Source organism: Paroedura picta, chromosome 8 (assembly GCF_049243985.1).
Source record: "Paroedura picta isolate Pp20150507F chromosome 8, Ppicta_v3.0, whole genome shotgun sequence".
In the NCBI taxonomy this organism is placed as follows: domain Eukaryota; kingdom Metazoa; phylum Chordata; class Lepidosauria; order Squamata; family Gekkonidae; genus Paroedura; species Paroedura picta.
In genome coordinates, this window is record NC_135376.1 from 46,195,892 (window position 1) to 46,305,232 (window position 109,341).

The 109,341-nt window shown below is 42.2% G+C and overlaps 1 protein-coding gene across 2 annotated transcripts; it reads left to right on the forward strand.

The window, feature by feature from the left end:
- Nucleotides 1–762: 762 nt before the first annotated feature.
- CNNM2 (cyclin and CBS domain divalent metal cation transport mediator 2) lies at nucleotides 763–108,956 on the forward strand. 2 transcript variants are annotated; one of them, XM_077349588.1, is made up of 8 exons: nucleotides 784–2,594; nucleotides 84,947–85,090; nucleotides 88,249–88,386; nucleotides 91,427–91,596; nucleotides 97,976–98,069; nucleotides 102,581–102,646; nucleotides 107,605–107,789; nucleotides 107,926–108,956. In XM_077349588.1, the coding sequence occupies exons 1-8, from the start codon at nucleotides 959–961 to the stop codon at nucleotides 108,133–108,135; spliced, it is 2,643 nt and encodes an 880-aa protein (XP_077205703.1). In that variant the 5' UTR covers nucleotides 784–958; the 3' UTR covers nucleotides 108,136–108,956. The 2 variants fall into 2 exon arrangements, with proteins under 2 accessions (XP_077205702.1, XP_077205703.1); XM_077349587.1 differs by lacking the exon at nucleotides 102,581–102,646 and having other exon boundaries at nucleotides 763–2,594.
- The last annotated feature ends 385 nt before the right edge of the window (nucleotides 108,957–109,341 follow it).

Sequence of the window (109,341 nt, forward strand, 5' to 3'; positions counted from 1 at the left end):
GGCCCTCCCTTTCCCACCCCCTCCAGTCCCATCGTCGGCCAATGGTGGGCCAAGTCAACATGCCAATATATGGTCATATCATTATTTCCCTCTCTTCTACTGTCTCCAATCCTCTCCCCCGCCCTTCAAGAAAAGAGACTCCTGCTGCACTTGTCTCTCCCACCCCTCCCTAGCTTCCCTAATCACGTTTCTGTTTCAAGGGGGGGGGAATAGAGAAAGACCAGAGTTCAAATCGATCTGAATTCAGCAGGATCCACAAGGGAAAAAAAACACAAAGTAAGTGCGGACTCAGCCATTGGCTTTCTCTTTAGTCCGGTTTGCGGTGGAACAGACGCGCAAGTCACGTGCTCTTTAATTCGGGGGAACTTGGAGGGTGTGTGGGTACGGCAGGGTTCCCAGTCGCGCCGCCGCTCCCCCTTTGCAGCAGGAGGCAGATCCGCAACCTCCCGCTCGGCTCCCGCCTGAAGTGCTGAGCGCCGCCGCCTCGCCGGCCCGGCCGTCCGACTCCCCTTCCCACACGGTGCCCTGAACGCGCCTTCGCTCTGATTGGCCGGCGAGCGAACTGCACACCCCTCAATGGCAACTTTGATTCGCAGCCCCGCCTGCCCAGCGCTCCCCGCCGCTCTGGGTCCGCACAAGCGGCCGGCCGGCCGGCTGCCCCGCCCCTTTCCTGTGCCCGCTCTCTGATTGGGCAGAGGCTTTTTTCTTTCCTCTCCCCGGTCTCCCGCTGCCCCGCTTGTATTCACCTGATTGGTAGGTGCGCACGCGCGGGCTCGGTTTTCCCCTCCCCTCCCCTCCCCTCCCCTCCGGGGTAGGGGTTGAAGGCGCTCGTGGGCCAGGCCCGGCAGTCGCTTGTCATCCCGTGAGGGGTTCGCAGCCCGCTGGGGCCGTCGTCCGTGGCCGTGATGGGGAAGCGGCTCCGCTATGCGTGGCCGCGCTGATCTCCCCTGACACGAATATGGCTGCGCCGGTGCCCGCGGCTGTCGCCTGGCTCATGGCCGGCCCGGCGGGAGGCGGCGAGCGAGAGACGCGGGTCCTCTTGCGGGCGCCGTTGCTGCTGCCGCTCGTGCTGGCCATTCTTCTCAGCCAGTGCCTGGGAGAGCAGCCCCCACGCGGCGCCGCCGCTGCCGCCGCTGCCGCCGCCGCCTCCTTGCTGCCCGGCGCGGCGGACTCGGAAGAGACGGTGATCATCGGACTGCGGCTGGAGGACACGGACGACGTGTCGTTCATGGAAGGGGGCGCGCTGCGTGTGAGCGAGAGGACCCGTGTCAAGCTGCGGGTCTACGGGCAAAATATCAACAACGAGACTTGGTCCCGCATCGCCTTTACCGAGCACGAGAGGCGGCGGGACGGAGAAAGCAGGCGGCCGCCGGCCGAGCAGGAGGACGGCCCAGCCCCCGTGGGCGCCCTCTCGCCGGCTCCGCAGCGCTGCGGCATCCGCACCTCGGACATCATCATCCTGCCTCACATCGTCCTCAACCGCCGCACCTCGGGCATCATTGAGATCGACATCAAGCCTCTGCGCAAAACGGAGAAGAGCAAATCCTACTACTTGTGCACCTCCGTGTCCTCCCCAGCCATCCTCGGCGCGGCGGGGAGCGCTGCCGGCGGCAGCAGCGGTGGAGGGAGTATTATTGGCCCCGATGGGGGACCCTGGACTGAGACCACCTGGATCTACCATGACGGGGAGGATACCAAGATGATAGTAGGGGAAGAAAAGAAGTTCTTGCTGCCCTTTTGGCTGCAGGTGATCTTCATCTCTCTCTTGTTGTGTCTCTCGGGCATGTTTAGTGGACTCAACCTGGGGCTTATGGCCCTCGACCCCATGGAGTTGCGTATTGTGCAGAACTGTGGCACAGAAAAAGAAAAGAACTACGCTAAACGCATTGAACCTGTGCGCCGCCAGGGCAATTATTTGCTCTGTTCCTTGCTGTTGGGTAATGTGTTGGTCAATACCACCCTTACAATCCTGCTTGATGATATCGCTGGTTCTGGCTTGGTGGCCGTAGTGGTCTCCACCATTGGTATTGTCATTTTTGGAGAGATCGTGCCACAGGCTATCTGTTCTCGCCACGGCCTTGCTGTAGGTGCCAACACCATCTTCCTCACCAAATTTTTCATGATGATGACCTTCCCAGCCTCTTACCCAGTCAGCAAGCTGCTGGACTGTGTCTTAGGGCAGGAAATTGGTACGGTATACAATCGGGAGAAACTACTTGAGATGTTGAGAGTCACTGACCCTTACAATGACCTGGTGAAGGAGGAGCTGAACATCATCCAAGGTGCTTTGGAATTACGCACAAAGACAGTGGAGGACGTAATGACCCCACTCCGGGACTGTTTTATGATTACTGCTGAAGCTGTGCTTGATTTCAACACTATGTCTGAGATTATGGAGAGTGGTTATACCCGCATCCCTGTCTTTGAAGGGGACCGCTCCAACATTGTGGACCTTCTTTTTGTCAAGGACTTGGCCTTTGTGGATCCTGATGACTGCACCCCACTCAAAACCATCACCCGTTTCTATAACCATCCACTGCATTTTGTCTTCAATGATACCAAGCTTGATGCCATGCTTGAGGAATTCAAAAAAGGTGGGATGATGGTGGTTGGTGATGGGGGTGGGAAAGGAGATTTAAGGGACAGGTTTTTACTTTATTTTTAAAATGAAATCTGAGATGAGATGTTGAATTCTGTGTATAATACTAAATTCCATGTTTTTATGGTTGAGGTATGATGTGATGAAACAAAAGTTTTACCGACACATTGGCAAATTGGCTTATGATTTCTTCCTGCTAATCCTAGGTCTTGATTTGCTATGCTTTTCATTTGTGTGCTTAGTTGAAAATGCAAAAGTGTATTTCACTCAAGTTCATTGCAGTATGGTGCTATGCCCAATCTCAACTTGCTGGTATTTGTATATCATACGCAATTTATGCACGTGTACAAGGAAATAGTTTCCTGAGTAAATGTCTCTCTTGAAAAAGAAATTTAGGACTAAGGCTCATCTTTGTGTTCAGAGGAGCATGTGTAATTCCGCAGCCAATGACTAATGAAACTGGCACGTTGTGTAGTGTTTCTCTTTTAGGGAGGGGAGGAGAATGAATGTAAGTAGCGCTTGGCAAAGCTGTATTTGTTTATGTTGAATGGTAAGCAATTCAATTGCTAGTTGCTGAAAGTTTTGGGAATTTTCTTGGCACATCAAAATTCAAATTGATTTCTATATTTAAAGTGAATCAGGCATATTTTGTCTTCTATATACTTTCTCAGTAATTTAGAATTGACCTTTGTGTTATAGAATTTCTTCACAGTATTATGGTGAAATTTTTATTCATGGTCATAGAATTGTGGTTTTCATTCCATATACACATGCTGGAGAAGGTGATTGTGGCTCCCTAATTTGTGAACACCAGGTGTATGCTGTGCAGAAAAATTGCATGCACCACTGTTTTACAGTACAATATGAATATGGGTTTTATATTTGTTTCTATACAGAAATGTCCGTATGACAATTTTGTTGTAGTGCAGTGGAATGTCCCCTTATACAAAATGCTACAGGTGTTAACAGGCACAGGTGAGTAATATATTATCATTAGCACATTGAAGTGTTTCCGTTTTACAAGCTTTTTATGCACTCCAAGGGAGGTATAATTCTACATGACTGGTGTGCATTTTGTTAATGTGGTCATAGACACATTCCCTTTAGTCCAAGCAGGCAGTTGGTTTCTGTGGTATGTACCTTTGTAATCCACTATAGTCTTCGAAAACTAAAGAAGATTTCCTTTTATTGATTCCACCTGTGCCTTGAGTTCAGTCAGCAAGAGTATGAAGAGAGGCACCTTTAGCAGTTGCCCACCAAGTATGGTACTACTATCCATTGCAGGCTTACACTGCCTAGGTGACTTTAAGAAAACATATTTATTTATTGTTTAATGGAGGGTCAGGGCTAAATTGAAAGATGGTGGATACATTTAACTGAAATAGGTGAAATGTTTACTTTGTTTCGCTGTTGTTTGGATCATTTATCCACCTAAACTATCAAAAATTGAGGTAGGATATTTGTAAAATCCAAATATGTGCTTAAAGTTCTACAGATCAGTGGAAGATAGTCTAACTCACTGCTCTTAACTAAATAAACAGGGTAGTGGCAGAGTTAACATTTTCTCAAGGTAATTCCTGAACCGTAGTTGAACTTTTGCACTCAGGTTTCTGATTTCTAGGCAGTAAACTCTGCTGGTTAGATTTCAGAGCAATGGCTGATTGATGCACTAAGCTTTGACTGATTCTACCTTTTCCATTTAATGGTAACCCATCTTTAAGAAATCTTTGGACATCTTTAACATATTCATTGAGACAAGTGTTTCCATAGTAGGATCCATTTCATCAGTTAGTTTCTAGTCCATAGGAATGTATTTCATACAAAAAATTGTCTTTTGCAGAGCTACAGGATTTTTTTTTTTGCTGAAAAAGTCCAACACTACTATCCTTACATCTTTAAGAGTAGACTGTTTGTCCTTTGGCTAAGCAAGAGATTTTGTGCTGCCAAAATATAGCCTTAACCCCTTTATGAGCCTCTTGCAGTCACTGTTGCATTATGAGCATACTAGAAATAAAGCCCATTTTATTCTTTAATAGGAGCCGGTCTTCTTTCGGCCCCGGGAGCGGCCTCACCGCAGCAAGGCCGCTCCCCGGGCCAAGAGTAGGGAGGCTCCCACCCCCCCGCCCTCCCCGAAGCCCCAAACGGCGTTCTCTCGCCTCCTGCCGTTCTCTCGCGAGGCTGCTCCTGGCGAGAGGCGAGAGAAGGCCGGCTCCCGCCCCCCCACCCTCCCCGAAGCCCCAAACTGCATTCTCTTGCCCCCGGGGGCTCTGGAGCCTTCTCCCCGTCGCTCCAGCGGCTGGGAGAAGGCGGCGCGGCCCCCCAGAGGACTCACCGCATCGGCTGGCAGTCCAGTCTATGCGGTGATTCCCTGGCCGGGCAAAGCAGCCAATGGGGAGCCGTGCGTTGCGCGGCTCCCTATTGGCTGCTTGGGCTGGGATGGAAACTCGGAGGGGCCAATCAGGAGCCGCGAAGCAGCTCCTGATTGGCCCCTCTGAGTTTTTATCCTGGACAGGGCCCGCCCTAACTCCTCCCAGACAGCCCTTACTCTTTTATTCAATCCGCTCATTCTGAAAAAATGTTCTTAGTCTTTAAAATGACTCTGGATATCTTTTTTATTTTGCTATTATTGTTGTTGTTAGTTGCAAAGTTGTGTCCGACCCATCGCAGCCCCACAGACAATGATCCTCCAGGCCTTCCTGTCCTCTACCATTCCCTGGAGTCCATTTAAGCTCGCACTGACTGCTTCAGTGACTCCATCCATCCACCTCATTCTCTGTCGTCCCCTTCTTCTTTTGCCCTCAATCGCTCCCAGCATTAGGCTCTTCTCCAGGGAGTCCTTCCTTCTCATGAGGTGGCCAAAATATTTGAGTTTCATCTTCAGGATCTGGCCTTCTAAAGAACAATAGTTAATATGCTATGTGTTTGATAATAGATTATTGGAAAGTTCAGTTAAATTTAACTTGATTCAAACATGCTGGTAGTCCTATTGTTTCTATGATAGACTAACACAATTACCCTGCTGAAAGTACTTGGAGAGAACCAATAGGACTACCAGCATGTTTGAATCAAGTTAAATTTTACTGAACTTTTCAATAATCTATTATCAAACACTTAGCATATTAATTGTTGCCAAAGAATAATAAACATATCCTTGAATATATGGGGCTGTGTGAGTTGCTCGGGCTAACCCAATCTCATTGGATCTTAGAATCTCATTGGATCTAAGCAGGGATGGCTGTAGCTAGAATTTGGATGGGAGACTGAGCAAACCACTCATGAATATCTCTTGCCTTGAAATCCTCATGGGGTCACTATAAGTCAGTTGTGACTTGAGCATACTTTCCACCACTAGAAATTGCCCTGACTTGCTGGCCCAGGTTAGCTTGATCTCATCATATCTCAGACAGTACCAGTGTTGGCCCTGGTTAGTATTTGGCTGATTCTAAATTAGTTTATGTAAAACTGTCCATACTACATGTTTTGAGTCTTTTAAATTTTTAAACTTCTATTTCCATTGGAAAAGTTTGAGGAAAGATAATGGAGGATAATAATTTTTCCATTTTTTTTCTCCTGGCCCTTCACATCTCTAGTACGGTTGAACTACAGGTTCACTAAATCTAAGACTTTTGATGCTAATATTGATTTCTCATTTTTAAACCAGTTCCCTTCATGTCTACATTGTAGTGAAAACAACTAGAATGGGACAATTGGAATGGAAAAATAGAATCCAAATTCTTTTCAAACAGCTATTGATGGTATTTGCAGATTTCTTCTCAGGCAACAGCAGGCTTGTCTGTCTGACCTGCACTTTTTAAAAAAGGTGTATATTTAGTTAAATCAATGCAACTAATTTGATTAGGTTTTAAGGTGTATTTTAATATTCTACGTCCTTTATGAAAGACACAGTCATGCAATGGTGGAAGCTGCAGAGTAGGATGGAACATTTGTGATCTTTTGACTGCAGTGTTTTTTCCTCTGGGTTGCTACTTGATTTTTGAGAGAATTGGAACCTGCCCTTTTCTGTCCTGTTTTGATGTCTGGGGATGGCAAATCCCTCACGGTGCTTACACACAGGTTTGGGGGTTGGCCAGGAGGATGGACCAAGGGCTGGGTAGAGAGGGATAAAGGTGTTGGAAATCCCTCTCCTCCTCTTTGCTGAGACGTATATGGGGTGTGCTAAAGAAAGGATGAGGCTAGACTCAACCCCCTCAGAAGGGGTTGGATTAATGTCCTATTTCACAGATGTTTACACATGATGTAGTGGGCATCATATATACAGCTGTGCACAAGGACTTTTTGTGTTCTGTGAGTTTGGAAGAGACTGGATTAGAAAATAAATTTCACTTCTTGGACACTAACATTTAACACCATACTGAAGACTTGAGTAATAGCCAATCATGCTATGATGTTCTATTTTATGTGTTCCAAGTGCATTGCTGGATCTTTTCAAATCAGATAGTAAGATGTTGCTGTTGATACTAGGGGAAAGCATGTTTTTTTACCTGCTGTCTTTGCCATCTTTCTGCTGCATGTACACAAAGCTATATATGCTTTATACTTCATTTCCTCCTCAAAAACAAATGAGGCAAATTAAGAGAATATTTATGCAAGGTCATTTAAAATACATTAATGTATCTAACACCATGTAGCATCTGTACAAAGAGGGTAAGGTCAGTTGGTTTACTCTTATTGTTGTTACTTCAATGCCTACAGTATTATTAGGTTGTTAGCTTCCTGTGATATTGTATACTCAATCCTGATAAAGGACAGTCTAAGAACTGAGTTGAAGGACTTAGTTCTTTCTGGTGAGAAATGTGATGTGTTCATTTGCAAAGTTCATTTGAAGTCTACAGCAGGGAATGTGTACGAAGTTTGGTGTAGAAAGAAACTGGTTTGTAGTTTTTCCAGTTGACAAGCATGTTTTGATTCTATTTGCCTGAACCTCAGCTAATACTGTTGGCATTGTTTCTCCTCCACTAGCTGTTCTCAGCGTGTATGATCCTAAATCCAAAGCCTTCTATTTCTAACTCGCTGCAAGAATTCAGCTTGAAATGCCTTGTATTGTGACACTAATATTGTAAAGCTGGCACACTTAGCACAGACTGTTCATTGTAAAAGAGCTTTCCCAGTGCCCTCTACAGTTCTGCTATGCATGAGTTTCTGAGAGTTCTTCTTTATCTGCTGCAATAATAGACCTGGAGACTTTGAGTTTTGCTTTTTGTTCTTGTGTTATCTTTCTCTTTGCTACTCTATTACACTAAAAGATTGCTGAGTCTGAATTAATAATCTGTTTCACAAAAAGGCACCTGGATTATGTTTCTTCAGTACCACAGCATTCACTTGAGTGCTGAAATTTCCTTTCCTTTGAACTCTTTTTAGATCTGGGTAATCGGTGCATTATGCTGATATACTTATCATTTTATACATTTAAAGTTATATGATGATGCAATATGAAGTGCAGGTTGTAATTTATATTGCCTAGTTTGCATGCTTTCCTGTGCATAGGCCTGTTAGGAAATAGACTTTGATTGTCACTAAAATAAATGTCTGCTATTACTGGTTATACTTTTTTGTCATGTTGGGGCATCAGATTCCCCCTGATGTTCAGGTTAATGGTTTCCCTGAGCTGAAAGCACAGCATTTTGATATGCACAGAGGAATGTGGTACACTTTTGGGTTATACAATTAATACATCTAAAATGGATTTAATTTGTTTGAATTTAGTGAAATTACGGGAAAAGTTTTATCAGCTACATTGGAACTGAATTGGTCTCAGATTGCTGTGAGATCCCGGAGTATTCCGTTTAGCTCTAATACAAAAGACCTATTCAATGTTAATTATTTATTTATTTATTTATTTATTTATTTATTTATTTATTTATTTATTTATCATACTTATATACCGCCCTCCCCGGAGGCTCAGAAAGTATGGCATCAAATCAAGTTGGATCTGGCTTGATGGATCTTGTTAAACCTTGGTTTGGTAGGATTGCTGCCAGAAAGATGTTCATAATCTCAAAACTTCTATTTTAGGTGAAAATGTTTTTCTTGTCTTATCTAAAACAATATTGAGAGACGTTATTGATTTGTAATTTATGTACATTGTGAACAAGAAAGCATATTAATTAGTTGCTGAAAGAACTCATATTCATTTCTAAATATAAATGGAGCTTTGCTGTTTCTCAAACTGGGGTCTAGAGACTCCCGGGGGGTCGCAAAAGTACTTTAGGAGGCCTGCAAGTCTTTTCTATTTCTACCTGGCTAACATAAAAATGGAGTCCTCTCAGTTTTCTAGGAATGTTGGCAGGATCTTGGCTTCCAGGAACAGATTTGGCTTCGCCCTCATTTTAGGGCAGGACCTCATAAAGCTGCCACCCCTTCAGTAACCTGTCTTCTTTTTATAAGGAGCACTAGCCAGAAGGCATGCTGATTAGTTGCTGGAATCCAGTAGGGCAGCCCTAGGAACTTCACCTGTTTGCATGGCACTAAGGAGGCACAGTCTTAACAGCTATTTCTGGCATAAAAGTAAACTAGATTTTATCTATCAACGTGTGCATGCACACAGAAGCTTACACCTTGAATAAAACATTGTTGGTCTTAAAGGTGCCACTGGACTCAAACTTTGTTCTGCGTTTTATTCCAAAAGATTTTACCATAAAGTTGAAGATGCCACTTCCCATCCATAAACAATAATAATGAATTGTGATTTTCAGCTAAATAGTCAAAATTCTAATTCTTTGTAAGCACCTTCAATTTCCCTCCCCCCTTCCCTTGTTCAGCTTGTTTCTGGCTGGAAGCTGTTAACCAGTAAGGAAGTTTCTTGCCTTTGGTGCAAAATGGCTTCTAGTCAGTGCATGAGGGTGATTACAGTTTGGATCCATGCTGACTGAGTTGTGGATCTAGAATAATCTGCACTCTCATACCTAAACTTGTGAGTCATATACAGACTTTTAACTTCAACACTTTAAAGGAAGCTGTGTACTGGAGAAGAGAGGAAGGGGTTTGGGGTATCTGCGAAAAGTTTAAATAAAAACAGGATTCCCTGGGTAGCTAAAATATCACAACTGCTGATTAGAGCCATTAACAAAAGACTCAGGTCATGCTGCCCACATGCCAGTTTCGTTATAAACTGTAATATGGACTTAGAGATAAAGACGATAATTGTGAAATTCATAGATTGCTGTTTGTTTCTATAGCCATGCAAGAACTGAATAAAGATTACTTGAAGATTAGTTACGTGACATTTTGGTTGAATACCCCAAATGTTTGAAAAGAAAGGATTAGTAATTACTGGGCAGGATATTTCTTCATGGTGTTGGATGCAAAGATTCACACTGTTATTATTATAAGTATAAATAAACTAGGGGCCACTAGTTTTTATACTCTCCATCTAATATTACAATACTGTTTAGAAAGCTAAATAAATGTATGAATGCATTTGTATTTAACCTAGGCTAGACCTTGGACAATTATTTTTCATCCTAATGTATTCCACAAAGTTCACTGGCAACTACAGTGGCTGCCAGTTGAATTCTGGATCAAGCTAAAGTTTCTGGTAATTACTTTTATGGCCCTACATGGTCAGGGCCCAATGTACCTGAGGGATCGCCTCTCTGCCTATGCTCCTCAAAGAGATCTACACTCCACCACTACCAACTGGCTAATGATCCATGTCCCTAAAGAAGCCCACCTGGCGTTGACCAGAGACAGAGCATTCTGTCCTGGCCCCCACCTGGTGGAATGAGCACCTGGAGGAGATCAGGACCCTGATGGAGCTAAAACAGTTCTGCAGGGCCTGCAAAAGGGAGCTCTTTTCCAGGCATTTAGTTGAGACCAGGAGTAACCAACATCATCTGCAGGGCCCCTGCTCCCTCCTTCTCAGAAATCCATCAATGTGTTCTGCTTCTGGAACGGTTGCATTGTTACTATCGTTACAATTATCAGTTAATAGTATTAATGTTATGGTCATCTATATGTCATGGATTTTTTCTTGTATTGTTTTCTACATTTTATGGAAACTACCCTGAGCCTCTGGGGAGGGCGGTGTATAGGTAGGTAGGTAGACAAACAGACAGACAGATAGACAGATAGATAACAATGAGAGAGTTTATTGACCAAAATTAGATTCAGGTGGGTAGCCATGTCCTGAAGTTTGAGTCCAGTGGCAATTTTAAGACGTATAAAGTTTAATTCTAGGTATAAGCATGCATACAAAATCTTATATCCAGAGTTGTTGGTCTTAAAGATGCCACTGGATCAAACTTTGTTCTATTGACTAAAATTGATTTTTGTGGCAAAGTGGGAATTTGAATCTAAATTTCTGTATTGTTACTCAGAGTTTCTCAGCCTTTTTGACCTTGTGGGCACCTTTGGAATTCTGGTACAAGGTAGTGGATGCAACTGTAAAATGGCTGCCACAGGAGGTGGAGCCAACTATATAGAGAAAATTGAAATACAGGAGTGAAGAGGGATAATTTTGAAGAAATAGACTGGGAAAGAGGAATGGGAGAGAATAAGAATAAAACCAAAACTGTGGTGACAGCTGCCACATAAATGATGTGGTTTTTAATTAATCAATTGACATAAAATTGGATGGCCAGTGGCCAGCCAAAAACCTGCAGTGTAAGAGTCCTACCCACTTTCCAAAAATGCACAGCGGGTACCTGAAAAGGTGACAGCAGGCACCATGGTGCCCATGGGCATCATGTTGGTGACTTCTGTACCAACCAAATAGTCTGTCTATTTCAACACATTGATTCCCCCTCCCTCTCATTCCATGAGTTTTCCTGTGGTTGTGAAGCAGACAGACAGCTGATATAAAACCTTTTCTGCTTTCCCTTTCTAGCTCCTACTTTAGTCTACAAAAAACCCATTAATTTGGATGTAGATGATTACAGCTAAATTATTTTGGCTGCAGGCCATGCCTGCATTCCTTGCTGCCAGGATGAAGGAACAGGTGATAAAGCTTGGAGGCCGTTTCCTAACTCTTCCTGCAGGTGCTGATTGTAATGCAAATGCAAAATGCATTACTTAGCCACCAGTACTATATATTTCTGCAGATATCTGTACAGGCATATGTTACATTGACTGTTCAGTGTTTTCATTCAAAAAGACGATAGGAAATGTTGCCAAGTGGTACCAGTTATATCATTTCTCTTCATATTAGCCCTCTGGAGCGTAACTATAGCTATTACTATTTGTGTGACTTTGGCAAATGTAGCCCTAACATTTGTGCTTTCCAGTGAAGTTTGGTCACAAAATGTGATAGTAATTGGATATAGACAGAAAAAAATCAGTGAATACCGTGGAGATTCAAGATATTGTATAACAGTTCCTTAGAAATTAAAATATGTTAACGTCAATAAAATGTTCTCCTATATTAAGAAGTACGTAACTTTGCTTTGTCAGTACTGGGAAAAGTACCAGAGTTAGTCTTTGGAGGTGCTACGCCTTTTCTAAGCTGCTGACTAGAATTTCAGCCAACAGCTTTTGAAAACGGAACTTCATTTGGTCTAGATATCAGAACCAGGCTACTAGGGGGAGGGGTGGATCATGTTTGTGCTGAAAATCCTGCACTGGCCATCCATCCGTTTCTAGGCTGAATTCGAAGTCTTGCCTTTAAGTCCGTGAATGGCTTGGGGCCAGAGTACTTTTAAGGACTGGGTTTTCTTGTACTGCCTAGCTTGCCAGCAAGATCTCCCTCCCAAACCCTGTTCTCTGTGTTCCTGTTGGTAGAGATGAGCTGGCTGGTGGTGGCTGAGAAAGGGCCTTATATGGCCTTTGTAGTGGTGGCACCTTGTATTTGGAATGGCCCTCCCCTTTGAACCTTACTGGTGCCTTCTTGCTGCCTTTAATGTGCCAGGCCAAAATGTTTCCTTTTTTGCAGGCTTTCAACAAAAGAGTAGTAGTAGTAGTAGTAGTAGTAGTAGTAGTAGTAGTAGTTATATTTATTTCCCGCCTCTCCCGACAGGCTCGAGGCGGGTCACAACAACTAACCCCATTAAAATTCCCATTAAAACATCAATCTACTAACATGACGGCTAAAAATCCCATCCCTCCCCCAATTATCAAAGAGGTGAAGAGGAAAGGATAGGGAGTAGCGTACACTCCAACTCCTGGGGGGGAGTGATGTCCCTGATTCGCTGACCCCAGCCTCAACCATAGACCTGGTGGAAGAGCTCCGTTTTACAGGCCCTGCAGAAAGCTGACAAATCCCGCAGGGCCCGAAGATCACCCGGGAACTCATTCCACCAGGTAGGGGCCAGGACCGAAAAGGCACAGGCCCTGGTCGAGGCCAGGCGTGCTTCCTTTGGGCCGGGGACGACCAACAGGATCTCACCTGCAGAGCGTAAAAAGTTATATCTTTTTCAGTTGTTTTACAATCTGCTTGTAGTCTGAGGTCTGTTTTATGTATATATTTAGTTTGCTTAATGTTTGTTTTCATATTGATAATTTATGCGGGTTTTGTCTCTTGAGTTTCAGTTAGAAAGGCCAACTATAAATAAATTATGGTATTGTTACCTGTGACCTGCCTTAAGTAGGTCTGCAGAGAAGTAGCATGTAAATTTTCTAAATATATAAGAAACAGCCAGTGATAGAAGCAGCCCTGGTGCTGCTTTCGGGTAGTAAATGCTTTTAGATGGCTGTGCATCCATGTATTTCATGACTCCTGTTATTCATGCAATTGAGTAATGTGCTCTCGGTGCTGTAAGATTTTATTTTTTTATTTACTTAATTTATACATTGGGTTTCTGTCCAGTGGGAACTTAAAACAGTTTACATGATTCTTCTCCATTTTTATCCTTACAACACCCCTACAAGGTATGTTAGGCTGTTGAGAGCATGTGACTAACTCAGGGTCACCCAGCAGTCTTCCATGGCAGAAGGATGTGAAACTAATTCTCCTGGATTCTAGTCCAACATATAAGCTATTACACCATGATGGTGTAAAGAGGGAAAAGATACAGATAAAACTGTAAGTAATATTTGATTTAGCAAGCTGTGAGGGCAAAGGATTTAATCTGACATTAGGAGAAGGGGAGAGGGCAACAATTAAACACCAAAGGAGTGCATAATAAAATCATCATCATTATTTTTCTTCATATATTTCTCTCTGCATCCAGACTCTGAATAACATATTTCTAGTTGTGTCTGAATAGCATATTTCCAATGGTCTGTTTCATTGAGTTCTCAATTATTATATTATCATCCAGAACAATGCATCTTTAACTGCTCCTGCGGAGCGGAATAAATAAAAGAGTAAGCCCTAAGGGAGAGGAGAAAGGGTGGGCTCTGTCCGGGATAAAAACTCGGAGGGCCCTCCGAGTGTCACTCCAGGGCCAAGCAGCCAATGGGGAGCCGCGCAAAGCCCGGCTCCCTATTGCCCGCTTGGCCCAGCCTCGCCTTGCCCAGCCGGGGACTCACCGCGCACAAGGAGAAGCAGCCGTCCCCAATGGTGAGTACTCCTGCTGGCTTCCCCTCGCTATCTTTCTTCTACAGTGGGCTTAATTTCTAGTTGAAAATATTTGTGCTAAATGGAAACAAAATCCACATTAACAAAGATATCAGTAACGGCTTGTATTACTGTCAGCATTCACTGGCTGGCTTACCTTTCACTGTCAGTCCAATAGAGCAGACTGGCACTTCTTCCACGTGGAAGAAGTTGGAGGAGGGATGCAGCCAAGGGTGGGACCACAGCCTGCCAGCTTAGCCATTCATTGGGTGGACAGCCAATCAGATACAAAATGAGACTCAACTCCTCCCACTGCCCCAGTCCGCTTCTGTTTATGTTACAGATTTTCCCTCTCCATCTTGATGCTTAATCGAACACACGTAGTGTGAACCACTTTGAGTTTGATAGTTGTGCATATATATAAATCCTTACATAAGGGCTTGACAAATCACAAGTCACTATGGCACCTAAAATTTCATGGTGGTGAAATTGTGCCTAGTATTTTCAGCAGTAATTTTGGTGTAGTGTGCCTAAGTAGATCTTAGTGCAAATATAAAGGGTTATAGTCAATTTTTCCCAATAAAAAGAGATAAATGGTACCCTTTGACCCACAAAAGGCTATATATGAGAGCTGTAATAAGGCTAGGAATTGCTAGGATTGAGTGAGAAAGGTGGATGGATGAAACTAAAATCCTATTTATCATGTTTTATTGTATGTCAAAAAATAAATGTTAATGCTTTTCTTGTGATTGTTTGTTTATATGTAAATTTAACTGCACTATTCAGTAGTGATAGATTCATTTTTAACCAATTTTTTTTGCTGGCTCCAATATTAAATTAAATGGAGTTTTTAAAAGCAATAATTTAATTATGATAAATTAGGGAGATGTTAGGCTACAGGGTTACTTTTGTTGTGATGATGACAACCAGGGTTATTTCTTTTGTCATAGTTTTTATAACATTCTGAAAAATTGTGAAGATGTTAGGTTTTGTGGTAACGTTAACCAACATTTGCTTATGGAAATATAAAACACTGCATCCTGGAAAATGAGCCTGGCTGATAAATTTTTGAGCTGGCTGTTACAACTTAGAAAATCAGTCAAGGCTTGCATTCTACATTGAATGAAATTGTATTCCTACTTCAGCACAAACACAGAAGCTGCTATCAACGTAAAGTAAATCAGAGAAATCTGATGTAAGGGGTATAGAGATAGTGTGGTATAGTATACCAGATCAAAACCTCAAGAATTTTAGTGCCTCCTTATCTCATAAGGAGGCACTAGCCTAGGACTAGTATTTAGAAAGCAGTTTAAAAATGAAAAGGACTTCTTATCAGTAGATCTTTATCTTGCTGATTAAATAGTCTAATTTTGGATGAAGTCAGTACTTAATACTATTTCAGCAGCTAGCTTGTGGACCTTCATCAAAATGTCAAGAGTATTGTGTAATTTAAGCTTATTGTGAGATCATGTAACACTTGCTCCATTAATACACAGGCTAATGAAAATTAAGAGGACTCTGATGGGTATTTCCAAACCAGTGATTCAATTCCCAGTTCATTTCTTGCTGAACAAACTTTTTAATTTTGAGTCTTTCCCAGTTCCACTAATTGAGCCGATAAAACTAGCCCTTGACACAGGACTGAAGTGCTGTGAACCATGCCATGGCTGGTGAGGGTGACCTGGCACTCTCACAATGATTTGACAAGGTCCCAAACTGCAGCCAGCCAACTACAAACAGTAGCATAAATACTAAACACTAATGACCTGCAACTAGCAGCACATGGCTAATGACTCTGGATCAGCTGGCTATTGCAGTCTGGCTACTGCCAAGGTCACCTGGTCAGGGGCAATTGGTATGAGTTTTATTATGCTGCTACTTCTAAGAGTGGTGTTGTTGTTAGTGCAAATTGGTATTGTTCCTTGAAGAGTCTCAGCTATGTAATAAAATATGCTGTTCAGTATATTGCAATACGACTACGGAAATAAATATCTCTTTCTGTACTGAATGTCAGGATCCAGGATAAAAGAATCACCGTGTTTTGGGGAAGGTTTGTGCCACTGAATTTGACAGATGGGGGAATATTCAAAAGGAAAGCAGAAAAAAGTCACTTGTAATTGTATGAAATTTTGTTTTGGTTAAATAAAGGTAAAGGTATCCCCTGTGCAAGCACTGAGTCATGTCTGACCCTTGGGGTGACGCCCTCCAGCGTTTTCATGGCAGACTCAATACGGGGTGGTTTGCCAGTGCCTTCCCCAGTCATTACCGTTTACCCCCCAGCAAGCTGGGTACTCATTTTACCGACCTCGGAAGGATGGAAGGCTGAGTCGACCTTGAGCCGGCTGCTGGGATTGAACTCCCAGCCTCATGGGCAGACAGCCTCAGACAGCACTTCGCTGCCTTACCACCCTGCGCCACAAGAGGCTCTTTTTGGTTAAATAAGATGGGCCTAATGCTGGAAAGTCATGAACACAGGATGAGCTGTTGCTACCCTGCACTTCCCAGGCTGCCCCATGAATCTCTAGGAATTTCCTTACTTCGAGCTGGCAATATTTATTTCCTTCCTATCCCAAAGCCAACCAAACGTACCTTTATCTGCCCTTCTGTCTTAAGATTTCTCCCCACCCCATCCAGCAGCCCTGAACTAGGAAAACCCAGTTGTGTGGTGCTGGCCCCTGGGCAAAGCCCACTTATATGACAGGTATCCATCAAGTATTTGTGGGGTGGTACCTCACTTTCCGCTGTATCCTCCTCCCCACACTATTTTCTCTTTTCCTTCTCCTGGCAAATCTCCTATCCTCTCCACTTTCCCTGTCCCATCCTTTCCTTCTCAGCCATTGACCAACCTACTTTTTTGCCAACCAGCTTCAGCTATATTACTGTTATACACCACCTTTCTCCACAGTGGGGATCAAAGCATCTTACGTTAGTCTCATTTTTATCTGCACATCAACCCTGTGAGGTAGGCTAGGCTAAACGTATGTGACTGGTCTAAAATCACCCAATGAGCATCCACAGCAAGATGGGGATTTGAACCTGGCACAGATTCATAGAGTTGTTCCTTTAGTTGTCATAAAGTGAAATGAATTGTGCTAAGTATATGCATATATGAAGGTGATTAAAGATAGAGGGGAAGAGGCACAGTATGTGTCCCAGTGTTCAAAAAACAGTGTACTGACCAAAAAAAGAAAATTGCCAAGTTTGCCAGACTGCAATAGCCAGCTGATCCAGAGTCATTTCAGTTTGTATTGAGGGACCTAACAATCCCTCAATACAAAAATATTGTTCATAATTTGGGAGTTGTCATTTTTATTGTTATATATCTTTAAAGTAGTGTTGAAAAACCAGAAATTTCAAAAAGTTAGTAGCATATATGGAACACTTAAAATTTTACGTTTGCAATACAATGGAAGGACAGCGTGATGGCTGACTTCACATTGGAGGGGAAAGGAACAGATTTTTTTCAGTAATAAGAATGGTTAGAAGCATATGTGTCGCTGTTATTTATAAGCATCCAGGACAGGATACTATGCATAAAACAAGTCAAGTGCTGTAGTCAGTGGAAGTGTTGTGATACACACACCCCTTCCTCAGAAGGGTCAGGATTTCTCTGTTGGAAGAACTGGAAGGTCAAACAACAGAGGCAAGCCCCCAAGGCACTGGCAGCACCTGAGGAGCTGCTGTAGTAAGGCTTGTTCCTGTCATTTTCACCTGGATCTGTGCAGCTGCCTGCCAGGTTCAAGGTGAGCACCTGAAAGTCACTGTGGCTCAGCTTGCTACCAGTGTATCAGAAGATCATGAAGAGTCCCCCCCCCCACAGTTTGTTGCTACACCAGTATCGTTTCAATAGACATTGCCAGGGGTTGTTTTGTTTTAGCGTAAACTAAAAATATTGCTTCCTCTGTTACAACCTTCAGTTTACCATTATTGCAGTCCTTTTTTCAAAAGCTGAATTTATAATATAATAATCTTACAACTCTTTCTGGTACCTGAAATACTTAAAATGAATTTATATTCAATGTTACAACATCAAATTAAATATGAAATAGGTTTAAGCTGTTGCAGTTTGGTCTTTATGACTGAAGGAAAAATGTTATCAGTCAACAATCTTAGTAGACTGCTGACACTGCTCAGAGACAGCTCAGTTGGACTGTGCTGGTAGTGAGCAATTCTGAGAATATCAAAACAACCTGTTATTTTGCTTCCAACGGTGTTATTTGTTCTCTGTCCTTTCTTTTCTACTTCAGGTTGTCAGAAGAAATGCATTCTGTTTAGCCTTTTCACCCATCAAGTCAAAATTTGGCATGTTGCACATAGGTTTTTTTGTGGATCCTGTATAAAGAGAAACCTGTTTTTTAGTTCTATTTTTTAAATTGGCATTGAGCAGTTTCTAGTTGTATCCTCTTAAGGAGAGTTATTGTATGAGTCCATTGAAGTATATGATCCTAGAATGATCTAACCGTTTAGATGTAGGTGGGTAGCTGTGTTCTGAAGCAGCAGAACAAACTTTAAGTCCAGTAGCACCTTTAAGACCAACACATTTACAGGTGGTGATTGAAAATTTAGAGTTGTGTTGTGAGATTATAAAGGATTCTGTAAGATGATCTCAGAGGAAAAAAAGTAGGAATCAGGGATTTGATTAAGAGGGGGAAATGTGAGCCCTAGCCTCATGCAAACATCTTGATTTTCTTCCTGATTTTATACTGTAATCCTAAATAAATACACTGAAACAGAATACCCTCAACCATTGCATATAGGTGGTGGTGTGTATGTGTTTAATTGCCAGTAAGGGCTAGACTGAGTAAAAGTGTGTAAGAAATTGGGTGACATCTATTATTGCCCAATTTCTTATGCATCTTGATTCAGGGTAGCCCTTCCTGGCAATTAGAAGAAGAGAAGAGTTCTTATATGCCACTTTTCTTTAACTGAAGGAGTTTCAAAGTGGCGTACATTCACCTTCCCTTTCCTCTCCCCACAACAGATACCCTGTGAGGTAGGTGAAACTGAGAGAGCCCTGGTATCACTGCTCAGTCAGAACAGCTTTATCAGTGCTGTGGGGAGCCCAAGGTCACCCAGCCAGTTGCATGTGGGAGAGCACGGAATCAAACCCGGTTTGCCAGATTAGAAGTCTGCACTCCTAACCACCACACTAATTAACCCCCCCCCCATACATATAATGGTTGAGGATGTTCTGTTTCACTGCATCTGAAAATGTGTGCATGAACATGAAAACTTATACCTTGAATAAAACTTTGTTGGTCTTAAAGGTGCCACAAGATTCTAACTGTTTAGGATTACACTATAAATTCTGGAAGAAAATCAAGATATTGTGTGAGTCTGGGGTTCTGTCAGAATTTTAAACTTATGATATTTAGGAACCAGCACCTTTATATAACCCTTTATATATTATAATAATAATAACATAGTTGTATTAGCATTCATGCAACACAGTCTCTTCTTCCAGCCTCTCTTAGACCCATTATGCATGGGGCAGAATGCCTGTGCTGGCGGAGGCAGTGTTTTGGGGAAAATCCCCGATAATGCTCGACGCTGCTGCCAGCACAGGCGTGTCCTGTCCCAGGGCTACGGAAGGCCCGCGCTATGCAAACATGGGAACTTCCGCAGCTTCCTGGATAGCTCCGGGCGGCAGCAGGAGCTGAGGCGGGACAGCGCTGTACATAATGGACAGCGCCGGGACATTTGGAGAGCCACAGTTTGACCACTCCTGGAAATGTTTTCCAAGTGCCTACTAGACATGTTCTGGTCTAACCATTTTTATTTTACAAGTAGTTTGCATAGAATTCAAGGGTCCTCAAGTCTTTAATTGAGAACCCAAAGCTAGCCACTAGGCAAATGCCAACCTGACAGAGCCAGGGCTTTTTCAGCTCTGAATGAGCTGCCAACAGAGACCAAAGCCCTTTCAGACCTGGCAGAGTTTCAAAGGGCCTGTAAAATGGCGCTCTTCCACCAGGCATATGATTGAGACCAATACCTGCACTTGCGATATCATTAAATGGGCCCCCTGCCTGCGCCTTATCACCACCATCTGACCCTGGGGGTTATAATTTTAATCTGGATTTACTGACTTCAGGTTCATGGAGAATTTGTATGCCAAAGCAGTTTAACTCACCTTATGTAGGATTTTTAAACAATTTGTAATGACTTTTTATAACTCTAGAATAATACTTGTGTTTGCTTTTAAATGATGTTAGCTACCCCAAAACCATTGTCAGAGAGGAGTGGTCTAACAATTCCATAAATAAATAAACCGTACCATGTGTTAATGGTGAAGAAAGTAACAGGTAGTGTGCAAATTATTTTGAGACATTTCTAAAGATTGGAGATTACCAGAACCCCCAATTGCTGTTCCATGAAGAATCTGGGGCAGTAATTTTGTTATATATATAAAGTTGGAGAAATCAGATAGCCTCTCGCTTCCGATAAAATTTAGGAATACCAAGGACAGCATTTCAAAAATTATACTTAATCCGTATGGCTGTCCAAGTGCTTGACTGGCTCACCGTTAAATAATGTTTTTTCGTCCATTTATGATAATGTACTCTTCCACCAAAAAAACATAATCTTGGTTTTATCATAGTTAACATTATGTCGGGGTTGTTTTTGTTTTACAGTAGGAGCTGAACTATTTCAACAACCTTCTAACACCTGTTTGAGTATGGAGAGTACAGCCTTGTATAAGCCACGCAGAGCAAAATTACTGGAGTTCCAATCTTCTGCCCTCCTCTGTGACAGCCTTTCAGATATATAAAGAAAGCAATCATGCCCCCTCTCAACCTCCTCTTTTCTAGGCTGAACATTCCCAAGGTCCTCAGCTTTTCTTCAAAGGGCTTGGTCCCCTGGCCCCAGATCATCCTCATTACTCTCCTCTGTACCCTCTTAATTTTATCCATGCCCTTTTTGAAGGCAGGCCTCCAGAACTGCACACAGTACTCCAGGTGTGGTCTGACCAAAGCCAAGTTGCTGGTGTCGGTGAGGGCAACCACTTGCCATCTGGACCTCTGTCCGTCGTGGCTGCTCAAATGGGGTGACTGATGGATAGGAGGCCCTTTGAGGGGTATTGTCAACTTATCTCTGACATCTGCATTTGATGTGGTCGACCATGAGTTGTTAGCCCACCGCCTCGCTGTGACGGGGATTAGGGGGACAGCCATACAGTGGCTGGTCTCCTTCCTCCAGCACTGGACACAGAAGGTGTTAGTGGAAGAAGAGTTATACAACCCCTATGTGCTCCCCTGTGGGGTGCAATACTCTCCCCCATACTTTTCAACATCTATATGCACCCTCTAGCTCAGCTGGTTTGGTGCTTTGGCCTGGGTTTTCATCAGTACACCCAGCTCTACCTCCTGATGGATGGCCAGACCCCCTCCCCCGGGAACATTTGCCAGTTTTTTGGAAGCAATGTCTGGATAGCTCAGGCACAATTGCCTGGATCTGAAACCCCTTCAAAGTGGAGGTCCTGGGGCTGGGTAGGAAGGGGCAGGCAGGATCAGGAAATGTACTGCATGGATGAGGTGCAGCTGACGGCTGTCCCTGTGGCCAAGAATTTGGGGGTGATTTTTGATGCCTCCTTATCTATAGAGACTCAGATCACGAAGGTAGCCCAAATGGCGTTTTATCATCTTTGCCAAGCTTGGCTACTAGCGCCCTGCCTGTCGCCTGAACATGTGGCCACAGTGATCCATGCTACGGTCACTTCCAGATTAGACTTCTTTAACTTGTTCTACAAATCCTTCCCCTGGAAATTACAATTGGTACAAAATGTGGCTGCTAGGGTCCTCACGAGATAATCTTGGAGGATGCATGTCCAGCCCATGTTGAGGTAGCTACATTGGCTACCAATTGGCTTCCGGATCATGTTCATGGTTTTTGTTCTCACCTTTAAGCCCATCCGTGGCCTGGGCCCTGCTTATTGAGGGACTGCTTGTCTCTTTATGCCCCCCACAGGGCTCTTTGCTCTGCGGGTATGAATTTGCTGGTGGTCCCTGGCTCCTGGGAGGTTTGATTGGCCTTGACTAGGGCCAGGGCTTTTTCAGTCCTGGTCCTGACCTGGTAGAATGAACTTCCGAAAGAGCTGAGGGCCCTGATGGAGCTGTCAATGTTCCTCAGAGCCTGCAAGATGGAGCTCTTCAGCCAGACATTTGGTTGAGGCCAGGCCAGGAAGATTGGGTCCCTCCCTATATAGGCCCCTATAGAAGCCTGTAGAGGTACTGCCTTTGATACCTGGGCATAGATTCTTCTCCCGAGGATGTTGGTAGCTATTGGGGGTTGATTGGGGGGAGGGGGAGATGTTTTTTAGACTGTTTCCCACCATCATGGTTGCACACTTTACAGAAACATGACAGGTGCCACATTGCAGAATGGTGCTCAGGAGAGTCACAGTTGGCATGTCAGTGAAAGAACCACACATGGCCACTGAGTGAGCATCACTGTTCCCAACTATTTCTCAAGCAGAAAAGCATCTATATAGCATCTATATCATCCAAAATCTATATCTATATCTATATATCATCCAAGCATCTATATCATCCAAAATGAATGGGCTGAGAGTTCTCAATTTCATAGTATCTGGATAATTTCAAAAAGCATTCTGCAGATTCTCTGAGCCATAATCTAGGGGGACAGAATGTACAGAAATGTACATTTGCACTAGATGTGGGAAGGAGGGGCCTGCCATGTGAATTGAAAGTTGAAAAGGTTTTGAGTCTGGTAGCTTTTTAAAACTAGTGTAACTCTCTGTTTTTTGTTTTTATCAACGCTTTAAATATTTTACTTATCTTTTCAATTGATGAAGTGTGTTTTGCCAGTCCTAATTTAGTGCTGCCAGTTTTTTATTTTCTTTCAGACATGGTGACACACCAAAGAAGATGAAGTGTTCAAAGAGCTGCTATATGATGAGTCCAATATTGAAGTTAGCACACTCCATTGGTGTCTTTGAGTTACTTTTGATGGCGTGCTAAATCAGGATCTGAGGTTGTGTTGAAATGGTCAGGTGAACCCTTTCAGCACTTCCATTTTTAATTAAGTTCGTGAAAGCAGACATTTTACAACCTCCCAAATACCCCAAAAACACTAGTCAGGTTTCTAACCAATTCAATTTAAAAGATACTTTGTGGTAGGCTGAAACAGCTGGATTCCTCCTGGGAATTTGTAATGTTACTTCTTCATTAAAGTCTCTTGAAAGTTCCAAAATGTTAATGATAAATTGAATCATTTTATTCTCTTTAGGCTAAGTAGATGTGCTATTTCTAAAGCTTTTTTTAATTGACTGCTAAAAGCATGTAAAGCCCACTGTCTTGTTTGGGTTCATTTAGAGAGATTTTATTGTTTAGGATAGTTAACGTCTCTTACTTGCTAGCTAGTTAAAAAAAAATTATCCTTAACTCTTATAATTTTGAAAGTGATATTTTGCTGTGGTGAGAAAAAAATCACTTCTTGTGCATTACCTAGAAATGTATATTTTCCTCTTTCAGAAGGGGAAGTGTAGAGATCTTAGATGGCTTTCATTACTGACACTTGCCTAAGTGCTGCGTTTGAACTTGTTGCTTAGCTGAAGTTTGAGCAAGGTTCAGTTGGAAAAGACTTTGTTGCATTTTACTGTTCTAAATTATCACCCTCATGTTTTTCATTAGGAGAAGGAGAAGGAAGCAACACTTACAGATTCTAAGAATAACAGCCTTGCCAGCCCCTGAACTTAAATGGGTTTGAGCCCAAACTTCGATGGAAGTGGTGAATATTTTAGATATATTCCACACTGCCTTAGAAACAAGAAGAATATCACCGTAGAAAAATGTTAATGGCATGAGAGGTAAATGTCTAATTATAATACCATATTAGTTAAGATCACTCAAGGAAAAAGATACCAGGAAAATATTTTAGCTTGTGTATAGTGGCTACTAATGTTTACTTACTGCAGTTCAACAGGGAAGTTTTCCCTTTTAAAGGTAAGGAAGACAAAAAATAACTTCATACTAGTTCTTTGACTGTGATCTGCCGAAATCTAGCATATTTATTTATTTAGAATTTATTTCTCATGTCCCATGATAACAGTTGCCAAGTTATGTTGGCATGATAGGAAATCAGGGAATGAATGGATGATATAGAGACTGCAATACTTCCTTAGGTTTGTAGTAATCAAGATCATGTATAAGTGCCTTGGGGGTAGTGGTACTGTTTTTACCGATAAAAGCAAGCAGGTTGGTTTTTGTAAGAAAAAACATTTTTTTCACTCACACAAAGCATGTGTTTTGGAAATTAAAAATGGTGTTTTGGAGATTAAACAGCTTCAGATCGATCTGTCCTGCGTGTAGGATAAAAAGACAGATAAGATCTACATAGGTTCTAGTTAATAGGGATGCAAGGTCTGTGAGACCAGACAGGGAGGAGATGGAGAGGAACTTACCAGGGGCAGGGAGTGAAGCAGCCAGAGATAAACATGGGGTCCTTATTTCTGTTATCAGATTGAATATTTTGGTGGTATAGGAGTGATGTATACTTTAAAAATAATGTAATGTAATTAATATATTCCTTAATAATAATACTATATATATAAAACATAACGTTCCTATGTCGCCCGGAAGTGATGTAGGCATGTGTGGGATATTGGGAGTGATGCTCTGATTTGTGGGTAAAATCCCTATGATAGAATTTGCTTCTTACCACAGAATTGTGTAAAAAAGAAGAAGAAGAAGAATGTCACCTCTCCAACATACCCATGTCACCTCTGGGTGATGTAGGCATGTCACATGTATTTTTGGCTTCTTTCCTGTTTGGGAGGGGGAGTTCTCCTTGCTTCTTATAGTCCCGAAATACGAGGGGGCCTTTCCAAACTGGGGATTCCCCACTCCCCACTGGGTTCTGGCAACCCTATAAATTCAGCAGATGGTTTCCTGTAAACCTACTGGATAAGTCTTTTAAACTGGGTATGATTGCTTGTCTAATAAATAAGAGAGAGAATTTCTAAACGAATCGGACATAGTAGAATGTGTCCTCATTGGATAATATTAATTCAAATTAAAATTATAGAAGGTATTAAACAAGAAGGTTGTAATGCTGAAATTGGTTCAGAAAGTACCTACCTGCTGATTGTATAGGTATATGGCTCTAGAATCTTGTAGCCTTTAGATTTAGCTGAATAGCCTATCATCATGCTCTTTGCGGCTGACTTGCTGACAGTTAATTTTTTACCGTGAATGGAGCCAATTGCTGCATTACAAGATATTCTCTAAAACAATATTCTGAGCAATGCTGCTCCCACAGCCTTTAATACCTGGTGGACATGTTTATGTTTACAGTAAAATACAGTAGCATTACCAGAAGTTTTAAATTACCCCTTTTAGCAATAAAACAAGATGTATTGTACTATAAATCATCAATAGTAGATACTGAGAATTCATTTCACAATAATTTAGTTGGATGGTCTCGGATTAGTCATGAAAATGTTTTATTATATAACTCTTTCTGTATGTTTTGTTTTTGGATTTGCATTTTTTTCCCTGTTGGGGAAATTACTGACAATATTTATTTCAGATTTTTGTTTTGTCTGATAGCTTTTCCTTCCCCAGTATTTAAGGGGAAGGGGAGAGTTTCCTTATTTTGTATTAAGAGATTTCCATCCCACTTTTCCAAAAGCTTAAGGCAGTTAACAATGACAAATAAATCGCGCCTGTGTACCAAGCTACAGAACAGTTCAGTATAGAAATAATCTAAGTATGCTTAATTTGAAAAGATCTACTTTCATGACTCTCAGCTGAACACAGCAGGTTCACATGTTGAAAGGACTGCACTTTTAAGAAGCTTAGACATGCTGTAGAAACAGATAAATGCCTGTTAACTGTTTTTTCACAGGGCCAGAGACCCTTGAGTGACAGGCTGCGCCAAACAATCATTGGTTAGCATCAGCTGTATTTTGAGGAGTCAGTAAGATTTTTGCGTTGACTGAGTCTGATTTCAGCCCAATCTGAGAAGAGTCACAGCTGCCACCAAGTATGACGTCCCCATCCATTTCCCTCCCTCAGAGGCAAGGCTTTCCCTCTTTTTCTTTCTTTTCTGTGACTGAGCTGCCCTAGTTATCTGAAAACAGTGACCTACTCCGTTCTTTCAAACAACAAAAGGGAGGTGATGAAATGCAAAGTCGTTTCCAGTCCAAAGTTCAGGGTTTCCAGAGGTCAGGCAAGCATGGTAGTGTGGTCCAAAAAGTCAAGGTTTTCTCACAGGGAGGTTTCAAAGTTTAGCTTACATTGTGTTCCTCATTATCCTTTGAGAGGTTTTAAAGTTAAATGCCAGCTGCTTCAACTCAATCCTAAAATAACTCATCATCACTCTCAGCAGGTAACTGACATTTTAGCCTGCAGTTCTGGGTTAAGTCTGTGTCTTCACCTCTCTAATGATGCAGGTGATCCTGGAGAGCTGGAAACAGACAGTGTGCTTTCATCTGCCGTATCAGAGCCGGGAAATGGAGGTGACTCTGTACAAGCTGTCAGTTGTAGGTCTTGGCATGCTTGCACTTCCTCCTCCTCTTGTTTGTCGATTTATGCTGTCTCTGGTCTGGCTATGCTGGTATCTTCTTCCTCTGAGGAGTCCTCGACTTTGCTGAGTCTTGGCTGTCCCATAACACAGTGCCTGGAAGGATATTGGACTGTTCTTTTTAATATAGGCACAATATGCCTATAGTGACTGATCCTCATCAATATACAGGCAGCTTCTGTACCACCTGACACTTACAAATTTATATACAGTGGCGGTCACATGGAGAGCTAATCCAGTCTAAAGGTTACAGAAACATGTGACAATGCAACCAGATTTATCTGAGTCAGAGAAGACAATGTCAAAATAGGATGAAAGAAGGGGATCCTACCGACTGCGCTAATTAGCCATCAGCAAGGCTGGGCCCAGTAACATCCCAAAATACTTTACTTCTTCTAATATAGCTAATCCGCTTTTATAGTTGGTAGGTAACTCTCATCCAAAACAGCTGTCTAGAATTAACGTCATAGTGTTTGACCTTCATCTACTTGACCACAACATTCAGACATTGGCCTAATAGAAATATAACTACTTCTGAGATCTTACTTAATGCCAAATATTTTTATACTGTCCTGTTCACTTTCAGACACAATTCAGAGTACTGGTGTTGAATTTTTAGGGTTCTCAGTTTCTTGGGACAAAATTGTCTGAAATACCTGGAATGGGAAGATAAATTGTTCTCCTGCTTCTCCTTCTGTGTTCTAATTACAGAGTATGTTTTCTTTATTACTTACCTATCTTTGAGCTAATAGTACTGTTGGGCAGCATTAGCTGTGTAGATTAATGTTATTTTTAGAAATCCCAATTAAAGCAAATCGTGGTTCTTGCTGTTTCTAAACCCCATGAGAACTAAATTAAAACTTGATATTTAATTTGAACACATGCAGACCTCTTGGCTCCAGACAGCTGACTCCCCCTTTTCTCCCCCTTCCATAATTCATTTTGATTCCTGTGCAGCAGGACTTTGAATTACTATGTGGGCTGTAGTAAAATCCTGGATTGTGGGGAGTAGGGGAGAAATGGATCGAACAGGACAAAGAGAAAGTGAATCAAATCAGGACAAAGAGAAGAATACACAAACTGTAAAACAAAACTGTTTGGAGATATTTCTATATAAGTAATAGTGTGTATTACAACCAAATGGGTCAAGGAGATGTTTTTTACAATGAATTGGACTGTGGACTAGACCACTTAGAAAGCATTATCTACTCCCCATATATATTGCCCAGTTCTCACTCCTTTGTCTTTTACTTTACTGCATTAACACAGCATGTTTTGTTTGAATTTCTGTAAACCTACTTCTTTCCTATTGATTGTATTTACGTAATCCACCTTGAGTCTCAGTGAAAATGGTGGACTACAAATCTGTAAATAAACAAAGTAGACTGGTAAGAAATACCTTACTATCTTACTTAAAACACTTGTCAAGATACAGTTGAACACTGTCAAAAAGCTATTAATTTGCCTGAATGGTAATCTCTGTTAAGCAGGGCCTCAGAAAAAGTTCTTCAGTCAATTACGCTGCACTAAAAGCCTCTTGTGGCGCAGAGTGGTAAGGCAGCTGTCTGAAAGCTTTGCCCATAAGGCTGGGAGTTCAATCCCAGCAGCCGGCTCAAGGTTGACTCAGCCTTCCATCCTTCCGAGGTCGGTAAAATGAGTACCCAGCTTGATGGGGGGTAAACGGTAATGACTGGGGAAGGCACTGGCAAACCACCCCGTATTGAGTCTGCCATGAAAACGCTAGAGGGCGTCACCCCAAGGGTCAGACATGACTCGGTGCTTGCACAGGGGATACCTTTACCTTTACCTTTAAAAGGCAACCATCAAGGTGTGTTTTTAAGTTTAAAAATTCTATTTCATCGCTGATTAGCAAACACTGGACAAGAAGGTGGAAAAAGAGAACCTTTCTCTGGGAAAGGTTTGTGGTTAACTGCTTCATTAATTTATCAGTAGCCCAGTTATTTGAACAGAAATTAAGAATTACTGTTCAAGGCTTTTGGAATATTGTTTGTTTTTGACTGTTCAATGATGCATGGTATATTAATTGATGTAAAATTATTTCCATTTAAATAAAATAATATTCTTGAAAATGTTGTATGTCTGTGGTATACATGGGAATAATCCTATATCTGACTTTGAATCTGGTCCCCAAGCAGAGCAATAAGGGGTCCAGGTTCAGATAGGAAGAAAAGTCCTCAGAAAAAAGTCTCCGCTGATTATTCCTCCCCCCTGAACCTTCATATCTCATAATAGCATACACAATTAATAATTCAATTTGTTAAAACCATGTCATCTTTTTACTTCTCCCTCCTGGGCCAGTTACTTCAAATTAAGATTTTAGAGTAAGAGGTATCTTCCTAAGCATTGGCTATGAAAATGTTTTGCCTTTTCAGGAAGTTTTCTACAGATGTGCCAGGCCTTGAAATACTGTTCCCTTCAGCGGTTCTCTCAGGTAGATTTAATAATATATACTGTAGATGGAGAAAAGATTATGTAAATTTTACCAATTGGATCCTGTCTCAATATCACATATTTTACTCCATTGTATGCCATATTCCATGCTCAGACACCAATTTATTGAACCTGTTATTGTAAATTTCTCTGGCCTTATGGATGGAGTTACTCAACATCTACTAGCTGATAAGTCTCTAGAAATAACAGAACCAGTAGCTGAATTTCTGGCTACCATTATACAAAAGTGAAATCGGATATGCAAGAAATAATTCTACGCAATTGGAATTTATTGTTGATGTAAACTACTTATTTAGCATATGGAGGAATGTATAACTGGTTATTATCTTTTATCTATTATCTGTTTTACTCTCAGTTTATGTAATTCTTATTACTCATTTATGTGCAGATGTTATCTTTTATATGCCATTATATGCCAAAGGTTTTATATGCCAAAGGTTTTGAATTTGAATTTGAATTATTGTTGTGTCCCTTCAAAATGATTATGAATCAATATTGTGTTTAATAAATAACTTTTTGCTGCACTGAGAGCTCATAAGATATTTATTTGCTTTGCCTAGAACAGTGGTCCCCAACCTTTGTATCACCGGGGACCGGTCAACACTTGACAATTTTTCTGAGGACCAGGGGGGGTAGACTTCTGTCGATGGACGTCGCCACTGCCTGAGCCCCTGCTCCACTTGCTTTTCTACTGGCACCCCTGACTTCCCGCCGCCCACTGGGGGCGCTGCCAGCAGCAACTGTGCAGTGCCACGCTGAGGGGGAGTCCCAGCCATGGCAGCCGCTGGAGAGCACCAAAGGTGAGCCGGCGGCAGAGTGGCAGGGCAGCCCCCGAGGCAGCAGCCGGGGAGGAGGACGAGGAGGAGCCGTGGCCCGGTACCGACTGATCCACAGACCGGTCCCGGTCCCCAGACCGCGGGTTGGGGACCAGTGGCCTAGAATATTTGGAGTTGAAGAGTTCATTCATTTATGTACCTAGTATGAGGCGAATAGTCTTTGTCTCTTGCTTTGAAAAGCCATGAAATATCATTATTCTAACCTGTAGTCTTGGGATGCAGATTGAACATTTACAGGTACCAAAGTTAACATGATTGGAACAGAGGGAAAGCATCTGTTCCTAAGCAGATTTTTGTTGTTTCATATTACTGTGTAAATTACAAGCAAGATCAGCTCATTTCTAAAGTCCTGTTAAGCTCCATTGGAAAATCCAATGACCTAATTGCCTGAAATTGTACAGAAATACTTCCACATTGGTTTGAAGTCTCTAAAGGTGTGTGAATGTTTTTCATACCATTGATATTGTGCTTTCCTCTTTCCCTGCAACTAAATAATATAATGAATATTAAATAATCTTCATTCTGATAATGTTTCTGAAATATTTATTTCAAAATGTAGTTTAAGGTGCTGGTATTGACCTTTAAAGGACAGGAAGGCCTGGAGGATCATTGTCCATGGGGTCGCGATGGCTCAAACATGACTTCGCACCTAACAAATTGACCTTTAAAGCCCTAAACAGTTTGGGCCAGCGTATCTGCAGGATAACCTTTTCCCTTATAATCCATGAGCACTACGATCCTTGGATCAGGATCTGCTCATGGTCCCTGGCCCAAGTGAGGTGAAATTGGCCTCAACGCGAACCTTTTTGGCCTTGGCCCCAAGGGAGATCAGGGACCTGCAGGACCTTAATTAGTTCTGCAGGGCCTGCAAGATGAAGCATTTCCACCAGGTTTATGGTTGAAGCTTATAATAATAACATCCACTGAACAGCTAGCCTCACCACTAGGAGAAGAAGAAGGAGAAACTGGGAGATCAGCTCCCTGACTGTTGAAGGGCAGGCTACAAATAAATTTATTATTATTATTATTATTATTATTATTATTATTATTATTATTATTATTATTATTATTATTATATTAGTTGAGCAGAGTTCTTCAGGCATACACAGGCAATGACCCTCTCTTGGAGGGAAGATTTGAATTCTACCTCCTTTTTAAGTTCTCATTTCCCCCCTGTAAACCTGGGGGTCCAGATCTGTAGAAGGATATCCTCATCTCAGCTTGTGTCCTGTTCTTTGGGACTACTGATCTGTGTAGGAGGCGGAGTTCAGAATCAGGTATGGGGTATATATACTACGTGAACACTGTATAAGTTTGAAGTGATTTTTAAACATGTGTTGCTCAAGTGCCAGGCAGCCACCACCCACCATAGCTCTTTGTATAATATCTCCATATCTAAATATATTTCTATCCTTCACCCATGTTTAAGAATACATTGCATTCCAGTTTGAGTTTCAACACATACTACTTTCATAGGCCTCAGAATTATTCTTTCAGATCTTTTAGTACTGCTTTTCAGAATTGGTACTTTTATTTATGCTCTTATTTTTTGGCTTATAAAATAATTCTTCAGTTTTGAAACAGTGGATTCACACAAGCAAGGAAGTGTACTCTTGCCTGATTTATTTACTAAATTATTTAAATTGCAGGAAATACTACTGCAGATAGTGCCAAATTAAATACTTTAATTTTGATCTAGTTCAGTCTCGCTAAGAATTCTGCTGTTTAGCTAACAGGTATACAATTGATGCTGAAAAGTTTCTTTGGCTTTGGTTGAATGAAGTCTTTTAAGATGCAAGTATGTGTATATCAGAGCATGTACTTTCTCTTTTATGTTATAGCTTTTATGCAGAACCTTGTTCACATCAGTCTTTTCCTAGTTCTAATGGAACAAGAGATGGTAACAAAGAACTGGCACAGTCTAAGCAGACGTGAAGATGTAACTTCAGACCATCTACTTTGCTGTACTTCTTTAAACATGAATAGACCTGCTGGATCAGCATCTGATTTTCCGACCGAAATTGGCACCTTGCCTTGCTTTAGGAGCAGTAGAGCTAGCGTCTCTAAACACTTGAATTAGGACTATGAGTATCATTTATCTGGTTAACTGTAGGGGTGCTAGGACTTTTTCATTGACAGCTCCAGATACTGTTAACATGCTAACCAACTAAATTGCATGTATCCTCCCATTTGGAAAAAAATACCTTTCAGCTTTGTTTAACTTGAATCTAGGTGTTCTATTGCAGTCAAACTCAGCTATGCCCCTGAAACTGTATTCTGCAAGGATCTGTAATAATATGGGTGCCTATCTGACTGGAAATACATGGTTCAAGAGTAGCATTAGGAACAGGTTGCCTTTCTGAAATTCATACACACAGAATCTGGCACAGGTTTCATGGATGTGGTCACAGATGTCCTGGAGATGATGCTTCTGTACGTAGCATACAATATATAGTTCTCTGTTATGGAATTAACAAAATGTTTTCTTACCAGAGCCAGATTGCAATCATCTGTAGCGGCAGGGGAATGTGTGGGCGTACTAGGGGTAGTAAATATTAACCCAAATGTTGCCTCCACTTCAACACAGTTGTTTTGCTTTTGTATGCTTCCTCCACCATGCCCACCTACTCCCATGAAGGAAAGAGGCGTCTCTGTAGCCTCTAGGCTCCCTCCTAGGTTTGCGTGCTGATGACTGGCACCCAGTGGGAGAAAGGGAAGGTGGGAACATGGGAAGTCACTATAATCACAAGTGGTATCACTTCTGGGGAAAACCTGAGAGTGATGTCATGCTGCTTTAGGAATTGCTGGGACCTCTTGTTTTATATGTGATACACAGGCAGCACAATGTTACTTATTGGGTTTCCTTGAAAGTGATAATATCAGTGGCAATTTCTTTTCTCCTGCACACAGGAGCAAGAATCACGGGGTTTTGGCAGTCCTACTATCAACCCACCCAATCAATCAAATATTTATTGCAGTCTTGTTTATTGCGATTGATTGATTGATTGATTGATTGATTGATTGATTGATTGAACCCACCCAGCTTTCAGGGTGGCAGCTCCTTCTTGCTTGGCAGCATGGAAGATAAAAAGTCCAGTGGGTATGATCGACTCTTTTTAGCATAAATTTATTAGATTTACAAATATTCTCCAGTTAAAATAAAAGTATTGTTGCTGATGCTTGATATGGTCTGAACTGACAACTCTCTACCGTAGGACACACTTATTAAACTTGAACACCACCTCCCACTTTGTATAGTAAAGGGCTAGACAGGTGTCCTCATTATGTTTTAGGGTGCTTCAAATATTTCCAAAAGAGTTCTGTGAAGGAAATAATTCCATTTAATTCCATAAACCTTTATCGGCATACAAAACCATCATTTCATGGGGTTAAGATAGAGTGTACAACAAAAATACAAATTAATTTTAAAAACTCAGCAGTTTCACTTCGTGCAAACTCACTATTCACAGTAACCATGAAACTACAATTATATAGATGTCCTCTCATTTGCCATTAGAAAACAGAATGCCCAGATGCTTAGTGTTACAAGTTTGTGCCCTTTGTTGGAGCACAATGGCTAAGAGTTTTGCTGCTCATTCTGTTACTGCAGAGAATGTGTCCGCTGATAGCTTTTTAATACTGTGAGCAGGTGATTTCTTAGTCTGCAAGAGAGGGCCTAACAAGGAAGAATATTGTTTATCCAATAAAGGGCAAGAGAAGAGTATGTGAAAGATGGATTCAGGTTCACCAATGCAGCAAGCACACAATCCTTGGGCGTAAGGAATGTTCTGATATCTCCCAAGCACTACTGCTGATGGAAAGACATTCGTTCTAGCCAGCATGTATGCTTAGCAGTGTCTTAATAAATTGGCAAAGTACTAGGCCATAGATTTCTCAGGAAAAGGGAGATCGAAGAAAGAAGAAAAAATTTGGTTGGCTTGAGCATTGATAATTTATTTCTCAATATACCAGGGTCTTCTCTTAAATATTTGAAATATATAAGTTTTACCTGATTTAGCCCAACGTTTTTATTTAATGGAAGAAGAATTGAGACCATTTAGAGCAGGGGTAGTCAAACTGCGGCCCTCCAGAGGTCCATGGACTACAATTTCCATGAGCACCTGCCAGTGAACACTGGCTCATGGGAATTGTAGTCCATGAACATCTGGAGGGCTGCAGTTTGACTACCCCTGATTTAGATCAATGAGAACTAAGGGGATGAGATGAAACAATTCTTGTCTTGGTGGGTATTTGAGAAACTGCTACCATGGAACTGAACAACCTGCATTAGGGTAGGAAACCAGTAGCATGCCTGCCAAGCAGCAGGATATTGCTTAACACATGAAACTTGTTTGATGTCCAGATGAACAAGGCAAACCCCTACTTTACTTCACACGGTTGTTGTGAGAATAAAACACAGGCAGGAATAATGTATATCTTCCTGAGCTCCTCACAGGAAAAGCAGGATGTAGTTGTAGTAGTAGTAGTAGTAGTATGGAATTACCGAGGTGGCTAGACTTTCTCCTTCTAGGTCAGGAGGACAGCTTGGTGGGTGTCCTCCTGACCTATGAGGAAAAGGACCCTTCTCGGCGAGTAATCAATGGTTGTTCTCGTCCTGTCCCCCCCCCCCGTGGGTTTATCCTGTTGGGGGTGAGATAGATGGTGAGTTCAGGGGAAGTCTTTGTGGTACCAGATGAAGCTACATCTCCACTGTGTTTTGTAGGCTTAAGGTTAGATTAGCTTATCCATATCAGCTAAAGAGAACAGACTGAAGCAGTCTAAACTAGGACTGTGAGATGGCCAAGGGGCCTCCAGCACTGTATCAAAGTCAGTAGGTAAGTTATGGTAGAGTGACTAGATTTTCTCTGCAAGTAGTCTAAAGGTGAAAGACTTTCAAATCAATACTGCAACCTCCTGAACTTTTCCTCAGGATTGGTGAAGGACCAAGAAATTAAGTGGAGACAGTTCTTTCAGAGCAATAGTCTTGCCTTCTCACACTCTTATTTGAGCATACCAGGTACATATTGTGCTCTGCAGTGCTGTGGTCTTGTTATTTATGGACCTGGCATTGCACAGCACCAGTGTCAGAGGTATTGTTCCTAACCCCATCCCCATCATGTCTTGGGATGGGATGAAGGTTAGAAAGAGTGTTACCTTTTCCCTATCTCCCACTCCTTCATTAAAACCACCTTCTCTCACCACCATACTTCACACGTCCCCAAGTAACAGGGATCCAAAGCCAATCGGTGACTCAGTTCCCAGGATAATGATGAACACTTTCCCAAGCTGACAAGCTACAGAAGCACATCAAAAAGCTGGCAGATCTGAAGAGCTGAGGAAAGTTGACAGGTATGGAGAGCAAAGGAGCCTTGAAAAACACAGAAGAAACAAGTCCAAAAGGCCAAGGAAGGCTGAGGAGCTGATATTTCAAAAGGCCGAAGAGGGCCAGGGAGCTGACAAGTCAGAGCATCTAAGAGCTAGGGTTGGGCAATTAAACTTGCAAAACTTGCAAAAATACTTGAATCAGTGCTGATTCAAGTACTTTTCAGGCTTATCCAAGCTGAATCAAACATCCCAGCAATTTAAACCAGACAAACCAGAGATTTGGCTGATTGAGAAAGAGGCTCTTTAAATGCCCCCCCCTCCAGATCCCTCCGAGGCTGCACAGAGCCCACTCTCTGCACCTTGGGAAAAGGGGGCAGGGAAGAGCCCACCAAACAGCTGATCCAAAGAATCCGCTGTTTGGCAGGCTCTTTAAATGCCTCCCTCCCTTTCAGACATTGCATAGCCTGCTCTCTGAAGTTTGGAGGGGATGGGAAAGGCAGAGGCCATTCACACCTTTGGCAGATGAGACTCCTCTTGTTTCAAGTTGACCTGTGTCAGTGGTGGTTTGATGAGCGAGGTGAGTGTTTTTGTTTAATTCAGTGAGAGTGGCAGAGGAATTGGGCGCGGTAGGGTGTGCTAGGCCACAGAAGGCTTCTGATGAGCTTTGGTGTTTGGGGATCAGAGAGAGGGGCCCGGCTGGACCTTGTGAGCCAGGCTCCTGGCAACCTCTGGGGCTTGAGGGATAGCAGAAGTAAATAACACAGAAAACCATACACAATGAAACCAACTTCTAATTTAACAAGCATTTAATTTTATTAGTGATGCACACTCTAAACAAGTAAGAGCATTTTTTTAAAGAGTGTTGCGTTTACCAGGATTTGCATGTGGGTGTGTAAATCTCCCATCTAGATGCCTTTTTTTCTCTACTCAGGGAAATTGGCAATGCTGATCATTTGTGTCTGAGTGATATTACTTCTGATAGCATAGCACTTCCGGGGAGGGGAGCATGGCAGGGAGGCATGGCCAGTTAACGTCACTTCCAGTGCACCTTTTTCAGGCATGCCTCCATGGTCTAAAAGTTGAAAACAGCTGGGCCAGACTCTCTCCAGCTTCAGTTAAGAGTATACCTATCAACAAACTGCTCTCTTTACCTGCTTCCACTCTTTTAGAAATATCACATTACTAGATTGAAAGCCCATTTTAAAGAGGAATAAAATGAGCGCTAGGAAGCTGGCAGAGTTGTTGTGGGTGGCTGTATGGTTGGCGGTGGGCGATGGCGTACCCAAGGGCGTGGATGGGGTGGCCTGAAATCCTCCCCCGTCGGCTGGCAGCTCGTCCAGGTCTCCCCCCAGCGCGGGCCTTACCTCATCGATGTCAGGACAGGGAGGAAACATTGTTGGGCCTGGTGGTCGTCAGGAGAGAGTCGAGGGGCTCGTTGTTGTTGGAGCGGCGCCAGCGTTGCGGCGGCCAGGTCTCCCGCCGTCAGCCGGTCCCAGCAGAGGCAGTGGTGGCGTGGTTGCAGCGACAATTCCGGGCGGGTCGGCTGGTGCTGGCGCGGCAGCGTCCGGCAGCTGCTGGAGCCTGGCCGGGGCGGTGGGGCGGGTGAAGCTGTTGGTGCCACCGCCGTGGCTGGCATCGGGGCCACTGGGGCGGGGGAAAGTAGCGGTGGCGGCTTGGCCGCTGTAGCGTGTGTCGGTGGAGGGTGGGCCATGGCGGCGGGGCGGCAGGTGAAAAGAAGCCACGTGGGGCGTTAGCGAGGTGGGCTGCTGGCGGCTGGAGACTGCGCCGGGTCCTCCAGGGTGCGTGGGCATGCGGTAGGCGCCGGTCTCGTCAACGAGTGGGGAGAAGCCGCGTGGGGCGGTGGCGAAGCGGGCTGCTTGCGGCTGGAGCCGGCGCCGGGTCCTCCTGGAGACGCGTCCATGTCGGTGGCAAGTGGGGAAATGGCGGATCTGGGCGGCCAGTCCAGGGCGGGCCAAGTGGCCAATAGGGAGGTGCGCTATGCGCGCCTCCCAATTGGCCACTTAGCCCTCGAGTGGCACTTGGAGCTTCGCGGCTCCTGATCGGACCCCTCCGAGTTTTAATCCCGCACGGGTCCCGCCCTAACTCCTCTCCACCAGCCCTTACAGCTTTATTTAGTCCGCAGCCTCTTTCCATGAATCCCTAAGGGGGGAAATGCTAATGGAACACTGGTTATCTCATGTGCCTGTTTTCCACCCACCAAGTGGTTTCTGCCTTAGCATGCTATTCACATTTATTATATTGTTGATAATCTCTATAAGCAAAGACTATGCTGGGTGTTCATATTAATACTCCATTGTTCATAATGTCTGCAAACCCCAAATCCTAAGAGAATAATATTCATTATGCTAGTGGCAGCCACTAAGTATATGATAAAGAAGATGAATTACTTTGATATATTAATCTTATAAGCAGAACAGCAGTGTTCATTTTCTAAGAACTCCCACTGACAATGGGAGTTACTAATATGCTTGCTGACTAGGCCATCAAGTTGGCATTTGCAGAAGTGCTTTAATAATATTCCAGTTTCAGAACAACCTAAAATGGTGTATTTATGTCTGAATTTGAGGACGATTTTCGCACGGAAGGGTAAGATGCTTGCAAACATGGGATGGTAAATTTCACATTTGCAGCCCTCCTCATGGGGAGACCTCTCCTGCATTTTTCCTCTGCCACGTCACAGCTTTTTGCCTCCAGGGAAAATAAGCCAAACTTCTTTCTCCACTCCTTGGCTTGTCAATCACAGGAAGCCACCAATCACAGTACAGCAGTTCTCTTGTTGACTGAAATTTTCTTTCCCCCCAGCCCCAAAATTAATTTTAAAAAATCACTTCTGTGTTGTTGTGCAGTAATGGCACAATACAGATGCATTTTTATCAAAATAAACACTTCTGCGTTGCTATGGAGAAACACCCGAATGATACAGCATCCCCCTCCCTTTTGGAATTCATATTCTTTGGCAGTTGATTTCTGTCTGGGTGAATTTGTGAGATGTTGAACATGGTCCCTGGAGTCCAAAAAAACATTTGGGCTAATGGTTGGTTTTAAAACAAGGTGCTCAGACCCCTGTATGATCAGAAGGCTGCCAAATCACCCCCCCTTTCCCAACACATTCCCCCCCCCCCTTGAGAAAACACCGTTTTGCTTCCCTGATCCCAAAAAGGCCATGGACACTTTAAAGATTTTATTTCACCTCTGACAATGTTGGTTTGCAGTCGCACTGCAACAGGGACTGTACCATTAAAAAAAATTACTTGGAGCAGGAAATAGAGAGGGGAAGGCAGGTGTGAGGGTGGGACAAAGCTGCCAAGACTATTGCAGATTTTCCCCTGGTTGCTCACCAATGGGATGCGCAATTTAGGGTTGAAAATCCAGTTTTCTGGATTCTTGAAATCACAACTTAAAAATGGCCAAATTGCGAGCTGGCTACTAAACAGCCTTGGGATGCAGGCAACGTCATATGGAAGGGGCTGTAAAAGCTGCCAACATTTGAAGGCTGTCCGGGAACATATTCCTGTTGCAGAAATGGTCGAGGTATGTTGGCAATTGAATGGTGAGCAGGTGATCATGCTGTGGATTTAGAAGAAGAAGAATTCTTATATGCCGCTTTTCTCTACCTGAAGGAGTCTCAGAGCGGCTTACAGTCGCCTTCCCTTCCCTCTCCCCACAACAGACACCCTGTGAGGTGGGTGAGGCTGAGAGAGCCCTGATATTATTGCTCGGTCAGAACAGCTTTATTAGTGCTGTGGTGAGCCCAAGGCCACCCTGCTGGCTGCATGTGGGAGAGTGCAGAATCGAACCCAGCTTGCCAGATTAGAAGTCTGTCCTACTAACCACTACACCAAACTGGCTCTCTTTATCTGGCTGCCTCCTCTGCCAGGCTATTTCAACCAGAGTTTTGTGAAATGCTGGGTTTTCTTGACAGTCCTGGAAGGTTTTCCATAATTGGTAGGAGTTAATTAATTTTTAATATATTTTTAAAATTTGTTCAGCATATATTGGATGATATGGCCAATGATGGGCCTGGAGAGGGTGGGAAGGGGAGGTGCCCTGGGTGGGCATGTACACAGCTATGCTTCCCAACCATATTCTGCATGATTGTACCACTTTTGAGGTTTTCTTGAAGACTGAAGAATATTTAAGAAGTTTCTCAATGCTAAAAAGTTGAGAAAGGCTGTTCTGTGCTGCCCAGGACAACAACTTCTCATGTCCCACAGATCAACAGTTAAGACCCTTTTCTCAAATCATACTGTCTGTGCCCCTTCTGAAAAGGTGAGGAGGGTGTCTACCAGAAACGAGGCTTTTTCAGTAGTAGCATCTTGCCTCCAGAATTCTTCCCTCTTGAGACTTTTTTCTCTTTCAGGTGCCCGGCCAAAACATTACTTTTTTTTACCCACACTCTTAATTGAGGGAATTCCCATCTTTTAAAAATTATTTTCATAGTGTGTTTTGAGCCAGTTATGAACAATCATTTTAGGGTGTTGAATGTTTGTTTATGCCCTTGGCTTATTTGGCTTATTTTCATGGCTTGTTTAATTATTACTAATTGATTATGTTTTTGTTATTTTGCTGTATTGTTTTTTCCTTTGTGAACTGCTTTGAGCAGGCCTCCAAAAAGAATTAATTTCCCACCCATGATCTGGCTTATAGTGGCCTTGATCTTGGGAGATATGTTTTTTCCACTTCCATTGCTCTTCCACGATGGGTAGTTGTGTCTAACATGAGGGATGAGGGGAAGAGAAAACAATCAAATATTTATCAACAAGGGACTGAAATGTTGCTCACCATTGGGTTATTTGCTGTGCCTAGCGACATTCCCACAGCTTAACTGAGACTGTAGAGCTTTTATTAGTAATTAGCTCGTTGTGGCTTTAGGGCTTTGACACAAGTGATTGTTTCTCTTTGGGGGTATTAATTATGAATTACAAACCTGTAAATGGCTATAGTCAAGAATGTGCACGTCTGCAGATACGACTGTTTTGCTGTTTAGCTCTGGGTTAGGGCCACTCTGTTCTCATTGTTATTTTAATAAAGTGTATGGAAAACATGTTTTTAACCTCCGATGCTTTGTGGTATGGGAAACTATAGGATAAACAATTCTCCTGTTGCTGTATAAACACTTTCACTTTGTGTACAGTCTAGGAAACAGGGACTGATAGAACTGATACAAATGAAGATTTAAAAAATGGTCCAGAGAGCCTATTTTAAAAAACAGTTGAATTCAAGAACTATATAAGTGCAGAAAAAATTCCATCCCCCTCAAAATGTTGATCAACCTGCATTTATGCATATTCCTGTATATCAAAAAAAGACTCATTCAATGTTTTTGCTAGGGTAGTTGCCTTGAAGAAGTTTATTGGAAAAATGGTTGAGAATTAAATCCCAAATCCTAATTTAAACGTATTTTAGATTGCTCATAAAGAATTACTAGAAATCATACCAGTTGTTACTTTCCCAATATTCTATACCAAGAATCCACAGGCTGTAAACCTTTGAAACTCAGTAGTAGGAGGCAACATCAACCTTGATCTCTGTTCTCTATTTGCTGGGCCTCCAGGGCAACTGGTTGGCCAGTCTGTGAAGCAGGATGCTAGACTAGATGCTAGATTAGATGGACATATCCAGTAGGGTCATATCCAGTAAGGCTTTTCTTAATGCTCCTAGGAAAGGTTCTTGCCTTTTACTACTGTCACTCTAGCATTGATTATTATTGATTTAAGGAAATCATTATTTGTTTTCTTTGACTGCTATTACCTGCGCTTTCTAGATGAACATAGAAAAACAAGAATGTCGATAAAGCCTATAACACAACACAGACACTTTGCAATAATATGCCTTACAATTTGTTAAATTTATAATTATTTTATTGCTTAAAGTAATGAATGACCTTCTTAAAGAAAGGAGGCTTGGCTTCCATTATTTTGGAAAGAGTTCATTAGTAGTAGAACTGGATTGTGTTTATAGGACTATCCCACAAAGATTGCAGTGCACTTGGAATGTATTTTATCTGAATATAAATGTTAAACCAGAGATGTCTCACCTGTTGCAGCAAAATAATTATTGAAATTTTCTTCTGTGTTGGTTGGTCCTTCAAGCTGCATTTTGGCCTAATGTTGTGGCTTGATATAATGAAAGTTCCACTTTCTCAATATGCAAATCATTGACTTTTAAGGCTTTGTAAAGTTCCACTAGAGCCTTGTTTCCCAATCTTATTGTTATGGTGACCCATATATTCAAATTTACTTGATATGATGACCCATTGATTTATTGTCCCATTAATTTTGTACCATAGAGCTTTTGTACCATAGAACCCATTGTTTTAATGTATTTTAACTACAAGTTTGTCTATTTTATAACCATTTTACTTAAATAGCAATAAAACCCGTTGCATCTAACATTACAATGGACGTTAGGCTTCCCTCCTCTACTCCGGGAAGGCCAGGCAGGGCTTCCCTGCCTACCACCCCCAAAAGGCCTGCAAAGGCCTCGGTGGGCCTTTTCAGGGAGGGGCGCGGGATGGGTGGGAAAGAAGTGGCACACCTGACGCAGGGAGGAGCAGCACATCCACAACTTTCCTGGTAATTCCTTTGGCCATTTATTACAACTGCTACAAGAGGAGGCAGTTCACAAATGGCTTTCAAAATGCATCTCAGTGAATGTCTGCTGAGAAACAACCAGGTATTAACATCAAAGGAAATGGGAAGAAGGTGGCTGAAAAAAAGAAAAATGTAGTATAGCAAGTCAAGGAGCTCCTGTAAGAAACCACAAAACTACCTAAGAGATTCAACAGGTTCAGCTCAGTACCGGGCATGGAGTCCCCATAAGCCAATAGGGGTCCGCAACTCACTTCAGCAGACTTTATGACCACCTTGTGGGTTGTGAGTGACCAAGAGATTGGGAAACACTGTTCTAGATAATTTCATTCAGAAATTTTCCTTGCTACTTAAATGAAGTACCACAGCTATGTATACTCTTTCATAAAGTGATTAAACGCAATCCATGTAAGTGTTCAAACTGGCTGGCCAAATCAAGTGTTGAACTAATTTTTACCTAATTTCCTCATTGAACTACTTTCTAATGCTAATTTCATGCATGGTAAATACAGTCCATTGTTGCCTGGGTAACCAGTCATCATGCAAGAATTCATTACTACATTGGTTAATGAATTCCTAAAGTAAGTAAAAATAGTTAGAATCAAGCATATTTTTTTACTCATATAAATCACATAAAGAAAATATATTCAGGTGGGAAGCTGTGTTGTTCTGAAGTAGCAAACCAAAGTTTGAGTCCAGTGGCACCTTTAAGACAAAGTTTTATTCAAGGTATAAGCTTTCGCATGAAAAAGTGTGCGTGCTCATACCCTGAATAAAACTTTGTTGGTCTTAAAGGTGTCACTGGACTCACTGTTCCACTGTTGTGACACATCTCCCCCACCTGTACTCAAGAGACCTCCAGTTCCCTTCAAACTGTTTCTAATACCTCCCCTTCTTTAGGAGCAGCACCTCAGACTCACAGAAGTCTAAGTGGGGTGCAAGTTTGCTTTTGAGAAATTGATTTTTCTGTTATTTTTCCCTTATACATTTTAATTAATCTGAGGACAACAAAGCAGTACAATAGCTGAGTTGATCTGACTCTTTTTGACTAAGTACAGGTGTAATAAATGCTGATCAGCTGAGTTCCTGAACACTGTTGAGCAATTTTGATCTTTGGCTACTTGTCCTCAGCAGTTGAACAACTCTGGTACTTAATACGTGAGCAGGAGGTGAACAGATTACTGTGTTGTGATTAGATAGCTGATATTCCAGTTCAGCAGGTTTCTAATGCTGGAAAATCTGGTAGTTATTCTCCCACTGCCTGGCTTTTGTAAAGTTAGGTCCTGCCTCTAAAGCCTCTTGAAGTTCTTTGAGCAGGTTAACCACCATATGGATAGGGATGACCCAGTTAGTCATCATATACTTGTACTCCAAAAGACTTTTAACAAGACACCCCACCAAAAACTCCTGAGAAGCTTTAGCAGTCATGGGATAAAAGGATGGATTTTATGATGGATTAAATTATGGTTAAATGACATGAAGCAAATTAGGAAGAAATGTACAGTTCTCACAATGTATACAAGTAAGGAGTTGGGGATCCCACAATAATTGGTATTGGGGCCATAGCTATTTAATTTGTTCATAAATTATTTAGAATTTGGATAAGTAGTGTTGTTGTCAAGTTTGCAGACAATGTAAAATTATTCAGGATGGGGAAGACAAAGTTGAATTGTGAAGAGCTACATGAGATTTCATGCTTTGTTTGTTGGACCTCTCAGGGCAACTGGTTGGCTGCTGTGTGAAACAATATGCTGGACTAGAAGCACAGGTAGTCCATCGTCGTCAGACTCTTCTTAAATTGTTATGATCTCCTGACTTTCTCTCCATCCACGTGCAAATATCTTCCCTCTTTTTCATTACCCCCTGAACTCATAAGTTGGATCCATATTTTTACCTTTAACTTTATTCTTCAGCATACCTTTCTGTGTTCTGTTTTTTTCCTTATCAGATATTTTCTGCTTTACAAACTTTCCATATCCACCCAGTTTTACCTAACCTTTCATTTTCAACCTCCAACCTTCTCCTCTCACCTCAGATAACCAACCATCTCCTTGCTCAACCTGTGGTAAGTGCTAGGCTAGTGTATTTGGTGGCCAATTGACAAATTTTCTTGCAATTAAAGCCAATCTTCCATGATACTGTCCAGGTTCAGAGAATCTGATTTTTCCCTTCCTCTTAGAAGGTCTGTCATGTGGTTCTTGGAATATCGGTTTATTGGCTTGGAGCAAAATACTGATTTCATGATGTTGCTAAGTTTTGGAAATGCCCCCTGAATAAGTTTTTTTGCAAACTTCCAGAATTTAGGGACTGGATCAAGCCAAGAGTCAACCATCTTCTTTATTTAATTAATTAGTTTATTTATTCATTAGATTTTTATACCGCCTTCCATATGGCTCAGATGAGGTTCTTGGTCTGATTGGTTTGATTATCAGCATATTTAGTGATAGATTGGCATAATGAATGTATTTTAACTTGTTTTATATTAATTTTCTCCATTCAAATGTATTTACTCCCTGATGTGTTTAAAGTGTGTATCGCAAACTTTTATCTGAAGTGACAGGCTGTTCGAAGCACTCTGATTGGACAGCAACAACTAAGTAAAGTCCTGAAAGACCTGTATACTGATGGAATTGTGATTGTAGCAGACCTGTGTTAAGAGAAGACCATTCTGTACCTTAGCTGTTGAATATCCTGAGGAGATTTTAGAAAATTGAAATCAGTTCTATACAAAGTGGAGAACTGGCAATCATATTTGGCAGGGTGATTTAGGTTGTGGACTGAGCCTCCCAATCAGGCCAAAGGAAAAGAAGAAGAAGAAGAGTTGGTTCTTATATGCCGCTTTTCCCTACCCGAAGGAGGCTCAAAGCGGCTTACAGTCGCCTTCCCATTCCTCCCCCCACAACAGACACCCTGTGGGGTGGGTGAGGCTGAGAGAGCACTGATATCACTGCCCGGTCAGAACAGTTTTATCAGTGCCGTGGCGAGCCCAAGGTCACCCAGCTGGTTGCATGTGGGGGAGCGCAGAATCGAACCTGGCATGTCAGATTACAAGTCCGCACTCCTAACCACTACACCAAACTGGCTCTCGAACTAAAAAGGAACTAAAAAGAATCCCTGCCCATTTAAACAGGAAATTAACTCTTAGGATTTCCCTGTTCCGATGTGAAAGGATACTGCTTTAGATACCTCCGAACTTAGAGGAAAGCTGGTATTTCAAAAGGAAGGGAGAATGGTACTGACAGAGTGTACTAGTCGTCAGAAAACCAGTGGAGGAAATTCAGGAATGCTCTAGTGTTTGGGAAACCACATATACAAGAGCCTCTCACTATTGAACTAAGGAAATAAGTTTCTATAATTCTCAATAGCCTGTGTTTAAAAATTAAACTGCACAACTACAGATTTTTTACTTCAAAGTTTTCATCTCCTCATTCTGCCTGACCTTTTCCTATCTGTAAACCGCACGGGGAGCAGTATAAATAAAACAGTAAGGCTAAGGGGGGTGGGCTGAGTCCAGGATAGGAAACAGGGGCCAACGATTGGCCCCTTGGCCCCGGACTGACAAGAATTCCATCCAGTCGGGTGAGGGGCCAATCGGAAGGCCCTCACCAGGACAGAGTTCCATCCAGTCGAGAAGCCCTTCGCGCCTCCTGCCCTGCCCACCCAGCCCAGCCCAGCCCAGCCAGGGGCAATCTGGAGACATCACTGCCAGTCTGCTCCTGACCACCGCAGGGAGAGGAGGTCTGTAGGGCTGCCAAGGGGGATGAGAACAGAGGCTTGGATAGGCTGTGCCAGTCCTTTTCACCCCAAGGCTGTCCTAACTGTCATGTCCAACTGTAAATTGCCTCAGAACACTGACAGAACTGGTAAGAGGCTGGTGAGTGCGCTCTCTCCCCCTCCCTTCAGGCCTGCTGCAAAGGAGTCTTTAACAGCCCCTGACTGAGGCATTTCCGAGAGCAACACAGGGGAGCCTCAGGGCATGGGGGTGGGCATTCCTTTTTTGGGGGGGGGGAATTTCTTCTTCTGCCAAACAGCTGATAGGGAGGCTACAGAAAAGCCCCTTCTCACTTAAAATACTGCTCTGGCCGGGGGTTAGACTCAGTCAAGCCATGTGTATTTCTTCTTTGCAACTCTCTGCAAATTTGAGGCCACTGCACAGCGTTATTCTGCAGACGAAACTGGATGCTGCTCTGGAGGTTCTTTTGTCTCCTGTTTCATCTGCATAACAACCCTGTGCAGTAGGCCTCAAGTCTTTCAATTCAACAACAACCTGTGTGGGAGGCCTTAAATTTTTCTTCTCTACCACAACCCTGTCCAAAGTAGCCCTTTCTGCCTGGGGGGGTTGATCTTTATACTATGAAGATGAGCTGTAATTCCAGGAGCTCTCCAGGCCCCACCTGGAGGTTGGCTACCCCTGGGTTGGAAATATTCCTCGAGTTTTGGAGGTGGGACTTCAAAATTGTACAATGCGTCAGAGTCCAGCCTTCGAGGAGGCTGTGGGTGTGCTTCTGGGCCCGGGGGGGAAGGAAGCTTTCTCCCCGGCCCCAAAAAGCACACCTAGCACCCGTTGTATTTACAAGTACAATGGGCTTGGTCCCTAGTTCTTTTTATTTGAAGAACTAGGGACCAAGCCCATGGTACTTGTAAATACAACGGGCGCTAGGTGTGCTTTTATTTTGTTTGACTTTCACAACGTCTTAAGTGCCATTCTGGAGGAGTTTTGGTAAATAGGGCTTCTGCACCTTCCTTTGATATTGCAGGACTAAGTTAAAAATGAAATTAGAATTCAGTGACAGGATGGGACAGCCTGGTTTATAACTCCCAATAAAGAAACTGTTATTTGGGGAATCCAGTCTGAGAAGGGACAGAAGTTTTTTGGGGGAGGGGGACAGTTTGCCTCAGTGATTATGATTATGTGAATGTGATATTCATGCCCTACAAGGTAAGTCAGGAAAGCTAGGCATCCTAACTAAACCTGAGGACTGGATACTTCCAGATCCTTTCCTTGTTAAATATTTTACTTTAAAAACCTAGACTCTAGTAATTGAAAGGGTCCGTTCTGTGTACAATGCACACTACCATTTCTTACCGGACACAGGTGCCCCCTTATTGTCTAGGAAGGATGCCTGTGAGATGATGGCTATAATCAACCACATATTCCAAAGGCTTAAGGGCACTTAGGTACTGAAAGAGGGGGCAAAGTGTCCTACCTCCCACTGCAGGTTCTTGTTTTGCTCCAATGACATTTTTGCAGGTCTGCTTACCTCCAGAAATCAACTTTCAGGTGCTCAGATTGCTGCAAGAGGAGAATTTATAGGAATACATAAGTGTCTCTTCTGAATACATAAGTGTCCCTTGGAACTGTGTGGCTGGATACAGGCCAATAAATTATGCAATGGCTGATTCTCACAGTCATGTATTAAGAAGAACACCGATATTAGTAGGCACAACATTTTTCCCAGTGTAGTCAAGAAGGTATGCCTTGTTATAAAACATCCGAGCACTCTGACAAGTACTATTGCCAGGTTTGTTCTTCCTGCAAGGGCTGGTGCTTCTTTTCTCCATCCTTATTTTCCTTATGGAGGCCTTAGATATTGCTACTTTTAATTGCATGATGTACACCATTTTGCTGCCTTGGGAGAAGAAGAAGAAGTGTTGGTTTTTGTATGCTGCTTTTCTCTCAAAGCGGCTCACAATCATTTTCTCTTTCCTCTCCCCACAACAGACACCCTATGAAGTAGGTGAGGCTGAGAGAGCCCTGATATTACTGCTTGGTCAGAACAGCTCTATCAGTGTTGTGACAAGGTCAAGCTCACCCAGCTGGCTGCATGGGGGGGGGATCAAACGTGGCTTGCCAGATTAGAAGTCACTGCTCTTAACCACCACACCAAGCTAGCTCTAGTCATTATATAATAAGGAAAGGAGGCCCTCCTCTTTGCTATACAATATAGTTCCTCCTAGTTTCCCTTTCTCCAAACCTGAATTGGAGTGTTGCTCCACCCCTGAGATGAGGGCTTTGTCTGCAGCTGATGCCCATTCCTGCCTTGATGCAGCCAGGTGGCTACACAGATGTTGCAGGTCTGTTGTTCTGCTTCTGCCCACTTTGCTACTCCTCCGCCTCTTTCAGGATTTAGCTGCCTCCCGAAGTCTGCCCCCCCCCCCCCCGCTTGTTCAGTCCATCAGAGAAATGCTGAAGAATCAGCGGCAACATCCCCAGCGTGCTCTGCCTTTGTTGCTGTTCAGGCCTTCTTGGTAGTGGGGGGCTGTCTCACCTTACTGCCCTTTGCTTTCCACTGCCATCATGCTCCCTGTCAAGTATTCCCACCAATCTCCTTTTTCATCTCCAGCCATGGGACGGCCCAGTTGCCATTCCAGCATGGTGGCCCTTCTGCGGGAAACTACCAAAGTAGGGTTTAGATTTCTGAATTTTGGATGGATTTACAATTGGAATTACATCTTTACTGCAATTGAATGTTTACTGTGGGACTCTGTATTAGAAGGAATTATCACCTTGGGTAAATATAAATGTAAGCAGTGGGTAGGCTTTTATAGTAGAACTTTATTCGTAATGCAATAATGAGCAAGAGTATGTAACTTCAGGGATATTAAGACCATCGTTTTCTGCTGTATGAGATTTTATTCCTGAGTAGCCTTCTTAGCCTTCCTGAGTAGCTTTTATTTTCAGTCCCAAAGATATGAAGTGTTAAATGCAGTTATTTTCCACTTTTAGATCTTTGCCTTACTTGGCTAGTATGGTGAAGTTTCATAAATTTGTCAAGAAAGACAGGATAATGTAGAGAAAGTGAGGTTGCTTGGGCTTCTGTTGTTCTATAAGGTTCAGGGTGAGTATTAATTTCTGGACTGGTGAGCTGATTCTTGGATTCCTCACAGGATTATTGGTGGTTCCACTAATCTTTTGAAAAGCCGCTAGATGTTAGTTGAAAAGCTCCTGCAGTGGAATCCCACCCCCAACCCCTTTAGTCACATTATTTGTGATTTCAGTTTGCCAGTAGTGTGGTTGAAAATTTAGACTGTTAAAAGGGGGGAACTTATGAATAGTTGGTTCAGAATTCACCGCACAGGGGCTTTTGAAATAGCAGATGAAAATTGTACCTGGCAGTTCAAATTGCTAGGGTTAGAGAATGATCTGAAGTAGGGGTTTCAGTATTTGAGTGCATTCATCTTAATTCATCTTTGGATTCTATGGCTGGGAACCAGATAGAACTCCTAACTTGTTGACATATATGTCAGTTATGGGGAAATTAATCTTTCCATAGAATGTAAAGCTTTTCAGATTCAGTGCATGCTCATGAAAGCTTATCCCTTGAATAAAACTTTGTTGGGCCTTAAAGGTACCACAGGTCACCAGAACACCAATGACACCCAGCTCTGTCTCTTGGATCATCAGCTTGATAATCCCCCTGATTTCTTGGCCAGATGCTTGGAGGCTGTAGTAGAATGGTTTCAGTGTAATTGCATGAAACTTAACCCCTCGAATATGGAGGTCTTTGACTAGGTAGGAAAGGGCCAGACCAGGACGTGTGCCTCCCTAATTTGAACGATGTGCAACTTAAAACTGCACAATCGATCAGGAACTTGGGTGTGATCCTTGACACTTCCTTAACTATAGAAACTCAAGTCGCGAAAGTAGTGCAGCTGGCATTTCTCCATCTCTGCCAAGCGAAGCTACTAGTGCCCAATTTTGCCCCAGAACACCTCACCACAGTGGTCCATGCAACAGTCACCTCTAGGCTCAATTACTGTAACTCGCTCTATGTAGGCCTTCCCTTATCCCTGCTCGGGAAATTACAGTTGGCTCAAAATGCTGCTGTCTGTGGAGAGCTCACGTCAGCCCAATCCTCCAGCAGCTGCACTGGCTACCAGTCAAATACTGGATCAGGTTTAGGGTGCTGGTACTCACCTCCAGGCCATACACAGTCTGGGTCCTACATATCTTAAGGACCATCTGCTTGCCTATACCCCCCGAAGAGTGACACTTTCCATCCAGTCCAACATATTGGTAATCCCTGGTCCTCGACAAGAACCAGGGCCTTTTCAACCATGTCCCCAACCCAGTGGACAAGCTCCCCAATGAGATCAAGGCCCTTTTGTGTTGTTAGGTGCGAACTCCAACCCATCGCGACCTCATGGACAAAGATCCTCCAGGCCTTCCTGTCCTCTACTATCCCCCGGAGTCCATTTAATTTTGCACCTACTGCTTCAGTGACTCCATCCAGCTACCTCATTCTCTCTCATCCCCTTCTTCTTTTGCCCTCAATCGCTCCCAGCATTAGGCTCCTCTCCAGGGAATCCTTCCTTCTCATGAGGTGGCCAAAGTATTTGAGTTTCATGATCAAGGCCCTATTGGAGCTTAAACACTTCTGTAAGGTCTGCAGAACTAAGCTGTTTCTCCAGGTTATTGGTTGAATGCCAGTGACGGGAAGCCTGCAATCCTGGACCCATCCCTGCCAGGCAACTCTACTGTTCCATATGTCCCTAAGCTCCTTTCTTAATTGCTGCAATTACCTAAATGAACAATGCTCCTAAGTTATGATTGATGTTGACTGTTCTTATGATTGTTTTGATTTGCTCTTACTGTTAAAATAGTTCCAGTGTACATTTTTGTTTCTACTAGTTACATGTACATCACCCTGAGACGTTATAACAAGGGATGGTATAGTAATTGAATGAATAAACAAAAGTAAAATAAAATAATGTAATGTTTAAATGATAACATTTTAATAGTTTAACTTAAAAAAAACACAAAGTTTTCATCCTTTCCTTATATACAATAAATATCAAGCATGTTAAAACATGCTGCAGACCAGCTGCTAGCATACCTAGAAGAAACTTAAAACTTGGACCCATTCCAGTTGGGCTTCCAGTTTGGTGTAGTGGTTAGGAGTGTGGACTCCTAATCTGGCATGCCAGGTTTGATTCTGCGCTCCCCCACCTGCAACCAGCTGGGTGACCTTGGGCTCACCACGGCACTGATAAAACTGTCCTGACCGGGCAGTGATATCAGAGCTCTCTCAGCCTCACCCACCTCACAGGGTGTCTGTTGTGGGGAGAGGGAAGGGAAGGCAACTGTAAGCCGCTCTGAGCCTCCTTCGGGTAGGGAAAAGCGGCATATAAGAACCAACTCTTCTTCTTCTTCCACCCGGGCCATGGAAGGGAGATGGTGCTATGGATGGATGATCTCTGGAGACAGCTGGACCAAAGCGAGTCGGCACTGCTCGTATTACTTGGTCTTACGGCAGCGTTCGACGTGATAGACCATGAGCTTCTTGCTCGCCTCCTCATCAACACAGGGGTATGGGGTATAGCCCATTAGTGGGTTACCTCCTTTCTCCAGAGTTGAGGGTAAAGGGATGCAGTTGGCGAGAACCAGTTGAACCTCTGCCAGCTCCAGTGTGGAGACCCACAGGGACAGAGTGGTTGAGAACCGCTGCTCTGAATTGATGAAGAGATGTAAAGTTTAAAGGTGGGGAAGGGATGTGGTGAGTATGCAGTTGGAAAAAATAAGAAAATGTTGGAAAGATTTAAATATATTCAATACTTAAGTCATTTCTGCAGTCTAGATTGAGTCCTGATTTTTTGGCCAGTCTATCCAAAAGCATTGGAATCAATTTGGGCATGGTTCTTCTGTGCGTCTGCTCTCTCTGTTATTTTCACAGCGGTTGAGTCAGTTCATTTCTTTCCATACGTACATCCCATAATGAGGATTTTCAAGGCTGGGTGCTTTTGTCATCAGTGCTGACATTGGTGGTATCACAGCAATGGTTTATTTAAGAAAATACTACTACAATAGTATTGCTAGAGCACTGTAACAGTAGGCTTAGCGAGTTCTCTGAATCCCCAGCTTTTTCTTCTTCTAGTAAGTCTCTGTTCTCTTCCCTTGTGGAAATATGCATTTTCCCATTATCTCCCTGATGGTAGAGACTATTTGCTTTTTAATTAAAGCTGGGAAGTGAGAAAACTTGCTAAGCCTATGGTTACAATTGTGCAGCGATAGTTGAATGTTTTTAAGTCATTAAAATATATACAGGATGGGGGGGGGGGGGAAAGAAATGGTTTAATCACAACAGTCCAATCAGCAAAAAGTGGGATAGAGGTGGATGAGACTGAATAGGACAAAGAAAACTGACAGAAATTTTATCCAAGTGATTCTACGGCCGTGATATTATGTCACTAATTTCTGCAGCAAGTTGTTCAATGTTTTTTTTTTAATTGTCTCTTTGCAGGTGAAATTCCTGTGGTAATTTGCAGAACAGACCCAAAAGAGCATCTCTGACTAATACTTTAAACAAATTAGGAATAATTCTTTTAATTACTGTAGAGTGGATGACTCTTTTCTGGAGTTTACTGTACAGAATATCCACATCCAGCAGTATTCTTTGGAACAGGGAGGAACCTCCCATCTTCTTCCAGCAGTTGTACAAATTCCCCAGTTTCAAGGACAGCAATGTGATCAAAATGTCAGGATTATATTACCTGAAAGTATTCAGCAAGTTCTTGTCTCTTCCCAAACGCTACTTTCTCTTACTACATGATGATGGCCAAAGCTGAGAGTGAGCTAAGATTGGCCAGGGAAGCCCATTGTAACAAGAAAAGATTTTTCAGTTACGTGAGGAGCAAATGTAAAGTAAAGGAGGCAATAGGCCCGCTGTTGGGTGCGGATGGACAAACTCTAACGAAAGATGCAGAGAAAGCAGAAAGGCTTAGTGCCTATTTTACATCTGTTTTTTCCCACAGGTCAAAGTGTTTAGGCACATCTAGAGATGGCTGTAGCCAAAGGATAGTGTCTGGGTGGCAGGTTAACATGGATAGAGAGGTGGTCGAGAGGCATTTAGCTGCACTGGATGAGTTCAAATCCCCTGGTCCAGATGAAATGCACCCGAGAGTACTCAAAGAACTTTCCAGAGAACTTGCACAGCCCTTGTCCATCATCTTCAGAACCTCTTTAAGGACTGGAGATGTCCCGGAGGACTGGAAAAGAGCAAACGTTATTCCGATCTTCAAAAAAGGGAGGAAGGATGACCCGGGAAACTACAGACCAGTGAGTCTGACCTCTGTTGTGGGGAAGATAATGGAGCAGATATTAAAGGGAGCGATCTGCAAACATCTGGAGGACAATTTGGTGATCCAAGGAAGTCAGCATGGATTTGTCTCCAACAGGTCCTGCCAGACCAACCCAGTTTCCTTTTTTGACCAAGTAACAGGTTTGCTGGATCAGGGAAATTTGGTTGATGTCATTTACTTGGATTTTAGTAAAGCTTTTGACAAGGTTCCCCATGATGTTCTGATGGATAAGTTGAAGGACTGCAATCTGGATTTTCAGATAGTTAGGTGGATAGGGAATTGGTTAGAGAACCGCACTCAAAGAGTTGTTGTCAATGGCGTTTCATCAGACTGGAGAGAGGTGAGTAGCGGGGTACCTCAGGGTTCGGTGCTCGGCCCGGTACTTTTTAACATATTTATTAATGATCTAGATGAAGGGGTGGAGGGACTACTCATCAAGTTTGCAGATGACACCAAATTGGGAGGACTGGCAAATACTCCGGAAGATAGAGACAGAGTTCAACGAGATCTGAACACAATGGAAAAATGGGCAAATGAGAACAAGATGCAGTTTAATAAAGATAAGTGTAAAGTTCTGCATCTGGGTCAGAAAAATGAAAAGCATGCCTACTGGATGGGGGATACGCTTCTAGGTAGCACTGTGTGTGAACGAGACCTTGGGGTACTTGTGGATTGTAAACTAAACATGAGCAGGCAGTGTGATGCAGCGGTAAAAAAGGCAAATGCCATTTTGGGCTGTATCAACAGAGGCATCACATCAAAATCACAAGATGTCATAGTCCCATTGTATACGGCACTGGTCAGACCACACCTGGAGTACTGTGTGCAGTTCTGGAGGCCTCACTTCAAGAAGGACATCGATAAAATTGAAAGGGTACAGAGGAGAGTGACGAAGATGATCTGGGGCCAAGGGACCAAGCCCTATGAAGATAGGTTGAGGGACTTGGGAATGTTCAGCCTGGAGAAAAGGAGGTTGAGAGGGGACATGATAGCCCTCTTTAAGTATTTGAAAGGTTGTCACTTGGAGGAGGGCAGGATGCTGTTTCTGCTGGCTGCAGAGGAAAGGACACGCAGTAATGGGTTTAAACTTCAAGTACAACGATATAGGCTAGATATCAGGAAAAAGTTTTTCTCAGTCAGAGTCGTTCAGCAGTGGAATAGGCTGCCTAAGGAGGTGGTGAGCACCCCCTCACTGGAAGTCTTCAAGCAAAGGTTGGATACACACTTTTCTTTGATGCTTTAGGATGCTTAGGGCTAATCCTGCGTTGAGCAGGGGGTTGGACTAGATGGCCTGTATGGCCCCTTCCAACTCTATGATTCTATGATTCTATGATTCTATGATGTTCCATCATTAGAGATAATCTTAACAAGTCCTTAAAAACAACTACTACTACTACTTGCAAAAATTCAGACCTCTTTGTTCGTTGGACAGCTGGAAACCAGAAAAATGTCTTCAGAGCATACTTTCACATTCTTGATTTAGCATGCTGTTAGTCACTCACATTTGCCCTAATGGGCTTGTCTCTCCCAAGCATATTCTAGAATAAGGTTATCAAAATAGGTTTTTTACCACTGTGTGGTTCCAGAATCATTATAAATGTAGATTCTCCCAATATGCATTTTTTCTGTAAGAGGAGCAACAGGGTGGTTGATTGTTAGCTTTTAGCATTGGGTACTAGAGTCACTTGCTTGTGCAGTAATACAAGTAATAGACATTGCTGGTATGAAATCTGGGAAGCTTGAATTCAGTGTTCTGTTGTATGTTGCTGATATGTTTTTGCTACTTTCCTGTCTTAAAGCTTTCCTTTCCACAAAATTAACAGAAAGTGTTTGACTGTCAGGCTATGCAATATATGGGCAAAGATCAAAAGCCTTATTTAGTAGAAAAGCCTTGGTGTATGAGAATTTTAATGACAAGTAGGCTTTAGTTCCTATTGCGTAGCTCAACACAAAACAATGCTACACGAAATTGCTATGGGGTGAGTGTTAGTAATTTAGAGAAGGAGAAGAAGAGTTGGTTCTTATATGCCACTTTTCTCTACTCAAAGGAGTCACAAAGTGGCTTACAGGCTCCTTCCCTTTCTTTTCCCCATAACAGACACCTTGTGAGGCTGAGAGAGCCCTAATATTACTGCTCGATCAGAACAGCTTTATCAGTGCTGTGGCGAGCCCAAGGTCACCCAACTGGTTGCATGTGGGGAGCGTGGAATCAAACCTGGCTTGCCAGATTAGAAGTCCGCACTCCTAACCACTACACCAAGCTGGCTCATACATTTAGAATGTATGGAGCTATCCTAATAAAAACATGCTTATTCTGGGTTTTGCTTGTATTATTGGAGAAATGACTGTTCTGTATATCTCGGGTCTACATTTTAAGCTAATAGATTTGGCTGGTGGCCAGGAGAAATTGTGTCATTTTTTAAAAAGCTGTAATCTGTATTGTGATGATTGTCCTTTTCTTTTGTTTGGTGTCCAGAATCAGACATTGACCCTTAATGCTAGAAGCAGACTCCAGAAGTACAGAATGAGGCATGCAGAGATTACTTCAGAGGATGCTGATATAGCTTAGAATCATAGAATCATAGAGTTGGAAGAGACCTTCAGGGTCATCTAGACCAACCCTCTTTACAATGGAGGAATTCACAACTACTCACAGTGACCCCCATTTCACGTCCAAATGATCCCTTCACTAAAGAACTTGATGACAGCACTTTCTCAATCTCATATATCCAGTTCAGCAAAATATTGCTTGATTTATATTGGAGCCCTAATCAGTTTTGTAAAAGTAGACTGGAAGGAATATGCTGGAAGTCCACACTAAGGTCTGGTTTTGCTCATTGCTTTGTGGCATGAGTTTGAACCCTGCATTATCTTGAATCCATCAGTGTCTGCTATATTTCCTTTCCCCCATTGTTTCTTGGTTATATTCTATTTGGGCACTTTTATTAACTGCTTCTGGATCCATTGAGCTCCCCCCCCCCCCCCGGCAAAGTGCTTTGTCTTTCTGTGCACTGAACAAAGAGTAGAGGGTACTGGAGCTTGGTGTAAAGGAGAAAGTGACATAGCTGATGTCATGCTTCTGATGCATAAACTTTGCTCTGGCAGAATTTTGTTTCAATAAAGATATAAGAGGAAACTGGGAATGGAAACTGCAGCCCCAGCATTGGGGGTCTGTTGTATATTTCCTGGAAATTTATCTTATTGTTCCCATGTTTGGGAAACAGTGATGATAATAATCTTTGTTTTTGTTTGGATTTGTATATTTATGATGCAGAACAATTGGTGTAGCCTCTGTTTGGTCATTCACCATTCCTAATCGATGAAGTAGCAGCCACCCAAAGACAGTGCTGTTCACAACTTATAGTGCAATTGTAGTATAGCTCACATCAGGCTACAAAGTTGCTGAGTGTATCCCTGTTTCAGTGACTGGATGGGCTGGCAGGTTCTCTGTCATATTTTGAATCAAATCTTCATTATACCATAGGCATGCTGTGTCCAGGTTGTGGGTCTTCATCATTCACGAGTGCTCATTCCATGTTGAAATGTGAAATTCATGGGTCTGTATGGATTTCACCACAATATTCGCAGTGTTTTCCATTAAAAAGTCTGCTGAAGTTATCCCCTTGGAAAAAAAAATTTGTTTCCAGAAAAAAAAAGTAGAATCCTTAAGGTAGTGGTCCGCAACCTTCCTAAGGCTGCGGACTGGTGGTGGTGGGGAGGGCGATTTGCAGCATGCGCAGCTACAAACGTGCATGTGCGACACTTCCATGCATGCGTGAAACTGCCGCACATGCGCATTTGCAGCCACATATGGCGCAAACGTGCATGCATGGACCTTCCGCGCATGCGCAGACCTGCTTCCCTCTCCCCCCCACAAAACGAAGCTTGCCGGGCCGCAAGCTAATCGGCCGCTTTGCTTGTGGCCTGGGAAGTTTCTTACTGCGGGGGGGTGGGGAGAGGGACCCGCGGCCCAGTGGTTGAGGACCACCGCCTTAAGGGATCACCTTTTGGTGAAACCCACAATTCCCATAACACTCCTAAGGTCTCTAACATAGTGATCTTCCACTTTATCACAACCCCGTGAGGTAGGATAGGTTGAGAGAGTCACCCTGCAAGTTTCCAAGGCAGAGTGGGGGTTTGAAGCAGGATCTCCCAGATCATAATCTGACACTCTACCACTACATCACATCTATCTCTAAAAAGGGACACCTCTGCAGGTCAATACAGAACACCCCAAACATAGTTCCTTTTTGGCTGCAAGGAACACTGTACATGGTGCTCATTTGCTGCTAGAAGCAATGTGGATTGTACTCTGAGGCATCAGTTGGTTATAACCCACCGAGCTCTAACCCACTGAGGACCCTTTCCATTTTCAATGAAACGGGCACCCTCTTTTCCCCCTTTATGGTTCCTAGACATGGTATTTACAGATTCTAAATAGACAGTGAAAATTGCATTTCTGAAGCACCCTATGGACCAAGTGGAGTGTGGTTCCCACTGCTGGGGGACTTGCCAGTAAACAGGTTCATTGCCTCTCTGACAGAACCAGAATTCCTGCATAGAGACCACCACCACCACCACCACCTGTTGGTCAGGCAATTCCAGTTGACAGTTCATCTGATATTTCTGGCCCGGGTTTAATATTTAGGGTCTCAAGAGCGTTGGTGGTAAGCCACAAACCCTCTCCTAGCCATTCTTTTGGCACAGATTGAAAGGTTTTTAGGCCAGAATGCTGGGGCAGTGTGTTAGCAACTCACCCCATTAAAGTCTATATTTGATACTTTCCGCACTTAACATATACATGTTAGAGATTTATCTACCTGTGTCTCTGATGAGGCCAAGTATTCTGAATTAATTTGTGGTGTTATAAGCTGACAATTCAGTTGAGTTAGATTCAGGTGTGTAGCTGTGTTGATCTGAAGAAGCAGAACAAATTTAGAGTCCAGTGGCAGCCTTAATACCAACACATTTTTATTCAAGGTATGAGATTGGACATTGTATCTGAGGAAGTGTGCGTGTACATGAAGGCTCATACCTTGAATAAAAATTTGTTGGTGCCACTGGACTCTACATTTATTCAGTAGAGTGTTTTCCTTCCTTCAGTAAATGTTAATGCATATGCTGTTTGAACCGGGGCAGTTTACAGTCTGTCCTTTTACACAGTACATCCCTGGCCCTAAGGAAGTACACCTGGCCTCGACCAGGGCCAGGGCCTTTTTAGTCCTGGCCCCAACCTAGTGGAATGAGCTCCTGGGAGAGCTGAAGGCCCTGTTGGAGCTGTCACAGTTCTGTGGGGCCTGCAAAATGGAGCTATTCAGCCAGGTTGAGGCTAGTGCTAAAACCAACATGGCCCCTCCTCAGGTTTGGTTGCTATTCCATCTATACCCCATTTCTAGAGGCATCTGCTCAGCGGACTAGGGAGGTTTTGTCACCAATCTTGTGGCTTATAGGGGGTCTTACAACCTCAGGGATAAATGGGATTTTATATAGGGGGTTTAATGGGTTTTTATGTTTGTAAGCCTCCGCAAGTCCTCATTTTTATTTGTGAAACAGCCTGGAGGGTGGAACATGTCTGGGTGTCCGAGTTGGAATAGGGCTGATCTGGGTGCAGCTAGCAATGCTGGCTGCACCCTGATTGGCTCTGCCCCTACAGCTCCTGCCCTCCCTCCCTGGGCACTAGCCAAGGTCCTCTCAGACGTGCCAGAGACAGAGAGAGAGACACAGAGAGCCCTGCCAGACCGAACACGAGCCCTCATTCCCTCCTATCGCTCCTGCTGCAAGGGAGGCAGAGTGAGACACAAGACAGAGCTGCCCCAAGCTGCTGACCAGCCCTGTTTCCCTCCTAAGAATGAGCCCTAATTACCTGCTATGGCTCCTGCTGCCATGGAGAAAGAGACACAGAGAGAGCTGCCCCTGCTGCGACAGAGTGAGAGACAGAGACAGAGAGCGGCTCCAAACTGCACACCAGCCCTGATTACCTGCTATGGCTCCTGCTGCGAGGCACACAGAGAGCAAGAGGGAGAGTCCGGTGTCCCTGGGTCCTAGAGCCCATTGCATTCTTGTTTGCAATGGCCTTTCTTGCTCATAAGTTATAATAATAACAATAACAATAATAAATAATAATCCTTTTCAAAAGGTCATTAATTCGGCCTGAAAGGTTTGGAAACTTGTACCTTATCCAATGGCCCTCTCTTTTCTAAGATTTTATCAGGATGAGTAGCGTTAAAACCAAGCATGGGTTTTCTTCCCAAAGTGGTATCTAAGTCAAGAGGTCTTCTGTCCTGATATCTAGCTCAGTAGCAGAGAGGCCTTTGTATACAAGAGATCTTCTCAGTTTCATGGAGTGGGCTAATTCAGGCAATTTAGGTATCCTTAATCACCTTACTGAACTGACCTGGGAAAAAGGTAGAAGGGCCTCCGTATAGACATTATCATGTTGAATGATGTCGTCCATTAAACTAACAATCTCTGCTTAAGGTAGATGGCTCTATTGTTACATCTCTGCATTACACATGTGCCCCAAGTTTTTTCTGTAGCCTTCATAGCTGGATTGCTTCTAATAGACATCTGCAGTGGGGCAGGTTGAATGTGCCACTTTCATCCACCACTATACCATAGATGTCAACTCCTGGAGTTAATGTAGGTAGAGCAGTACTTTGATCTATTTTTCTGCTATATAAGCCCACGCCCTCCTCCACAGTGAGTGATTTTGCTATTCTCCCATGTGGGACTGCACAGAAACCATGAAGATGAAAACAAGGTTGCATTACCTGTTACTGCAGTTCATCAAATGTTCTTCTGTGCAGTCACACAAGCCTCCCTCTTTCCACACTGTGGCTTACCTGTTCTGGTGGTGGGAAGTAGAAGAGTGCTAACCCCTCCCGCTTCACGTGACTTTGGGCAGGAAAGTCACTTTCTGTGAGGGGAAGAGTGAGCACTCTTGGGAGCTTCTAGAAACTTGTTTTCAGCTTGCAGGCATCTCCGTGGCAGGCCTGTGAAGATGCAGACCATGTATGACTGTACAAAAGGCCACTTGATGAACAGCAGTTACAGGTAAGTGCAACCCTGTTTTTTCACTTATTTCTTAGCTGCCCTCTATTTATCTGCTCGCTTTTTTATGTATGAGTGTGTGTACTATTTCTCTGTGATTGGCTTTGTGATTTGGGAAAGATGTGCATTAGAATGGGTGTTGAATGTTGGGTAAATAATTTACATATATTCTTTGTAGCCATTGTTAACAACCTTAAGTCAATAAAAATTCTCAAATAAAAGCAGAAAGATTAAGTAGACTTCTTTGGCAGTTCATTAAAAACAGTTACATAACTTGAACATATTTTCCCTTGTTACTTGGGTCACTTAAAATTAGGCAAAGCAAAGCCTTGAACACGCTGCAGGGAATGAACAATCCTTTCCTGGCAGAGGTGATGGATGGTGTGTATTATGTGGCTTAGTGGGCATTTTCTCACTTTCTGCCTGCCTGCCCGTGTGCGTGCATATGTGTGTGTGTGTGTGTGTGAGAGAGAGAGAGACTTTTCTATCAGCTTTGAATCTCTTTGTACTTTCCTGCTTCATTCTGTAGTTTTATCCTATTGAAACCATCACAGTAACAGCTATTTTGAAAATAAAGCAATTGATAGTATATTGAAGAGGATTCAGTCACCTATTTTTGGCTCAAAATTTCTGATCCCCTAAACCAATTGTATCTAGTGCAAATTTCAGAGGGTTTCCTAAGATTTAGGATACTGTGCAAGGATTTTAGTAAGCATTTAATTCCCTCCTGTCTGAAAAAGGAGAAGGCCATCCTTGATAGACAACTTACAACAATTTCAGGTCCTTTTATTAGTTCTCCTTTCCCCGTAAATGATATAAATGGGTTATTCCGCATCAGGTTTTAGAGGCAGAAACTAACTTGCAGCTTTCTGTTTTAGTCCAGAGCCGTATGGAAGGGTAGTATAAAAATTTTAAATAAATAAATAAAATAAAAATAAATAAACCTCCAGTTTGTGTCTTGCCTTGGCAAGAAGGACAGGGATTTTAGATGGTTCTGAGTTTCTCTCACTGCTGTCATGCCAGGCCTTATACTTTTCCTGTTCAGCCTTGCTTCCTTGAGAGCCTAACAAACCAATAGTATTGGCAACATTCAAGAAATAGATAGGGTCACCAACAGTTGAACCAATAGTCAAGCCAATAGTCTTTCAAACCAGAGATCTGGGCAGTCCTGTGCTAGTTTATTCTGCAGGGATCTGTTTGCTTCACCTCAAAACTGACAGTTGAGCAGGTTTTTTACAGGTTCCTTGGCCAATACAAGAACAAATCAATGCAGTGATATCTCCTTGGCCACCAAGCCTACTGCATGCCTTTCTTCCAGTCCACCTCATTCACAAAGTCATCAATAAACATATATGGGAGGGAGCCAAATTGGTTCTCTACTGGCCAGGGATGCTACCGAAGCTCTGTTTTTCCCCTGTCTCATTAACTCAAAATACCATGAAGCTTTGGTTCAATTTGATTTAGGATGGCTAAACTTAACAATGTTTGAGGCACTTGAAGCCTATGAAGTAAACTGCCTCCTTCAAACAATATCATTCTTGTGAAGGGAAGCTCCCTTCTACCAATGAATTTGATTGGTGCCTTTGTGTCTTAGGCTCATGGTACTGATTCCTGTAGACGCTGCCTGAAAATTGCCAAACAAGCAAGAAAGAACGGGCTTTATCAGCTCTTTGCATTTTTCTGGGGACACACACTTTACGTCTAGAGGTATGTCTGAGCCTGCTTCCTTAGCTTATATATTTTATCTCAGTATCAAAGGACTAGTCTCTTGTGGTGCTCAAGTTTTCCCTTTGATAAATGAAAAAAGGAAAGCGAAGCAACCACCTCCAGAGAAATCTGAGGAGGAAAGAAAGAAACATTGGTCAGAGGGCTTTACCAGCTATATCAAAAGTTCTCAAGTACCTAATCTAGAATTTACTGCTGAACTCTTTGAGATTTTTATGGAACTGGAGCTTATTCTTTGTGCTCAAGATAATGACACATTCCCTACCGAGGGATGTGTTTTCCCAACCTCAGAAGATTCACCTGCCATCTTGTCTGTCAGCCACAATACCGCTTTTCTGTTCACTACCAATAAAGCAGCTAAAATTGAGATGAAGATTCCTCACCTACTTTCATCAAGCCCTACCTCCTAGATGTGCAAGGCTGGACAGATGCCTTTGAATGAGCTGTGTTTGATTACCTCTTAAATGTATGCATCTCTATCTACATCCTGGTCAGCATCCTAATTCTGTATCCATCAGTGTGATGCACAGAAACCATAAAAACCAGTAAGCCTTTTTTTGAAACATATATTTAGTTTGGGATTCAAGACTTGAGTTTGATTTTGTTTGTGAAATTTAGGTCCTTAAGTATCAACGTATTGTGGATATAGATAAAGATAGTGTTATACAAGGAAGAGGAAAAAACTGCTTATAAATGTGCAAGTTTGAATTGGTTCCCTTCTTTCTTTTAGTGCACAGTAGTTGATTACAACATTGCTACGGACAAGGTGCTGCATATGTAATATTCAGAAATAATGCTAAATGCTGGTCTAACCAAGGTGTTGGTTTTCTGTAGTTAAATTAATCTTGTCCATTTAATTCAGATGTGCAATTCATGCTGCAAGTAAGTTTTGCTAAAAAGGCCTACGTATCTGAACATTTTAGAGTCTCTTGGGGCGCAGAGTTTTAAGGCAGCAGACATGCAGCCTGAAAGCTCTGCCCATGAGGCTGGGAGTTCAATCCCAGCAGCTGGCTCAAGGTTGACTCAGCCTTCCATCCTTCTGAGGTCGGTAGAATGAGTACCCAGCTTGCTGGGGGGTAAACGGTAATGACTGGGGAAGGCACTGGCAAACCACCCCGTATTGAGTCTGCCATGAAAACGCTAGAGGGCGTCACCCCAAGGGTCAGACATGACCCGGTGCTTGCACAGGGGATACCTTTACCTTTTTATCTGAACATTTTATTAACTTTTGATTTTGTTTCCTTTAAAAAAAATTTTAATGTTATAAGCGATCAGTTATTCTTCATTAGCTCCACCTGTTAGAAACTGTGGTTGTCCATAACAATCTATTTCATTTCATAAATAGGAGTAAATTATTTCATGATCATCTAATAACTTGTGTATCATTTGGTTAAATTTTACAATAATCTTTCCATGCATTAAATACTGGGTTCTTTCATAGTTCCACTTTAAAATATTGTCAGTAGATGGTGCCAGAAGCTAAAAAGTTAAGCAGTATCAACTACAGAAAATATTTGGATGTAATTATTATTTCATAAATCTGTATTCTTGAGAGTCCTTGTTATCAAGAATGATCTACACAGATTAATGTATTTATACATTAGTTAGTTTAACCAAATATATTTTCTCTCTTGTCTAGGGGAAATGTCTGAACATTTCCACTGTCATAGTTCTATATTTTATGTACAAAATGCAAATCTGTCATATATTATTATGATGCAAGCAGATGCGATCAAGCATGACACAAAATATTATGTAGATGTTGGTTTTGCAGCATGAATTTTGGATATTGCGGTATGGTGCCATCTACAGTGTTAAAGTAAGATTGCATAACACAAATTTCACAGCACAAATTAGTTATGAACAAAAGAAGAGCCCTGTTGGATCAGACCAATGGTCCATCTAGTCCAGCATCCTGTTTCACACAATGGCTAACCAGTTCCTCTTCATGACTGAGTCCTTTCCCTGATGTTGTCTCCTGGCTCTGGGATTCAGAGGCTTAGTGTCACCATGGCAGGAAGCCAGTAATTGATTTATCCTCCATGAATCTGACTAATTTCTTTTTTAAAGCTGTTTATTCCTGTGGCTATCACAACATCCTCTGGTGGTGAATTCCACATTTTAATCATTCTCTATGTAAATTACAACTTTCTTTTGCTCATCCTGAATCTACTGCCAATTGGCTTCATTAAATGCCCTCAAGTTCTAGTATTTTGGGAAAGAAAAACTTCCCTTTATCAAGTATCTCCAACCTCATGCATAGTTTTATAAACTTCTATCATATCTCCCTTAGTCATCTCTTTTCTAAATTAAAGTCCTTGGCTTTTCAGCCTTTCCTCATAAGGAAGATTCTCCAATTCTCTAATCATCTTCCATGCCCTCCTCTGTCCTTTTTTGCAGCCCTGCAATGTCCCTTTTGAGATACAGTGGCCAGAACTGTACACAGCACCATAGACTTATATTTGGGCATTACAATATTGGTCATTTTATTTTCAATCCCTTTCCTAATAATCCCTAACATAGAGTTTGCCTTTTGCATTGCTGCAGCACATTGAGTTGACACTTTCATTAAGCTATCCATGATGACCCGTAATGAACATGAGTCAGCAGTGTGACTTGGTAGTTAAAAAGGCAAATTGAATTTTAGGCTGTATTAAAAGAACTATTTTGTCCAGATCATGTGAGGTAATATTACTGCTTTACTCTGCTCTGGTAAGACCTCACTTGGAGTATTGCGTTCAGTTTTGGGTCTCACAACTGAAGAAAGATGTAGAGAAATTGGACCGTGTCCAGAGGAGGGCTACAAAGATGGCAAAGGGTTTGGAGCCCAAGTCGTATGAGAAAAGGTTGGGGGAGTTTGGTCTGTTTAGACTGGAGAGAAGACAATTAAGAGGTGATATGATAACCATCTTCAAATACTTGAAGGACTGTCATATAGAAGATGGAGCAGAGTTGTCTTCTGTTGCCTCAGAGTGTCGGACCAAAACCAGTGGGTTGAAATTAATTCAAAAGAATTTTCAGCTAAACATCTAGAATAAGTTCCTGACAGAGTGGTTCCTCAGTGGAACAAGCTTCCTCGGGAGATGATGGGTTGGAAGTTTTTAAGCAGAGGCTAGATGGCCATCTGACAGAAATGCTGATTTCATGAACTTAGACAAATTGTGAGTGGGTGGGCAGGAAGGGATGTCCTAGGGTTTGTCTCTTGTGGTCCTTCCTTGCATACCCAGGGAATTGCTGATCGCCAATGTGGGATGGTAGGTGAATTTCCGCCAAGACAAGGCTAGATTCTGGAGATTTTTGGTGGGTGGAGGGGATCAATTGGTCATGAAATTGGAATAACTGTGGGTAGGCAGATAGTTGTGAGTTCCTACATTATGCAGGGGGTTGGACTAGATGACCTTGGAAGTCCCTTCCAACTCTATGCTTCTATGACCCCATGACTTTTTCCCTCTCTGTCTCAGCAAGTTCAGACCTCATTAGCCTATACTTGAAGCTCAGATAATTTTTGTCCCAGTGTGCAGCATCTTACACTCACCAACATTGAACTTCATTTGCCACATTTTTGCCCACTCACCCAGTTTGTTGAGGTCTTCTTGGAGCTCTTCATAGTCATCCTTAGTTTTCATCATCCTGAATAACTTGGAGTCATCAGCAAATTTGGCCAATAGAGTCCTCACCCCTAGTTCCAAATCATTGATGAATAAATTAAATAGTACCTTCCCCACTACTGCTCCTTATGGGACTCCATTGCTTACTTCCTTCCACTGTGAGAACTGTCCATTGATTTCCATCTTTGGTCCCTGTCATTTAACCAGTTTTTAATCCTTAAGAGAACCCGTCTTCATATCTTATCTATATATGCTCACTTCCTCAAAGGACTCCAAAAAGTTGATGAGCCAGGATTTCCCTTTACAGAGGCTGATTTTCCCTAAGCAATCTTTGTCCAACTATGTGCCTAGGAATTCTATGTTTATTACAGGTTCTAGTAATTTGCCTGGGACAAACATTAGGTTGACTGTAATTTCCTGGTTCCCCTCTGGTTCCCTTTTGTAAAACTGGTGTAATATGTGCTACTTTTCCGTTTTCTGGTGCAGCAGCTGAATTTAGTAATAGGTTACATATATGGGTTAGTAGATCAACATCTGAGTGCCTTAACAACTCTCAGTTGTCTGGTATCAGGATTTAGAGACCCTTGTAGTCCCAGAAATTAATTTCTGGTTGCCTCAATTTGGCTCTGTTCTTCTGACTTTCTTTCTGGAAATAGGGGTTGTGGCATGGGTGTCCCACACTTTTCACAGTGAGCACAGAGGCTGCTCTTCCACCTCACCATCTTCCTTTAGCAATCTCTTTATTCCTTTTTCATCCAAAGACCCCCTGGTGTCTCTGGTTGGAGTTTTTCTCCTCAAAACTCTCATTTTTTCATGTCTAATTATTGACTTACATTTCTTTAGCCAGAGCCTGTGGTCCCTCCTGTTGATCGCTGTTGACAACTTAAAATAGCTCCCATTTAAATGCAGCTTACCAGCATAAGGAATATTGTAAAAATCAAATATAACACGAGACCCGAGGCATGGAAAAAGTAAGACATTTTGGCTACCTGGTGACTTAGCAAAGATTTGAGGCAGTTAGATTTTATTTATTCAAGGATGTACATATTTTGGTTTCTTGTTATTTACTCAGTATTTTGAAGACTCACAACTTAATGCAAACTGATGCCGTTTCAAAGCATTGTGTTCATGTTAGTCTTCTTCAGTGTACATGACTCCATTAACACATGTAGATCACCGCTTTAAATTAACATGCACATGTATCAACTAGGCTTTAGTTTGCCAAGGCTTGCAAATCATGCACAATAGTGGCCACACCTGGTTGTTGCTGGTTTCTTGCGGATTACTGCGTCCCCACAGATGCAGTCAGTGCGGAAAAGTTCCAACACATAGGGTGGGTAGGTGGGCGTGGTTTTTTCCTTTGAACAAGGGTGAGATTGCATGCTAATATTCCAATTGAGCAAAGCAGCTCATTCAAATACCTGGGAGTGACCTTCACTGAGACACTGAGTTGGAACAACTTAATTAAGCCTTAATTAAGGTCTCCACTCTTAAAATAATTGGGGCCATACTAAGATTCTATGCATCTAAGGGAGGATTTCTTATTGATGCAGCGATAAAACTATTCGTAGCCAAGGCCTTACCCCATCTCCTTTATGGTATCGAAGTCTGGGGATGGAGGGATCACCTGATTTCTAGTTTGGAAGCGATTCAGAATTACTTCCTTAGACGTATTTTGGCCTTACCTAAAGGAACTCCCGTCGCACATATATGTGCAGAGTTAGGGCTTCCATCGATCAGGGCTCAAGTCCATTTAACTTTGTTAAAATTTTGGACAAAACATAGGAACAACACTACCAATTCAATATTCAAGCAATGTTTTGAAACAACCTTGAATATTGATCCTTTCCAACTTGCCTGCTATGAAAAAATACAATCACTGTATTCCATCCCACATGATTTATTAAGAGCACAAGTTGATGGGTCTAATCTGAGAGACTGGATCTTTAATACTGATGCCATACTGGACAGGCAAACAATAATAAAATCTAATTTTTCTCCTTTGTTTAAACTATTCAAAACAGTCCATCTCAGATCAGACTCTTTAGTAACCATTTCTGTACAGAAACTTTGAATGGCGTTTGCTCATTTACACTTTCAAGTTATGCCATCAGCCCTACTCTCAGGCCATTTTACCGGTGTGCCTTTTGCCCTTTGCCTGTGTATTTGTGGAGAACCTGCTGTTGAAAACCGTTATCATTATGTTTTGGATTGTCCACTATACTTGGAGCCAAGAACCAAATATATTGAGAGATTTTTGAGTGGCCAGAACTTCCCTGCAAATTTGGACACAATTGTGTTTTTATTATCAGATACCAACCTCCTAATTAGTTATAATGTTTCACTATTTGCATTAGCAGCAAGGAAAATTCGAGCCAAATTTACGCCACCAAAGAGCTAGAAACCTGAATTCTTATTGTCTTTTATTTTCTATGGACTACCACATGTATTGTCCCAATTCTTTTACTGTTTTTATATCAACTGATATGATATTGATTGCATTGTAATGGCCAATGACTGGAAACAATAAAGGCTTATACTTATGCATGCCAATGGAAACCCACCATCCTGCAAAGAAAAAAAGCCCCGTGGTGCCATGAAGTACCATAGAGCCAATTGGGATATTTTTCATCCCTGCCGGAAACCATAAGTAGGGGAGGAGCTGAGCCTTCCCTGTATGTGTGGGACTGGCCCGGCATGGGTGCCGATGGCACCCACGGCAGGAAAGGGAAGCCGAAAAAATAATTCCCTTGCCTAAAGTGGACCAGGTCCAGGAGAAGGCCAGGCTGGCAGTGACATCACATGTAAGCCCTGCTGCCATGTGAGCGCCGGCCCGGCCTTTTCCCATTGTGCATAATCAGTCTTTGACTAGTTTTTTATGGATTCTTGTCTGTACTTGCTTTTGTTTAATTTAGTGATATTCACAGTACATGCTAGAAATATGCTTCAGAAACGTCTTTGAGAAATTTTGGAATTGCAAACCTTAAATGAAAAAGTTTTCTTTTAAAATATGCTGTTTTTAAATAGTGTGTATAACAAAAAGCTGTTCACAGTTGTAACCTAGAAACTCATAATTCTAACACCTGAACTTTCTTAAGGTATTTAGGAAGTGCATTCTTCTACACAGTATGTATATATCCTGATGGCAATCTGAGTCTGTTACCAGGACATAGTGTGCTGTAAACGTATTGTAGGCAGGCATACCTAGTAAAACATTCTAGATGGAAGGTCAATGACACTTACCCATGTAGGCAGGTAGAGCTTGACGCAAGCAGTACTGCCTAAATTGCTCTGAATGGAACAAACATCCCAGTAACATTTTCCATCTGCAGCTCCATGGTGGAGCAATTAAACCAAACGAGCTTAAACTGCTGGAAAATTGCAGCCACAATGGAAAGCAAAGAGGTCAGTGTGAATTTTAAGGGTTAACAAACTATTTCACATATACCCTTTTTTTAAAGTGAAGTACAACAGTAATTGTCACGAATTATGTTTTTCTAATAATGTACGAACTTCCTCATATTTAGATTTCAGAAAATAAATCAAAAAGTTTCCTAAATTCTAGGTCTGCTAGTTTGCCATAACATGGCAGTCTAACTACTAACAATAGAAGTATTATCAGCAGTTGTCCTCCTGACATCTCCAACCATACTGCTTCTCTCTTTTATTCATCCATTAAATCCCTTTCTGAGCTTGTAAATGATTAAAAATTACTTACCTGTATCAATGCTTTCCTTTATATATGATGGTGAATTTCAGAATTAGACTCTTAAGATGCTGAATTTTGTCATGATTGCCTAGTGAAAGAGTTTGCATATAGTTCAGACATATTGTTAGTTTTCTGCATACTGATGGATGTATTAGAGTTGGAATATAGGGTAGAACCGATGTTTGTGCATGTAAACAGACTGAAGATTGGCAGAGCAGTTCTCATTAGCAAAATGCAGTATTGCTTTGGGGCATGTTGGGGGGGGTTTTCCCAACAGTGACCATAATCTACAGTATTATTAAGTTAACTGAAAATCCCTATGCCTAAGTAATATAAAGTTGTTTAACACTGGCTGAAACACCAAAGAATTAAAAGTCACATTTACACCAAGGAACAGCTATGTTATACCTGTTATCATAACAAAGTTTGAGTTTAGTGGCACTTTTAAGACCAACAAAGTTTTAGTCAAGATATAATATAGCACAAGCTTTTATGTGCTTCTGCACTTTCTCAGATACAGTGAAACAGAATATCCTCAACCATTGCATATAGGTAGAGAGAGGGCACGGTGGGAGTGTTAATTGTCTGGAAGGGCTGGCTCGAATGAAGATGCATAATAGATGAGATTATGTGATAATAGAGATTTAAGTATGGTACCTAGGATCTTTCATTTCAACATTTCTGTCCTTTGTCTGATTTAGAAACACACATCCTGTATCAGGATGAAAAAAAAAGACTCAGACCCTTACTTAGTTACACTAGATCAGTGGTCCCCAACCTTTCTGAGGTTGGGGACCGGCAGGGCATCGGGGCGCGGCCCGCAGCCCGCGCGGACAACGCCCACGCACCGGCCGCGCCCGCGCATTGGGCCGCGCCCGCAGGGCCGCAGCCGGCCCTGATTCCCTCTCCCCGCCCTCCCGCAGTAAGAAGCTTCCCGGGCCGCAAACTTGCGGCCTGGGAAGTTTTTTACTGTGGAGGGGGGGGCGGGGAGAGGGAGCCGCGGCCCGGTGCCATGGCCTTCGCAGTCCGGCACCGGGCCGCGGCCCGCAGGTTGGGGACCACTGCACTAGATGACCGTGGAAGTCCCTTCCAACGTTATGATTCTGCGAATTCCCACACTGCCCAGAGACTGCACCCTGCACCCACACTGCACCCACGAAAGCATAGCCATGGCAATAAAAGCAGCCACAGCAACATCTATAGTGAATAAAGCTATCATAGCCTGGAGTAGAAGGCTCTTTTAACTGACTAGAGACAGAGAAAAGAAATACAGAAGGAATAAATAGAATTCAAAAAGGAGCTTCCTTTTCTGCAGACACAGCACTGGATATAGTAATTTTTCTGGCAAGGTCTCTGGCATCAATGTGTCTAGACGCCTGCTCTGGCTCAAAGCTTGGCAGGCTGAATATCAATCGAAAACAATAGTAACGGCATACCCCTTCCAAGGGAATAAGCTCTTTGGAGATCATTTGGAAAATATTTTGGTAGAAACTAGAGACAAATATAAAGGCATGCCTAGGCATGTGTGAAGGAAACATACTTCCTTTCGCATGCAGAACACCTTAGCTAGATATAAGTCAAACAATAGAAGAAGTTCTTGGAACAACAACAACAACAACTGCCAGGAAAGCAAGTGGAGCAGGGGCTCAGGCAGCGGCAACAAAAGACTACCACTTCCCGCCGGGCCTCAGTAAAATTGTCAAGCGTAGACCGGTCCCCGGTGATAAAAAGGTTGGGGGCCACTAGTGTACAGGGCTTCTGGGTGTGCTTGCTCTCTCCCCTTCCATGCCCTTTGGTTCCGCCGGCAGGGCCTGCGACTGCGTGTGCCGTGACCGTCCTGCTTGGTGGCCCAGCCTCGGTCAGCACTGCGCTTGCCTCCCTTCCTGTTTGCTCCACATCACCGCCTCCTCGGCCGCAGCCGGCAGCTGCTCCAGGTTTTGCCGCCATTGCGTTCCATCCCGTGCATTTGTGGTTTGCCTCACTTCTTCTCCTCCACGTTTTCCATGCGACTGCCAACCGCCATTATGGCGGCCATGCATAATAGGCCAGAATGTCTAGGACCCGAAGGCTTCCTAACATCTCTAGATCTCAAGGAAGCATATCTTCATATTCCAATCTTTCCAAAGCACAGAAAGTACCTAAGGTTCTGCATAGAAGGAAAACATTACCAATTCAGAGCTCTCCCATGATATCAACACCCCAAAGCAGACTTAGTGGACACACTATCAGAGAGATGACCGGACAGACTCCTATGTGCATTTCCACCCCTTCCAGTGATGTCAAGACTACTCAGAAAAATAAAAGACAGAGAAGCAAATGTTATTCTAATAGCACCAAACTGGCCAAGACGACCATGGTTAGCTGCTATAATTCAAATGCTGGTGGAACCCCCGTTTCCTCTGTCGATATGTCCAGATCTGAAGTGGAGTGGAGGAGAGCTATCTGTAAAGGAGCGTATAGGAATAGTTTGTTAATTAGGATTGATAGATTTCTTTTAAGAGGCTAAGAAACTGTATTGCTATAGAACAAAGTGTCACCTTTAAGACCAACAAAGTTTTATTCTGACTATAAGCTTCTTTATGTATGTGTACTTCTTCAGATACCATGTACACAAAAGCTCATATCCATAATAAAATTTGTTGATCTTAAAGGTTGGACTGAAACTTTGTTCTGCTGCTTCAGACCAACATGGCTACCCACCTGCATCTATTGTTGCTGTATTTACGAGGAATAAATATAGCTGTCTCACTTTTGTAGAATTGAAGCATGTAGAAACCAAGTATTGAAGCCCTTTAAGAGGTCTATTAAAGCCCAGGTGCACTGGTCCTTTATAGGGAGAACAACCATTGATTACTTACTGTGAATGGTCCTTTTCCTTTTGAGTCAGGTTTATTTTATTATTAATACTTGATTATTAGACTCTAGAATAAAGAAGTAGCCATGAAAGAAAAACATGTATACTGTAGCATTACTCTACTAAGACTTGTGCTTAGCAGCAGGATACACTTTCCATTTTCACAGCATCAAATTTAGATTAGGAATATTTTCAGGGGGCCCATCAGCCATTCTCAGACAGCATAGTCAGGCCTGCTTATCTAGTGCACAAAGACTGTAAGTCTGAAGGAAATGACAGAAATAGATACATTTGTTTCCAAAACACAACCTTTTGGTCTAGAAAAAAGTTACCTGTCTCTTGGGAAGGATGAGAAAGCTCCCATCTACCCTATCAGTCTGGGTTTAAGCCCCCATATTCTTTGCTTCAGACTGGCTCTCATTGCTTATCATTCACAAGAAAAACATTCCAACATATGTATGTTACCATCAGAAAAGATGAAGAGATGGATGTCTTTTGCACTATCTTTATTTATAGGAAAATAAAGATGAACAAAAATAAGATGGGAAAGTCTTTAAATACTCTGGGAAGAATGGAAAATGGGTGGCTTGCATTGTCCCCAGGGTTCTGGAGATTTTCTCATGAACAGCTTGTAGGAACTACTCCATAGTTCTTTCCACTGAGTTGAAGCAATACTTGTATATGTGAAATATCTTTTTACTCCTATATTTGTTTTTACCAATCTGGCGGTCCCCCTTTTTATAGAAAATGAGCTGGTAGTATACATTGGAACAGTCAAAATTCTTAGGCATTGTTTTCTGTCTTGGTACTACAAGACAGCATACATAGGGTTGAGACTAAAATAAGTAAATGGAATACTGAAATGGGCCTCCCTCCCCTTCTCTCCCCTTTCCTACTATGGGAAACTAGAACTGGGATTAATTCAATGTTAACTCTACTAATTAACTGTTGGCACCCTTACTCCTACCTGCATTGACAATTATCCACCGGTATTTTAGCTTAGCATGAGTTTTATAGTGTCAACTGTCCCAAAGCCTGTTCACAGAGAGGGGCAGTCTAGAAATTAAATAAATAAATAGATAGATAAATAATATTTATTGCTCAGTTTTTTGAACATTTCCATTGTCTGCCTGGCCTTTGATGGATAGGAGAACTAGTGCTTTTTCTCATTTGAATACGAAAGATACCATGCACTAATTCTTTAGATGTGTTGCACGTGTTTTGTCATGGCTTCTATCTAAAGTGTGTTTCTCTCAAACTCTTTCAGCCTGTTACCCTTTCAGCTTTAGTTGACCTTCTAGGGCAGTGGATCAGTCAGTACCGGGCTGCGGCTCATCCTCGTCCTCCTGCCCAGCTGCTGCCTCGGGGGCTGCCCTGCCATTCTGCCACCAGCTCACCTTTGGTGCCCTCCAGCGGCTGGTATGGCTGGGGCTCCCCCTTGGCGTGGCACTGTGCAGCTGCTACTGGCAAGGCCCCCCAGCAGGTAGCAGGAAGTCAGGGGTGCTGGCAGAAAGCAAGTGGAACAGGGGCTCAGGCGACGGCATCCCTCAGCAAAAGACTACCCCCCGGGCCTCAGTAAAATTGTTAAGCGTTGATGGGTCCCCGGTGATAAAAAGGTTGGGGACCACTGTTCTAGGGCATAACACTGCAGAAATCTTTGAATGTTGTATGCATAGAAAACTACCATTCCAGGGACAAGATCAAACTGGAGCTCTTAAGAAGTTTTCTGCTAGATCAGACCAGCAGTCTATATAGTTCAGCATCCTTCCTCACACAGTGAAGAAGGGGGAGTGGAAGGAGGTTCTTATATACCACTTTTCTCTATCCAAAGGAATCTCAAAGCGGCTTACAGGCTCCTTCTCTTTCCTCTCCCCACAACAGATACCCTGTGAGGTGGATGAGGCTGAGAGACCCCTGATATTACTGGTTGGTCAGAACAGCTTTCTCAGTGCTGTGGCAAGCCCATGGTCACCCAGCTGGTTGCATGTGGGGGGAGCACGGAATCAAACCTGGCTCGCCAGATTAGAAGTCTGTGATAATTAGTCCAGAAAGTCTTGTAGCATCTTAAGGCATAACAAATCTATTGAAGCTTTACAGTTAATACATTTCTAAATTTTAAAGAATCTCACATTTCAAATCTTATGGCTATCCTTATCCATGGCTCCTCTATATATTTGCGAAACAGCCTGGGGGGTGGAACGTGTCCAGCTGTCCAAGTTGGAATAGGGCCAATCAGGGTGCAGCCTGGCTGTACCCTGATTGGCCCTGTGCCTGCAGCTCCTGCCCTCTGTCCCTGGACTCTAGCCTGTTTGCTTTCAGACATGACTCAGTGCCTGGAGCCAGCAGCAGGTAAGGGGAGAGGGCCCTGGGCAAAGGATCATGTTGGAGGGCCTGCTAGCGAGGGCCTCCTGGCCTGCTGACCGCCTGCCAAGGAGCTCTGTCCCAGGACTGCTAATGAACTGGCCAGCCCCCGCCCACCCCACTTGATCCGGCTGCAAGCTGCAACCCAAAGCCACCTTAAGCTTCCTGGCTGGGGGCCACGGGAGGGGACCCTTTCAAAGCCCGTTCTTAGGAATGGGCTTTGAAGCTAGTATTTATCATAATATGTAGTTCAGTCCTGTGCAATTACTTTCAGTCTAAGTCAACTGAAATAACGAAAAGGTAAAGATATCCCCTGTGCAAGCACCGGGTCATGTCTGACCCTTGGGGTGACGCCCTCCAGCGTTTTCATGGCAGACTCAATATGGGGTGGTTTGCCAGTGCCTTCCCCAGTCATTACTGTTTACCCCCCAGCAAGCTGGGTACTCATTTTACCGACCTCGGAAGGATGGAAGGCTGAGTCGACCTTGAGCCGGCTGCTGGGACTGAACTCCCAGCCTCATGGTCAGAGCTTCAGACAGCATGTCGGCTGCCTTACCACCCTGTGTCACAAGAGGCTGAAATAACTAGAGTGGAGTAAATCTATATAGGGTAACTGAAGTGGTACACCAAATTATATTTTATATATAAAAGGTGTGTAATTTTATATAAAGTGCACATAACAAGAGACACAGTCTTTCTTAAGCTAAGCATTTTTAAATCCCAACTATCCAGAAAAGGAAACCACATATACTTAACTTGCCCAGTGAAATTGCTGGGAGAATTACCATGGAATCTTAACCATGTTTACTTAGAAGTAAGCCTCATTGAATTCAGTGGCATATACTCATGGGTAAATATGCATAATCTTAAAGTAGCACTGTTTTGCCTGCAATCTCCTGGGCTGCACAAAAGATAAATGCAAGGTGGATAATTTATCCACATGCCATCCTCCGAGAGACTTGCTGTCACTGAACTTTTTTTCCTGCCATGTATCCCCAAGATCTCTTTATTTGGCCTCCAAAGTCTCTTCCTTTCTATCTTTCTTCAGCTGAGGCAATAGGATTTCTCCAGGCAGTTTTTTGATGAGTTTTGACATAGAAATATCGTTTATTTTAAGAAAAGTCATAGGAAAGTTTCCTGCTCCCTCTGCTGGCTATACCCCTGTGATGTTTCTAATAGCTTCTGATGGCTGATAAGCAAAGAATGTCTTGTGCAAGTGTGGAAGTACTAACTTGTTAGTGCCAAGGAGAAAAATCCATATCTGCAGTCTAGTAAACAACCAGATTTGTGGAGAAAAATATCTTCTGAAGGCCATGTAGGAAAGTTTTCTAGACCCTGAATCTCTCTTGTATTGTGTATTTATCTTGCAAAATTTTATCTCTGTTGTTCTTGCTTTGCTAGTCAAAATACCAGAAAACTTTCCCCTAGACCCAATATTTTTCTTTGGAAAAATTGGTTGTTTACCCTTCTTGTTTTATTCATTGTCACTATTTTTCTCCCATTCTGGTTCTGGTTGTAGTTTCTTGAAAAGGATGTGGCAGAGTTAGAAAAAGTACTGAAGAGGGCATCCAAGATGATTAAGGGTCTGTAAGAAACTGCTAAAGTGTCTTGGACTTTTCATTCCAGAAAAAAAAAGATGGTTGGGAAGGCATGACAGATTTATAAAATTATGCCTGGATAAAGAGAGCTTTTTCTTCTCCCATAAAACTAAGGCTCAGTGGCCACTAAAGATGTTGATGGGCAATAGATTCAGGACAAACAAAAGGAATTTTTTTTTCACTCAATGAGTAATTAAGTTGTGGAATTCAATGCCTGCAAAAGTAATTATGGCCACAGGTGTAGATGGCTTTAAAAGTGGATTCGATGGATTTATGGAGGACAAGTCCATACTTGGCTATTAGCCATGCATGGGGAGTTAAGGAAATAGCCATACACAGAGGCAGCAAACCTCTGATTATCATGGCTAGGAGGCAGCACCAGGGAAGGCCTCTTTTTATATGCCCTGCTTGTTGGCCTACCAGGGCAGCTGGTTGGCTGTTGTGTGAAACAGTGGGCTAGACTAGAAGGACTGCAGGGTTCTGATGTTAATTTCTGGCCTGGGTTGTCTATATTTGAATGTTTACATTTTTAATGATTTCTTAGAGATAATATAAATGTGAATGCACAACCATCTTGTTGGACAGATTCTTTGTCCTACATAGATTTTAGGTTGTCCTTGGTTGACTTAAGAAGCCTTGCAAGCTTTTAAGATTGTAAGCCAGTGTTTAAAGGCTGTATTTTAATTCTCGGATTTCAAAAATTGAAACAAAGACATTCAAAATAAAAATGTTATGTTTTGAAAGCGCTCTGGGTGGGGATTGTGTATTCCAAAAATGAGCACCAAAAATATTTCGGCCACTAATAAAAATTAATGTCACACAGAATACAAAAAGATTTAATAACTAGGATGAGAGAAGTGCTTTTCTTTTTTTTAAGGATGACTTTATGACGTAATGAGTCATATATTACCTAGATCTGTTAAAACATGACACTAGTTCATTGATCCCAGAAGATTGCTGGATCAGTTGCCCTCTAATTATACTCTGGGAATGATTAAGAATGTCTCTGACTGACATCCTGGAATGAAAAGCCTTGGGCAATAAGGCGTCCATTAGTTTTCTCAGACTTCTAAGCATGTGAAAACAGTTTGTTGTTTTACTATAGAGCTCAATTCAGTTTGCATGTTGTCTCTAATTGGGCAAATGTCTTTGAATACAGAAGAACAGTTGTTTTTATACCCCACGTTTTACTACCCGAAGGAGTCTCTAAGCCGCTTACAATCGCCTTCCCTTCCTCTGCCCACAACAGACACCCTTTTGAGGTAGGTGAGGCTGAAAGAGCTCTGACAGAACTGCTCTGTGAGAACAGCTGTAATAGGACTGTGACTAGCCCAAGGACACTCAGCTGGCTGCATGTGAAGGAATGAGCAAATCAAACCCAGCTCTCCAAATTAGAGGCCTCTGCTCTTAACCACTATACCAGCTGGCTTGCATATATTACAGTAGTGTGTTATACATTTATAGAGTTTGGAAGATGGTTTGCAGTTCTAAATAGTTTGGCATTAAGTTTCATTGTATGTTTTAGATTATTCAGTGCTTAAAATATAATAGCTTCCAATTTTCAAAGTAAAAATAAACAGATATTCCAGAAGCATGGATGAGCTGGTGTTTATTAGTGTGTGTTGTGTGCATAGTTACTGTGAGCACAGATTAAGATTTCACATATGTGAAATTTGTGTGTGTATGTGTTTTACCACAGAATTTTATTTTTATTTCTTGGAACAGTATTATATATTTCCATATTCCATGTTTTTGATCTGTCAGGAATTGAGACCTACTAAAAAAGCCCCGCTTGTTCTTTTTTGGAGTTATGATTGAAGTTTGCCGAGAATAATACATTTTTAGTACTTGTCCCAATTCTGTGGGATGCCCTTCAGCAAGATCTTTTTACTGTTTAATCAATTTTCCTTCACAAATAGATTTGTTTAGGCCTTTGGATGAATTTTCTAATTATTTAAAATCATTTTGTCTCTCTACTCCTATGTGTTGTTATCTTTAATTTTTGACTGCTAGCATAGCTTTAAGTTGTTTTATTGTAATGTAGATTTGTGTTTTCACAAACTAGTATAAATTAGTAAATTAAGGTCAAAAGTTGATAAATAAATGAAATAACCACCTCTCAAGCTACCATGTTGAATATAGTTTGTTCTTGAAATTTGATATATTTTCTAGGAGACTAGATAGCTACTTGTGACTTCATGTTTGCAGGAGACTGTCATCTTGAAAAGCAGAGATGAATTTTTTCTCCATTTGGTCTGCAAACTGGTTTTTACCATCATGTTTCTACCAATGATCAAGTAGACGAGGCAGTAGAGTGGGCACTCAATGACTTGCCACTTCTGTCTGTGGAAGGCTCCCAAAAATTTCCTCTCTCCTCTGGTCAAGCACAAAGAGTTTAAAATTCTGTAACTTTATTACCTTGGTCATATGCTTCACTAAAGATTCATTTAGTTTCTCTGTTTCCTTTGGAACTTCAAGACCACAAATAGCAGACGGTCCTACCCATGCTTCTGAGCTGCTGTAAGATGCAATCCGGATAATTAAATCCCATGTTGGGTACCAGAAAACTGCAGGTATATCTGCGGAGGAAATCCAGAGATGGATCCACACGGAGCCTGCACGTCTTGGACTAAGACTTCTGTTCTGGCCTATGCCAGAGTTTTAAAGGAATCCTGAATATCAATAACTTATGTAGGTGTTCCAGACTCCAAGTAGTAAATGGAAATGTCCCTTGTTATGGGGGTCTCATTTGTCTGAAAGACCGTAGACCTTGTATAAACATTCAAAGCACAGTATAGTGCATTCTACTGCATAACTACAGGAACAGCTCCCATGACAATGTTGTTGAAGCCAATCACAGATCCTGTCTTTGTACTCCTTTTTACTATAATCATGAAGAACTTTGATTCAAAGAATCCACTCTTTGAGATTCCTGAGAGATCAGAATCCTAACTGCTAGGTTCTGAGGAATTCCTAAGACCAGGACGGCCAACAATACACCTTCTTTACAGGCGGCCCCAGGGTAGAGAAGCCCAGCACAAGAGGCAGCGCTGCTCATGGTACTTTGCCAATGGTAAGCTGAGTTATGCTGTGTTGTGTTATGTTCTGTAATTGTCATGAATGCCATCTTGGCCGTACTGTTGTTGAGGGTACTAGAAATATTATGCAATATGTAGTGCATGACTTTGGGGGTATAATAATCAAAAGGGAGGGAGGAATGTGTTATTGGAATTCCCTATTTAATTTTAATATTTGATATTCTGTCATACTGGTATGTTCTCACCAGTATTTGTTCATGCTGCCGTGTTTCAGTTGCCCACTCATCTGTTCTTGCCTCGTTTCTCCACTTTAATTTCTAATGATTTATAGTTCTCTCTCCCTCCCTTCTCCTACTTTCCCATTTATTCATTTCCATCTACTGGGACAAGTGTAAATATAAGTTGTAGAATGGCTTCCTTATAATCCAGTCCTAAGCAGAGTTGACTTCAGTGGATTTAGAATGATGTAACTGATTCAGATTGCACTGTTAGTCACCTGCTTGCTGTGATCACTTCTCTTCCTCTGTTGTTCTTGTTTTTCATGGATGACTGAGATAACTGTACATAGGTATTTATTGTCTTGGGTCACCTACCCTATTCTCTGCTTTTTTTCAGTGATGTGGCTGGCCTGGAATTGCAAAGGAAGAGAAAGAAAAGGTAGAGGACAGAAATTGCATGTGATCTGTTGTCTCCAGAAGTGCAGCACATAATACCATATGCCAAAGAATTCCTTCTGCCTGAATTAGAATGAAACAATGGAACTTGAGTGCCAGAGTTGTATTAAACAGGACTACAGTTTCCAGTTTCCAGTTCATGCGCAAGATGAAACAAAGCTACCAAGTTGTGCACAAGTTCTTCAGAGGTTCAAAATGGGATGACATCCTATTTGAAACAGCTGGCATTGGTTGTTCACCCTACTGCACCATGAAGATTAAGGTTTCACTTGGAATAAAAACCAATCCTGAAATCATAGTAGTAATAAAGAGTGATACAAAAAGAGAAATATAGGTTGGGTAACCAACCACTATTAATACTAAACAAGTTGTAGTGTAATAGTGAGTTTATTAATGGCAACAATTTCTGTTTTTGTTGTCACAGTATCAGTAATTAATTCCATATAATTCAGTAGATTGAGAACCTACAAATAGTGAAAGTTGCACTAAAATAGTGAGATTTTGTACCGCTGAAAAGTAACCTTGTTCATTTGTTCTTGTTGTATTATATCTGCAAGGATAAAAATGCTGTGTCAGTTTGGAACATTCTTCAATCATTGTGCTTGTTTGATGAACAAAATGTATTGTGATGTTGCAAAGAAAAAGTTGTTAATGTAAAAGAAAAAGGAAAACATCAAAAATAGGCATGCTTTAAAATGGTGCTTTATGGACAGCCAAGATCAAACATCAAAAGGATGTGTTTTTTTGTGAATTAGAATGTGAAGGCCTCATACATTTTGATAAATAGGCCACAACTGAAAATCTCAACTGAATATAATCTAAGCTATTATATTGCAGTAGATTTTGTTGATCTTCTGATAAGATAGTATGTTGTGTAACATTAAGGCTTTTTTGTTGGTTCTGGCCCCATACTGCTTCATTTAATCCCATGATTTCTGTATATTTTCTTGTGTTTTTAGTTTTCACCTTATTCTCCACTCCTTTTTTCTGGTTCTTTTGGGACCACTTTTGCCCAATGAAATGGATTTTGTGTCATCATGGTGCCTCATGGTATAATGTTTGGTTCAGTTTTGTTTGTTCTGCCTACTCCAATCCACCAAATGTTTTGCTAGTTGGACTTTCACCATCAATCCATGCCCTTTACTTTCCCCCATCCCTCTCCACCCTGAAAAATGTCTGGGTTAATTTTTTATTATTCTTTTTAAATGCAGCTTTTGTAGAGATTTCCCCAGTATGTCATTAACACCTGTAAAGAACTTTTGATGGGAGTGATGTAGGGGAACAGTGAGGGGTAGAAGGATCCTGGTGCTTGTAGATTGATTGCTAAGAAAACCAGGAATGTCAAGCATGTGGAAAAGCCCAGTAGTCTGTTAATTTATATACTTCAATTATTTATGTGCTATTGTTAGTATAATGAATGATGTATGGAATTACATTATTTTGCATAAATTGTATTATAGCCCTCCTTGCAAATTATAGACTGATTTCTCAAATAAACTTGAGTATTTCTGTTTACAAGAAGCATGGATAAATTAGTGCTCCATTATTCCAGGAGTCAGCGATATGAAGAGTCCTGAAATCCTAGTACAGGTATCTTCTACACAGGGTTGCCTGGTCTGGATTGGGAAATTCCTGTAGATTTTGGGAGTGAAGCCAGGAGTGCGTGGGATTTGGGACAAGGAGGGTGTCAGTGGAGTATGATACTATGGAGTCCATTCTTCAAAGCAGCCATTTTGTTCAGGGGAACTGATATTTATTATCTGGAGATAAAACTGGGATATTCCTACTTCTACAACTTGATACAGTTTGAAAAGTTCATTTGATCAAAGCTCTTCAAAGAAACATACATTCATTCATTCAATTAGTGTGCATAGCGATATTCTGCTAATTAGAATAAGACTATACTGTTAAGCAAGAGAATGGATTATATCTACTTATGAAATCATTTTCTGAGCCATGTTCTGTTAGGCCTATTATGCACGGCTGCTGAAATGGCGGCATGGAGAACGCGGAGAAGGAAGAAGCGAAGCAAACATCTAATGCACGGGACGGAACGCAATGGCGGCAAAACCCAGAGTATCCGACTATGCACGCGGGTACTCCAGAGCTGCTTCTGATTGCGCCCTGGTCCCAGGAACCTCCACTTTCTTCTGCATCTCGCTAACGCAGTTTTTTCAGCGGCATACGTTGACTCTGTGCCCGGTTGCCGCCTGCAGCATGCATAGTTGGTGTTTTTAGCCGCCGCCATTCCACCCCGAATGCGGACCTTCCATTCCGTGCATAATGGGCCTTACTGATTACTAATTTCAGTTATGGGCAACTTGTGCCATTGTTAACTTTGCCAAATCAGCACTAGACCTTGTAGGAAAGGGCACTCTCTTGATAGGATACCATGGAACTGAAAGTAGTATTTGCATTCTTTTGAAGATTCCAGCTTTCTTGATGAAATGCACTTCCTAAAAACTCTTGCTTATGCATACCATGATTTTTTGTCCCTCAAAGAGGGAAATTAGACACTCCTGCGTACAAGACATCATGATTTGGTCATAATGTACTACACTAGAAAATGCATAAAGAAAAGGAAAAGCAGACTTTTAGCAATTCACGTGAGAACTTTAAAATTATTTAAAACACATTTAGCCTTAAATATCAGCAGTATTTGACCCCTTACCTGTTGTTTCATGGTGAGGCTGATGATATCTGCAACCTAGATTCTTGGTACTTCCATGTCTTCACTGGATACATTAATAATAATCAAAAACCCTACTTTTCTCTTTAAATTTCTCCCCCTCTACCTGTGAATAGCTAAGTAATTCTCACACTCAAAAATTATGAACCTAAAGTATGAGCTCTTCCCTCCTGGAAATAATAAAAAGGAAAGAAAGAAGACATGGAAGTTAATGGGTGACACATTGACTAGATGGCTAATGTATACAGTAAACTAAAACAATAAATGCAAAGAGAGATTCGTGGTCTGAAGTAGCAGAACAAAGTTTGAGTCCAGTGGTCCTTTAAAGGCAATGAAGTTTTATTCATGAAAGCTTATACCTTGAAGAAAACTTTGTTGGTTTCAACAAATGCAAAGGTTATTAAAATGGAATTTTCCAATATTAAATACCATTACATACCCTACAGCCCTTTTTAGTCTGCTGACAAAAGATCATTATTGTTTGGATGTGATTATTTTATAAAGAGCATTTAGATTTTATATAAATATTTATATCCTGCTTTTCTCCTCATTGTGGATACAAAGTAACATTAAAAACAGAAATATAATTAAACGATCAATAGAACACCAGGGCTTGTCCAAACTTTGTCTGGGCAGTTAGTTCATTGAAGGCCATGAAACTTGAACCACAGACTAAAAGCTGGGTGGACCTGAATATGCAGAGAAAGGAAGACAGATGTTCAGCCTTGATCTTCTACTGCTGCCAAACATGTTTATGCTTCTCAGTGATCCCTACATACTCTAGCTAATGCCAGTTACAGTTGCAAAGCTCCTAACAGACTTGACTGAGGACTTCTGATGTTGAAGTGGAGATTAATAGCATGATTATTACTACAAGAACGTAATTATGATTTGAGAAAAGTATATTACTATGTGCATATTTAAAAGACTGGGGAAGGCACTGGCAAACCACCCCGTATTGAGTCTGCCATGAAAACGTTGGAGGGCGTCACCCCAAGGGTCAGACATGACTCGGTGCTTGCACAGGGGATACCTTTACCTTTACCTTTATTTAAAAGACAAATAATTGTTCAAATAATCGTTGTCAAATAATTGTTTATATTGTAAAACAAGGTCCCTTCAAAAGAAGTCTTGTTGGCCTAGCCAAGTATTTAAAATATGTCCATCTGCATCTAAACGAATAGCTCCAAGACAATCAGATTATGCAGTAGTTACTTTGGTGAGAATATCGTGTAAGTGGAATGGAAACTTCATTTTGAGTCTAATATTAGACCTTGCTTTGGAAAATTCCTTTTAAATGATCACAAGCTGGGAATAGCAAAAGAATTTAGCTTTCAACAGACAGCATTCACAAAGAATTTGTTTTTAACTGCTTATGTTGGGTCCCTGGGAAAGCAGATGTGAAGTTTACCGAGCTGAATTGGTTTGACCTGATGCAGTGTTTATGTTGGTTGTTGATAAGGTCCCCTCCCTGGTCTAATTTTTCCAAGATATCTTCATTCTTTGTGCATGAGTTAGCTTGGGTAGGATAATTTGAATTCTTGTAAGTTTAGTAAATATATTCATGTACCAAATTGTTACTGCCTATAAAGGAATCTAAGCAAGCAGGCAATTTGTTCTAACTACTATTTGGAGTATGGATGTGCTGAATAGTAATCTTGAAGCCTAAGGTTATTTACTCAAACGTAGATTCAGTGGGACTTGTGTCCACATATGCATAGGATTGCAGCCTTAAAGAGCATGAAATGGATTAGGTTAGTACACAGTGTGTTCCTGAACTTCTAGGAAATTCTGTCAGGTCTTAGTTATATTTTGCAAAGTTGGTTAGTAGCGCCTTGATTAATTCTGTTATTAGAGGTGAAAGCAATTTACTGCATTCTAACAAGGAAGCTCCTGATTAATTTGGGTATACTAGTGGCCATAGAAATGGCACATGTGTATGTAATTTTTAAATAGAAATTATTATTCTCAAAAGTATTTCTATTGTAAAACATTTGACTTTAAAATGAACAGTGGCATTTAATTTATGACATACCTTTATTTAAAATGAAATCATTATGACATAATCAGCTATATAGAATAAGTCTAATAAAAATATTGCCTGATTGTGGGACATCCAATCTTCACCCATGTCGGTTAATCATCAACAGCATGCTGGTTATCATCTGTGAACTCATAAAGGAAGCTGGAGCTTCTCTAGAACTCATCTGATTGAATCTTTCTTTTTTCTACTGTAGCATCAGTGGTTCAGCTGTCACAGTTTCTTTATGGTAGAGCTGTGGTACATAACCCCATCCTTTGATTCGTGGTGTTAACTCATTTCAGAAGTTTTTAACATTTTTCTGCCTCATCATAGAAAGGACTGAAAATCCTGTTGAAACTGGAGGAGTGAAGAATGCTAGTGAAGGTTATGTTGAAGGAAAAGGGAGGGATGCTTGAATAATACAAGGCAATGGGTTCGAATTGTGGAAATTGTGGAAGTATCTTGGTCCTTGTGATTGACTTCAATGAACTTAGAAAAGTATCCTTCTGCTTAAATTGTGTTGTTAATCTACTAACAATAATGGCAGGCACATTCTTAGATATATTTTTTCAAATTGATATGTCCCTTTAAACATCTGCTATTGTACTGCAGGATACTGTGACATTCTGTAACATTTTGAGGGTAGCCAATCAGTTACTCTACTTTAATGTCTAATTTCTTGGTCTACTACTCTGTGCAGGTAAATCTCACTTGGCAATAGTACAACGGGTGAACAATGAAGGGGAAGGGGATCCTTTTTATGAAGTCTTGGGCATTGTTACCTTGGAAGATGTAATTGAAGAGATCATCAAGTCTGAGATTCTAGATGAAACAGATCTGTACAGTGAGTATTACTTTCCATGATTTTCCCCTGGGGAATTAGGAAGCCTCTCCTATATGGTTCAGATATGTTTATTTTTAAGATAAATTGGTTAAAGATTAAAATTGGCACCTCAAAACTCATCCCTGCACCATGACATGGAATCTTATAGAAACCTTTTTAATGCTATCATGCAGACTATGGGGCAACTAATGATCTAATCCACAAATGATCTAATCCTTGTCCCTTCCAGCCTGCTTTAGATAATAGATAATAGTGTTGAGTAAACTGAGAGCTCTTCCTAATATGCATAACCCTTTTGTTTTGTCCCACTTTTACTGCTATTTTTGCAGTAAGCCTGATTTTCCAGTGATAAAAATTTTTAAAAATTAAAATCTCCCTTTCAGACAACTTTCAGTTCTATGAAAAAAGGCTATCATTTGTTTTAGGGAGTAGAGAGAGGAGAAAGCTGTCCCTTCTGCCCCACCTTTCATAACAGTTCCCACTTTCTGCCCATCCCACTTGGCTGAAAATAAAGAGCATATAACCAGGTTCACTCTTGTTAGTATGATCTCTTCTTCCTCACCCCAAAAATTTGAAAAGGAAGGAAGAAACGAGGCCTGTGTGGATAGACCAATACACGTGTAACAAGCACAGCAGGAGACTGTACTGAGTAGGGTTGGGCGTCTAAAGCGGTCATTCGCGCTCGAAGCAGCCAGCACCACGGCGTGGGGGGAGGGGAGGTGCGGGTGCCGGCTCTGCGCCCGTGTGTGTGTGCTTGCCAGAACACCAATGCCTGTGCCTCCCCTCCCCCCCCCTCCCCCCGTGCTACAGCGCTGGCTGCTTCAGGTGCAAATAGCTGCTTCAGACGCCGAAGCGCCCAATCCTAGTTACAGGGTAAAATACAAGCCTTGTGCTGGTTTAAGGACTCACCACTTTAATTCTTTAAGGCGCCACAAATTCCAGCAGATGAACATTGCTACACCACTGGAATCCATATGATTGCTGTATGCAATACATATGTATAGGCAGAGAACAAATTTATGCTTATCCAAGTAGACTCATGGATCCAATAGGTTTCCAGAATGCACTATGGGATCCAGTGTCCCTTGTAACTCAGTGGATGTGCTGATAGAGGACTGGTATAGCAGTCTATCTGAAGTTATAGAAGAGATTGCTCCCCAATGCCCTCTCTGCTTCCATCCCAAATCAGTTCTATGGTATACCTCAGAGTTTTGTGAACAGAAACAGGAACAGGTTTCACACTTATTTTTTCTGGGCAAGTTAGTTGAGTGTGCAGTCATAGAGCAGCTCCAGAGTTCTCCGGAAGAAGCATCAGTCTTTGATTTGTTCCAGGACCTTAAACACTTCTGCATGACCTGTAAAACAGAATTGTTCCACCAGGCCTATGGTTGAGGCCTAGAAGAAACATGAAAATTCTACCTGGCCTCTGTTTTAATCTGTCCAGAAATGTTATCTGATAATAATACTCATATTTTTCTATCCTCTCTTCCCTGATAAGAAAGGACATCAGACAACCAAATTAAAACTAAGATTTGTATTTAAACTGCTAAATTTTAATGTTGTAGATCTTTTATGTTGTTACCTGCCCAGAGGAGGTAAAATAAATACAGTTTTTGCTGGCGTATAAGACTACTTTCCCCCCCTGAAAAACATGCTTCCAAGTGGGGGGGGGGTCGTCTTATACGCCCGGTGCACTTCAGTTGGGATAGACTTAGCTGCCCATAGTGGCCCGTAATACTGTATTTTGAGTGGAAATGTTGGGGGAGTCGTCTTATACGCCCAGTCGTCTTATACGCCGGCAAATATGGTATTTATTTAGATACTTTAACCCCACTTTTCTCTCCAGTGAGGACCCAGGACCATTTAGAAGAATACAATTTAAATAAAAGCCAAAAACATAAGCTACACCTTGGGTTGGTTATGGCAAGCTCATCCAGAGCAGTGGGCTAAAAGCCAAGGGCCCAGATTCCTTTGCCTCTTGCCCTTCAGTCATGCCTAAAGGCTCACAATTCTGACTATTCATTATCCATCTTGTAGTGCAGCCCCACATTGGGGCTGCACAAGCAGAGGCCAACCATGAAAAGCTTTCTCTAGCTAAGCTCCTGTAGGGGGTGCTACCACCCTGACATGGTACACATGTGCGTGGCTTCCCACCAAAATATACACGTGATCAGAGGCGGAGCACCCCATACCCTCAGTTCCTTTTTTGCCGCCACAAAGAACAGTTGCCTCTTCATAAGCTCCTGTTTTTCTCCTATGGCCTCAAAGGCTATCTTTAAAAAGTGCTCCTGCTGTAAGGGTTAAAATCCTATGAAGGTATTTAATTTGTAACTATAGTGATGTTTTGTACAAGGCAACAGCCAGCTCTTTTCATTTACTTTAAATGGCTCTTAAAAAAAACTTCCTTGATTACAATATTGTTTGTGCAAACCATGTGCTAACAGTCCAAATGCTGAAGCCATTCTAAAAATGTTATGTTAGGAGTTTTGGGTGGCCCATTGTTACTCCCCTCTGCGGATGTCCTGCAATGCATATAGGCATTTTTTCCCTTACAGCATGCGGATGGCTTCTGTTTCCTAAGGAAAATGGGCAAACTGAAGATGGGTAGCTGTGCAGTGGAACAAGGTGTGATGTCCCTGGGAGCCCTTGCCTCATCTTATGTTCTTCAGCACCATCATAGTGGGAATATTTCAAATTCATTCTCTTTTATACTTTCAATAGAAACACCGAATATTCAGATGGCAAAAAAGGAAGACCACTACAGTTAGATGAATGGACCATTTCATAAATGCCTGATTTTCTTGTGAGATTCCAGTGGATAGCCATGTTGGTCTGAAGTAGCACAATAAAATTTGAGTCCAGTGGAACCTTTAAAACCCACAAAGATTTATTCAAGGCGTGAACTTTTGTGTTCATGTTGGAGGAAGTGTGCATGCACATGAAAGCTCACAACTTGAATAAATCTTTGTTGCTCTTAAAGGTGCCATTGGACTCAAATTTTGTTGATTTTCTTGTTGTACGACTGGATGCAGATCAAAACTACTCACAACTTATTGAATGTGTTGATGCCTCAGTGCTATTCCTCCTTCTAGATATCATCTCCCAGTGTTCTTACTGGGCTCTAATCTCTAACATTTCTTTCATTTTTCTATCCCCAGCTGACAACAAGACCAAAAAGAAAGTAGCCCACCGAGAGAGAAAGCAGGACTTCTCTGCCTTCAAACAGACAGACAGTGAAATGAAGGTTAAAATCTCACCACAGTTGCTCTTGGCAATGCATCGTTTCCTAGCAACAGGCATGTGTGGCTTATCACACTTTGATCACTCCAGGGTCCTACAGCTGGTTTGTTGATAGAATGGGGAGAAAGTGGATGGGGCAGTGCTGTCTGGCAGAGAGGCTGGTTTAGAGGGTGGTACAAAATCATTCATTGTCTTTTAAAAATTCTCTCCCCTGTTCAGTATTGGTGTGGGCCCCGACCCATTAACCAGATGTGCACCAGTAGCTTTAAAACTGAACCGAAAGGTTCAAGATCCACCCTGCATATGGAGATCCCTTCACAGTAAAGACCAAGCTGCAGGGATTTAAAAAATAAAATAAAGCAACTCTTGAAAGCTGCAAACAGATGCAAAGGAAAGCAGTGAATGATTCAGTCCTGTCACTGAAATAACTTTTTCCTCTCAGAATTAGCATGAAACATAGTTTTCCTCCATTGATTATGATAGGAAAAATGACCTTCAGTGAAAATATTAAGGCTCCTCCTCCCTTCCCTAACCCCTCTGACTGCAGCCTCCAGTGGGACTGGGGAATGTTATAGATTAGCCTGTGTAATGTACAGTATGTTTCTTACCTAGTAACCAATATCCTTAGAAGAAATAGATCATCACAAAAATAAAATAATTAAGGATTCTGTACTCTTAGATGTTTCAAAGAAAGCCACCTTTTGAAAGAGCTTGGAGATGCAAAAGTTAATATGGACATTTTTCCACAGGCTATACGTTATATTAGTTTTTATTCAGTCTACCTATAAACTGAACGGAGCATAATTTCTACTATTGCATATCACACTATACTGTCAAACAGAAATCAGCAAATGTCTGTAGTCTAATATTGCCCAGAAGGTTGACTTCTTGTTGATGATCATAGTTGTGAGTCTGTTGTTTTAAATCTGTCATAATGCAATTGATGTCATAGAATCATAGAAACATAGAGTTGGCAGGGGCCATACAGGCCATCTAGTCCAACCCCCTGCTCAATGCAGGATCAGCCGAAAGCATCCTAAAGCATCCCAGAAAAGTGTGTATCCAACCTTTGCTTGAAGACTGCCAGTGAGGGGGAGCTCACCACCTCCTTAGGCAGCCTATTCCACTGCTGAACTACTTTGACTGTGAACATTTTTTTCCTGATATCTAGCCTATATCGTTGTACTTGAAGTTTAAACCAATTACTGCGTGTCCTCTCCTCTGCAGCCAACGGAAACAGCATCCTGCCCTCCTCCAAATGACAACCTTTCAAATACTTAAAGAGGGCTATCATGTCCCCTCTCAACCTCCTTTTCTCCAGGCTGAACATTCCCAAGTCCCTCAACCTATCTTCATAGGGCTTGGTCCCTTGGCCCCAGATCATCCTCATCTCTCTCCTCTACCCTTTCAATTTTATCTATGTCCTTCTTGAAGTGAGGCCTCCAGAACTGCACACAGTACTCCAGGTGTGGTCTGACCAGTGCCGTATACAATGGGACTATGACATTTTGTGATTTTGATGTGATGCCCTTGTTGATACAGCCCAAAAAGGCATTTGCCTTTTTTACCGCTGCATCACACTGCCTGCTCATGTTTAGTTTACATTCCACTTCTGATCTGGCATGCCAGGTTCGATTCTGCGCTCCCCCACATGCAACCAGCTGGGTGACCTTGGGCTCGCCACAGCACTGATAAAACTGTTCTGACCGGGCAGTGATATCAGCACTCTCTCAGACTCACCCACCCCACAGGGTGTCTGTTGTGGGGAGAGGAATGGGAAGGCGACTGTAAGCCGCTTTGAGCCTCCTTCGGGTAGGGAAAAGCGGCATATAAGAACCAACTTCTTCTTCTTCTTCTTCTTCTTCTTCTTCTTCTACAAGTACCCCAAGGTCTCGTTCACACACAGTATCCCCCATCCAGTAGGCATGCTTTTCATTTTTCTGACCCAGATGCAGAACTTTACACTTACCTTTACTAAATTGCATCTTGTTCTCATTTGCCCATTGCCACTTTGTGTCATTGCCATTTTGAAAAAAATTCATCTTTATGTATGACACTGCAGACCCATTAACGAATGCTGGCAAGGGCTCATGGGAATTGTAGTCCATGGACATCTGAAGGGCCGCAGTTTGACTGCCCCTGCTCTAAGCACTATGCATACTGGTTCTCTGGATCTTTACATTTTAGAATTGTATGTGCAAACAGATATTAGAAATCTGTGATCAGGGTATTCTCATAAAGCTTAAAGTGACTCATTATTGGTGTTCTGCATGCCAATTTATTAATTGCAACTCACATTTCTAACTTAGGAAAAATTGAATAGTCTGGGAATGTTTAATGCTGTAGCATTATTGAAGCTAGACAGGTGTAGAATTGGTTGGTTCCCTGGATAGCAGATCACTGGGGCTCCTATATTAGTATGTTTTTATTTCTATTCCTTTTATACTTGCAAAAGGATAAAACTCTGTAGAATGTCATAAGAGCTGCTATGGAGCTATGAATTAGAAAGTGATCTCCTGTTTCTTGCTTCATCTAGGTCACAGTTGCTATTTCTAGCCAAATACCAAAACCTATGCCATTTCCAGTCCATGGACAAGTTCAAGTGTAAATGCTACCATTCCCAGTCCCCAAAACATTCTAGTTCCATTATCCTATGGAAGCTGTTATTTCTGCAATGCAAAGAAGAATTTAATTAGAGAGAGGAAATGAACCTCTGAAAATAAAATTGCAGTATTGCAGAATTAGCCTGAGAATGGTCAGAGGTGGTTTGTTATGACTTTGAAATCTTTGAAAGTATTTGTTTCATGATAAAAATTTATTTTTCTTTGCTTCGAGCTGATCACTCTAAAATGTGGAATTTGCGGTGAAAGTGCACTTAGCATTATTTGTGCTGTAATGAGGTTAGCTCACTTGATCTGATTTTGACTCTTATGAAACTATCTTCAAACCTGAATAATTGAAACATTATATGCTTTTTGCTTATTAATGTTATACTTTCAGTAGTTCATTTGTGTTGTAGTACATGGTAATTAGTAAACCACAGAGACTCATCAGATGCACTATGTGGTTTATGTCAAGTTGTTCTTATTTCTTCAGAGGTGGAAGCATTTGGCCCATCCCAGATGTCTGAGAAGATCCTCCTGAGGCTTTTAAAGCATCCCAATGTCATTCAGGAATTGAAGTATGACGAGAAGAACAAGAAAGCCCCTGAATACTACCTCTATCAGCGAAACAAGCCTGTTGATTACTTCATTTTAATCTTACAGGTTAGGCCTATGATTGTGTATTAGCATGTTGGAAGCCCAAGATCCCCGTCTGAACAATTTTCTACATTCTCTTAATGCTTTCTTAACCCTATCCAAATTGCAGTTTAGCCATGATTATTATGTTTTTACTACATTACCGAGTATTTCTGTTTAAAATGGTGACAAGTATGTAACCAGTTACTAATTTTAGAAGTAAAACTTTCTGTTTCACAGTAACAAAAATCCCCCTTCTCTTTGGATATTTTTCATGGACTTGCTGAAAGGAGACAAAAGAAATCATGCATATATAGTGAATAGAATTGACTTGGATCACCAGAAAGTATTGCACCAGAAAGCAGCTCCATTTATCCTCACTGGCAACCTTTCGCTAAATATGATTGGCTACATAGTACTGTGATACCACCATATTCTCTACGTGATCCTTTGTTGGCTGGCATCACTACAAGAAACACAAGTCCTTACTCAGAGGTCTCCATGAGATACCTGCAGGTTGCTGGCTGCTGCAGAATACTCAGGTGCCTCCTAGAAGACCCAGGGCAAAAATAATTAAAAGGACTTTCTTTCTTTCTTTCTTTCTTTCTTTCTTTCTTTCTTTCTTTCTTTCTTTCTTTCTTTCTTTCTTTCTTTCTTTCTTTCTTTCTTTCTTTCATGTCATAGAATTTTTCTTTGCGGTTTACCTGATAACTTTATTCCTGATGCTCTTCCTTGTTGTTCATGTTCCCTTTTTAGAAGACAACGAAATTTGCTAATATGCCAAGGACGGGGAAGCAATTCCGGGTTTTTTTCCCCATTACTCAAAAGTGGTAGTATTAAATAAATGCTTGCCCTAGCTATATTACAGAATGGTATTAAAGTAGGGAAACAAAGTAGAAATTAAGCACAGCAATCAGACTTGTAAAGGTGCTAATTAAAAGGGTTAGAAGTTAATATTCTCCCATTCCCAGTAAAGATAAATTTTCACCTCAAAGCACATTGTAGGTATAGTCTTGATATTTATACAGTGCATCAAAAGCGAATGTATGGTTTGTCTTGTGTTGAAGACTGAAGACTAGCATTGCTATGAACCAATAGATCAATATGTTCACTGGGAGAACAGCACCACCTACTGACATGCTTGTGTCTTTTTGTGCTCTTCACTTGGTTTGTATTGTAGTGAAGCCTTGAATATTTTTGTACTGAAGCAAAAGGTAAAAATGACTTTGTACCTCCAGTTTTTAAATAGAGTAAGAATAGCAATAAAATGGTGTCCCCTTTGCAGTTTGATGCTTGATATATTGGCATGAGTGGAAGACACTTGCAGCAAACAAGTGGGAAGTCATGAAGCAGCAGAACAAATTTAGGTGCCTCTGGACTCTAAATTTCTTCAACAAAGGATACTGTTAGTCATTAGCAGAACAGATTGGCAGGATCCATCTGGTCTATAAATATAAAATAGCTTACGACTTAATGGTTATATTGTATTTTTTAGGAATTTTTAAAATCACCAAATTGTTTGGGTATCAGCAAAGTATTCAAGCATTTTATTTAATCTGCTTCTGATGCTGCAAGTTTTGAATTCATCAGCCAACATTCTTTGTAGACTGGTGCCACATACACTGACAGAGGAGTTTGCCTGCTGGCAGAACTCTTGTAAATAGATTTTTGGAATAGTCCTTCTTTCCCCACAGCAGAATGATATCCTGAGGACAGTGGAAAGTTCTGCTCTGTAAGCAGGGAAGGTGTCTGCTTGTGAGGATACAAACCAGCTAATGTTGAGTACTTTTTTATCTTTTGGATCTCCTTGCGATCAGTGGCATTAAGCTAAAATGGTATAACTGGCTATGTCTTGCCATTTGTTTTAATTAATTAGCCACACTGGCTGCGGGACCCAAAGGGGAAGAACGATGTATTTCAATAATATTAGAGAAAGACATTCTTTATTTCTATTGCCTATTCTAAGTTTTTAGGATGTATGTAGGCAAAATCCTAAAATGATAATGCAGCTATTGTAACCTCTCTAGTTTATAAGGAACCCAATATGGTGTAGTGGGTAGAGTGTAAGACTAAGATCTGGGAGACTCAGGTTAATATCCCCACCCTTCCACAAAAGGTTGCTGGTTGATATTGGGCCAGTCACTCACTGTAAGCCTAACCTACCTCACCGAGGAGGAGAGAATGAGGTTGTAAGGCTATTTTTTCTATGCAGTATTTTCATTTGTCAGAATTTTTGTATTGCTTCAGGACATTGTTGTCTATTAGATTTTCATTCCCTCCCTTCCTAGGATGGAGCTTAGGCTGGCTAAAACATAACAATTATAAATCACAATTATAAAATCATAATTTCAATAAAATCCAATTCAGCACTCAGCACATTGCAAACTATATTGACAGTAGAGTTCACCAGTGTTAAATCAATGGAATGCTTGGCAGAATAACTATGTGTCACATGGCCTGTGGAACACGGACAGGTCCCTTCCAAATCTTTGATTAGAACCATTACATATAGGCAGAGGGGGCAGAAATAATTGCCAGGAAGGGCTAGCTAGAGTCAAAATGCATGAATAACTGGGCAATTATAGCTGCAAATGGTTTAATGTAGTTCTCAAGATCTGGGAATAGCAGAAAATCAGCATACAAACACAAGAGTTAATGAACAGGCTGAAGTTTGAGTCCACTGGCAACCCAAACACTGAGAAAGTTCAGCTCTGGGTACAAATAGGAATTGAGATGTTTAGTGTGTTCACTAAAACAGATTTCCTTAAATGTTACATATTGGGGGGGGGGCATTGCCAGGAATGGCTAATTAGAGTAAAGATGCATAAATAACTAAGCAATAAATGTAGTTAAGATTGGTAAGACATATAAATAGCAGCAAATTGGCAGCCAGATGATAAAAGAATTAACAACAGATCGAGAAATGTGTGAGTCCTGTGCCCCCCTTGAAAACATCAAAGTTCAGTTTCTGGGTATAAATGAGAACTGAGTGACTTAGCATGTTATTGAGACAGGTGAGAGTTAGGTATGCTGTGCCAGGAGTGAGCAAGGGAGAGTAGAAAGGAAAGCTGTTGGAGGGAGTCAGAGGTTGCAGAACTATCTATACTGTGATGAATTCTCTTCACTGCTGAGTCTTCATTTTGCCATTAGGCTGTGTCTCTCAGCATATGTGTAAAGAGACGCCAGAGGAACGGCACTCTTGCTTTTCTGTGTATGAGCACTAAAAGTGTTTCTGTTATTCTTAGGTTTTAAGTAGGAATGTTTTCTGGACTATGACTGAGTAATCAGAGCCCTTGCTCCCATTTTAGACTTTTTAACTACTACTGGTCCAATGTATCATTGTATAAACTCATAATGTTATGGTTTTAATTTTTGCACGTATGATTTTGTGGTGTTAACTGCTCCAAGCCCACTTTGCAGGAAGGGTGCATTCTATAAATTAAAGAAATAAATACAGTCTATTCACTTACTCTATGACACATAGGAATCCTACCCTAGACTTAGACTCTGCATTGTTTTCTCAGGTTAGGCCAGCTGTGATTTTACTGGCATTTAGTTACTCCTAATGCAATGCTACATCAGTGTGATGCTACATTCCTTCCCACTAAGTTGGTCTTCCTCTCACTTCCTGAAATCTAACTGTGGAATGTATTGCAAATGAATTTTGGCTTATACGGGATATCTGTCATGGCAGTGTGAATCTGAACTAACCCAATTTATAAGGTAGCGGGTGCTCTAGAAATATGTATGCTGCATGAAAAGTTACTTGGATTGGTTTTGTTTCATGGAGATGCGTTTTTATGTGTTTGTGTGTGAAGTAAATCATTCATTCGTCTGATTTCGTAACCACGACTCCCATACCCAGGTACATCTTTGAGGTACAATGTGTCTAGACCGTTTTTTGACCTTCTTATAGGCAAGGTAACTAAAGTTAGAATAAGGAATATAGCACTAGTTATACATCAGATATTTTTGGTAGTAGGAGCCCGTTGGTATATTGATCTCATGTGAATTCTGTTCTTCCATATTCATCAGATATTCATGAGATAGCGGTATGTCTTTTATGCCTAAGGCGGGTTTTTGCTTCATAGACAAATGGTTTATTTTTATTATTATCTTTATTTATTTATTTATTTATTTATTTATTTAATAGTCTGCCTTTTTCACTTTCTCTAATAATCAGCTGTAGTGCTGGGGAGTGTTGAAATTGAGCTAGGCCCCTGCCAAGATGGGGGGGGGGAGATTTTAAGGGAGTGGAGCGGCCCACCTTTAAGCTGATGGTGATAACATGACTGGGCTGTTACCATCAGTTGCAACATGGGCAGCCCCGGTCCCTTTAAAGGCTCCGCCCCTCATCTGCTAATGCAGGACTGGTAGGGAGCATTTGAAACAGAGGAGCTGCCTGCCTTAGAGCTGAAGGTGACAGCCAGGCTGGCTGTCACCCTCAGCTATAAATTGTGCAATCCCAGTCCCTTCAAAGGCTCCAGTCCCACCATCCAAGACAGGGTTGGGTTGAGAGCTTTTGGAGGCAACAGGGCCACCTGCTTTAGAGCTGAGGGTGACATCTCATCTGCACTGTCATGGTCAGCTGTAAGGCATGTGATCTGGTCCCTTTAAAGGCTCCCCCTACCTGTCAAGGCAAGGGGGAGCATTTTAAGCAGGACTGCCCACCTTAGAGCTGATGGCTCGTCCATCAACGTCAGCTGCAAGGCAGGTGACCCTTGCCAGCAGCCCCATACCAACAGAATTGAAATCAGTGGGTCCATGTTCTTTTTCTATAAAATGCTGTTCCCAACTAATCTGCGAAGTATGTTGCTTCTTTGTTCTATTATATTTGTCTTTAATTTTCTAGAGGTCTTCCCTACACTTATCCTATTCTAAAACATCTGATGACATATACAGCCATTTCTGAACTTCAGAAATGAATGTTGTGAAGCTATCAAGAATATATTCTTATTTGTCAAAGGGATTGAGGAAACTTTTCATACTTTGAGTTAGGTTACAATACCTGGAGTGTCCATATTAAAAATGGCCTTTGTGCAAACCTGCTCCTGGGATGGTTCTTTGTACATTTGTGGGAACCTACCTATGGTTCAATTTGTCTTTTAAACTGGATGTTCTTTTAAAACGTTGGGCGGTTTTATCACAAAGTGAAATATCATACAACATATTCCAGTTTATATATATATATTCCATTAAAATTATATACTGATATGGTTATAATTTAAGCTGTTATCCTCTCATTCTGCAACTTGCTTTTGTTGTTATGCAGTAGATCTTCTACAAATTGTAGCTTTATCAAATAACTAGTAAATAAGCCCGCTGCACTCTGAATGCAGCGGGCGCTAGCGGGGCTCGGGAGTCGGCAGGGCCGGTGCGGGAGTGGGACGCCGCATGAGTGGGGCTCGGGAGTCGGTGGTGCGGCGCAGCACGGCATGGCTCGTCCAGGCCCCCACCACAGTGAGACCTACCTGGGCCCGTGTTGTGGCTGTAGGTGAGGCTGTGGTGGCGCGGCAATGAGGCGAGGCTGCAGCAGCGCGGTGAGGCGGCGACCTTCCCTGCTGGATCTCAGGGCTACGTGAAGCTGGCAGGTGCTCCCTGGCCGGCGGCCTGACGCGGTGGGAGGCGCTTTGCGCCTCCCGCCGCGCCAGGCCGCCGGCAAAGGAGCAACTGCGAGCCGCGCTGCGCACGGCTCACTGTTGCTCAGGGCTGGGAATCGGAGGGACCAATCGGAGGGACCAATCGAAATTCTTGCAAATGAGTACAACTGCCTTTCGATGTTAAATGGATTCATCTTTGAATATATAAATTTCTCCTCAAATTGACCCATATATAAGTTAGAAATTTGTGGAGCCATAGGGGACTCTGTAGCAATACCCTGAATATATAATTTGATAAAAGCATGCAACATGTAGCCAGGGTCCTAAAAATAAAAGGATACATTCCATAAAAACAGAATGGTTTATTATTTACTTCTGACTGATTTACTTTTAAGAAGGTCATAGAGAAAGGAGGTAGGTGTTGAGTAAGAGATTCTAGGGGGGGGAAATAAGTATTTTTTGCTTTTTAAAAACAAACTGCTCTCTAGGCCTAATGGAAATTCCATATAGCATTGTATCTATGACAAGACTATGGAGGCTCCAAAACCATTTTATTTGCACAGGCAGTAAGTAACCTTTGTGAACTATGTAAAGCTCTGCATAACTCCTTTCACCAAATTATACTCATGATTTAGAAACTGCACAGGATAGATCTCAGTATGTGAAAATCCCCTCGCAGGAAAAAGGAAAGCAACAAAATGTGGGTGGGGGAGGGCCTCAAAACTACTATGAGATCTTCAGTTAAAGGAAGAGTATTAACCCTTATCCAACATACTTCTAAACCCATTTTCATTTTTTCTTCACAGGGGAAGGTGGAAGTGGAGGCTGGAAAAGAGGGAATGAAATTTGAAGCTGGTGCTTTCTCCTACTATGGAGTGATGGCTCTCACAGCATCACCAGGTAAATCCTTCAAATCTTTGTCTGAAATCACTTCTTAAAAACACACTTTTGCCAAGATAAAAAAGAGACTGAGAAACCATTCCAGGTTTTGATGAAATTTAAACTAAATGTTATAAGATATAATATTACTGGGAACCACAGAATATTTATTGGAACAAACTGGTATCTAAAGGTGTGCAAGCACCGAGTCATGTCTGAACCTTGGGGTGACGCCCTCTAGCGTTTTCTTGGCAGACTCGATACAGGAAGGTTTGCCAGTGCCTTCCCCAGTCATTACCATATTACCCTCCAGCAAGCTGACTACTCATTTTACCCACATCGGAAGGATGGAAGGTTGAGTCAACCTTGAGCCAGCTGCTGGGATCGAACTCCCAGCCTCATGGGCAGAGCTTCAGACAGCATGTTGGCTGCCTTACCACCCTGCGTCACAAAAGGCTCAGTATCTAAAGTAGGGGTGTGCAAAAAAATCATTTTTTATTTCTGGTTTGAGTCTATTGAACCTGAAATTTTTTGTTTGTTTGGGGTGGCAAAAAAATGTTGGGTCCAAATATCGGTATGGTATTCAGATTTTTCATTAACACCATATTTTGTGTGTGTCCAGTAGACCCAAGAAGAATTTTTAAAAAGTTCTTGGCTCATCCAGCAGCGGAAGAAACTGTCCCCGGAAACCGCATGGGGCATGGAGGTCTCTCCCTTCTGTGCGCAGACCTGACTGGGAGATTATTTAAACCCCCCCCCCCCACAGCAGAAGCTGTCTGCAGGATCTGCACGATAGCCGGGAGAGACCTCCCCAAGAATGCTGACCTGGCTGGGAGCGTTTCTGCTGCCAGGCAGTTTAATCCATCATGCACCAGAAGCTGTCCCCAGGATCTGCATGTGGCTGGGAGGTATCTCAGCTGGGGAAGAGGGAGCTGAGAGGTTCCGCCACCCCAGCTGATCTGTATTGCTGAATATGCCCAAATAAAAGCTGGAAAAATGTGTTTTTTATTTTAGTCAGCTATACCAGTAACTGATCAGATCATCAAAGAATCTATAATTGGCTTAAATAATACCAGAACAATACCGGTTAAGTATTTTTTCAGTTTGGTTTAGCCAAATGCATACCCCCAGACTGTTATTTTAACCACCCTTAAGAGATACTGAAAAGCTGCTGGGCTAAAAGTAGTAAATCAGTAGCTGGCAGGTCAGAGATTTCTCCAGTTGCAAATCATTTTGTCAGCATCTTAATCTGTTGTTATCGGTCCTCAGTTTACAAGGGGCAAAAGGTGTTTAGCACCCCGCATCTTGTGGTGGATCTCATTAGTATCTCTTTTAGAAAGCTTGCTTCCTGGATCTTTCCATTATGTCTCTCTGGCTGTGTGGATGGCTGTGAATAGGCTTAAACATTGCATTGCTTTATTTCTTTGTCCAGAGTCTCCCAGGTTAATGACCTCTGGTAATGACCTCTGTTAGCCAGCTGCCTGGCAGCTCTCCCCACCTCTATCTGACTCCCAGCACTTTGTTTCATCCTGCCCATAAAGTCTCTACCACACCTCAAGAGTCTCAGGTGGCTCAAATCTATGTTTTACATATGCACTGTCATCCTAGGGATACTTTCCTGGAAACTTACTTGAGAGTAAGCTTCAATGAATGAATAGGATTCTGAGTAGACTTACTTATGGTTGTCTTCATAGTGACTGAAAGAAACTTCTAGCCAAGTGGAAAGTGACAATGTAATTGCTTTGAAACATCCCTCATATCTTGAACAGTGCAAAGCTCCATACAGATCTTGTCCTAAAAGTGAACAGAGCATGTTCTTGAGTCCCAATACGTCAATGAACATGAAAGGACTGGGATGGAGAATCCAGGTTCAGTGTCTATCAAACACCATACAAAGGAGAATTAAATCTGCTGTAGTTGGACAAGAGGCCTACTGGGAGGTAAACAGAGCTGTCACACAAATGATTAGGTCTACCTGGCCTTTTTCCTTTCTGAGAATCCTGCATTAGAATAAACTTCTGAAAATTCACTTCTGGAATTAAACGGATGGCAGAACGTTGGATTCCAGCCCAGAACAAGATTAGGATCCTGCAAGTATTTACTTGGCACAGTATGAAAACAGACTCAGAGATTGCACGGGCCAGTGAGAACTTGGGTCCTGTCGCAGAACCCAGATTGTCTACCGACACATGGCCATGCATTGGCAGAGGCCCCATTGGCATCCTGGCTGCCTACCGGAATGTTGCAGTTCCCTGTGTTCCCTTGCTCCGCGGCTTCCAGGTGCCTGTGTTGGGCCAGTGGCAGGGCAGCCTCTGGCCGGTGCTGACGTCATGTGGTGTCAGGAGTTTCCCCTGCCTCTGGACGAGCGGTATGTTGGGGCGTCATCCCCATGCGGAATCAGCCTTATTCCTGCAAATACATTTTGCAACTGATCCTGAGGTTGCTGCCTTTGGTGACAGCCAGATGGCTGTGCAGAAGAAAAAATTAGATCCTCTGTCATGCTTGTTGCTTTGCCTGGAGATGTCAGAGGCAGTATGGGTTGCATCAACATGTCAATGGCTTTCACAGTAGCAATGGATCATTTACTATGCCTTCCTTGCCCCATTACCTCCCCATGCTACCATAGGATTTTTTTCAGGCCTTCAGAAATGTAGTTGACATATCATTTTAGCTTAATTCTATGGTGATATGTTAATTACTATATATACTTGCATATAAGCCAACCCGCATATAAGCCGAGGCATTTAATTTTACCACAAAATCTGGGCAAACTTATTGACTCACATATAAGCCCAGGGTGGGAAATGCAGCAGGCAACTGGTAAATTTACAGGTTGGCCTAAGCACTTAATCCATGCTCAATCATCACAGGCTTTCCCATCCAGCCTCCCTCCCAACAAATACAGAAAAGTCAAGAGGATGAATAGCTGCTGGTTTTGTACCCCGTTTTTCACTAACCAAAGGAGTCTCAAAGAGAGCCAGTTTGGTGTAGTGGATAGGAGTGCGGACTTCTAATCTGATATGCCAGGTTCGATTCTGCACTCCTCCACATGCAACCAGCTGGGTGACCTTGGACTTGCCACGGCACTGATAAAACTGCTCTGACCGGGCAGTGATATCAGCGTTCTCTCAGCCTCACCCACCCCACAGGGTGTCTGTTGTGGGGAGAGGAATGGGAAGGCGACTGTAAGCCGCTTTGAGCCTCCTTCGGGTAGGGAAAAGCGGCATATAAGAACCAACTCTTCTTCTTCTTCTTCTTCTTCTTCTTCTTCTTCTTCTTCTTCTTCTTCTTCTTCTTCTTCTTCTTCTTACAATTACCTTCCCTTCCTCTCTTGATGCCAGGCACCCTGAGAGCATTGACAGAACTGCTCTGTGAGAACAGCTCTGGCAGGAGGACCAAAAAGTGCCCCCCAGGCCAGCAAACCAGAGCAGAACAATATTACCCAAAGTTGGCAACCTACTACAACAAGTACAACAGCTACCAAACTGGGCTACAGTGCCCCCCAGAACAAAACACTGAAATAAAGAACTGTAAAACTGAAAACTGATAGAAAGAACTGTAAAAATCAACTTTTAAAAGAAACACAACCCCAAAAAGAAAAGGCAAACAATGTCTCAGATAAAAGAAGAAACTGAAAAAAAAGTAAATCCCAAAGCACCCCCAAAACCCACCTCACCCCATACACAGAAACCAAAAGAATAGTTTGGAAGAAGTGATTAGGAAAAGAAGGGGGGAAAATATCAGAATCCCTCAGTCAAACCATTGATGTCCTACAGGCTGCCAGAGTAAGCTTTCAAGATCTTTGCAGAAGGCAAAGGTTAACGGGAGGCCACTAGCTCACTTGCAAAGAGCTCAGGTTGCAAATGCAATGTTGCATTTGGCTGGCTGGGGGCAGGCTGTTAATCAGTTACCTGCATATAAGCCAAGGAGGTCTTTTAAGTTCTAAAAACTGCTGGAAAACTCAGCTTATATGCGAGTATATATGGTACTGATTTTTTTAAAACCCTCCTATGTGGGAGGGGAGAGGAATTGCACAGCACTGAAGCAAGGATCACTTGGATGCTCTACTGGGGGACTCTTTTTACAAAGCCCATGCTGGCTGGTTTTTACAAAGCCCATGCTGGCTGGTGAGATGGGCTATTAATTATCAATTTATATAGTGGTTACTAAAAATAGAAATGGATGAATTCATGAAAATACCACCTCTTTTAAACAGCATAGTCTGACATCTGCTGCAGTTTATTTATTTAGATTCTTAGTAAATGCCTGGTCAACCCAAGATGAATGTTGTTTTCCATTTCAAAGACTGACTTTCTTAGGGTTAGTAAGTAGGAAGCATGCAGAGTCTGATTTCTAATTATTGGTAATTATCTGATCAACTATTCATTGTTGATTTATAGTCTTTTACTTTTCTCTTATTTAAACTGTACTCGATTTCTCCATTAAATTGAAATTTGATTTCTCTCTTGTTGATTACAGATGGCTTCTTCTCTGGTCCTGATCTTATCTATTTTTTTCCCTCTATCTTCTAGTTCCCTTGTCCTTGTCTCGTACCTTTGTTGTCAGCAGAACTGAATTATTAGCAGCAGGTACTCCAGGTAAACTTGCATGCTTCTTGTTTACCCTTCTTGCAACTGTACGTACCTCATATGCCCATGGAATGTTTATATGATAACTTTCTTTGTTGGAGAGATGCAGGAGAAACAGAGATCCCGAGCTTACACGGAAAAGTGAACACAGTTTTGTATTTGGTTGTGGAAAGGTTCTTTTTTGCTATTAACATTAACTCTCTCTGTAGTTAAAACAAAGTTACGTTTGGTTTTCTAATCATCTACAATATACAGAACTAGATATTAAGCCCGCTGTGGGCAAAATACAGCGGGCCCTAGCATGATGGGTGGGTGGAGGGATGGGGCAAAGGAAGGAGGAAAAGGAGAGAGACAGAAAGACAGAAAGAAAGGGAGGAAGATAGAGACAGAAGAAGAGGGAGAGAAACAGGTAGCCAGAAAGAGGCAGATGGAAGAGAGGGAGGAAGGGAAAAACAAAGGGAATGCTGGGAGGAAGGGAAGGAGAAAGAGAATGCTGGGAGGAAGGGAGGAACAGAGTAAGGTAGGTGGCCTTGGGACCTTCTGCTGGGCCCAGGGGCAGGCTTGGCTGCCCCAGGGCCCAGCAGAAGGCTCGGGACGGGGGCGGTGGGCTCTGCAGCCTACTGCCGGGCCCAGGAGCAGGCTCGGCTGCCCCAGAGCCCGGCAGAAGGCTCGGGAAGGCGGCGGCAGGCTTTACGGCCTACTGTCGGGCCCAGGAGCAGGCTTGGCTGCCCCAGGGCCCAGCAGAAGGCTCGGGACGGGGGCGGTGGGCTCTGCAGCCTACTGCCGGGCCCAGGAGCAGGCTCGGCTGCCCCAGAGCCCGGCAGAAGGCTCGGGAAGGCGGCGGCAGGCTTTACGGCCTACTGCCGGGCCCAGGAGCAGGCTTGGGTGCCCCAGGGCCTGGCAGAAGGCTCGGGACGGCGGGAGTGGGCTTTGTGGCCTTCTGCCGGGCCCAAGGGCAGGCGAGCCTGCCCTGGGCCCGGCAGAAGGCTCCCTGGGCGAGGGGAAGCTGGCCGGAGGACTTACCGCTGGGGAAGGCTTCTTCCTCTGAGCGGCAACTTCCCGGCCGGCCCAGGCAAGGCTGGGCCAACTAGCCAATGGGGAGCCGCGCTTTGTGCAGCTCCCCATTGGTTGCTTGGCCCTCGAGTGACACTCGGGGGGCCCAATCAGGAGCCGCTTCGCGGCTCCTGATTGGGCCCTCTGAGTTTTTATCCCAGACAGGGCCCGCCCTAACTCCTCCCCACTTGCCCTTACTCCTTTATTCCTCCCGCTCCTCCGGAGCGGGGGGAGGTTTAAAGATGTTTTTCTTTACGGATTCTGTGCATTGCCACATATAGAAATGTTATCTGCAAAAACCATACTCCCCCAAAACTTTTCAAACTAGCACAGGTACCGGTAAACAACATTGTTTCTAATACTCTCATACCTTCCAGCCCCCTCAAGCTGGCAACCCCTGTAGATGTGGGAGAACAAGTAGGATGGTCTGTCCCTAGATGTTGATGGATCCAGATTGTTTCCTGACAGCCATTGGGGAGTTTCCAGTTACCATGGGTGATGATCTTGTCTATGTCTTGAAATACAGAAATGACCAGGATGAACATGATTTCTGTTAAATGTCTTCCTTCTTAGCAAAAGTTGTTAATTGGTTTGAAGGTGAACTTGAAGGGCTGAAACAGGTTGCTAGAAGTTAAATGGAGGAAAACCTATGGTGAATGTGTCCAAAGAAGGTTTAGAGCTGTAATCATGCTCTGTGGCAGTGATGCCAACAAAGCATTTCTACTTCTCTGCCAGCAATGCCATACAACAGAACTGTTCAGTATGATAAGGGAGCCCTTGACTGCACAACCCAATACTGTGATTTGTTTCCAGGCATTATGCTCACATTCATAGGAACGTGAATGTCATTGTTAAACAAGATCAGTTTCAGGTTGTTATTGGAATGCAATCTCATCAGAGTTGTATGGATGAATTTCAGTTGTTGAAGCCTTAAGGAGCTGGGCAAGTTGACTGAGGAAGCGCCTCCTACCACATGTATACGTGGCCTTTTCCCATCTTGGTGTATATCGGCTAGCCAAAGGGTATTGCATTGGTGGGTATCAGGAGCAGTGAATGTTTGTTAATGGAGGGAATCTTTCCATCCACTTTTGGTGATTATAAGACCCTCCTTAAAATCTTGGTAATTATCAGTATGTGATAAATATTCCCCTTTGGGGCAAGGTGCTAGAGCGTGAAGTGGCAGCATAGCTCTGGGCTTTCTGGACCCATTTCAGACAGTTTTCAGGACTACTTATAAATCAGAAACTTGTCTGGCCATCTAGGCTTAACAAACCTTGTTGAGTCTCCTGAATTTCTTACTAGCTTTCAGCCCCCTCAACCATGTTTTCCTTCTGGACTAGGTGAGGATGGGGGCCGATGGTGTGGTGCTTCCAGTCCTACCTGGCCAGGTGAATAGCTTGCCTTGGCATTTATGGGGTCTTGCAGCCCGTATGGGATTGCCTAGGAAAGTCCGTTTGGAAACTTCTTTGGTTCAAAATTAGATGGCTGGGTTGCTTGGTGGTACAACATCTAAAAACACATCTCACTAATTTTAAAATCTTTATACTGGTTGCTGGTTTGCTTCTGAGCTTAATTCAAAGAGGTATTGTTGACTTATAAAAGCCAGGGTAGCTAGGGATAAGGGGACAACCAAAGAACTGCCTTCTGTTTTAAATTACCTCATCATTGTAATGTATTTTTATAAGCTGAGGTTTTAGGCTTGCTTGGTGAACTTAAGAACCAGAGATGTGCTGGATCAGGCTAATGGTTCATCTAGACCAGGGGTAGTCGATCTGTGGTCCTCCAGATGTTCATGGACTACAATTCCCATGAGCCCCTGCCAGCAAATCTGATCTAGACCACATCCTGTTTCACACAATAGCCAACCAATGATCCTGGATAGTTGACAAAAAGAGAATAGAGGCCAAGGCTTCCTTCTGACATTTGTCTGTAGCAATGGTATTCAGTTTGCTGCCTCTGTAAATAGAGATTTCCTTTGTTTTCCATGGCTGGTATGCATTGATGGACTTTAATGCTAGTTTTAGGATTTTTATAATTTTATTATTTTAATCAGATATTATTTAAGGTTTTAGTAATTAATTCCTATGTGTGTTTATAGTTGATATATAATATGAATTGGGAGTTTAATAACTGTTGTTATACATTGTCTCTTAAGCTGCCTCAGTTACAGTTTATAGAAAGCAGAATATATTTTATTAAAGTTAAATAAAAAGGCATATTGTATGGTAGGGTAATAAATAAGGGTAATAAGTATAATGTTTTAATAGAAATTTAAGGGTTTTCAGTGACAATTGTTTTGGAACAGCACTCAAAAGTGCTTCTCTTCCCAGTGTCCCTTTGGGCTTCAGTCTGTCCTCTGTGATTTCATAACCCTGCCCCATCCCCACCCTACAGAAGTAAATAATATCAACTGGAAGCAAAAGTTGGGCTGAGTGAGAGCAAATGGAGTATCGTGTCCAGATCACAGGAGGTGATGGTACCACTTTACTCTGCTCTGGTTTGGCCTCACTTGGAGTACTGTGTTCAGGTTTGGGCACCACAGTTCAAGGATGTAGACAAACTGGAGCATGTCCAGAGGAGAGCAACAAAAATGGTGAAGGGTTTGGAGACCAAGACGTATGAGGAAAGATTGGGGGAGCTTGGTCTGTTTAGCCTAGAGAGTATTTAAAAGGCTGCAATGTAGAGGATAGAGCAGAATTGTTCTCTCTTGCTTCAGAGGGACAGACCAGAACCAATGGGATGACATTAATTCAAAAGAAATCTGTCTAAACATCTGGAAGAAGTTCCTGACAGTTAGAAAGGTTTCTCAGTGGAACAGGCTTCCTCAGGAGGTGGTGGGTTCTCCATCTGTGGAAATTTTTGAACAGAGGCTGGATAGCCATCTGATGGAGAGGCTGATTCTGTGAAGGTTCAAGGGGGTGGCGGGTTACAGTGGATGAGCGATAGGGTGAATGTCCTGTATTATGCAGGGGTTTGATTAGATGGCCTGGGAAATCCCTTCCAACTCTGTTATTCTATGATTCTAAATGTTTACCCACCTATGGATCAACAAGACTCTTCCATTTCTTATTTGTCAAGCCCCATTATTATTACATTAACTATTATGTTGTCTGATGCCTGACAAAATATTTTCCTGATGCTTCATTACAAATAAAAGCATTTTTTCAAAGTTCCTAAGAGGATTGTAAATTCAGTTTTTAAAAGTAGGTATTTTGCATTAGAAGTTGTTTTATACCAGGTTAAACAGAAGTTGAAATTAAAATGGGAAGGAAAAGCTACAGTTTTGGTTTGTTTGTTTGTTTTTTAAGTCCACCACATTTTTTAAATTGTAAATTGAGATTTTAAAATGAGCCAAACTGTAATGTGGAAATGATCAGGTTTTAGGGTGCTTGAAAAGTGCCAAAAAGTTAAAATTTCCAATGGTAACATAAGAAGTGGCCTAGATCTGACGCAGGACAGAAACAGCTGAGAATAGAACTAAATGGCAGTGCACTGGGTATCTCGGTTTGTACAATATTGAAATGGGGGCAGTTTTTCTCATAAAACTCCTGTAGTTTATTTATTCTTTAATCCTGGAAACTGGATGATAATTTTGTCTCATTCATCCCTCAGTGACTTCTCTGGGTCTTTGGGCAAACTGCACAATCACCTTGATTTGTGCTGGTAAACTAATATACTGCAAGTGATTTCAGGTGTAAAAGCGAACTACATAGTCTATTCTCTACTTGCTTGGAAATAAGGTTCGGCTTACTTCGGAGTAAACATGGTTGGGAATTAATGGAAAAGCTGCTTAAATTCTTTCCAAATCTGCTTGAGTAACCTTCCAAACTATCCCATAAACTTATGTCTTTCAGATATAATGATGTTCATTTCTCCTTTTGCTAAGTATATTTTTCTCATCCTTTTTTCTCTAGCTGAAAACAAATCACCACCTCGTCCTTGTGGCTTGAATCATTCAGACTCTCTTAACAGAGGGGATCGCATTGATGCTGTGACACCAACATTAGGGAATAGCAACAACCAGCTTAACTCTTCATTTGTTCAAGTGTATGTTCCTGACTACTCAGTGAAAGCAGTCTCAGACATTCAGTATGTTAAGGTAGGAAAGGTGAAGAATGGGTAGTGTGCATAGGAGTGTATGACATAGGTGTGTATGACTAATACATGTTGATAATAATAAATAAAAAATATTAATTGTGGGTTTTCTTTTCTTTCCCTTCATATGGTTGACACAGATTTCCAGGCCACAGTACCAAAATGCCCTCATGGCATCCAGGATGGACAAAACACCTCAGTCCTCGGACAGTGAAACCACTAAAATAGAACTGACTCTTACAGAACTACATGACGGTTTGCCAGATGAGACGGCAAACCTGCTGAATGAACAGAACTGTGTGACTCACAACAAGTCCAACCACAGTATGCACAGTGAAGGCGCCATCTAGGAGCTGACTGGCAGCATCTCCCTCAGTTCTCCATCCCAGCCCTGCTCTTCCTCAGGACCAGCCCTCACGCCTCCCCCATGCCATCTTCCTGACTGTGAATACCATTAGGATGTGCTTATTAAGTTGTGCTGCATTCAGTTCTCTGAGACCAAAGACTTCGCGCCCAACCTGGGTGTAGAAAAAGAAATGGGAAGGAAGGGGAATGCAGAAAGTGAGAGACGGTTGCAGAGAAAAATGCAACCCTCATCTAAGCACCGCTTGGGAATGGTGAGCTACTCCTTTGGAGTGAATGGCTAAATTTTTCCTAGTGGAGCAGAATCGAGTTTATTTTTCCAGCTGTTTAATTCATCTGCTAGAAGGTGTGAAGAAAAGTTTAAACCAACAGCTGTGGTTTATTTTTTTTCAAGAAAAATCATGTTTTTTAAAGGTATTTTGCAGTTTTAAATGTTGCAGGACATTCCCAGTTAAGCTGTTTTATTGTTTGTGAATTTGCCTAAATGTCCCTCTCCCATCTCTTTGTTTTCTTCTTGTTGAAATGGCAAACTGGTACTAGAATGTGTGTGTGTGCGTGTTTTTTAAGAACAAAGAGTGAATGAAATTTAAGGAATCTGTGGCATCTCACTCTTGGGAGACAGGCGGTGTAGTCTAGCTAATCTTGTGGGTAGGCATTATTTTGCGTTTTGTATGCAAAAATTACTGAAATGCTCAAAGGTGTCACAAAAAATGGTGTGTGCCATATATGAGGGTGGACTTTTGATCTTTCATGTGAAACTATAGGCGGTACATTTTTCCAGAGAGCTATACAAAATATTTTATTCCCAGACATTTGTATTTCTGTTTCTTCTGGGGAAATAATTAGGCTACCTTGATGAGTACATACCTTTAAAAGGTCTTATATGTCAGTTCACCAGTCACCCAAAACCCTTGCTGTGACAATGCTGCTTTGATGATGGCCAAAGTAAACCTTCCAGAGCACATCACCACATATTCTTGGACCACTTTACCGCCTTCTGGGTTGGTGTGTGATGGATTGGGTGTGTTCTAAGCAAATGGTGTTGGAGAGGAGCATCTAGCAGCATTTATACAGCTGTATGAGTTCTCCTTTTTAGAAATCACCTTTTAAACTTCCTCTCACTTGATCCCTGGGATAGCTGCATAGATGTGAGAACTGGATCAGAAATGCCATTGGGATATTCTAAACTCAAG

Excerpts from the sequence above, each read along its gene's own strand:
- CNNM2 (XM_077349588.1), top strand. The coding sequence starts at position 959 with ATGGCTGCGCCGGTGCCCGCGGCTGTCGCCTGGCTCATGGCCGGCCCG. Across the intron at positions 85,091-88,248 it reads AGATGAAACAGATCTGTACA|CTGACAACAAGACCAAAAAG; the intron begins GTGAGTATTACT and ends TTCTATCCCCAG. Across the intron at positions 102,647-107,604 it reads ATTAGCAGCAGGTACTCCAG|CTGAAAACAAATCACCACCT; the intron begins GTAAACTTGCAT and ends TTTTTTCTCTAG.